The sequence below is a fragment of the Xenopus laevis genome, chromosome 4S (genome assembly GCF_017654675.1).
Source record: "Xenopus laevis strain J_2021 chromosome 4S, Xenopus_laevis_v10.1, whole genome shotgun sequence".
In the NCBI taxonomy this organism is placed as follows: Eukaryota; Metazoa; Chordata; class Amphibia; order Anura; family Pipidae; genus Xenopus; species Xenopus laevis.
Window position 1 is genome coordinate 42,384,471 of NC_054378.1, and position 144,179 is coordinate 42,528,649.

The 144,179-nt window shown below is 37.4% G+C and overlaps 1 long non-coding RNA gene across 1 annotated transcript; it reads right to left on the minus strand.

Moving 5' to 3' along the window:
- Positions 1-34,273: 34,273 nt before the first annotated feature.
- On the minus strand, positions 34,274-96,101 carry LOC121393244. Its single transcript, XR_005960892.1, has 5 exons — positions 95,818-96,101; positions 46,850-46,936; positions 44,156-44,321; positions 42,036-42,204; positions 34,274-34,513 (listed from the first exon to the last, which is right to left on the minus strand). It is a non-coding gene; the product is annotated as an uncharacterized LOC121393244 (long non-coding RNA).
- Between the last annotated feature and the right edge of the window lie 48,078 nt (positions 96,102-144,179).

A 144,179-nucleotide genomic window follows, 5' to 3' on the forward strand; every position in this document is an offset into this window, starting at 1 on the left:
ATTGCTACTGTAATAATAACTTGCAAAGGTATAATTTTTTTTTATTTTTGTTCACGCCACTGTAACAAAATTGTCTTTTTTAATTATTATAATTTTTATTTGTGTAGAGTAGTTGGAATTGTTTCTCTTACTACTTAAGAATGTGGAATGTGGAACTGAGTTTGGGGAGCTTTTTTACATAGACCCGGTACATAAGTGCAAGAGCCCTAAGAGGTATGAAAGAATTTGCTCATTTGAAAAAAATACTTCCATCCGGGGTCTGGCTGTACCGTGTACCTCATAGCAGATAAAAGATTTGTTGTGAGGTGCAAAGCTCAGCGACAGTAGGTGAAAGGAAGTGCTGTTCTTATCATTTGCCCGTAATGAAGTTAGGTGACAGGTAGCAGGAGGGTGAATGCTTGCCTCTCTCTGCCCACAGGGGGCAATGTATTTTTGTGGTTAAAGGAGAACTAAACCCCCCTTTAGGCAAAAGTCCCCACTGGCCCCCCTCCCTGCCATCCCCCTTCACAGTACTACAGCAGATTATGTGTCCCCTCTAGGAATTCTGACCCGCACCTGCAGAAGAGTGCAGCTGAGCTCACGGGTGCCATATTCGTCGGTATTCTTTGTGAAGTGAGCAGCGTATTGGCGCATGTACAGTTGGAGCAATCTTCTTGTGTGCATGCACCAAAAGAGACGGAAATTGCCGAAGGTAAGAGAGAAGACCTGACGATTACCGAAGCACCGGAAGATGAAGCCCATGAGCTCCGCTGCGCTCTTCTGCAAGTGCAAGTCAGTATTCCTAAAGGGGACACATAATCTGCTGTAGGAGGGGAGGCAGGGAGGGGGCCAGTGGGGACTTGCCTTAAGGAGGGTTTAGCTCTCCTTTAAAACGGGTTTACACAGGCTGCATGTTGCAAAAATATGCTGGCGTTCACCTGTTTTATAACAGTAAACAATAATGATGTGGCAGTCATACATTGTGACTTTGGAATACATTTTTTTATAAATATACCAGAGCAATTTTATAAGAACATATTTGCCTATAAGCATAGGGTAGGAGACAAGTGGAATCAAGGACACAACTTCCCTGACTATTAAGACAGTCCAGGGTACCTCCAATAATGTATATTTATTTATTTTAGCTACAGCCATCTCTTGTTGTATGGGTTTTGGTGGGTTGGTATCAGGCTGTAGGCAGATCTCTTTTGTGGAGATGGTTATACTAGGGTAGTAGGACAGATAAGTCTAATTATTACTAATTGTTAACATTAACACCTCGCCTGATTTTTCCTCCAGTTAGCTTTCTTTATAAGCAGCTGACTTCTTCTGCAATGGAAGCTCCTGTTATTCATATGTTATTCATATTCATGTTACCTCCATGACATTTCTATTTATTTACTGTGTGTAAGTTCTAGACTCTTGTTTCCTACATCAAGGATGTCTAACAGGAGGGTTGCACCTCAATGAGGCACTTAAAGAGATTTTTTATTGAACTCAGTCCCCTGGAAAAGTTTTGCCTTATAGAATGTGTGTTTAATTGTTGCACATAATACACAGGGAAACAGAGTGGCAATCAATGCCCCTGCTCAGCAAAGTAAGCTTTTCTTCTTTCTTTAACAGGACCCTCTGATGATATTTGTATTCTGTAATCCTTGTTTGTTAAACATAAATGTAACATGTTGTGTAACTTGTAACTAGGTGAAGACTAAAACTTATGTTATAGCATAATATCTTTTCCATTATTTCTGAAAATGAAAAGAAAACTACACATTTCTAATGAATATGCATATAGAATATGAATAGAAATATGAGTATGTGTAGTTTATGTTATTTGCATAATTATGCAGATATTTAATTATTTTTGCCAAAAATGTCCAACTTCATATTCTGTAGGTGAAAAAATATCAACAATTTCTCTGCAAACTTACATTTTTCCAGTGTAATTTGCTTTATCCCTCTCTGATTCTTATAGAATATATATATATATATAGAATATGAATAGAAATATGAGTATGTGTAGTTTATGTTATTTGCATTATTATGCAGATATATAATTGTTTTTGCCAAAAATGTCCAACTTCATATTCTGTAGGTGAAAAAATATCAACAATTTCTCTGCAAACTTAAATGTTTCCACTGTAATTCACTTTATCCCTCTCTGATTCTTTTAACAGTAAGACTTTTCATGGTTCATCTTAAGACACAAAAGAGCAGCCTATTTCTAGTTATTATATAATTTGAGAGGTGTGCATCATCTATATACTAGGCCACCAATTGCTTTTAATTAATAACATTAACGCTTAAATTTAAAAAGATTCCTTTGGTTTAAAAATTGGTTGATAAGTTGTTATATAGCTGTTATGTCTCCGAATACCATAAGACTTCTTGTTAAAATCTTTAGAAAATGTGTAAGATATTATCATCTAGTGCACTTGATGCAGTGTATTCATGCTCATTAGTGGTTACTGCCTATCAACTTATAACCCCTTCAGAGTTAGAAAATGGATAAATAAGACTTGTTCATTATGATTAATGATATCTTGGAAATAGACTATGCAAACCTTTCCTGACCTGGCACCTAGAAAGGACACATCGTGGTACTTTTGTGCATATGTGAATGTGTGTGTGTGCCTGCTGAAAAATAAAACAAAACGGGGGCCTTTTAATAGCGATCTGCCAAGAATGCTCTTGTTCAGCCTGGCAATGTTTTTTTTAAAAAAAGATGCAGCTTTTCCTTTCTTAGATTGCATGTAATATGTATAACAACAGATGCACATGCAATCAATTTAATGTATGAATAAAAGGTTTAGAATTGGACTCCCCATTTTATTTTAGACACAGATTTACACAGTCATTAAACAACAGAACAACTCTGGATGGAAGCAAAGTCATACATGCAACTGTGTAACCAGGATTGTTATGAAATGAACAAGAGAATCAAAAGTATAGGAAAATAGTGCACAATATCGTAGCTGTGAGCAAGTTCACCTTTAATTAACATTTAGGGGGGAATGTAATTAAATTCGCAAAGAGAAAAACAATTTGCACCAATAAGAATAAAAATACACATCTCGCAATGTAATATTGTTCCTTAAACTGGATTTGCATTGCAAATTTTAATTGTGCATTGCGAATTTTAATTGCGCACTCTTAAGAAGTCCTTGAAGGTGTAATCTTTTGGAGCAAACATAATGACTTTTTCAGTTAGAAGTTTTATTACATTTACTGCGCATTGGCGCAAACTATAAAATTCGCAAATGGACTTCCACTGTCGGAAGTGGTCACTAAACAGTTTCCGGGTTCGCAAAAGTCTTGGGAATTTTTTAAAAAAACAAAATGAATCAGTTAATAGTGCTACTCCAGCAGAATTCTGCACTGAAATCCATCAAAAGAGCAAACAGATTTTTTTATATTTAATTTTGAAATCTGACATGGGGCTAGACATATTGTCAATTTCCCAGCTGCCCCAAGTCATGTGACTTGTGCTCTGATAAACTTCAATCACTCTTTATTGCTGTACTGCAAGTTGGAGTGATATCACCCCCCTCCCTTTTCCTCCCCAGCAGCCAAACAAAAGAACAATGGGAAGGTAACCAGATAGCAGCTCCCTAAAACAAGATAACAGCTGCCTGGTAGATCTAAGAACAACACTCATTAGTAAAAACCCATGTCTCACTGAGACACATTCAGTTACATTGAGAAGGAAACACAGCAGCCTGCCAGAAAGCATTTCTCTCCTAAAGTGCAGGCACAAGTCCCATGACCAGGGGCAGCTGGGAAATTGACAAAATGTCTAGCCCCATGTCAGATTTCAAAATTGAATATAAAAAAAAATCTGTATGCTCTTTTGAGAAATGGATTTCATTGCAGAATTCTGCTGGAGTAGCACTATTAACTGGTGTTTTTTGAAAAAAACATGTTTTCCGATGACAGGATCCCTTTAAATTCGTGCAAAGCAAAATCTGTTCATGCAAAGGCATAACTTCTTATTACATTCCCCTATTAATGTGTAAAAGCTCAGCCTTTTTTTTTGCAACTTTTTAGTTGTTGCTCTTTTTTAATTTCTTGCTCTCATTTCCATGTAGAATTTCCCAATATAGCTATTCACAGCTGAAGTAGCAAGGGGAGAAATCCAAAAATGTACAATTGAAGACATGTACCACCAGGCCAACAGACAATAGTACCAGTTTAATATGAATTTTATTTGTACATAAAAGTTAAGCTTCCATGATGAGTTTTGTGTCACACACTTATTCATAAGCATTTAAAAAAAAATTAAAGTAAAATACAGGTATGGGATCTGTTATCTGGAAACTCATTACTCAGAAAGCTCCAGGTTACCGGATGTCCATTTTGATCAGATAATTACAATAATCAAAAATGTTTTCCTTTTCCTTTGTAATAGTTAAACAGTACCTTGTACTTCATCCTAACATATAATGAATCCTTTTTTGAGGCAAAACAATCCTAATGCTTAAATTTTTTTTAGTAGACTTATGGTATGGAGATACAAATTAAGTAAGGACCCCTTATCCAGAAAACCCCAGGTCCCCTGTACTACAGATGATAAAATGGAACAGAAAGTACTTGCACCCATCTCCAACCCAGGCTCACATGATCTGATCACTGTCCTCACTCTCACAATAACACATAGCACCATCCAATTATAGTTCATAAATGTACACAAAATCGATGCAATTTGAATGATTGTTTAAATAATTTCAAGTTTACTATTTTCATAAAATGGTTTGGAGATTCTGCCACAAGCTAAAAGCAACCATATCTAGAAGGGAATGTGACATCTAACAACTTCTATTTTAACTATACCACGGCTCTGTGGCAATTTACTGATATTTGGGAAAGAGCGTGGAGAGTTGTTCTGCCAGTCTTCAAGTCAGGCTTATTTAAAGTAACCCACAACTAATAGGAAGTATATAGGAAATATATCCTTTAAGACATGGGTGCCTGGACTTTAATGATGTCTACTTTGAGCAAAGGTAACACATCATGATCTATCAACTTAAGTCTTACTGACGTAAAAATGCAATACACAACATTACACTGAGACTGGGTTGTATTTAACACCAAATTCCTAAGTCATTGCTGTAAAAATCTGAAAGGGAAGGACAAAGAAGGGTTAAATCAGCTACATTAATGGACTGCTATCTTCGATCTTAAGATCGGCTGGTAGGTCGGATCTATCTTTTGGGCACCACTGGTCTAAGAGGCAGCAAACAGATGACCTACAGTTAGGACCAAACGGTAGACTAATGGCAAATGGAGCTGCTGATCCACTCTAATCCACTCCTTTCTATATCAGCACTAACAAGTGAGGAGCCAGCCTTTATGCAGCCATATGGGATAGATTTCGGTAATTCATACTTTTGCATTTTCGCACTGCAATCCATGTTGTCTTTGAGTTGGGAACTTGTTGATCTTGCAAAACGCTATTTGTAAATGAGCCCTAATCTGCCTTCAGTGAACAACCTGCCACAAATAGAAACTAAAGGAGTATTAGTTAATTAAAGAACAGGGAACATCTTATTATTTATAGGTTAGACATAATATTGTTGTTAGAAGTGTACAGTTGTGGCTTGTAACTGTAACAATATCACAACTTTATTACAGGTTTGGATAACTGTTAACATTACTTATGTATTGTATATACACATTATTTACACCAAGCCATTGTCATGTATTCTCTTTAGACAATTCGGGGACTTTCTAACATGACAATGCTGAACAGCGTTTACTATGAAAAGGTTAACCAGATCAGGGTTAATAATATCTTTTACCCAGTAGTTTGTGATTTAGCAGATTAATTTATTCTTCCTTTGGTGAATAGGAAAAAAAAAAGAGACAAAAGACTCCCATGTTTTTCTCTGGAATTTCTGGCCCTATTGCAACTGCATCGAAGAAGATAATTCAGAGAAACTGAATGTAGCTTCAGATTTTCTAAGCTATAATAAAGCATAATTTGTACTAAAGGCATGTTTAACCACCCAGTCTGAAGGAAAAGACAAAAGAATCACATAAAGCAGCAGAAGACAATATTAAAAAAGCATTTACTCGTGCTCTTTTCATATATATATATATATATATATATATATATATATATATATATATATATATATATATATATATATATATATATATATATATATATATATCTATATCTATATCATCCAAGGCCCTGTATTACATTTACAGCAATAATTAGGTATTACATATTCAGAAGTCTGTGACCTTCTCTGTTCTGTTCGGTCTAATCAGGAACACTGATCTTTGCCTTTCAGACTCAGGAAGTAGCACACACGTAGCTTATCCATAGCTTTCATTTTCAGCAAAATCCTTCACTTCACAAGCAAATTAAAAGAAAAAGCATGATTAATCCTTTTAGTTCTTCTAAACCAAACATTTGATCACATTTCGCTACCATCTCTTATATGGGGTGCTGTTTGTCCCAAATACATTCTGTATACAAAACTATACCTAATACACAGGATTATTGTCTCTCATGGTCTATATATTCTGTGTGCTAGGAATAATTTTGTATACAGAATGGATTTGGGACAAATGGCACCTAGAGTTGCCACCCGGCTGGTATTTTACCGGCCTAGCCAGTAAAACACGTGCCAGGGCCGGTATTACAAATTTACCGGCAATGTAGCTGCTGGTAAATTTGTAATACTCCTAACAAAAGACCTCGGCCGCCCCCAACCTGCTCAAAATTTACCTATTTTTGCTGTCTTCTGGCCAATCGCACATTTAGGCCCCGCCCTTTACATCACAACACGCCCCTTTTGCATCACGACCCACCCCCTTTTACGTTATGTCCGGCCCATTTGCGCCAGCCCCCACCACCAGCGCTATGCATTGTATTAAAAGGTGGCAACCCTAATGGCACCCCATACTCTTGACTGTTTGCATTGAAATGCACAGGAATGTAGCTTAATGGTATGTAATGAAGTAATAATGTAAAGATTTTTTTATCAGTCACCTATCTTAAGATGAGAACACATAAGTGAGTCAGTTTTTCCTTAGTGGCACAAGGGATTACTTAGCACACCATAAAGGTCCATTATAGCTTGTGTACATAAAAAAAATATATGGCTCAAGTATTTGAAGGGAACAGATTGAAGAATGTAATGATACCCCCGTGCTTGGACCAAATGCTTTGGAAAGGTCCCTACTGACTTTTTGGACTATATTTGAAATTTTGATGAAAGCAGGAAGGTACTGGTCTGACATATAGACCCATCTGACTTTACTGACCCATTCGCTAAATTAGTGGTGATCACTGGACTTGCTTGAACAAGGACCTATTTTGATTCTGTAAGACTTGTCTGTTAAATAATTGTAAGTCCCCTGTTTATAAAATATAAATGAATGTAAAGCACTGTGTAACTTGCTGGCACTAAATAAATATTTTATTAATTATATATTATATAAATGCATGTATTTAGTATTTAACTTATTCACATATTCAGGTTTGTTTTAATGATTTTTAAACTTATTTTTTACCCCATAACCACTATACTTGATCATGAAATGAATGACAGCAATGCTTGCTGCTAAGTATTTTGTATTTAGAGCCTACTGATTGGTGGAGTCCAGAAGGTCTTTAGACAAGAAGCAGCACAGGAGGTTTTAGAAATGTGTTAAGAATTATGTTTTTATCATTATATAACAAAGGCTTTTGCATATGACGGACATTAGGCAGAGACTATTTGAATATGTTGCTGAAACAAATTAGGCATTTGACACCTACAGCTACACCCTTTCTACTTTTGAAATTAATTATGGTCTGTCTATCTTTATGTAAGTGACTTTTATTTGCCATAAACTAATACATGGCCTGGACAGCCTTAAATTATACATTTTATAAACACGATGCTTATCTTTCATTTCTCTGTCTTCTGTAATGAAAACTCCTGGGAGCAGGATCATTTAATCTTTTTTGTGGGCATTGTTACATTTTTAGTCTGCAAATCATAACTTTATATTGGCATTTAATAATTATTATAATCCTTAGCTGTGCTACGATCATTCTCAGTATGTTCATAAGAATACTGACCATTATCATGAGGTCTAATTTTAAAAGGTAATGATCAGCCACTGCCTGTTTACACGCAACAAGCATGGATGTCTGCTTCCTAAACCCAAATGACATTCTGTAGACACGATGGCTAGAACAACAATTTGCATAGCATCTGATCCAAATGTTTGCATGTATTATATAATAATTGAAGGAATATCAGAAGAAGCCAGGGCAGCAGAACATCTCGTACTGTGTGAAGAGCTGCAGTAAGATTGGAAGGATTGGGATAAGTGAAAGTTAATTGCATTTCCAGATGACAAACCTCTCCCTTCTGAACTGAATGACTCTTTATAAAAGCTATCAGTGATAAACTGTAAATCTCACCAATGATTGCAAATAAAGGTCAAGTTTAGATTCTCTGTGCTTCAAGAATTTTGCTTTTAACATAGTCCGGCAACCTAATTCACAAGCTTCTACAAAAAAAACTAGTTTTAAACTCACACAACAACTCATTACTCACACAAAAGTAATGGAAATAAATATATGCTTAAGTAGCATTTTCACACAAAACATATTCACATTGTGACAGGGTGTTTTGCATTGAAAAGAGTGCATTTTAACTACATGATATGTGCTGCAGAGGGATACCAAGCACAGGTAGGGTTAATATTCCCTCTCAGCCAAGTAATTAGGTGGCAGCTGAGAGAGGAGCTACCTAAGAAAGGTAAAAGGGCTGCATTACCACAGCTTAGAGCTCTCTGGACACCTCCTACAGTGGAGGGAAGTGGGTGCTGCTGGGAGAGACTGTGCCTGGCAGAAGGAGTCTGCCAGCAAGAGTGTTGCAGAGGCTGGTGAGCCTGAATCCCTGGAGGGGAGAAGGGACTGGCAGAGGCTATGGAGCCTGAGCCCCAGGAGGGGAAGCCAGCAGGGCTGAGTGATGAGCCCAAATACTCTGAAGTTCCAGAGGGTGACAGTTTCCCTGAATGGTGAGAGCCCCAAGAGTCCCCTTGTCATTGCATATGTGTATAGCTTTAACAAGTGTTTCTGCTGAACTCACATGAAGATGTTGTTTTAAAATACTGTTAAAGTTGCAAAATCCGAACAAAATCCTATTATTTCACATAGGGTTTTAATGACAAAATGTTGATTTTTTTTTGATTTTTTTACCTTTTGCAAAAAATATGATTTTGTTTGAAGTCTGTACTGAGGAACAATTTTCATCAATATTTCTGCTGAAATTGACAAGTGTTTATGAATAAGGAAAAATGAGAAAAAAGGTATATATTGTTGAAAAGGATTTATAAATGGAAAAACAAACAGGTAAAATGGAAAGGTACTGGAGATAAAAAAATTCAAATGATAGGGCTCATACACAATGCTCCAACCAGTGTGCAAAATAAAGACATATTCAAGCTTTTTTGCACTTAGCCCACTGCTTGGGCTGCAAATATAGTCTCTGGCCGTTATGCTCCATTTTGAAGCTCTTTAAATTGAGTGCAGTCTGCATTACCACTGCATTGCCCCTCACTCAGGGCAAAGGGCAGAGGAGGGGAGACACATAGGCGTCCTCCCCTCCCTCCAACTACCCACCAAAAGCAGGTGGTAAGGACGAGGCTAGCTGCACGTTTTGACACTGGGCTCTTCATTGAGTGCCACATTTTTCACCCAGTGCTTAGTGCAGAGAACATTGTATATGTATTATCTAATAATTGAAGGGAGGGTACCAGTTCTCTGTAGATGAGCACTAAGGGGCTCTGATTCCTTGAATTGAAAATTATATAATTGAAGAAATTTGAGAATCTGACCAGATTTTACCAATTTTACAGTTTTGCAGTTCATATACAGCCTTTAATGTATGTCAAATATAAGAACTTCAAATAGCATATTAAGAGGAAAAAGTGCAAATATGGCACAATTACATCGTTTGAGTTTCGAATAAAGTTTGCAATGTTTAGTAAATTGTGCAAAATTGTGCCAGCATTAAAATACAGGTAGGCATATACCTTTACACACAATTGGCAGAAGGAGATCTGTACTTTACCTCTACTCGATTACAGAAATATAGCATAAAGTTCTTTGGGTCTCTGTGCATTGCGCGTAGTACTGGAAGTTGTTGATAAATTATGTGTATGGCATTTTTGTTCCTTGTGTTTTCACCTGCAAAAGTAAATCTTTCACAGAAAATACACCAGACATTGGGGCTTATTTACAAAAATAGTTTAAATTGTAAAATGCAGGCTCAAATCTGCATGTTGTTTGCTAAAAAAAAGTACCATTTTATTTCTTTTTATTAGGTGCAAGTGGTATCTCTTTCAACTTAAACATTGCATGTCATCTCTTTTAACTTGCATCAATCTCTCAACTTGTATTTTACCCTGCTTTTTCTATACTGACAATTTAGTCAATAACTTAATAAGTTAGTCAATACAAATAACACCAATCTTTAACAATTCCACAATCTATGTAGCAACCCACCGAGAACATAAACTGTTAATTCTTAATGAAGGTTTATTATGTTGTAAATCCAATGGATTTTTGAATTTTATGATTCAAATGATGGATTGATTGTCAGATTAGAAGGTCTCCTGGGATGACTTTATTGCATGGGTCTGCCACAATGCCCCTTGGGTCATCTGTAATAAATTATTATTATTTTAACATTTAAAAATGGAATCTTCCAGGTGATATTGATGACCTTGGTACTGTACATTCATAACATGATTTTGGTTTCATGGTTGTAAAAGTGCATACATTTTATTTCATAGACTTTATAAAAGAGAACCCAATCATTTTTTTACATTGTTATAGTAGAGTTATAGGGGAGTCATGTAATCAAGGACACAAAGTTTGCCCGGTAACCTATCAACCATTTAGCAGGTGTCATTCACTGGTCTCCTTTTTTAAAGTAAACATCTAACTGGTGTGTTGCAGCACCTGGGTAATTGAGTGCCTTTGATTACATATAAGGTATAGAATTATTAGAGTTATTATTATTAGAGTTTTAGTTTTGTTCACTTCCCATGAAAAGCAGCTCTTCTCGTTAAACTGCAGTTGTTTTAGAAATCCCAATTTTTTTCAGTCATGTTGACTTGGTAATATGGTGATAACCATTCTAAAACTCCTTGACTAAATAAAAAGACGGTTCGGTGTGTAGCCTAGGGTAGTACCGTTTGTGCAGAAAAATTAGTAGACAGAACTAAAAGCAGGCAGGTCAGGGGAGGGCAGGTGGTTAAGTATCTCTGGCAAGCAACACACCAGACTTCAAGGCAGAAAGAATATTTAATGCTAGAGGTCAGATTACAAGACTCAGCATTTCAGGAGAAGAAAAGGCCAGAGTTCAGAACAAATAAGCCTCCATCTTAGTTATTTAAGGGCAAATGTCAGACAGGGTGTGTCATTGTGTACTTGAAATAAGGTTCATATGATGGGCACCAAAAGCTCTTTACTCAATATATAAAAAAAAGATTTTGTTATGGCCAACTACCAAAACAAGTTGGCAATGAAAAGAGTCATGCAAGGAAAAATAATCCTATAAATCGGTCCTCTGCAGCATTGCCTTCCAAGCCTGATTCTTGTACCTGTAACTTGCTCCTTATCTCACACTTGGAATAAGATGGCTTAGTAAGAAGCATAGAATACACAAATTGAAAAATATTAGACTGGAGATCAAATACCTTATGAACCAAACGCCAGCACCTATGCCAGATATACTGCTGTTTAAACTCCCTGGTGCCCCTCTCTGCTCATCAGCTGTTTTAGCTGGTTCTTACTTTGTTTCCCAGTGTTGCTATAGACTACTTTCTCTTCCTCATATACTATCTCTGATACGTTGCTTCCTAATTATTTCTGCCCTATGATTCTTAAACCTGTAACATACACTTATTTTGCATTTATTTTCATTCTTTTTCTTACTTTTTCCAGACTGCCCTAAAAATGCTTCCTGGTTTTTAGGGCCACATTAAAAGTTAATTTTAAGGTGAATATGATAGATGTATGTTTGTATTATTATATTTTTTCTTTGCACCTAAGGGAGGGGAGATTTGGTGCTGCACATAGCACATTTTCAATATATTCATAGGTACACAGGGGGACTGAAGTGCACAGATTATAGATGGAGCCATTTTAATTGATACACACTGATTCCCATTCATTTAAAGGAGAACTAAATCCCCAACTAATGAACTCCTTCCCTCTATAGTGCCCCCTCCCTGTTCCCCCCACCCCGCACAGGTGTTAATACCTGTAAATGCCCCTTAGTCTTCGGGAATCTTTGGCAATTTCTGTGCTACCACAGCGCATGCCCCAATATGCCACTTGCTTACTGAAGATTCCCGAAAAGTGAAGATGGCCCCCGTGAGCTCCGCTGCGCTGACTATGCATCGAGGGGTAATTAAAGACTTAGAGGCTTTTACATGTATTAACACCTGTGTGTGGGGGGAACAGGGAGGGGGACTATGGAGGGTAGGGGTTTAGTTCTCTTTTAACTGGTAATGGGTTGTGTCTGTGTGTGCCAGATACTTTACTTGAGACTGCTCAATCTCTATCTAAATGGTTCACTCTCTAGGCATAATGCATCTTAGGAAAAGGCACATGTTTCTCTGAAGGCATCAAATAATTGAAGAAAATGCCACCATTTCTGACATTATTGATTATTTAACGTAAGATTGTACTATTTTCTGTAACTACGTTTTGTCTCCATATACACAAAAAACTTTCTGCAAAAGGAAAAAGAAACCCTACCTATATTTCTATACATGGCAAGTGGTAGTTATGTCATAGGCACAATGTTGCTACTTAACACGCATTTAGTTTGCAGAACACAGTGTAGTAGATGGCTTGTGAAATTACCTAATTGTTGTTCTGTTCAGCATGAAAGGGACAAAAAAAACCTTCTCTATAGTGATATAAAAAATTACTACAAGACTTTAAAACCATTAGAAAATATTGGATATATGCCAAATTTAGCTTCCTATCTGTATTTATTTTGTCAGAAAAAGGTACATAAAATGCAAAATCTATTTCATATGTTTGAGCATGACATCTATCTTTGTAAGAAAATGAAGGAAAAAGCCTAGGGCAAAATAAGCATTGCACTTTCTTATTTAAACTATATCCTAAAAGTAATGGCTTTACATCCTTCAAGTTAGTCATGATATAGAGAAAAAGAGAGGGGAAATGAAAAAGGAGATGATCAAATCTTTTACATATTCAGATACTAAAAGCAGACAAGAACCGGTTCTGGTGCAATTTAAGCAGACACAGATTGGACAACTAGCAACAAGCTTCCAAAAATGCAACAATTAAAACTAAAAATCAAGATAGATGTGCTCTTTTCCACTGAGCATCCATTTATCTTTATATGTAGAACCTAGTGACACCGCAAGATGGATTGGTATTTTAATTTATTACTCTTGAGACGAAGGAAGCAGGACTTAGGACATCGGCTATGCTAAACAGTAATGAAATTGACAAAATAGGTTGGGAGATAAAGGGAAAAAAAAAGAGAGAAAAGATATTTTTTAAAAATTATTCTTCAATTTGTAAAATTTTTACTGTTATTCTTTAAAATAATATTAACAAATTAATAATCTCTGGTGTTAATCACCAATAGCATATGAAGTTTATGTGACATTTTTGTGAAAAATATAAATAAATCCTCACTAATGCTAGCCTGAAGACACCTATACTATTAGATGTGTAGGGATTTAATCCTTCCTTCTTTCGTGGAGTTTTCTCCTATCTCCTCCCTAGTTAAATAGAAGGAGGATTTCCTCATCCTTGGGCATGATATGGTAGAGGCTGGGAGATAAACCAGGGGTGTCATTTGAGTTCCCTTGTCTATAAAGGGGAGACGATCCATAGTCTATATTTTCTACCTCCCAAACCTAAACCTACCTACCTGTTGGGTAGAGCTACCTCCTGTAAAAGCTCATGCTGGGAGTTTGTGATCGTATTAGAAGCCAGTACCCTAGGCATAACCCACTAGCATGATAGGCTCAGGTATGTCATCATGGGAATTAATTATGTTGATTTAGGTGAAAAATTAATTCCTCATCTTATCCTTTTATCTGAAAAAAAAAAACCTGCAATCTGGCTATAGCGTGGTTTCATAACCTTTCCCTCTCGGGACCCAAATTAAGTCTGAGTCAGTTTGTTGACCCAAGAATGGGTTTAGAATGAATAATTAATCTTGGTTTCCATTGTCTATTTTAGGATGACATTTCATATTTAAATAGCTTGGGTCCCATGTATGGCTACTGATTTATAGGTTAAGAATCCCTGGTTTATGGTGTTTTTTTTTTTTTTCTTGATCCTATCAAATTTTAGATTCGATGTTGGTTAGAAAGAGTAAAGAAGACTGCTAGCAGGCAATGAGTCACATTTCTTTGTGATAATGATTCCAGATTATTAATGTATCATCTATTGCTCATTCTGACGCAAAATGATAAGCCAATCTATCCGTTTTGCAGTAAAATGTGCAAAATAATAAAAATTTGCGAAACACATAAGTCTATGGGCAACATTTTTGTAGCAAAATACATTAGAGTCTATGGGCAACTTTTTTGTCTACTGCGATACATTTTTGTCACATGCAAAACTTACCGAGTGGCAAATTTTTGGTGCTGTGCCATAAAACTTTTCACCTGCATTGAAACTCAGAATTACCCTGCAAAACCATGTACAGTATGGGGAAAAGATTTGCTTATCACTACTGGCACATTCTGCGTGGCTGGCCTACGGCCATAAACTGGTCACTCTTTTTTTTTTTCCTTGTGCTCTGCAATTCTCTGGTTGCTGTCATAGAATTTTCTTTATACAATCATTGTGACCTTATGCATCATTTAAATATTATCAAAAAAGCCTCAGGAATTATTGCAAAAAACTAGACAAAAAGATTTGAATGTTTTAAAAATATTTTTTGCACAAATATTCAATGCACCTCATTTTTATATGCTAAAAATGTTTCATTGCTATTAATTAGCAACAGTTAGATATTAAATGATATCAAAGGAGTTTATTGTTGCTCTTTAGTAAAAAAAACAAAGGGTCGTATTCTGATAAAACAGACAGCTTTAAAAAATACGTATTTCTTCTTCTGGATTTACACAAGCATTTAATCTAACTGCTTCCAGATGTTTTACTATCTTATATAGCCAACAAGAGTGGTCGCATGTGAGATGTCTGTTTTTCAAATAATTATTGCTTGCTTAAATGTGCCTGTGAAATGTTGTTCTTAAATTTTCATAGAATAAAAGTGTACACATTGGGTTGGATAGCAGATCATATGGAAGCCTATCTATGCAGTCTTCCAGAATAGATGGGATAGCATTCTCTCTTAATTGCATCGGAGCATTTTCCCCCATTGGTCACTTTGGTTGGGAACTGTGGGTGCTGTAAAAATTCTCCAGAAGCACTTATTTCATCCAGAATTACACTAACAATTCTTGTTGTGCTGCTCCATTTAGTCACAATATATAATCATTTCACTCATGTACCCAAAGAAGAGCAGAAGGAATACAAAGGAAAGGTCTAAAAATGTAGGATTGGGGCAAAGTCAATATTATATTATATATTATCAAGACACATATACTGTATATACTAACAAAAAAGTTAACTGTCAGCCATTGTAAATGCTTCTTGCAGCATTCATCATATCCTTGCCTGAAATCTGCCTGCATGTCTTTTAAAATGATTGTGCTTGCTTTTCTAACAGATCTGCAGTTTTCTGATAGCATCCTGTTTTGCACCAATCCTATTTATTTCATTCAATACTTAAAAGGAAAAATTGCCTACTTCAAATACAGTGACAATAAAAAATCACTCCCTATTGGCTAGTGGTTGGATCCAGAATCAACCAAACAAAATTGAAACCAAATGAAGGGGACAGGGACCTTCATCCTCTTGTCTCCTTGACACTAAGGGCCAAGTTACTAAATACTAAAGTTTTCCTTTTCACAAATCGTATTTTTTCACAATTATTTTAAAATTTGTCGTTTTTTTTTTATTCCTCTAAAACGCAGAGATTTATTAAGTGTAAAAACCATGACAAATGAGTCCAAAAGTAGTTGAGGTCCTATAGAAGTCAATTGAAGCTGCGCTGATCCTATTTGACCTTTTTGTGAGTCCAAAAGTAGTTGAGGTCCTATAGAAGTCAATTGAAGCTGCGCTGATCCTATTTGACCTTTTTGTAACCATTAGAGGTTTTCATATTTTTTCAATTATTTGAAAAACATTTTAGAGGTATTCTTATTTTTTTGTTCAGAGTTTTTATCTGTTCAGAATTTTTGGAATCTGATCTTTTGATAACCTTCATGGCATTTGTGATTTTAGAGAAATAGTGTTTAATTGGGGTTTAAAAAAGCTCTAAAACCACTAAAATTCAACCTTTATAATAAATGGGCCTCCATGCTTACAATCTTTATTTTACTTTGTAGTTGTTTTTATAATTGTAATAAACCCTGTTGTCCTATTAAATTATCGTTCCGCTGTACAATGTGGCATGCTCAAGTATATAATAATATACATACAAACTATAATCTATATAGGTACCATTCATATATTTATCTGAAACCATTAGTCTTCTCTTGAAAATAAGATATGACCAAGGTCCATTTCCATTAAAAATAACTGAGCACACAAAATTACTAATGGTGAAGCCCCTCTTGCTTGCATTTCTTGCCCTCGGCTCATGGAAGACTGGCCCTACACATTTTTAACATAATTCTATTGAATCAATTAAATTAGATATATTTAAACTCTCCAGTGGGCTGCCAAGCCATCTTTGAAAGACCAATGAGTGGCACAAAGTATACTGTTTACACTCATATCAATATAAGATCCAAGACCAGAACGAACAGATCACTGGCTAGACTGGTTATACACCATGGTAACCAAACTTTGCAAAACTGTATCTGCCAAAATAATCTAACCCTGCTGGACATTCAATAGAGATTCAAACTATGTAATCCCACAACTTGCATTTGATTTGCAAAAATTGCACAAATCAGAAGGAAGCCACAATGATACTGGAAATGTAAAGTGTAATAATCGTATCAAATAAACAGCATGGCAATCACCCATAAAGTCCACTAAATCTTTGGACATTTTTAAAGAAATAAGAACTGCATCCACGTTCTTTTTGTATTTAAAATGTAGGCTCTATGTGGAGGCTGAAAACTGTAAAATGCCTCAAATTCTAGTACAGATCATTATCAGTAATGATGCAATGGTGGATTTGAAAAGCAGTGTGTAAAAAGTGAAAACAGGAAACTTTTGTTCTGAAGACCACAGCTCTCTGAAGTGGCTATTGGAGATAATAGAATCTGACACGAAGCTTGCCCCTTAACCACTCAGCCCAGTTACCCTGCGTACAAAGCCGAAACAGATGTTCTTACTTCCCTGTACTTTGCTGGTGATGACGGTAACATTGAACAGGTCAAAAAGCAGAGACTCAGGATGTAAGCTTTTCACTCTCTCTGCATTATCTAACAGGGATGTCTCCTAAAGACAAGCACTCTATTCAGGATTTTATCTGAGCATTTCCAGAGCCACATTTTTAATTTTAGTTTTCAATTAATAAGACATCGATTTTATTTTAATACTTGTATTTGCCCTTCTTACAACAATGCAGCGAAACATGTAAATACATGACGTTCGTTGTATTCCGTTTCACAATGCAAATGCTGATTTGTTTTGTTTAATTCGGGTTTCAAAAATAAACAGAAACAATATTAGGTATATTCTAAGGGGCACAACCAGGTTCTAAGGGGCACAAACCAGGTTTGCTGATGACAGATTTAGCCAATGTGTTTTTCTTCTATTAAGCCTCGCTAGTCCTTCAAAAAACATATATTATAAAGAAGAGCTCTGAAAATTGATAGCCAGTTTCGAATGTTATTTATCATTTGCAGAAGAGAAACTGGCATGCGCCTTTTGAAAGAGGATACGGCTTACTGTACCTTTAACCTTGACTCTGAACACATTCTTAATTTGGCATGCAAGCAGAGGTTAAAAAATGGATGACCTCTTGCTGAAGGTTGGGGGTGGGCTGTGACTGGATTTATTTATGAGGAGGCTGAGAAATTCTGACATAAAATGCTGGCCCCATTATTCATGTGCTACATGACAGAAGATTGGTCTTTGTAATGCATCAGCACACCAGACGCACATTTTTTTTTTTTAAATTGTACTGACATCTTTGTGGCCTTTGGGTCATCCTTTCTTTCCCCAAAAAAAGATGCCCACATAAATGATTTCAGTGTACATGATGATACATTATATTTAATTTTCATTTGCTAAGCATAAAACAGATACATATTAATATCTCTCTCTCTCTTACAATAAAGACTGCTGCCCAGTCAAATAATTTCATTTAAATGTTCAGTTGAAATCGGGACAAAATGAAAGGTCCGTTTTTTTATTTGTTTAAAAGCTCTGGCTTAATTTTATCCCAAGTGATGGTCTGTTTCCTCCAGACATAACTCTGGGTGGAATTGCAGTTGGTTACATTAACAGTAATGGTGTCACAGGACCAAGTGATTGCAAACCTCTTTGGTCCTTGAAATCAACATTTTTTAAAGGTTATGTATGTTTCATGCCACCATCAGCTAATTTTTGAATGGCTGTCACTGGTTTAACATGGTAAGCAGAGTTTAGACTAAATATTCATTTTTTTTGTGGCTTTTTACTAGAGGTAATGAGCTGTTCTTCTAGCCTTTTACAAATATATTTACCCTGCTCTTCTAACGGAAGCTTTGAGCTTCTACAACTAAGGTGCTTTGGGCATGAGGCACTTCACCAGGAACAGAAAAAAGTTGACCATGGTAAATGAAAGAGGGGAAACTGGATTTTTTTCACTAATGAATCCTCTAAGAGCAGATGGGAAAGTGCAGAATGAGTTACACTGCAGGGTGGCAAAAAGCCTACAAACATCCCAGATTGGAACTGCTCTAAACAAATATGATTTAGTTACTTTGTGGCCCATCTGTCTTGGATTTTGGAACAGGTATATATATATATAGATAGAGAGAGCAAGCAAAAGAGAGTGTAAGGAGGGTGCTAGCACAGTATAACTACATAGGAAGATTCATAAAATATATTTTCACTGGAAATACAGTTAGCATTAACATATGCATAGTGCATCCCCAATACCAGTGTACATAAACATACTGAAAAATATTTTCTACTTGGTTTAATGAAGGGAAAAAAAACATGTATCAAAATGGAGTCAGAGAATTGTCAGTATATTTCCACCTCATCTACCTGATATGTACCTGTTTTCTCATTAAAGTTTGCCAGCAAATATTTATTAGATTTATATTACTATTTATGCAAAGTTGGGGAATTCAGAAATGAATATGATTCCTTCTCTTGTTTGGACTTTTGAGTGATTCACTTTTGCTTCTGGCAGTGGGGTGTCCCATAATATAGTGGTTGCATTGTGGAGCACAAAACAAAGCTTTCTAAACATGCCTTAAGACACGGGCCGATAAAAGCTGCCAAGAGACTCAGTTGGCAGCTTATTGGGCCGCGTGTGGGGCCCTCTGACGGGCTTCCCAGATTGATATCTGGACGAAAGTCGGCCAGATGTCGATCGGGCAGGGTAAAAAATCCCGTTGGATCGTGGCCGCATCTGTTCGTTTATGCGATCCAACCTCCCATATACTCTCCATTCTGATCCGATCGTGAGCCCTAGGGCCCACGATCGTATCACCCCGATATCGCCCAACTCAATGTGGGCATATTGGGGAGAGATCCAGCCATTTGGCGACATCGCCAAATAAGTGGATCTCCCTGTGTATGGCCACCTTTATTTTCCTCAAAAAGATAAAATAATGGGTTGGGATAAATATTTTTTACTAAATATTGAGGGTCATTTTTCTATCAGCTCAACACTGAATGGCCCCTACGGAGTTTAAACACATTGCTGCGATTCATTAAAACAATTTCCATTTACTGATGTCAAGGAGCCTGGCAGTCATTATGACCAAATTAAATGTTTACATAAATGTACAAGAGTCTGATAGCATCTTATTTGAAATTGCTCATGGTAATATCTGGGCAACCGAGTCATTTTGAGCAAGTTGTGAGGTTTGCAAGCAACAATCTGCATGAAGATGAATAATTCCTTTTTCTTCAAGTTATCGCTTACAAACCTGCATTTGCAATTTGCTCTAAATTAGTAGATTGTGTGCGGCCAATTTAATTTGTTTAAAGGCTTGTAGATCCATAATCCACTCTTCGCGTAAAAGTCACTGTATGAGCTGAACATCACAGGTAATTTCAGCAAAGCCTCAAAAGACCCAATTAAAGTGCATATTGTTAACACCAGTGCTATTTTAGATTTTCTCTGTGGATGCAGATAAGGCAGGTGTGCTAGGAAAAAATAGTACAATGGAATCAACCAGAGCCTGTGCTACTTACGCAATGATAAAGATTTATTAACTGTTTAACAGCCTGGTAGCCACCTATGCATCGATCGGGAAGTTTAGATTTTAATTATTTTTATTTATAGTTTATCATTTTAAAATTACCTACATATTAAATTAGCTTCTACAAGATATGAGCCTGTAAATTAGGTGAGTAGGAGTCAGGACCGCAAAAATGACCTTTGCACACTGGACTTTTCAGGGCACGATCTTGTTTAGAAAAAGGTACCTTAGTGTTGTTGAAAATTACTTAAAAAAATCTTAGATTCTTCATATGCTTTTCTTAATTATTAACATATGGTATGGTGGTATGTGAGACACGAAGTTTTGGTAGATAGAAATCGCTCCAAATCAATATACATAATTACAGGTTAGACCAGATGAAGGTGGAATGTTCAGTATATATATATTTTGTTTTTCCATAATTAGAGATGAGCAAAACTGCTGGAAAATTGTGAAAATTCGTATGGTATGGGATCCATTATCTAGAAAGCTCAAATTTAGAGGATGGTCATCTCTTACACACTCCATTTTAATCAAGTAAAAAATCGTAAAACTTAAAATATATATTTTTCTAAATTCAATAATTTTTCCTTTTTCTTTGTTATAATAAAACAGAACCTTGTACTTGACCCCAACTATTATATAATTAATCCATATTATTGGAAAAACCATCCTATTGGGCTAATGTTTCATTGATTTTTAGTGGACTTAAGGTATGGAGATCCACATTATGGAAAAATCCCTTATCCAGAAAACCCCAAGTCCTAAACGTTCTGTATAATAGGTCCTATAACTGTATCTATATTGAATAACTACATGAGAATATTGGCAAGTCCCTGATGTTGCAAGGAATAATATCAAATACAATTGGGGCACATTTACTTAGCTCGAGTGAAGGAATAGAATAAAAAATACTTTGAATTTCAAAGTATTTTTTTGTCTACTTCAACCATCGAATTGGCTACTTCGACCTTCGACTACGACTTCGATAGTCGAAGTACTGTCTCTTTAAAAAAAACTTCGACCACCTACTTCGCCACCTAAAACCTACCGAGCATCAATGTTAGCCTATGGGGAAGGTCCACATAGGGTCCCCAAAATCATTCGATCGATGGATTAAAATCCTTTGAATCGTTCGATTCGAAGGATTTAATCGTTTGATCGAACGATTTTTCCTTCGATCGTACGACGAAGGAAATGCGGTAAATTAATTAACCCTCGATATTCGACCCTCAGTAAATGTGCCCCAATTGTGTTACTCTGTACAGGAACGGGACCTGGGGTTTTCCAGATAATGGGTTTTTCAGTAATTTGGATCTTCATACCTTAAGTCTTCTAGATAATCATTTAAACATTCAATAAACCCGATAGCCTGGTTTTGCTTCCAATAGGGATTAATTATATTTTAGTTGGGATCAAGTACAAGGTACTGTTTTATTATTACAGATAAAATGGAAATTATTTTAAAAAAAAATCGATTATTTGGCTCAAATGGAGTGAGGTTGCCTTCCCGTTATTCAGAGCTTTCTGCATAGAGTTTTCGTTTCCTACAATAATACAAAAATATGTAATCAAATCAATTATTACCAAGTGAAATGATAATTTTAGCTCTGCCTCTGTATAGATTATTTAGTATCTGATTCAGGTGCTCAAACACTGCAGCACATTTATTGTTTACTTGCACGTAGGCAGTAAATTATAACTTATCCGAAATCATGGCATAATTAGGACTAAGTGGGATGTTATAATGGCATATAAGAGATTAGAAGAGTTTGGATATGGTAAAATGGCTTAGATCATGTTCCTATTCACAGTCACAGTAGTCCTAACAAGGAACAAATATGCTTTGTATTTCCAGTCATTCAATAGTTTAAATAAACAATATGCCACTTAGAGGCTGTCATTAAAACTAAAATGCATCATAAATATTCAAAAACAGTTGAAGAAATGAGATACACGTGTCAAACAGATGAAAGGTATACGTTACATTATGCTGCCTAATGCATGCCAATAAAGTTCATCCGACACCCACAATTGGGAATTGCATTGTCAGGCAGGTATGGAAAAATAAGAATAAACATATAAAAATAGTGGAAGCGGTTTTACCTTTTTTGTGCTTGCTATTCTATGGTAGCAGGACACAGACAGCTTCTGAAATGATCCTCCTGTGTTTGAAATTACAGCTCTTGGACAGATATGCTTTCAAATATGAAGTGTTCCACCAAAGCCTTTTGAGAATTAAATATTTTTGCACAGGTATGGGACCTGTTATCCAGAATGCTCGGGACCTGGTGTTTTCTGGATGAGGGATCTTTCCATAATTTGGATTGCCATGCCATTGCCATTATTTAAACATAAATCAAACCCAATGGAATTGTTTTACCTCCCATAAGGATTACTTTTATCTTAGTTGGAATCAAGTACAACGTACTGTTTTATTATTACAGAGGAAAAAAATATTTTTAAAAAATCTGAATTATTTGATTAAAATGGAGTCTATGGGAGACGGCCTTTCCGTAATTTGGAGCTTTCTGGAGAACGGGTTTCCAGATAATGGATCCCATGCCTGTACTAACTAGTATGTTCTAATTTTTTTCTACATTTAAGAGCTTATTAGGAATCAGGAAACCACGATTCTCAACAATTATGATCAGGTTGCATCAAGCATGGAAAAGCCTTTGGGGTTTGAGTTGATCCTCCACATTTACATCACTAAAACATTTATTTTGGCATCAGTATATTTTTTATGTGTATGCTGTCGAAACAGCTGTTTTCCAGACCCAGAAGGTCTACTTCACTACTACTACTTGACATGATGTCATTTCCACTGTAGCCCCCTTTCGGCAACTTTTTCAAATATGGATTTCAGATTAGTGAAACTAAAAAGAAATAATATTTTTACCTTTAGTGTCTAGATTATCACAAATATAATGGACCAAATGCACCTAGAATTTACATTTTAATGCATAATTCGGCTGTCGATCATTACAAGGAAGAGATTAATTAAATAGGGTATTTGTTTTGTGATTAAAGTGAAATAATGAGGTTGAAGCTTTATCTATGAATGGAGTTTCTGAATTGTTGAACAATTATAAAATACACACTAATGGGGTTTTGCAATAAAATACACCGAGGGGCACATTTACTATGTGTCGAAGTAAAATCCTTCAACTTCGAATATCAAAGTTGAAGGATTTATAGCATTTCGTTCGATCGAACGTTCAAAGGAAAAATCGTTCAATCGAATGATTAAATCCTTCGATCGAATGATTCAAAAGATTTTAATCCATCGATCGAATGATTTTCCTTCGATCAGAAATTACAGCTAACATTGCTGCTCGGTAGGTTTTAGGTGGCAAAGTAGCTAGTCAAAGTTGTTGTTTTTTTAAAGAGACAGTACTTCGACTATCGAATGGTCGAATAGTTGAACGATTTTTAGTACGAATCGTCCAATTCGAAGGTCGAAGTAGCCAAATCGATGGTTGAATTCAAAGTATTTTTTATTCTAATCCTTCACTCGAGCTAAGTAAATGTGCCCCCAAATGTGTCATTAATTATGAGAGTTCTGTGTATATACTGTATAATAATGCAGTGGACCTCAAAACATACCAACATTCTCTTTTACATGAGTGATGCCAATAAGTCACTAAACAATGAGACATTAATGGTGGAATGCAATAAAAGTTGGTAACAGAAAAAAAAAAATATTCTCAATGTAAAAAGGTATGCCTTTTGAAGAATAAATTTTCCTTTGCACAAATTTAATATAGCTTTTGCGAACCTGGAAAATATTTAGCAAACTCTTCCGACAGTGGAAGAGTGTGTGTGAATTGTATAATTTGTGCCAGTCTGCAGAGAATGTAATAAAACTTCTTACTGAAAAAGTTATGTTTGCTCCAAAAGATTATGACACCTTCAAGCATTTCATAAAAGTGAGAAAAGTGCAATTAAAATTTGCAATGCAGTAACAGTTTATTAATTTGCTAGATTCTTATTTATACTTATTCTCATTAATTCGCTATTAATGTAATCAAGGGTCTTATGTTAGCTACTTGTCCAGTAACCCCATAGCAACCAGTCAGCAGGTAGCATTTATTGGTCAGCTGCTTAAATACAAAACATCTGGTTGGTTGCTATGGGTTACTAGATGAGGGCAAAATTAAGGGCCGAACTCAGTAGCGTCACTAGAGGGGGGCGGTCCCTGGTGCGTGACGCGCAGCCGGGCCCTGTCCCCCTCCATTCGGCCGCATTTGGCCGCATTTGACAGTGGCGGGTGAGCTGCCGGGGTCCCTGAGGGGGTGCGGGCCCTGGCCCGCTCGCACCCCCTGCTCCCCCGGTAGTTCCGCCACTGGCCGAACTCCACGGTGTGATCAGGACCAATTCATTACCAGGTGACGACATGCATGCGATATGTCGGAAGTGCAGAATATAAAGGGACGGATTGAGAAAGCGCAGGTACAAACTACTTGTATCTGACTGTTGGATGTGAACATCTTACACAGCATCTTCATCCGACCGTTTTGTACCTGCAGGTCTGTACCTGCGATTTTCGATCAGTTCCATTATATTCTGCACTTCGAAAGGTTGCATGCGTGTGATCGATTGGCGACGAATCGGTCCTGATTGCACCATGGAGTTCAGCCCTACAAATTTTTAGTACACTATCTCATAGCAACCAATCAGCAAGTAGCATTTACTGGTTACCTGTTTAGAGTCAAATATCGTATCTATTGCTATGGGTTACTGCACTTGGGCAAACTTAGAGGCCTGTTTACTAACATTCAATGTTCTATTATTTTCTCTACATTTTAGATTTTTTTTCAAGAAAATTTAATGATAAATGGGGGGGGGGATCTGTACAGATTTGGTTGGAATGGCTTTCCAAGAGATAAATTTGGATTTTTATATAAACCCCCTAAGTGTAAGAACCACAAAAAACTCTTAATACAAAACTGCACCAACTAAAAGCTGATCATATAGAATAAATTCTGGCTTTTAGAGACTTTCTGATTTTTTTTTCACTAGTAAATCTTGAAGCTTTAGAGGTATTCGTATATTTTTTTCACATCGTTTGGTGTTTTTTTTGATTCATGCTATTTAAATTTGGATTTTTTAATAAATACCATGGCATTTGTGGCTTAAAAGAAGTGGGGACCTATTAATCAACAGTCTCATTTTAGTGGTTTTAGAGCTTGTTGAAACCACAACTTAACTCTAAACTTTCTCTAAAATCAAGAATGCCATATAATTTATTAAAAGATCCGAATTTAAAAAGCATGAACGAAAAAAGTGCTGAACGATCCAAAAAAAACAGAACACCTCTAAAAAACTGAGATTTTCTGACAATTCCTAGTGGAAAAACATTAGAAAGTACCTAAAAATTGTCCAATAGGATCAGCAAAACTCCCTTCGCCTTCTATAGGACCTCAACAACTTTTACCAAGTGAATTTTTGTATTAGAGTTTTTTCGTGGGGTTTACACTCAATAAATGTTGAGTTTTTAAGAAATACAGGTATTGGATAGGTTATCTACAAACCAGATCTGCAGATTTTTCTGAATTACGGGAAGGTTGTCTCACATGGACTCCATTATAATGGATAATCCAAATTTTTAAAAACAGTTTTCTTTTGCTTTGTAATAATGAAACAGCACCTTGTACTGATCCAAGTCATCTTTATTGAAGGCAAAACCAGCCTATTTATAATTTATTTATTGTTTAAATGATTTTCTAATAGACTTAAGGTATGAAGATACAAATTCAGAAAAGGTCTGTTCTCTGGAAAACCAGAAAGGTCCAGAGCATTCTGAATAACAGGTCCTATACCTGTACAGGAAAACCACAAATTTTCAGAGATTCATGAAAAAAACAAAATTGAATGTCATTCAAAAGACCCCAATGTCTGTTGTATTAGGGTACAACTACACGGACAATTTCTCCACGATTGTGGCGGATCTGGCGCTCTGCGACAAAACGCAGGCATCAAGTTGGATGCGACCGAAAACAAGGTAAGAAATACAGACGTCGGATGGTGTCGCAGAGTTCATCCGACGCGACTGATGGAATACAGACGCAGCATACATTGTCTGCATCCTAAAGTCGTGTTGCGTCGGACGAATGCTGCGACACCATCCAACGTTGCTGTTGCTTACCTTGTTTTCCGTTGCATCTGACTTGATGCCTACATGTTGTCGCAGATCGTCGGATCCGGCACAATTGCGGATAAATCGTCCGTGTAGTTGTACCCTTACATATTGGGGCTGATGGTATTAATGCTCAAAAATCAAATAATGAATTGGAACGAACTGATATTTTTAAGGCACAAAAACCTCAGTTTATTCAGCTTTATCTGTTTATACATTTTGTAAAGACAATTGCAGCATGGATCGTTTATTTTCCTTGTTTTGCCATGAAATATGATCTTGTTAAAGACCCCCCCCCCATCCACATTCTATTCTGCAGGTGCCATATATTAATATGGGAAAAGTCGAAGGGAGCCCAGCTTAGCTAGTCAATTGTATTTTTGATTTACAGTACAAGACAATAACAATTTGTATATTAGAGGCACTGAAGTATAGTTAAACAGCAGCACCATTGCCAATTTTGCTCAGGTTGCCTGACTTTTATGTAATCCATATGAGATCCTCCTGGAAAACATTAGGCATTCCGTTGGAAGCCCAGTACCCAGCTGCTCATTAGACCTACATTAGCCCATACTTTCCAAAAGCAAAATGGCTAGTTCAGGTTGCGATTGTTTGATGTACTTGAAAGCTTAGTGAATTTATTGCAGGATAACGCAGAGTGCAGCTCTTTTTTACGAGTTGATCATTTGTCCCAAACCCCCTCAAAGGGTCTTAGGTTACACAGTGATCAAGCGTTCCCCTTTCGCCGTGGAGAGGGCAGCAATGCTGAGCATAAGAAAGTTGAAAGCATTAATGAAAGTATGACTTATAAATTACTTCATCTTAGTCACCTTTTTTTCTAAAAAGGGGTGAGAGAGGCCAGAGTAAATTTATTTTTTAAGTGGTTTCTGAGATTTGATAGGGTCAGGTTTGAAACATTGCACTCTATAAATCACTTGCCGTGCCCCTGATTGATGTTACTGCATTGTAACAGTAGCGCATTGTTTCTTTCGCAACTGTGTTTATTTGTTTGATTAAAAAAAAAAAAGTTTGCCATGTAAGCACCACAAACCTGTCCTTTGGTGCTTGGCTCAATAATTTATTATTATATAAAATAGCTTTCTACCCACCAATGTCTCTTAAAGCCAAAGTAACATAGCTATTGACTGATCTAAAACAATAGTGTTGATATTACACAACCTGTTGTAGGTAGGCGCAAGTAATCATAGCAAACTAACCCAAAGCAAACTATAATACAGGCATATATACGGAAATCCATTATCCATAAAGTTCCTAATTAAAGGCCATCCCCCATAGACCATTTAATCCCAATGATCCACATTTTTATAAACTCTTTCTCTCTGTAATAATAAAGCAGTATCTTGTACTTGATCCACACTAGGATATAATTAATCCTTATTGGAGGAAAATCAGCCTATTGGGTATAATTAATGTTAAGTTCTGGTAAACTTAAAGGGATACTGTCATCGGAAAACATGTTTTTTTCAAAACGCATCAGTTAATAGTGCTGCTCCAGCAGAATTCTGCACTGAAATCCATTTTTCAAAAGAGCAAACAGATTTTTTTATATTCAATTTTGAAATCTGACATGGGGCTAGACATATTGTCAATTTCCCAGCTGCCCCAAGTCATGTGACTTGTGCTCTGATAAACTTCAATCACTCTTTACTGCTGTACTGCAAGTTAGAGTGATATTACCCCCCTCCCTTTTTTCCCCCAGCAGCCAAAACAAAAGAACAATGGGAAGGTAACCAGATAGCAGCTCCCTAACACAAGATAACAGCTGCCTGGTAGATCTAAGAACAGCACTCAATAGTAAAAACCCATGTCCCACTGAGACACATTCAGTTACATTGAGTATTGAGGTATGACGTTCTAAATTACTAAAAGATAAGTTATCCGGAAAACCCCAGGTTCCAAGCATTCCAGATAACAGTTCCCATACTTGTATACAGTATGTAAAAAGCTTCAAAGTGAGTCAAAATTTATTTATTGAAAAGTATTATTAAAAAAAGTATTATAATTCATATAAAGCCTGCAGCTTCAGGGGCCCCCAAACACCTACTTTACTTTTCGGGAGCAAGAAAGAGACTTCAATGACCGTCAAGTGGCAGTAGATACAAGGTCTAGTACTAGAATCTAGACTAGAACCCTCAGATGCAGGGGGGCCCATGGGACAAGGGTTCAGAGACCGAGGGTTCTGCTGAAGTGTAATCCCCCTTGCACTGATAAAAAAATTGTCACCCACCGCAAGTAATGGTATTTTTATCAGAATCCAAAGATATCTCACTATTTTTGGAAAGCCACTCTGGACAGACTTTACCCCCTTATTTATCATTAAATTTTCCCAAAAAATTATTGTGTAGGAAAAGATTTGAACGTAAAAAAATCTGAATGCGTCTTTTTCGGATTTGATGCCTGAATACATCAACTTTTTTGGATTTGATGCCCAAATACGCGACTCTTTAGAAAATTCTGGATATTTTCGTGACATCTGTCATTGACTTCTACATGAGCTCGGTAGGTCTGATTCGGAATACTTTTTTATTCTGACTTTTAACACCATCTGGGTTTAATAAATGACAACAAATTTGAAAAAAGTATGAAAAACTTGTGGTTTTTCTTTTTAAAAGTCCAACCAGAAAAAAAAAAGACTTTGATAAATAACTCCCTAACTGCCTGTCTATATTTCACAGGTTAGAAGAGGCATCTCCAAATAAAACATTTAAAGGCAGAGAGAAGAGAGAGGGAATTCCAGAGAAGGAGTGCAACTCTAGCAATACCTTTGATGTGAATATGTGAATTAGTAAATTTGAGTGAGGTGCTAAGACTTAAATCAGTGTAGTGTAGCCATTTGGTGAGTGCCTGAAGATGTAGGGTCAAGCAGCATTGTGAATTGCTTTAAATGTCAGGGTCATTTTTTATGGACCAGAGAAGTCATATCAAATTTACCCCCAAACTTTGTGACTTGTTTAAAGGTACACAAAATAGAGATCTGTGAAATACTGTATTTGCAATAGGGTCAGGGAACCCCTAGATGATTCGTAATATATTTATAATATACAGAAGAGGCTTATCTCCTGTATAAGGCATCACTCATTCGAGACAAATACATCAGTTGCACTAATGGGAATTTGGTATTAAAGAGCAACATGGTAATAGTAAGTTGCAGTTGGGAAATAGCTGAGCAGCTTGAAGAAAATAACCAGACTGATACTGAAATAAACTACACAAATGCCAGTTTATTAAAACAAAGAATAAAAAGTTTAAAAAGTGTCAAACAAGGTAAAATCAAAAAAATCTAATGTGGATGCAGGGGTAAGGCACAATTATCATTAATGGCATGAAGAACCAAATAGAACCATAACTGCACTTTACATAGAAGGAGCACCTCCCTCGGTTTTCATATGCTCTTTACAGAGAAACAACATCAACTGATGCAATTACAAGGATTCCCCTGTACTTAGAGCTAATTATCACAAATATTAAGCAGGTCCTCCTTGTATCATATTATTCACTATTTAGAACAATGGATGGTTTTCATTTGATGTACTTGTACATAATAATAGTTGTTAGGGAAAATTGAAGATATAGTTGTCCAAACTGGTCCACCACATGGGTGGTCTCACTGGCTACAGAGCCTAAAAAAAGGATATTCAACTGTATAGCCAGCTTTAGTTTTCTTTAAGAACAAGATTATGTTGCAATAGTAGGAAGTAACAATACTCTCTAGTACTAGTACCCACTTTCCTAAGAAACTGGGTTTTTTGTTCAAATGCATTAAAGTCAATAGGCGTTTTTTCTTATTTCGACTTTTTTTGTCATAGCGAAAATTTTGTCTTGGCGACTTTTTTGTCTCTGCGACTTTTTTTGTTCAAATGCATTAAAGTCAATAGGCGTTTTATCTTTTGGTGATATTTTCCATGGCCAATTTTTCCCGCAGTTTCACGAAAACATTCGCAGGTGTCGAAGTGGGGAATTTTGCTGCGAATCCATGCCTGACGAATTTCACTCATCACTATGTATTAATCATATGGACTCTATAAAGTCATTATTTCAAACATAACTATCCAACCAAAATTCATCATTCTCCATACAGATTTCTCATTAGACATGGAGGTCCTGATATAGTCCAGGCAATCGGAAAAACCTTTCTGCTAAATACCATTTATCTCCCAGTATAAACCAAACATTAACACTGCAGATATTGCAGAACTGGAACTTCTGACATCTCATCCATTAAATAAACTGAAAGGCATTTTTCAGTCCACAACATTTGGAGTCAGGACATTTGGTTGCTTTTCCCTGGTGCTCTATATCTTGATATCAAGGTGTTTGTGATAAGATTTTAGTTATTTGATATCAGACATCTATGTCATTAAACACACATATGTAAAAAGACAAAACATTTTTTTTGAATGCATAAATTAACATGAATATATGAAATAGTTCAGAAGTATCATTCTTGTTACTGACAGAATTTAAATGGAACTGACAGAATTTAAATGTCACCTATTTTTATATGACTAAATTAACACAATTAACAAAATAGCCTTTCATGGGTAGAATGCTGAATGGCACAGTTCCAGAAAATATGGAGGGCCTCTATTTGTACATGCATACTCTTTGTTTAACACATTTATATTTTTTAAACTACAGTTCATTTTTACAGAATTATCCTTGTATTATATCCTAAATGCAGGAATGTAAATGCACAGGGTACTTTGCAACACTGGATAGAAAAAAAAAATCTCTCTTTTCTTAAACGGAAATAGCGTAAAAGACGTGGATTTGCAAGCGGCCGTAGGAAAATAGGCCCACTTGAGTCTTTAATTTTATCAATGTAAATTATGTAGAAGAAAATCATGTTTTATGTATGCCAAAGTGCCCCGATAACATATTATAAAGAAAAAGTATGCTGGGAAATTCAGAAAGGGAGTTCTACCAACAGATCGGCTTGTATTCCATGTTAATATTTTATTCAGACACATTTCCTAATGCCTTCCAAAGGGCTATTCCAAAAGATATGGCTTCACCCCACCTGATAAAAAATGCAACAGACAGTTTATAAATAAGATAGTTATCTCCGACTAAGCAGAAACGTTGACATAATAACAGAAGCAATTAAAATCTCCATTCACACAGGAAAGCTAAATTATTTAGAAATACCTCAAATTAGGAAAATATGACTGTGTATGTTGCGCATAATGGCAGGTGACTTTAAGCAAGTTCCAAAAAGTTGAACTATTGTGATGATGATGATGATGATGATGATGATGATGGGAACTGTAATTTAGCAGCCGATGGAGTGCTGGACATTGCCTCCTCCAGTGGGAAGTATATCTTCCAGCACCCAACACAACCTGTGTTTTTCCCCAAGCTGCAATGTTTACCTTTTAGTAATGATTTCTGTATCTTTTTATGTACTTCCTTTAGCAGGAGGGAGCTATTGTCATACATTTAACACTTTTTTGCAGTATGTATAAGATGCATATAGACTTGTCAGAGGTTGATACCAATCTTACGGTGCAGATAGTACAGTTATTTAATACAGTTTGCTAATTTTTCACACAGTTATAATGGTACATTGAAAAACAGATTCATTGTAATATATGCTATATAGGCTCAGATGTGCCCAAACACCTAAAATAAAATATTTTGGGTTGTGACAAGTGATAGGCCCGATCCCTTATGTTGGCAAGTTGCCCCTTCCTTGTCAGCCAAGGTTTCCACCTGTAGATGTTGGTATGGTTGTAGACACAGGGAAGAGCTACCTTACTTCTGATCTGCCTGTATGTATATCCCGAGCTACTACTTTATTCCATCCCTGCTTTACCTTTTTAGTCATTAACCATTTAGAATAAAAGGACTCCAGCTTTAGTACCCGCTTGTCATTTATGATTACAAATAGTTTTGGGTCTTAGGTGCTCTAAATCTGCTAAATCCTTTTCAGAATCCATTTCAAGCGAAGAGTATGTATGTTCCTTTCAATATATTTTATTGCTAAAGATATAATACAGTAAATATTATCTGCCATATAGTATTGCATTCTATATAACTTACTTTCTTCATTATATGATTAGGCACTTTCTATATATTTATATATGCTGTTCTAAGAGCCCTATTAAAGATTAGAAAAAAAATATTTAGTTACCCGATTAGACAAACCCCTCCCTGCAGCACAAAGAATTAACAATATACATCAAGGTAAAATTTAAGCTTTATCATTTAACCTCTATTTGAACTGGCATCACAAAGAAAATATTTGTGATCCCAGTGTAACCAAACGCCACTCTAAGGGGCATATTTATCAACGGTCGAAGTTTGAAGTTAAAAAAAAAAAACGTTGAATTCAAAAAGACCAACTGAATGGTGGTCAAAGTTATTTGGGGTCGAAGTAGCGCTACTTCGAATTGTACGATTCGAAGTAGCGCTACTTCAATCTACTTTGTTTCAAAGTTTTTTTTACTTCGACCTTCGATCTCTCAAACTCCCCCAGTTGCCTCCATACAGGTTCTAGGAGGTCCCCCATAGGCTAAAACAGCACTTCGGCAGCTTTTAGGTGGCGAATGGTCAAAGTCGAAGTTTTAAAGAGTCAGTACTTCAAAAAAATTCGACCTTCGAATTTCGCAGTTTTTTCAAATTCGAATCGAAGTTGGACTATTCCCTAGTCGAAGTACACAAAAATAGCTCAGATTCTTAAGTTTTTCAATTCAAAACCTCGACCTTTGAAATATCTGCCCCTAACTGTTCATATGTGAATATTATTTTATTGAACAGTAGTGGCATTAGAAGTCTATGTAATATTGGTCATACTTATTGTTTACTAAGCCAGATTACTTTTCGTTAGGAACAGTAATGACAGCTACTGCTTGTAAGAAAAAAGAATAATGAGCAGCAGAGATCTACTAATCATTTCCCTCTTAGTATCATGGAAAATTATTTAAAGAAATTAGTTAAACCCTCATTATTAATACATATATCACCTGTTTCTAATGTAAAATATGAACTGGGATTCCCTCCTCTATTTAGTAAATCTGTCCTTAAGTATAACAGTTGAATTTAAGTATCAGTTTTCATGGATACTGTTTACTTCATATCATATCAAGGATAGCAGTCTGAGTCAAGCTGTTGTTCTGCCAAAATCCAATCAGGGACTGCTCACCCACCCTTCCCAGTGCCTATCAACATCAGAATATATTAGCACAACATCTGGAAAGCATTTACAGTGTGGTGATATACACCAATCATTAAGGTTAAGGAGATACAAAATATCATGACAACATTGGTTTCATATGAATATGGATGCAAACTAGGGTCCCATTTAAAAGTATTCCTATACGTAATGTAAAAGAGATGGAACAAGCCATTTAATGGAACTCAATGTTTTTAATAGAAGGGGCCCCAAATCACTAACCTGCCTTGAGATACATTTGGTCTTACTCTTAATCTATCTCTGAAGGCTTAAGAGAATTAAATATGGAGTATGGAGGACCAAAACATGTTAATTAGAATGAGAAAAGAGAAAGGAAGCACACTTGGTGGTAGAACTACACCCCTCTAAAGTAGTAATGGCAGACATTAAATGATTTGAATCTAGCCCAGCTGATGGGATACAAATAAACAATATTTTTAAATACATAATTAAAATGGTAAATAAAGAGACGAGAGGCTCTATTCAGTAATAATCTTATTTAGTTATATCAATAAATGGTACCATAAAGATGTGCGATACAGAACACAGAGCTAATTTCAAGGAAAGAACAAAGGCCTATGTTGAGGAGAATGGATTAAATAATATTTTGTCAGGAGAAACATCTTCTGTTTTTCATAAATCAAGTTAGACTGATCTCCAGGAAAAGCTTTAGCCTTCAGTCAGGTGTTACTCCCTGGAACTGGTCACGTTCTCGGTGGCTCCTACATGGATATAAGATACAGTTAGCTAATGAAGAATGAAGAGGTCACAGAACAAAACAAATATATATTTTCTATATATATATATATATATATATATATATATATATATATATATATATATATATATATATATATATATATATATATATATATATATATATATATATATATATATATGTGTGTGTGTATATATATATATATATATATATATATATATATATATATATATATATATATATATATATATATATATAAAATCTACTTCTGTAGACTATCCGGACTATCAGAAAAGGATGGATGCTGTCATGTATGCTTAGCTAAGCAGGTGCAGGCCCCCTGGGGGTTTCACAATAGTGGATAAAGAGTCAAACCTGAAAATTTAATTTTGGATGCATGCTGTTCTTGACAGTGCGAAAACTATATTATGGCAACTATTGTTAAATTGTTAAATTTATCATAAACATCATGAGATAAGAGGTCCCTGGCCAAACAATGGATCACAAAGGCTGGACAGAACCCCAAAAGTCTAAATACAGTTTGTTCATAATAGATTCATGCAATGTTCTTTCCCTTTCTATTTATCTACCTTGGATGGTGCTTTATGGGATGCCAGTTCCTTGCATGGTAGCATTGGTCATATGGGCTGAAGCTTCACCATCTATGAATTTTTACATAGGAGAGCTACAGTACATATTTTTAGAGAATTACAAGACTTTCTTTTAAAGTGCAGTTCGGTGTACTATGACCCCATCAACTTTTACCTTTCCACCATTTAAATAATGTATTCCTTGCTGCTGTATAATAGTGAACAACCACAACTTTTAACAAATGATACATTTCTAAAGACTAAAGTTAAGCTTAGTACTCTACTGGTTCTAGAATTTGTTGATATATACATTAAATGCAAGAACTATTATAGCAATAATTTGAACATAGATATTTCATTGAGGATGGCTACACACAATATGTGGTTGATTTTAAATGGGATTAATTAGCCTAGCCACTAATAGGTAATGCTAAAGCTTCTATTTTGGATAATGCTTGCTAATTGTTACTCTGACTGTAAATATTCATAGTTTGTAGCCTGTAATGTAACCAAGGTCTGCACCACTACATATATATATATACATACATATATTGATGATGCGGACCCAAGGAAGTTCATGTCTTTAATTTATTCTGGACTTGCATTGCATTATTTCCTTGTCATTAAAGTAGAACCAAAACCCCTTAGGTACAAGAGCCCACCTTAACTACCCTCCTTCAGCCCCTTTCATCGCTCCCTCCCGCAAAGTCTATTATGTAAAGGTGTCCCGTTTGAAAACCTGAGCTAAAAATGCAGAGTTCCCAGACGCCATCTTCTATCGATTACAATACTCTCAGCGGGGTTATTTATCAAAATCCGAATAGTTTTCTGAAAACTACTCTGAGCAAATGAGCACGGATATTTCTCCCCTATCTATCAATACTTTTTCTGAAAAATTCTAATGCAGGATAAAACTTGATAGAAATGCGAAAACATCTAATAGTACACATTTTTTGGATTTGTCACCAAAAACTGCGACTTTTTTGGATTTCATGCCCAAAATCTCTGACTTTTTTGGATTTGACGCCCAAAAACCAGAAAATCTTCAGATTATTGAACGAAACCAGCGCAGATTAGGATATCAACTGGACATCTGCCATTGACTTCTACATGAACTCGGCAGGTCTGAGTTGGAGTACTTTTTCATTTGGACTTTTAATACCATCGGAGTTTATTAAATCTCAAAAAAGTCTAGTTTTTTTTCTACAAAAAACTTGTGTCTTTCCTTTCCTTTAAAAGTCTGACCAGAAAAAAAAAACAGACTTCAATAAATAACCCCTCAGTGTTTCAGTGCCGACATGCACCCTCCATGCACATGCGCAATTGGAAATAGTCAGTAATCCATTTCAACTGCAAATGCGACTGCAGGGTGAATGTCAAAGAAGAGACCCAAAGTGTATCCGCATTGACAGAAGATAGTGCCTCGGAACTCCACTGTGCTACTCTGTGTTTTTAGCTCAGGTTGTCAAAACAGGAGCATTTTTTACATAATAGACTGTGTGCAAAGGGAGAGATGAGGCGGCCGATGCAGGGAAGTGGAAGGGGCTTCTGTACCTAGGGGAGTTATTTTCTCCTTTAATAGGTGTCCTGTTAGTGATATTTTAATTATTAGTGGTGCTTGCGAAGCAAAGCATCACTACTGTTATCTTGCAAACTTATTAGTGGTGCTTGCGAAGCAAAGCATCACTACTGTTATCTTGCAAACTTATTTTTATTCTTCTTCCGTATGAAAGTTTGGCGCGTAACTAGTCCCGCACCGTTTGTCCTAGACCCATGAATGAGGTGTCAAATCGTGCGGCTTAATCGGGTGGTATGACTTTTCTAAGGGGTGGGTGGTTAATTGCCCCTTGCGGGGGCAATTAACCACCCCGAAAAGTCCCATAGATTAACATTGAGGCCAACTTTTGACGGATTCTAGCGCAGAGAGGGAATCTTGTAGAAACGTTAAATTTACCACATTTGAAGAGGTTTGCGACCTGTGTCAGATGATACCCCACACGAGGGTATAAGTTTTACCCCCGGTGCAGGAGAGGTCCCCAAATTTGCCCCATTGACTTATAATGGGGAATTTATCGAATAATTAGTTTGTCGCAGACCCATGAATGAGGTGTCAAACCGTTCAGCTTATTCGGGAATGGGGTGTTGTGACTTTTCTGTCCTATTTTGGGGACCCAAAAAAGTGAGCGGAGCCGCAAAGAACCAATCAGATTTTCCCTATTGACTTCAATGAGAAAATGTAAACAGCTGTAATTCTCACAGTAATAAAGCCAGAGCTCCCAAACTTGGCACCGTGGGTCACTGGGTGACTGCAGCCAAAATTTACCTAAAGTGGGCGGAGTCTACAACAGCCAATCAAATTTCAGCCATTCAATTAAATAGGAAAATTTTAAACTGCTGCCGCTCTTAGACGGTTAATGGCAGCCTCCTCAAAGTTGGCACAGTTGGTCACTGGGGGACTGGGATTAAAATTAAGAAAAGTGGGTGGAGCCAAAACCAACCAATCAGATTTCTTTGATTGGTTTTAATGGGAAAAATTAAGAAGGCTGCCATTCTCTCAGTATTGATGTCAGGGACCTTGAATATCACAAATGTGGTCGCTGGGGGTTTCCACTTCAAGTTTAGAAAAAGTGGGCGGAGCCACCAACAACCAATCAAATTTCATTCATTGATTTTCAATAGAAAAAAATAGAAATGCTGCCATTTTTACACATTAAATGACAGCATTCCCAAACTTTGGTATGTTAGTCACTGAGTGACTGTGGTTCACAATTAGGAAAAAAAGGGGCGGGGCAACAACAGCCAATCAGATTTCAGCCTTTGACCTTAATGAAAAATGATAAACTGCTGCTATTATCACGGTTTAAATGCTAGGTGTACCAAACTTGGCTCAATTACTCACTGGGTGACTGCGGTCAAAATTTAGGAAAAGTGGGTGGAGCCATAAACAGCCAATCCGTTTTCACCTATTGACTTCAATGTAAAATTTTTGATTACCGCCGTTCTCACAGTTTTAAAACCGGAGGCCCCAAACTTGGCACTGACCATGACTAGGTAACTGGGGTTAAAATTCAGAAAAATGGGCGGAGCTTAAGACAGCCAATCAAATTTTGCCTAACGCTATTCAATGGGAATATTTAAATTCCTGTCATTCTTACACTGTTAATGTAAGAGTGCTCAAACTTGGTCCATTTGGTGACTGGGTTGCAAATTTTTAAAAGTGGGCGGAGCCAAAAATAGCCAGTTTGTTTGGATTGATTTCAATGGTAAAATTTGGTTGGCTTTAAATTTCACCGGTTTAATCCGGATTCTACCGACTTTGTGTACTCTCTAGGCACCAGGGGCGACTGGGCAAGACACCCAACATATATGGGGGGCCTGAGTTTTGCCACGGCAAGCACCACTCACATTTTCTTCAGGAAATGTACCTCTCTAGTTTTTATTCTTCTTCCGTATGAAAGTTTGGCGCGTAACTAGTCCCGCACCGTTTGTCCTAGACCCATGAATGAGGTGTCAAATCGTGCGGCTTAATCGGGAATGGGGTGGTATGACTTTTCTAAGGGGTGGGTGGTTAATTGCCCCTTGCGGGGGCAATTAACCACCCCGAAAAGTCCCATAGATTAACATTGAGGCCAACTTTTGACGGATTCTAGCGCAGAGAGGGAATCTTGTAGAAACGTTAAATTTACCACATTTGAAGAGGTTTGCGACCTGTGTCAGATGATACCCCACACGAGGGTATAAGTTTTACCCCCGGGGCAGGAGAGGTCCCCAAATTTGCCCCATTGACTTATAATGGGGAATTTATCGAATAATTAGTTTGTCGCAGACCCATGAATGAGGTGTCAAACCGTTCAGCTTATTCGGGAATGGGGTGTTGTGACTTTTCTGTCCTATTTTGGGGACCCAAAAAAGTGAGCGGAGCCGCAAACAACCAATCAGATTTTCCCTATTGACTTCAATGAGAAAATGTAAACAGCTGTAATTCTCACAGTAATAAAGCCAGAGCTCCCAAACTTGGCACCGTGGGTCACTGGGTGACTGCGGCCAAAATTTACAAAAAGTGGGCGGAGTCTACAACAGCCAATCAAATTTCAGCCATTCAATTAAATAGGAAAATTTTAAACTGCTGCCGCTCTTAGACGGTTAATGGCAGCCTCCTCAAAGTTGGCACAGTTGGTCACTGGGGGACTGGGATTAAAATTAAGAAAAGTGGGTGGAGCCAAAACCAACCAATCAGATTTCTTTGATTGGTTTTAATGGGAAAAATTAAGAAGGCTGCCATTCTCTCAGTATTGATGTCAGGGACCTTGAATATCACAAATGTGGTCGCTGGGGGTTTCCACTTCAAGTTTAGAAAAAGTGGGCGGAGCCACCAACAACCAATCAAATTTCATTCATTGATTTTCAATAGAAAAAAATAGAAATGCTGCCATTTTTACACATTAAATGACAGCATTCCCAAACTTTGGTATGTTAGTCACTGAGTGACTGTGGTTCACAATTAGGAAAAAAGGGGCGGGGCAACAACATCCAATCAGATTTGGGCCTGAGTTTTGCCACGGCAAGCACCACTCACATTTTCTTCAGGAAATGTACCTCTCTAGTTACCCTTTATTATTACAAAACTAGCATGTTACACAGCACTTTACAAAGAATATTAATCATTAACATCATTTTCTAACCCCTATCAAATTCACACCACTTTTTGCTAGCTTATGGAACAGTTGTTTTAGGAGATACAGCAAAACAAGGAAATACCTGTCTGAATTGCCTCCTATCCTTTCTAGGCAAAACTGCTTTAGATTTCCAAAAAAAAGCATTATGGGTGTGTCAAACTAGAAGGTTTTTTTTATGTGTTTTGTACAACTTGTGGACAGTTTTGTTAACTCAGTAATTGGATGACAAATTTCAAAAAGTCTCCATGTGCCATTACTCTAAAACTGGAAGTCCATAAAAACAAGAAACAAGAAAGCATTTAGAAAAGACTGTCATGTATGTATCTGCTAAGCAGAAATGTAGCTACATGAAGGTTTTCAGGCTATTCTAGTTCTTTACCTGAGGTAGGCAAAATCAACATATGGCAGTAACTCAACAAATATAGGAAATATGTAAAATATTTCAGGAGAAATTCCACCTGATGAAGAATATTCAGTTCAGAGGCTGTGCAAGTAGGATTGCCACCTGGTCGGTATTTTACCGGCCTGGCCGGTAAAAATGATGGTTGATCCCAATGTTATTAATAGGGGAAAAAAGATAAATATATAGGAAGGCCGGTATTTTTTTCCAGAAAAGGTGGCAACCCTATGTGCAAGACAAAGGATTCATATTTAAAATTAGCAGACTCAGGCCTTATATATTGTTAATTGAAAGTAAGAAAGGTGTCCTGCCACATACTGACCAGAGATTGAAAGTTAATATGAAACATTGATGTGAACTAAATTGCCTTTCACGTGATCAGAACAAACATGCAAGGTAAAGTAATAATAATAGCAAGGTTGATTCAGCTCTAGTAATTCATAGCAACCAATCAGGTGTTTGATTTCAAATGTTATATATTGTAATATGAGTCAGTTCTCCACCAGGTTTTTAAATCAGCTAACTTGCAGCACTATTTCAGGAGTTAGGGGTGCAGAAAATGTAGGGGAGAAGGGGGATTATTTTGATATAGCGGACTTCTCCCATAGGAATCAAAGGGCTTTTTACAGCAAGCAAGGGAGCCATTATAGGCACACTAAGATGCCTGGAAGCCAGGTGATTATGTGACTTGTCCAAGGTCACAAGAAGTTGCCACAGGAAATCAAATCAGGGTTTCTAGCATAAAATCCCAAATCAAAGGCTGATCGCTTAACCTCTAGGCTAGCTCCTCCTTCTAGTAATTACATTTACACATAACTTACTTTGTTAAAGGACATGCAAAAATTTAATCGGTGAACAGCCTTTTTGAAATCTCTAAATAACTGCCACTCTGGTTGTTCAAAGGTCGACAGTAAGGCTGCAGCATCCCCTTAATCCGTTAGGATTCTTTCTCCTCCTGTAACCTACTCTGCCCCCTCCCTCAGGAATTTGCTTTGGCTGTTGGCTCATGAGCATGCTCAGTTCTTCTCAACTCAGATTAATAAAAACACCCTCCAGTCTAGCAGCCAATGAAGAGATGGCATTGCTGGTTCCCATAGAAACTCTACTCTAGCTGTCTGCTCCTATTTTTAAATCCCAACCCATCTCCTGAGCTCAGAGTAACCATTACAGTGCTCAATCCAAGCAGGACTTGTCATCATAGTAAAGTCTGCCTGTGTAAGCCTGCATTTTTCAATTGCATGAACTTTACATTGCATATGTGCTGTTTGCAGATATAAATGCACTGACGATTTGTCTGAAGGAAAATGGCCCCCGGGTGAAAGCTGCTATTTGTTTTAGGGAACTGTAATGACGATGGCAAATGGAGGGGGTATAAGCAGTACAAATAATGCCATTTGGGTGGGGGATATGTGCCCAAATTATATACATGGTAGGAAAATATAGGCTTTACTTGTCCTTTAATAACATTGGCTTCAATTACAGTTTCTACTAGCTGGACTAGTAAATGCACGGCCACTTGTTTACCCTGAATTTACTACAGAACTGGTTAGTTTTGGTACACCTCTGTGACCCAGTCTTAAAAAATTATACATCTTGAGTTTCACAAAACAATTTATTATGTGAGCTCTGCCATGCAAAGCTACTTTTAACCAACGCCACTATAAAAAAGTGCATTGGTTGGTGTAGTGTGCCAGACATCTTATAGATTAACAGAATATTGACAGGGTATTGCTTGGATGTTTCAAAGGAAACACCTTTTGCCCAACACTGTACCAATTAAGATGCAAGGATATGAGATGCTCTCAGTAGCATGAATATTTTTTATTCAAAATGTTCCCATATTATGTGTCAATAACTAACCTGCACAGTGGCAAAAAGACTCGAGTGGCTTCACAGAAAGCAGCAGAAAGTCAAATACCTCTTTAAGTATGAAGGTTTGTACTTGGAGTTTCCTCCATTGAATTTTTTATGCAAAGAAATCAAATATAGGCTGCACGGGTCTGGCCAAAATTAGCTTGACAAGGATAACCTAGGGGAAAAAACCAATACAGTGACCAGATAAGAGATCATGGTTTAATAACCTCTTCCAATAAACCGTACCTGCCAATTACAACCAATGTCTAATCAATGGAAACTTCAACCGAACCTTCAAGAAGCAATCTAAAGAAATACAGTATATTTCCCTATCAGTGTATTTCAGACAAACATTTACATAGCATGCCTCTATATATCTATCTATTTTTTATTTAAAAGGCTGTTATTATGAAAAGGCAAGGCCATGCTGCATTATTTATTTTGTATACAATGATTTCCATTACATGGAAGTTAATGCATAGAACTAGCTGAAATACTGTAGTTTCCATTAAAGATGTATATGAACAGCAAGTAGCAGTGGAAGGGTTCCAAACAAAGGGCAGGTTTTAAATAAAGGCAATAACCACAATGCTTCTTTGTTGCATTGGTGTAAAATTCATCTGCTGCTAGCCACAATGATGTATAGCATAATCAACCCACTGCACATTGAACAATCCAACATTCCAAATTTCCTTGCCCAGATATACAATGTAAAAAAGACCTTTTACAGATACTAGAGAATGCCCAGCATTATACATTTACTGCTTAAAAATTTCTGTAGGCCTCAATAAGAATACATTTTACTGTTCTTTTAAAATGTAAACCAATTTCAAAAAATTGGGCACTTGTGCCTACCCAAAGATGTGCAGCACAAGTTGCACATTACACCTTCCACTAGATGGAAAATAAAGAACAAGATACAGAATGAAGCTCTCGATAGCCCAAGAGAACCTTGTACTTAAAGGAAAACTATACCCCCAAAATGAACACTTAAGCAACAGATAGTTTACATCATATTAAGTGGCATATTAAAGAATCTTATCAAACTGGTTTATATATTTAAGTAAATATTGCCCTTTTACATCTCTTGCCTTAAGCCACCATTTTGTGATGGTCTCTGTGCTGCCTCAGAGATCACTTGACCAGAAATACTACAACTCTAAGGGGGTTATTTATCAAGGTCCGAACTTATCTCAATATTTTCTGCTACAAACTCCGATTTAAGCCGTTCGGGTTTTTGACCCTTATTTATCATTACATTTTCCCAAAAATTTGCTTTGCGGTAAAAACTCAGATTTTCCCAATTTTTTTCGAAGTTTTCACCCGAAACCTCAGATTTTTGCCTGAAAACTTCTGGGTTTGGCATGAGACCCAGCGCACATCAAAAAATCATTGGGACTTCTCCTAATGACTAATATGCAATCTCAACAGGTCTGATATGCCGGGTTTTCAGATTCTGAGTTTTCCAGCCTCTGGGTTTTAAAAGCCCGATTTTATTAAAAAAATCAAAAATTTTTGTGATTTTTGCATTCAGGGTTTAGTAAATAACCCCCTAACTGTATCAGGAAGAAGTGTGGAAGCACAGAACTCTGCCTGTTAATTGAATGATGTGACCTAACTAATATGGTTTGTTGGTATTTTGTATTTATGATTACCCAATGGCACATACTTCTAGAAAAGTATATTATTATGAAAATGGAGACCTACATTGTTTGGGGGTATAGTTTTCCTTTAATGCCTGCTAGAAGAATAAGTTAAATATAGAACTCAGTTGTGCTTTAAACTTGCCGGCTCTCTTACATTCATATCGGAATATTTATTGGCTGCCCACATGAGTATCTTATACATTGAAGATGCAAGTTGCCCCTGACAGCCTGCAATTCAGTGTCAGTCTCTATGGAGGGAGAGGTTTATAGGCTAAAAAAATGGCAATTTGTGTAGACTTTTGCATTCTGAATCCTAACCTTCCCTTTGTATTAAAAAAAGCCCATAATCAAATCCTGGCTGCCCTTAATCATAGCACCATGTTGCATCTTATCCATAGCCTATGTCCAAAACATGGCTCATTTAGTAGCTGCAAAAGTCAATGCAATTACAATGTGAGGTCACCTACTGTGGAGTCTCACCTGTATCTACTACTGTGAACACTGAGTGGCTTTTCTTCATTTTCTTTATGATGCTCCCATATTGGGCCTCATAGTAGAGTGCTTTTGTTGCTTCCCATTCGGTTTGTGCAATGGATCAAGTAGTTTTTCTTCCTGGATTCAAAGAGCTGCAAGTACTTTAGAATACCTGAGACCAGATAATCCCAGATAATTAAAAACTCAGGTCTGGAGCTTTTCATTCTCAAATCCTACTCCTGCACCAGGTAAGATACACATTAAAGGAGCCAAAGAATATAGACAAAGACCAATATCCTAAATACTTAATACAAAGCATCAAACTATAGATAGTTGTAGTCATTTCCTGGAACACCGAGCAGGTGTTTATTGCTAACACTGATTAATTATGAGTATTTCATACTCTTTATATCTGTTATGTGTGAAATATGAAATGTTTTCCCAAGCTATTGACATATGGGATAATGACTCCCAACTGTAAATGATAAGGATATTAGAAGTCATGTTCCATGAAAGTATAAAGACACAAAGCCGCAAGCCAAGTGCATATATTCTGGATGCAGAACTCCAAGGTCACTTCTTTATACAGTAATTTCATGTAGGAGTATATTATCTGTTATAATCCATGTGACAGTTCCGGACATAGGAAACACAAGCTTTATTTATTTGATGCTTGTGACAGGACTATAGCTTTGCCTTTACATTATAGTTCAATTGCATTATTGTATCCAATACAAGAGAGTTTTACCACCCAAAATTCCAAGATATATTTAAAGCCTTGCACCAGAAAAAATGAGTGCAATAGCTGTGTAACATATCCCATATTAATGAATGAGGTTAATGTTTTTGATGAAGCTGACCTATAACAGCTACAACAGATAAACTGCATTGATTCTCCAAAACTATGAAATAGTAACTGAGAAATGGCTACAATTTTGTGAATATCCACTGTAAAATAATTGTCTTGCTTAGATAAAAACCTCACAATGCCAACTCCATTTCTCCCAATTGCTCTTTAAAGTGTCTTTAGTTCAAGGTTCTTGAGACATTCTAATGTTTCTATTATTGCTCCTGTTGCTTATTTAGATCCAGCTACTGCATCTACAGTCAGCAAGTCACCTCCGGCTACTCCAAGTATAATTTATTATCAGAAGGTAAAATTTACTTATATCAGAGAGAAAAAATATAATCAGCTCAACATAGTGTGGACACATTAAAACCTCCACAGGGAAATAAAATGAAAACCATGCATAATGGCACATAATGTCTGTGGTATGGGCCATATCATTGTTCCAGAAGAAGATACTTTCTAAAGTTCAAATAAAAGAGACATAGAGAAATATCACATAACAGCAACAGTTTATTACAGAATGTTAAGAATAAAAGAACATTACAGAGTCACAGAAATACACATAAGCATTTATAGCTAAATCTCACAAAGGCAATGCTTCTACAGCAATTTATTTTTTACAGGACTAAGTAATCTTTTTACACAACTCTTCAATGCAGACCATTACATAGGAGCATTGCAACTTTAATTTAATGCCCAGAGCTCTTTTATACCCAAATATTAATATTACTGTGCAGGTATGGGACCTGTTATACAGAATGCTCGGGACCTGGGATTTTCCGAATAACAGGTCTTTCTGTAATATGGTTATTTATACCTTAAAGGGATACTGTCATGGGGAAAAATTTTTTTTCAAAATGAATCAGTTAATAGTGCTACTCCAGCAGAATTCTGCACTGAAATCCATTTCTTAAAAGAGCAAACTGATTTTTTATATTCAATTTTGAAATCTGACATGGGGCTAGACATATTGTCAATTTCCCAGCTGCCCCTGGTCATGTGACTTTTGCCTGCACTTTAGGAGAGAAATGCTTTCTGGCAGGCTGCTGTTTTTCCTTCTCAATGTAACTGAATGTGTCTCAGTGGGACATGGGTTTTTACTATTGAGTGTTGTTCTTAAATCCACCAGGCAGCTGTTATCTTATGTTAGGGAGCTGTTATCTGGTTACCTTCCCATTGTTCTTTTGTTCGGCTGCTGGGAGGGAAAAGGGAGGGGGTGATATCACTCCGACTTGCAGTACAGCAATAAAGAGTGATTGAAGTTTATCAGAGCACAAGTTACATGACTTGGGGCAGCTGGGAAATTGACAATATGTCTAGCCCCATGTCAGATTTCAAAATTGAATATAAAAAATCTTGTTTGCTCTTTTGAGAAATGGATCTCAGTGCAGAATTCTGCTGGAGCAGCACTATTAACTGATTCATTTTGAAAAAAATATTTTCCCATGACAGTATCCCTTTAAGTACTATTAGTAAATAATGTAAATATTAAATGGGAGATCGCCTTCCCATAACTTGGAGCTTTCTGAATAATGTATTACGGTGTCATCCTTAGAAAAGGAGAATCATTTACCTGGGTGTATTTTCTACAATTTACTAATTTTCGACCTTTTCACTGGATTTTGTGCAGGATTTTTTTTACATTTTTTGGAGTTCAATTTTGTAATTTTCAAGGCTCATTTATAATCTTGAGCTGTTAAGAAAGAATTGTAGGGTCACTAAAAAGAATGCATAATAATATATAATAATGTCAAGATGTGCTCAGTGGGGATCTCCTTTGACTATGATTTAAGCAGCATACAGAACCAAAGCACTCCAGTCAAAAATGAGAAAAAAGTTTGTGTACTTACCCCAGAAATCCTGTACTGCTAAGTACACCAGCAACTTTCCTTTCCTTTTTGGCAGCAGTGCCTTGGTTCTGTATACAGTACTGTGATCTACGGAAAAGCAGAAGGGGTGATAAGGTGCTCACTGTGGGGATCACCTTTAAATAGAGGCATACAGAACCAGGGTAGTCTTGTCAAAAGGGAAAACGTTTTTGTGTACTCACTGCTTGTTTCATTTACAGCTAAATATAAAACAATGTTCTTCTCCTTTGGCAGAAATGCTTTGTCTCTGTATAGTGAGATCTAGAGAAAGGCAGCAAAGACCACAAGGAATGGCAAATGGGCCAAACTGAGTATAAATACAAAATAAATGCCCTGTGCTAAAATACATTTGGCATATTAAATATTTAGCATCCTTCTTTTTGTCTAAGGCCTCGAAACCCTAGCAGAATGCCATATCTACCCTGCCCTAAGATCAATTTTGCTAATGACTGTTTGACGATAAAATGTACTTTCAGATGTTCCCTGGAAACTGTCATTTTCCCTTATTCAATTGAAATGATTTGAAAATATGTATTAGTTCTCTCGTATTAACTAAAGGAATTTATACTATTAGCATGCAGTTAGAATAATTTGTGCCAAACTCTTCACTTTACCACTTAAGGTAAATATCTGCAAATTGTTTGAGAGAAGCAAGTTCAGATCTGATTTCATTACATTTATTTTAAATTATAGCTATTCGGGTTTTTTTTTCTGCCAACATATTTTTTTTAACGGTTTAACTTTATCATGAACCCCTAGTTAAATGTAAAGTTTGTGAGTTTGTTTTAGAGAATAAAAAATGCTTGAAAGTAATTACATTTCTGTTTGCACATGGGAAAGTCAGCAGGAAGATGGAGCAGGTTTTGGAAGAAAATGTCACTAAGGTGGGGAGCATATTTAACATCAATCAGCTGGTTAAATACATTATAACCAGAGTACCTGAACGCAATATACATGCAGCATAAGGTGCTGTAGAGCCTGACAGTAGGGAAGTCAGGGCTGACAGTAGGGCAGTCCTGTCGTTAACGCCTACCATACAGCAGCTGCAGCCTGCTATGTACAGAACTCCATTACGGCCTGCTCCACTTGCACAGCTAAAAGGGGCAGAGTATACAAGCTTCCCCCACCCCTAATTAATAAAGCATTAAAAGAACTGCAGAACAATGTTCTGCTATGGAAATATGAGCAACCCTCGGGTAAGACAAGCAAGAAAGCATTTTTAAAAAGACAATGTTAAGTAGCAATGGTCTCAGTACTGCAGTGGTCACTCTAGACACGAATTCTAGGAATAATATCTTCTTTTTTTACCACTGCAACTCAAAGGACCCCAAAAGAACATGAAGAGAGCACCCATTTGTTTTTAATATTACCTATTTTAATGCCATGTGTGTCAAACCTTCTCTTCTTTTAAGAAGATGAAATGTCTTTTATTTGAATGTTTAAGCTTACAATAAAGTTGGTCAAAGGAAGGCATAAAATGGACAGGAAACAGAGAGAGTTAGACCTTAAACTGGAGAAGAGGGGGCTCAGCAAGAGGCAGCTAGAATATCCAGTACGTGTTCATTATCATTGAATAAAGGAGAAGTTTTGGTTTATAATCAAGTTTTGTCTTCCAAGTACCCCCATCAATTTTACATACTTTCTAAAATAAAACTACCGTATATACTCGCGTATAAGCCGAGTTTTTCAGCACCCAAAATGTGCTGAAAAACTCTACCTCGGCTTATACGCGGGTCAGCTAAAAAAGGTTGCCGCTTACTCACTGATTGAAGTCTGCAGTGACTCCTCCGTGCTGCCCATACTTCTCCCCGCTCGTGGCTTCCTTAGCACTCAGCCCCTCCCCTCTCAGCTCTCGTCACTCAGTACTCAGTATTGTGTGCGCATTACCGTATTGCGCGTAGGAGCGTAGGAGCGCACAAGAGTTTAGAAGAGGAGCGCTCGAGACGTGGATGAGGTGCGCGCTCACTCTGTGATACGAGCACGCACCTGTACAGGGAGCGGAGGCGCGCGTCTTCTCCCTTTGTGATGTGCCCTGGGACGCTGCAGCCTCGTTATAGGGGGAAAGGAGGCGGCAGTTTACTTCTCCGTGTAAGTTTGTGAGCTACCATTGTCATTTGAGAGGGAGGACTGATTGACAAGAGCTGAGAGGGGAGGGGCTGGAGCAGAATTATGTATACTTGTGTGTGCAGTAGAGCATGTGTGTTAGAAAAATAATGTGAATATATAACACTAGGTATAATTGAAAGGTTAACAGTTCCAGTAATGGCCTTATTGCATGACATGTCCACCTTTTTCACCTTGACAGCAGCATGGAGGAGTCAGTGCATGCTTCAGATCAGTGAGTAAGCAGCAACGTTAAAGCTTTAAATTGGCCATGTCTTAAAATAATTTCTCACCCCTAGGCTTATACACGAGTCAATAAATTTTTCCAGTTTTCTTAGGTAAATTAGGTACCTCGGCTTATACGCGGGTCGGCTTATACACGAGTATATACGGTAGGTGGTGGGACCAATTATAATATTAGTCACAGAAATTAAAAACTTTCTAAATATAACCAATTATAAATTCCATTTATAAAGTAATCATATCCTCCTTTTGGCAATCTCTCACTCTCCCGAGAGCCATTGCTGCTATGACTTCTTTTCATACTTATAAACTAAAGCCAATATTAAAATATATATATTTGATATAGCGCGCAAGTGAAAAGGACAAAATAAGAAAAATATAAGCAAAATCTGCCTTTTGATGACTCTTCAGAGGCATATATATTTTCTAAAGCAAACAATAGATTTGCAATGGCTGATTGGCAGTGCTATCTGAGCCGTATTCTTTTATAAATGTCCTTCTTGTGCATCTGGTACCTGCTCCATATGCAGCAATCAGATTCCATTATATCTTTTAATACATTGTTAAAAACATGGTAGAAAACATAATCTCTGTATCTTTTAATGCTATACACCTGCTCAGAGTACTAACTCAAAGTTGCAGTTATCACTTTAGCTGTCTCCCTATCTTAATTTGAATCCATTTTTACAGAGAGCGGAACATTTGTTTTTGAAAGTTTAAGGATAAAATCAATTTGTGTCTCTTTTGGATAACCACGTCGATTCTAGCCGAACATGCTGGATAAGCCTAATTTTTCCACTAGAAATAGTGTGTGTGATTGTTTTGAATAATAATTGTAATAATGAGGGCTTATATGTAGGTAGATTGCATTAGATAATAGATTTTATGCTACTTTTACTCTTCTATCAAGATGGGCATGAGAGTGTACTGTTTTGTGGAGTATTGTCAAACTTTGTCATAAAGCAGCAGTCACATCATGCTTTAAAGCCTTTGGTTTCTACTGTTTACACATACAGTATGTTGAATTGTTGAGAGATGTTGAGAGACCCTAACAGAACCATTTATGAAATGAAACTGGGACTCTTTTAATAATCTGTCCGTTCTAATAGCAGCATGGTCAACATTGCTACTTTCTGACTAGTGGCTTCATTAATAGTAGAGGTTGGTGTTTGCACTAAGGTTTGTGTGTGAGGTTGTCATGCCTAAATTGAAGAAATGTTTAAGACAGGGCTGTCCAACTGGTGGCCCACAGGCCGCATCTCACTGACAGTCCTGGAATTCTTGGCAGTACCTCCAGATGAAGCATATTGCCGCTTTCTTTAGATGTCTCTTAGCTAAACAGCTTATACTAAGGGTTCGATTTATCAAAAAGTTAAGTTAGAGATCTCCGCAGTCCGCAGAGTCAAATAACGCCTCTTTCCATTCATTTCTATGGGATTTTTTAAAGGCTTTTGATAAATACGCCTTTAAAAATCCCATAGAAATTAATGTAGGGAGGTGCAGGTAGCCGCACAGGGAACAAAAAAATAACTGGAGATTTAAACAGCTGTCAGATTGAACCAATCCTGTGTGTCTCCCTTGCTTTCCATAATGTAAAGCATGATGTCATAAGGCTAAAAACATTTAAACATTACCCTGAGTTTTTTTATTCATCAGTATAATATGAAAAATGCTTTCTGCACAGGTTACAAGTATATTGTTAAGGATGGGACAGCTATTTTGAGGGATAGGATTGCTAGAAAATTGGAGGAGAAATAGTATTGAGTATTGAGAAGTAGTCAGAATATCGTCCCATAATTAGGGAAAAGGGGAATGGAGAGGTGTGTGGGCATATCATATCATATATGGCAAGGAGAAAAAAAGTAAATGTCCAAAGTATAAAAACTGGTGCTGGTATTAAATATATGTTTAGTTGCTGAAAATGGAGAGCTGAAGTTAATGGCACTGAATGAGAGATGTCATGTCATTGCCATTGACTACTGTTAAAAATGAGGGACAGGTTCTTCTTTTAAGACATAAAAATACTACAAGCGTTATTAACAGCCATCAAAAAGGGAGAATAGTATCTCAGGAACTGACTGCTTCATGCAGAAAGTTTGTTCCCCAAAACATTTTTAAGTTTGTCAGCTTTAATAGAATTCATGTTAACACAGTCCACCATTAAAGGAGAAGGAAAGGTTAAAACTAAGTAAGCTTTATCAGAAAGGTCCATCTAAATATACCAGTAAACCCTCAAAGTAATGCTGCTCTGAGTCCCCTGTCAAAAGAAACACAGCATTTCTTTTCTTCTATTGTGTACTCATGGGCTTCTGTATCAGACTTCCTGCCTTCAGCTTAAACCTCATTGCCCTGGGCAAGAGCATGCTCAGTTTGCTCCTCTCCCCCACCCCTCCCTTCTCTACTGTAATCTGAGCCCAGAGCAGGGAGAGACTCAGGCAGGAAGTGATGTCACACCATGTTAATACTGCAGCTCCTATCCTAAACAAACAGAGAGTTTCTAGAGCTTTTTACTCAGGTATGGTAAAGCATTCTACAGAATAAATATAGTGTTATAGCTTGTACTATTGTGGCTAATCTATTGGCAATAAAATGCCTCCGTAGCTTTCCTTCTCCTTTAAGGGATGGACATTATTTTATTACAGTGGCTATGAAAAGCTAATCACCTTAAATCTAAGTTACAGGACACACCCTCGCATCAGCTCAAACCAGTTGTCAGTGGCTGACACAGCATATGGCACAAAAAATGTTAAATTTGATGTGAACAAGGGCCCAGGGCCTTATGGAAAACCCCTTGAGTACAACAGCAACTACAACATCTTAATTCAGATTAGCCAGGCCACTTATGATTTTTTCAAACTCCCTTTCATCTGCTATGATACCTATAGGGAAACCTCGTGTAATTTAAAAAGGGATTATGTTCTCATTGTGGCAATTATGAAGCCACCTGTGGTGGGTAAATTATTTGAAGGTTTGTTAAGGGATCATATTTAAGATAATGTTCTGGAGAATGTCATTCAGTAGTATTCAGCATTAATAGTAATCAGCATGGCTTTATTAGGGACAGACCATGTCAAACAAATGCAATTGCTTTTTCATGTTGAAGTAAGTAGGAAGCTGGACAGTGGGATGTTGGATTTGCCACTGCTTTTTATACAGTGTGGCATAAACCTTGTATTTCTAAACTAAGATCTGTTGGCCTTGGTAATGTTGTTTGTCCTCGCACAATGATTGTGTACTGAGGGGGTTGCTGTCTACTTTAAGGAGTTCACCTTTGAGTTAACTTTTAGTATGATGTAAAGAGTGATATTCTGAGACAATTTGCCATTGGTCCTCATGTTTTATTATTTGTGGTTTTTGAGTTATTTAGCTTTTTATTCAGCAGCTCTCCAGTTTGCAGTTCCAGCCATCTGGTTGCAATGGTCCAAATTATCCTAGAGACCATGCATTGATTTGAATAGGAGACTGGAATATAAATAGGAGAGGCCTGAATAGAAAGATGAGTAATAAAAAGTAACAATAACTATACATTTTTTTAGCTTTACAGGGCATTTGTTTGTAGAAGGGGTCAGTGACCCCAATTTGAGAGCTGGAAAGAGTCAGAAGAGAAAGGCAAATCATTAAAAAAAAACTATAAAAATGAATAATGAACAGTAATTGAAAAGTTGTTTAGAGTTGAACCACCCCTTTAAAGGGATACTGTCATGGGAAAACATGTTTTTTTTTCAAAATGCACCAGTTAATAGTGCTGCTCCAGCTGAATTCTGCACTGAAATCCATTTTTCAAAAGAACAAACAGGTTTTGTTATATTCAATTTTGAAATCTGACATGGGGCTAGACATATTGTCAATTTCCCAGCTGCCCCCAGTCATGTGACTTGTGCTCTGATAAACTTTAGTCACTCTTTACTGCTGTACTGCAAGTTGGAGTGATATCACCCCCACAGCAGCCTAACAACAGAACAATGGGAAGGTAACCAGATAGCAGCTCCCTAACACAAGATAACGGCTCCCTGGAAGATCTAAGAACAACACTCAATAGTAAAAGCCAAGTCCCACTGAGACACATTCAGTTACATTGAGTAGGAGAAATAACAGCCTGCCAGAAAGTAGTTCCATCCTAAAGTGCAGGCACAAGTCACATGACTGGGGCAGCTGGGAAACTGACAATATGTCTAGCCCCATGTCAGATTTCAAATTTGAATATAAAAAAAATCTGTTTGCTCTTTTGAGAAATGGATTTCAGTGCAGAATTCTGCTGGAGCAGCACTATTAACTGATGTGTTTTGAAAAAAACATGTTTTCCCATGACAGTATCCATTTAAGTAGGGGTTTCAGTGGTGTGCCACAGGTTTCTGTATGTGGGCCCACTTTTATTCAATTTGTTCAATAATGACTTGACGTGGGGCATTAAAAGTAGTGGTTATTTGTTTGCTGATGACACAAAACTATGAAGCCCAATTAATTCCATCCTGGATGTGTCTCCTTGCAAGGGGATCTGGACAGACTGACAATCTGGGCGACTAACTGGCAGGTTAAATTTGGTGTTAATAAATGTAAGATTATCTTTCCCTTTAGTCCTGAAAGGTTTTATGAATAATAATTATCCAGTTTTGTCTCCAGTGTTTAAAAAGGATATAAATTAAAGGTGTCAGTTATGAGGAAAGATTGACCAAGTTTGACATTTTTATGCTGGAAAAGAGACAATTAAGGGGAGATTTGATATATATGCATCAATATACAAGGGTACCATACAAAAAAAAAATCTCTGATGCTTTATTCAAGTCAATCCTTCCAGTGGACGCAAGGGCATTCATTGTGGTTAACGGAAAGTAGATTCCAGATGAAAAAAGGTTTTTTTTACATTGTTTTATTTTTTATCTAGTTGCAATTTTGGAAAAACTAAAAAAAAAATTAAAAGAAATGGAAAGCAATTGAAAAAAGTCTTTATTTCTGGTGATAGATCTAAAAACAACTAACCCGACTAAAGTGTTTGAAAAGTAAATCAAAGTCCATATATTTAAAGAGCATTTGAAGTTGTGTTGTATTTCCTTTTCTCTTTCTTTTCTAAACACTTGCTTTGTGCCCTACATTGCCTCCACATTCACCTCAATTCAGCAACCAATAAACCATTTGTTTTAATAGAAAGCCGTTTCATTAAAAAAATGCAATTTAAAATTTGCTCTCTATTAGTTTTTTCTTGTAAATTACTGATAAATCCAGTATTTCTTAGGGGCTATTCTTGATATTTAATTTTACATGAATAATTGCTTGCTGAAGAAAGGAAGCCGATTTAGTATAAGAAATTAAATAAATTTGTGTGTAGAGTTTTGGCATATATGAAACATAATTTTAATTCCTTTTGGGCTTTAAGAAACATCTTTACAGTGATAAAGTCTTTGCTTGATGGATTATTACTGAAACTAAACCTGTATGCTACAGTAATGTTTGTGACATATAAACCTCCCTTTGTCTTATAATCAAAATCATGAATTCTTATTATTCTTTATACAGTATATCAGTGGTAAATTTGGACTGACCATTATCATATATAGAAGATTGATTTAATATTAAAACCCCACATTTATTCTACTTACTATTCACTTGGAGGGATAATCGAAGAAGGATTCATTGAAGTGAAGCTCTTATTACTAAAACAATAAAGCAGTCCTTTTGTCACGATTCGAGCTAAGCGTAGACCACCACAGTTCATGGCTGTCTAGTCAATTTGTGGAAAAATGTGTGATTTCTTGGCCTTTTCAATTACAATTTCATCAAAAGCACTGCTCTTCCACCATTAGAAATAAACCTCGCCACAACATATGACGCAGGGAGTGTCATTATGCTCCTTTTGGAAAAAATGGCTAATCTCATGGGCGGTAAAGGGAAAAGTATTTCTCTAAAGTTCAAAACCCTTCTGATCAGCTTATTTAAACCATAGTTATGGTTGTGGAAGCTTCAGTTTTTTAACTTGCTGAAAATATTTATTGAAGCTCCGGTCACAACAAACTATTGCCCCACATTGGCATAATTTCACCCACCCCCTTCATAGCAAGTAACCACTGGTCTAGATCTGGGCAACTTGTAATTTAAGCCATCTACTCTTGAACACTATTTAAAGGAGAATTAAACCCTAAGGATGAATATGGTTAGAAAAGCTACATTTTATATACTGAGCTTACTGAACCAGCCTAAAGATGTTCAGCATCTTTACATTGGTAATAATCCAGAGCTTTAAAGTTTTAGAGTTTCTCTTTTTAAACTGTGTCTGTGACACGCACATGCTCAATGGACTCTGAGCAGCCGTTGAGAAGCTTAGTGGTTGTCCCAAATTTACAAGCAGGAAATGATCAGAATTTTTTACTAAACAGTTATATTGTGACATTTATATTCTCTAGGGGTTATTTACAAAAGCTCAATTTTTTATGGTCGATATTCAAAGAGGGAAAAAACTAAAATTTTTCACGCTTTATTATTAGGGATGGGAGATTTTTTTCGCCTTTTTTTGCCGCAAAAATGACGGCCATATACTTGCATGGCATTGTGCATCAAAAAAAAGACAGGCGTCAAAAAAATTTCACTGCGCGGCAAATTTTTTTTACTTTAATGGGCGTCGGCGCCATTTTTGCAAATTTGTGGCAAAACGAAATGAGTCAAATTCGCCCATCCCTATTTATTATACCCCAAAGTTGCTAACCATTAAATTTGAAAATACTGCTGAAACCAGTTAAAATCATGTAAAAATCAAAGGCAGATGATCCCTTTAACATGTTTTATGCCTTCATGGTTCTTGAAATTTTCAGGCTGTTTGCACTGGTTATAGTTCGATAATCCAAAGTATTCAATGTTTTCAGGCGACAACTTGAAAAAGTCATGTTTTCTTTTAAAATTCTTTTTGTTGAATTTTCAATAAAATACATTGACTTGACTATATGATAATCATGCAATGTTTCAATGAAAAAGAAAAATTCATATGAATAATGTTCAGAATTTTTTTTTCATGTGAACAATAAACATGACATATTAGAACAAATAGACCTGTTGTTACAAAATAAAGCATGGCAAACCAAGTATAAATAAATCCAATAGACTTTAAGTACAGTAGAACCTCAATTTTACATCCCCTGATTTTGTTTTCCCTCATTTTACGTTGTTGTTTTGTGGTCCTGCCTGTATATTATGCATAATACATATCCCTGATTTTACATTTTCCTGGATTTTACCCGATTTATTTCTGGTCCCCTGAAAAATGTAAAATGGGGGTTCTAATGTATATATATTAACAAAAAAAATTAACACTTGTTGGAATGACTTAGACTCTATGGGGTAAATTTATCAAAGAGTGAAGTTCCGCCACTAGATTGAAATTCCGCAGCTCTCAATTAATTTCTAAGGGATTTTGAAAGGCGTATTTATCAATGGGTGAAAGTGAAAGTTCACCCTTTGATAAATACGCCTATAAAAATCCCATAGAAATGAATGGAGAGTGGTGGAATTTCACTCTAGTGGCGGAACTTCACTATTAACTTCACTCTTTGATAAATATACCCCTATAAGAGGGTATGATTGCCTATTTGGTAGCCATATGTGGATTGGCAGCCTACACAAGGCTTTGTTTGGCCAAAAAACTGTTATTTTAAGCAACCAACACTTGTGTCCAAGCCAGCAATTCAAGAATAAGCACCTGCTTGGATGCCACTGAGAGCAATATCCAAGGGGTTGTGAGCAACATTTTGCTCACAATCCACTGAATAGGGACAACTGCATTAAAGGATAAGGAAACCCATAGTCAATGTTTATATGATAGGCACCCCCCCCCCTTTAAATTCAGATGCTAGGGGGCAAATTTATTAAAGGGCGAAGTGACTAACACGGGTGAAATTCTCCAACGTCACATCATTTCGGTACTTTTCCGATTTACTAACGGAAGATCGACTCTAGCGGTACTTCGCTCCCTAACGCCTGGCGAATTTGTGCTCTGGTGAATGGACGTAACTACGCAAATTCACTAAGATGCAGATTTTACTGAACGTTACCTCTTGCGCCAGACTTGCCTTCGCCACCTCAGACCAGGTGAAGTGTAACAGAGTAGATAGGAGTTCCTCAAAAAATAGTTGAAAAAAGTCCCAAAAAAATGCTAGCTGAGTGATAGGCTGAAAAAAAGCGTACATTTTTTTTTTTGGGGTAACCAGCTTCCCCCCTACTTTTCCTAACATATGGCACATAAACTATACACTGGGCTCATGTGTAGGGCAATATAGCAACTTTATTTTATTTTATTAAGGTTCCCTGAGCTTGTGTAATGTATTTGCTGTAACATTTACGTCCATTCAACTTTAACTTCCCGCCATGTGCTAATTAGCCAACGCTACCGCAAATTCGCTTCGCTTGGCACAGTGATGCTAGTGCAACTTCACCAGCGTTCGGCGCCCTGGACACAACTTCGGATTTAAGTGAATTAGCGTTGTCCTGACGAATGTATGCCTGGTGAAGTGTTGCGCTGTGAGCAAAGCCGTCGCTGGCAAATTTTCGGAGGTAAGTGAATTTCCCCCTAGGTCTGTTCCCCAGCTGGTGCTTCTTTTTGGAAAAACTTCACACTGGCCTGAAGAAGTTTCCTGCTTTATAGCATTCCACCACCTTGCCTTGCTATCCTACTCTGTTAGGCTTTTTGCTATTCATTTCTAATTACACAAGATATTGAAAAGCATACTGCAAATAAAAATGTGGCTATTTTTTGTATCTTCCCAACTTAAAGAGGCAATAGCCTTTTTATTTTTCATGTTGATGCCTTGGATGTCCAGTAGCTTTATAATTCACACAATATGGACTTCTGTATCCTTCAACTGCAAGACTATTTACCTATACATGTATCCAAGCATCTGACTCTAAAAAGTAGCTTCAAATATGAAATGCACTGAAAGAAGTCTCACAGATCTTTAATGGTTCCCTCCACCCTTCAAAAAAAACTAAAAATGTGAAATGTGAAAATGTAAAGATTCATGGGAACTCTTCATACCAAACCTGCCTCAGTATACCTGAATGGCAAAATTATGTCGTTTTTTTTAAAGTCACTCTTTAGTCTTAAGTTTCGAAAAAAAATTATTTATATCAAGGATTTTTAGGGACAATTTCAACATCAAACCTCTAACAGTATTATAAAAATTGCTCGTCCAACATTTTGCACAGGAGACATAAATGACTGTAAGTGACGGAATATTTACTTGTCATTATAAAAAGAGGTGCATCTCTTTGATTTACATATGCTGTTCCATATTGCATTGCGGCTGAAGCATTGTATAAGCCTTGTTTGTACACAAAATCTGACATTTATAGTTCAGTGTTTCCATTTACTCTAAAACTATCCCTTTAGTGCTCAGACTTGTTTGTTAAAATATTATGATATATAAGTAACCACATCATCTTGTGCCAATGAAGCACTGTAATGCCTTAAAAAGACATTTAAAAGATCACTATTGCCCCTTATATAATTATATATTGAGGAAGATACACCGAAATGCTCAGTTCGCTGCCAACAAGGTGAGCATCCAGTTCAAACATTCATTTTAGGAATACAGATGAAATAGATTTTATTAATACTTAGCATGTTTAAAAGGCATGTTTAAAAAAATGCCCCCTTTATGTTTGCACACTAAAGTCGTATGATTTTAAGGGTTCCAATTTATTTTTGCAAAACCCTAAGGATCTGGCTGAATACCGAAATTAGTACATTGTCTTAATATATATTGAATTGTTTTTCCCTCTGGGTTTCTAATATATTTCAAACTGAAAATCCTGACCTTCCACAGCCTGGTAGGTCAACCAATGCAGTGAAATTAAAAAAAAAATACACAAATAAACTGTGCTTATAACATCTTATGAATGTATCACTTGCATAAAATATAAGATGACTGCCCTATCTTTCCACAGTTTGATAATCATATTTTTTTCTTAGGAATGTCTTTGTTAGAAGATGTAATCATTAATGTGGACTAAACACTATCAGACCAACACTCAAACCTTACAAAAAGTTAGGGGACATGGCATGCTTCCAGCATGATACCTTCCTAACATAAAGGTAAAGGTGAAGACTTAAAACCTCAGCGTAGGTATTTGTAAGCTTCTTAATACTGCCTGTATTATGGGGTTTACCTATTACACAGTTGTACCCAATAGGTACAAGGGAAATGTTGATTCCTTGGCCAGACGCAGATCCAATGTCAAGTCTAAACTAGTTACTGTCTGTGGACCTTTCTTGATCAGGTAATTTATAGGAAGCATTGGCCCTGTTCAGTCTAGCCTTCTTCTACCATCTTTACTAAGGTGTCCAAATCAGATGCACCACCATTGTCACCATTTAATGCACATTGAAATGAATGTCATACAATGGAGGTAGCTGCAAATCACATAATTTACATTTGTACCCTCCTTACATACCACACAATTAAGTGCACACAGTGGCCAGGCCCATGGGACAGCATAGCAAGCTTTGGAGGATTAAACAACCAGGCACTGGAGCTTTACACCAGCTGCACCACCAGTAATTACTCTTTTAATAATGAATGATTATACTTTAGGTTGTATTAAGTCTGTATTTTGCAAGACTTGATAAGTAGAGAGAAAGCCATAATACAATTGTTGCCCAAGCTCTCACTAGAAAGCTTCCATTTCAGCACTGCTGGATGCTCAGCCTATTTTACTGTTGGATTCATTTAATCATGAATCTTTAAAAAAGTGGCAAATGATATTCAATTCTTTGCAGCCAAAGGTTCCTGCCTACTGTTGACTTTTGCTGATTTATTATTGAACATAAATGCATCTTTTCATAGCACTGTACCTGTGTGCACTAGAGAGTAAGTATACCCAGCACCTACCAACCACTACTAGCACTTGGAAAGATGGAAGAAAAAACTCCGCAGTGTGCAAAATCTTGCACTAAATGGGGCTTATTAGATTGTCTGATTTACCAACACCCATACACAGTCCAGTTAACAATGTAACTATATATGTTTCCTGTGATTGTCCCGGTATTATAAAATGCATTCAGTGGCAATTTTTTTCAACAAAAAACAAGCACATTTTCAAAGTCAAAGTTAAAAAAAATAATGCATCAATGATCTATTTGTTGCTATAAAGAACGGAAAAAACAACAAACAAACAAAACCAGGAATGAAAAAATGCTTAAAAAAACCTTCCAAATCAAAGATTCGATCAAGATTCATGAAATACCAAACTGCGGAGTCCAGAGTGATTTGCAACAGTTTGATATTTTCCCTATTTATTAACTGTCAAGAATAGGGATGTCGCGGACTGTTCGCCCGCGAACTAGTTCGCGCGAACATCGGGTGTTCGCGTCCGCCGAATGTTCGCGAACGTCACGCGACGTTCGCCAATTTGGGTTCGCCATAGCTGGCGCTTATTTTTGAACTCTCACCCCAGACCAGCAGATACATGGCAGCCAATCAGGAAGCTCTCCCTCCTGGACCACCCCCACACCCCCTGGACCACTCCCCTTCAATATATAAACTGAAGCCCTGCAGCGTTTTTTCATTCTGCCTGTGTGTGCTTGGAAGAGCTAGTGTAGGGAGAGAGCTGTTAGTGATTTGAGGGACAGTTGATAGTAACTTTGCTGGCTAGTAATCGACTTGATACTGCTCTGTATTGTAGGGACAGAACTCTGCAGGGATTTGAGGGACATTTTAGGTTAGGTAGCTTTGCTGGCTAGTAATCTACCTTCTACTGCAGTGCTCTGTGTGTAGCTGCTGTGGGCACTGCTGCTGATCTCTCATCTGCTGACTGCTGCCTGTAACCCAATAGTCCTTGTAAGGACTGCTTTTATTTTCTTTTTTGTTTTTTTACTTTGCTAGTTGCTACTATAAGAGCCCAGTGCTATTAGTCTAGCTGTGTTGGGGTGGGGAGTGGGACTGGTGTGCTGCTCCTAGTAGTTCAGCACCAACCAGAGTAATTTTTTTTTTTTAATACATATATATATATATATTTTTTTTATTTTACTTATCTCACTGTTCTTTAACGTGTCCAGTGCTGTTTGCTGTTCTTCATAGTAGTGCACCAATAGTAGTGCACTTGCAGGCATTATTTGCCCAGTGTGTTCTTCAAACAACGACCACCTAGCTGTGTGAGCTTGTTCACATTCTGTCTAAATATCAATAATAATACTGTCTCCAGAAACACCACCTGAGTGACGTTTTTCAAGCAGCAATAATATATTCCGTATCCCACTGCTGTAGTGTATACGTTGACCTTGCAGGCATTGTTTCAATTTGTTTGCCCAGTGTGTTCTTCATTTTCAAACAACGGCCACCTAGCTGTGTGAGCTTGTTCACATTCTGTCTAAATATCAATAATTAATACCGTCTCCAGAAACACCACCTGAGTGACGTTTTTCAAGCAGCAATAATATATTCCGTATCCACTGCTGTAGTGTATACGTTGACCTTGCAGGCATTGTTTCAATTTGTTTGCCCAGTGTGTTCTTCGTTTTCAAACAACGGCCACCTAGCTGTGTGAGCTTGTTCACATTCTGTCTAAATATCAATAATAATACCGTCTCCAGAAACACCACCTGAGTGACGTTTTTCAAGCAGCAATAATATATTCCGTATCCACTGCTGTAGTGTATACGTTGACCTTGCAGGCATTGTTTCAATTTGTTTGCCCAGTGTGTTCTTCATTTTCAAACAACGGCCACCTAGCTGTGTGAGCTTGTTCACATTCTGTCTAAATATCAATAATAATACCGTCTCCAGAAACACCACCTGAGTGACGTTTTTCAAGCAGCAATAATATATTCCGTATCCACTGCTGTAGTGTATACGTTGACCTTGCAGGCATTGTTTGCCCAGTGTGTTCTTCATTTTTCAAACAACGGCCACCTAGCTGTGTGAGCTTGTTCACATTCTGTCTTAATATCAATAATAATACCGTCTCCAGAAACACCACCTGAGTGACGTTTTTCAAGCAGCAATAATATATTCCGTATCCACTGCTGTAGTGTATACGTTGACCTTGCAGGCATTGTTTGCCCAGTGTGTTCTTCATTTTCAAACAACTGCCACCTAGCTGTGTGAGCTTGTTCACATTCTGTCTAAATATCAATAATAATACCGTCTCCAGAAACACCACCTGAGTTGTTGTTGTTGTTGTTTTAAAAAAAATGCCAGGCAAAGGCAGGCCGCCACGCAGAGGCACTAGGGGCCGTGCTGCTATGCTATCCTGTGGCCCTAGGAAATTGCCCAGTTTTACAAAGGCAATTACCCTGAACTCCCAAAATGCTGAAGAGGTAGTTGACTGGCTTACACAGCACACCCCATCCTCTACCGTTTCTAACTTTGCCACAACATCCTCATCCTCCTCTGCTATGGGCACCCCACGTAACACTTCCTCCACCACCGGCGCCCCTTCTTCACTGGAGTCAGAGGAGTTATTTACACATGAGTTTTTTGAACTGAGTGATGCGCAACCATTATTGGCAGAAGAAGATGAAGGAGATGAGGACGTTACACCAGATATAATTCTGGCAGACAACACAACAGAGATGGACATAATGAGTGATGAGGAGGTCCCCGCTGCTGCTTCCTTCTGTGAGCTGTTAGAAGAAATTGATGCATCTGAGGAGAATGATGATGAGGAGATTGATGTTTTGTGGGTGCCCAGTAGAAGAGAGCAAGAGGAGGATAGTTCAGATGGAGAGACGGAGAGTCAGAGAGGCAGGAGGAGAATAAGACTTAGAAGAAGCAGGGAGGACAGCTCGCAGGGAACAGTAGGGCAACAACATGTATCGCCACCTGTGGTCAGCCGGCCAACGCACCCGCCATTGCCGCCAACTTCTACTGTTACCGCCAGATTGCCAGCTTCAAATAGGTCAGCAGTGTGGGATTTTTTTAATGTGTGTGCCTCTGACAAAAGCGTTGTAATTTGCAATGAGTGCAGTCAGAAACTGAGTCTTGGGAAGCCCAACACCCACATAGGTACAACTTCTATGCGAAGGCACATGAACGGCAAGCACAAAGCACTATGGGAGCAACACCTCAAAGGCAGCAGACAAACTAAAAGCCACCCTCCTTCTGGTCCAGCATCTTACTGCTCTACCTCTGCTGTCCTTGACCCGTCTGAACCACCCTCCACTCCGCCTTCCACCTTGACCACCAGTTTCCAGTCATCTGCCCCCAGCCAAGTTTCTGTGAGGGCCATGTTTGAGCGTAAGAAGCTAATGTCTGCGAGTCACCCCCTTGCCCGGCGTCTGACAGCTGGCTTGTCTGCACTCTTAGCCCGCCAGCTTTTACCATACCAGCTGGTGGACTCTGAGGCCTTCAGCAAATTTGTAGCAATTGGGACACCGCAGTGGAAGGTACCCAGCCGCAATTTTTTCTCCAAGAAGGGAATACCACACCTGTACCACCATGTGCAGAGCCAAGTCACCGCATCTCTGTCACTTAGTGTTGGGGCAAAGGTCTATATGACTACTGACGCATGGTCCTCCAAGCATGGTCAGGGCAGGTATGTCACCTACACTGCCCACTGGGTGAACTTGCTTATGGCTGGGAAGCAGGGAATGCGTGGCTCAACAACAACAGTGGAGTTGGTGTCACCACCACGGATTGCACGCGGTTCTGCCACCACCTCTACTCCTCCTTCGCTCTCTACCTCGTCTTCTTCCTCTGCTTCCTCCTCCTCTGCTGCTGGGTCCTCCTCCTCCACACCTGTGCACCCCCAGCTCCCCCTAGGCTATTCGACGTGCCAGGTACGCCGTTGTCATGCTGTCTTGGGGATGACGTGCCTGGAAAGCGAAACCATACCGGATCTGTACTCCTGTCATCTCTGCAGTCACAGGCCGATCGGTGGCTGACCCCACACCAACTGAAGATCGGAAAAGTGGTGTGTGACAACGGAAGCAATCTGTTGGCAGCACTGAGACTGGGCAATTTAACACATGTGCCCTGCATGGCACATGTTCTGAATTTAATAGTCCAACGTTTTATCTCGAAGTACCCAGGATTCCAGGACATTCTCAGGCAGTCCAGGAAGGTGTCGGCCCATTTCAGACGTTCCTACACAGCCATGGCACGCCTTGCTGACATTCAGCAGCGGTACAACATGCCAGTCAGGCGTTTAATTTGCGACAGCCAGACTCGCTGGAATTCAACGCTCCTCATGTTTGAACGTCTGCTGCAACAACAAAGAGCCGTCAATGAATACCTGTTTGAACTGGGTGGTAGGACTGGATCTGCAGAGCTGGGGATTTTTTCCCCCGTTACTGGGTGCTTATGCGCGATGCCTGCAGGCTCATGCGCCCTTTTGAAGAGGTTACAAACATGGTCAGTCGCACCGAAGGCACTATCAGCGACCTAATACCCTTTGCTTTCTTCCTGGAGCGTGCCGTGCGACGAGTGACAGATGAGGCTGTAGACCAGCGTGACGAGGAGCAGGAAGCGCACGATTTCTGGTCGGAATCACCAGAACGAGCCCAGGCACCTGCTGCAACGCAGGGAGAGGTGTCAGAAGTGGAGTCAGAGGAGGAAGGTGGCTTTGTGGAGGAGGAGGACCAACAGGAGCAGGCTTCCCAGGGGCTTGTGGTGACCGTTTGGGGACCCCTGGTCTTGTACGTGGCTGGGGGGAGGAGACCGTGGATGATGTAGTCCTTGATAACGAGGAAACGGAGATGGATACCTCTGCATCCAACCTTGTGAGAATGGGGTCTTTCATGCTGTCATGCCTGTTGAAGGACCCCCGTATCAAGAGGCTTAAGGAGAAGGACCTGTACTGGGTCGCAACGCTACTAGACCCTCGGTACAAGCATAAAGTGGCAGAAATGTTACCAACGTACCACAAGTCCGAAAGGATGCTGCATTTACAAACCAGCCTGCAAAACATGTTGTACAATGCTTTTAAGGGTGATGTCACTTCAGGAACTCATCAACATTCTAGGGGCAGAGGTGCCAGTAATCCTGCCACGAGCGCACCTGCAAGGACAATGCGCTTTGGCCACTCTGTAACGACAGAGATGCAAATGTTTTTCAGTCCAAGGCAGCGCCAGAACCCTTCGGGATCCACCCTCAAAGAACGCCTCGACCGGCAGGTAGCGGACTACCTGGCATTAACTGCAGATATCGACACTCTGAGGAGCGATGAACCCCTGGACTACTGGGTGCGCAGGCTTGATCTGTGGCCAGAGCTGTCACAATTTGCCATGAACCTCTTGTCTTGCCCCGCCTCAAGTGTCCTCTCAGAAAGGACCTTCAGTGCAGCAGGAGGGATTGTAACTGACAAGAGAACTCGCCTAGGTCACAATAGTGTGGATTACCTGACCTTTATTAAAATGAACGAGGCATGGATCTCGGAGGGTTACTGCACGCCGGAAGACTTGTTCTGACTCCCCATGCAGCTGTCCTTCTCTGCACGCCGCATGACTCCACACACAGCTGTCCTTTAGCGTCCTCCTCCCTCCGCCACCGTTACAAACTAGGGTGCAAACCCTACTGGTTTGGTTTCATTTGAATCAAAACTTTTTGGACAGGTAAATCCTGAGTTTTTCTGGCCTCTGTGCTTCAGTGGCTGCGACAAAAAAAATGACTATTTTCAGCATTTATATGGCATATTTTTTCTGGCCTCTGTGCTTCAGTGGCTGCGACAAAAAAAATGACTATTTTTAGCATTTATATGGCATATTTTTTCTGGCCTCTGTGCTTCAGTGGCTGCGACAAAAAAAATTCATATTTTCAGCATTTATATGGCATTTTTTCTGGCCTCTGTGCTTCAGTGGCTGCGACAAAAAAAATGACTATTTTCAGCATTTATATGGCATATTTTTTCTGGCCTCTGTGCTTCAGTGGCTGCGACAAAAAAAATGACTATTTTTAGCATTTATATGGTATATTTTTTCTGGCCTCTGTGCTTCAGTGGCTGCGACCAAAAAAAAATCATATTTTCAGCATTTATATGGCATATTTTTTCTGGCCTCTGTGCTTCAGTGGCTGCGACAAAAAAAATGACTATTTTCAGCATTTATATGGCATATTTTTTCTGGCCTCTGTGCTTCAGTGGCTGCGACAAAAAGAATGACTATTTTTAGCATTTATATGGCATATTTTTTCTGGCCTCTGTGCTTCAGTGGCTGCGACCAAAAAAATGACTATTTTCAGCATTCATATGGCATATTTTTTCTGGCCTCTGTGCTTCAGTGGCTGCGACAAAAAAAAATTATATTTTTAGCATTCATATGGCATATTTTTTCTGGCCTCTGTGCTTCAGTGGCTGCGACAAAAAAAACATAATTTTTCAGAAAAGTACACATGCCTAATTTTTCAGGGTTCTGCAACAGTGGCAAAATCGCATCTTTTATGGTCACCGCAGGTGATCAATAAAGTAGACCAAAACTGGGCCCACACTGCAGAATCAGTGTTTTTTGGTTCACTTCACTGTACATTGAATTACCTCTGCCTGACCGTGCACGTGCGCACAAGCACGGTGACTGCTAAACACACCACTACAGAAATATTGCCACCAACAGGACGAACATCCTGGAGGTGACAAGCAACTAGTAATTAAAAACTATTATTTGCTCACTTGACGGTATCATTCATGAAAGCTCTTTGCGTTTTTTTGCGTTGCAGTAAGCGCCGCGTTTTGTCTTTGCGTGTGAACAGGCTGTAACCTTTACACGACTTGATTGGCATGTAGACGCCGGACGTTTTAAAGCAGTTTATTACACAAGTTTAGAAATGTAGTGTGATTTCTGCCCTTTACAGCACAAAACGCAGCGCTGTGTCAACAATGTATTTTTTAGATACATTTTTGCCCTTGATCCCCCTCTGGCATGCCACTGTCCAGGTCGTTGCACCCTTTAAACAACTTTAAAATCATTTTTCTGGCCAGAAATGTCTTTTCTAGCTTTTAAAATTCGCCTTCCCATTGAAGTCGCGAACCGTTCGCATTTTTGACGCAAGTTCGCGAATATGTTCGCGAACATTTTTTCCGACGTTCGCTACATCCCTAGTCAAGAAAACACTCCTGTCAGTTAGTAAAGTGTTCTAATGAACTGACACATTTATCATACAGATACATGTGTCAGATCAGCAGAATTTATATGACCACCTTGAATGGGGATTAAGGATTCAGACAATTTTTTTACTCACTTATTTTTTTCAGCCTGAAAAATGAATGAATAGATTTTTTTGATTTTTTTTGGTAAAAATACTGAACATTTATAAATTGCCAATTATAAAAAAGCAAGTTGCTGTGAACCTAGGCAGGTTTTGAAAATTTTCTAAATGATGCTCAGACTTCTATGGTATACCACCTTTTGATGGGTGGGATTTTATGCTATTTACCCATTTAAGAAACCAGTATGCTCAGATATTTGCAAATGTGAAGAGGTTATGTTGAAGGTTTAATCACAACAGCAACCAATCAGTAGGTAACATTTACTGGTCACCTGCTTAAATTCAAACATCTTTATTGGCTACCACAGACACATGTTGTGTCTATTATTGAAGCTGGGATAACCGGAATCAGATAGAATAAAGACAGATCAAATCAAAATAATAACAGACGCTTTGGGGGTTATTTATTAAAGTCTGAATGCTAAAAACTCAAAAAAAGGTTTTATTGTATTATAAAATTTGAACTTTTAGTGATAAAAAACCTAAAATTTTTCAAGATTTCTTATACCCCGAGGAAGTCAGAATCCAAATATCGGGCATATCAGACCTACCAAGGTTGTATATAAGTCAATGGGAGAGGTTCCTGTCCTATTTGGAAGTCTGTGTGGTCTATGCTATAATTAACCCAAAAATCTGACTATTTCCTGCCTTTGGGACACAAATGCTAATAATTCTGACTTTTCGGGGAAAAAAATCAGATAAAAACGTAAGATTCGGATTTTCACTAAATTTTTTTCGTCTTTGTCAGACTTTTTTCCATTAAAATAGTCATATAAATTCGGATTTTGATAAATAAGACCCATAGTGTTGTAGGAGATTCCAGAAATATTAGAGTTAAATGCCATTGTTGCTGTTTACTGTAAACAATAGGTGAACATTTTAAAATCTTGGGGGAAAAAATGTGAGTAAAGGTTTTTTTATTATGTTATTAATTCTCTATAGGTTATCTTTAGTTAGAAATTAAAGGCTAATATATTTGTATCCTGCATGCTTTTAAAAGATGAAAATACTGCAGAAAATAGCATATCTATCATACATCAGAAGAATATATATTCCCATATTATCTGTCAACACTAGAAACGTGCTATGGAGGGTAAGGCTCAAATAATTCGTGCTGAACAGTGACAGGTATTTTACACAAGTATGGCACTTCCTGATATCATGTTTTAGCCATCATGTCACTGTCTAACTCAACTATAAAAATAAAAGTCTGCAAATTTCTAGCTCAGAAATGAACAGCCTATTAAGAACTGAAAAGCTGTCATTCCTAATGAAAAATCTTGCGTCAACCTTTGAGCGTATATTTTAAATGCTCTGTCCACAAGAAAACTTTAATAATGCGGCTTCACTCTAATGTCTTGTAAAAGGAGAGGCAATTTTACTTCTTCTATTAACCCAACATGATTACAATGGCTTATTTAATGGAAAATGGCATTGAAATTCTACTCCCTGGGAGGAGGATAAAGGGAAAAAAATGCCTTTACCAAAATGGCCATAAGGATCACAAGTCCTTGCTGCTTGCAATGCAGTCAGAAGTAATCAACCTTAATTTGTTTATTCTTGTTATGTACATTAATTGAGTTCAAACCTATGAAGTGGGGGAAAAACATTTATAGGCCTTATAACGGTTTCTCCTGATGTGATGGTGATTATTTCTGAAATAACAAGAAAGAATGCCTGGAAGATTTAAATAGCCATTTTAAATGAAAGTGAGTTTTAAAATCTCCCATACAGACTATACTTAAGGCAAGGGCGGAATATTCTATGCATGGACAATAGCTGGGACGGTTATTTTAAACAGTGAACCATTACTTAAAACAATCTTCAGTATGTAAGGGAACACTTCCTTTGAACCTAAATTTCATAGGATGATAACAATAACAATAGATAATCTAGCTTCTGATATAAACACCACTTACAGAATAGAAAGAGTCAAAAGTGTATATATATATATATATATATATAACAATATATATAACAAACAAGGGAAAGTTGTGCTCACCACTATTTTTTAAAACCATTAGGTGGGGGTGCAATGAGGCTGTGACCACAAAATACATATAGACAAATACAAGAGTCCTCTGCACTCAACCCATTATCAATATATTTAAGACAGAGACATTTTGTGCATACTACTACTGAAAAATGCCTTACCCTTTAAACAACACAGGGATTGTTTGTCCATATATTGCAATATATTTAAGCTGGCTAACTACGTCAAAGTCATCCCATATCTGGCCAGTCCTATGCTCAAGCCCAAACTTGGCTGCCCTTTTATTAGACACCAGTGGGATCACCTGACTATAGCTGGGAAGGGTGGGAGCTACAACATGGAGCTATAGTCACTGTTTTACTCCTGACGAAGGTCCCTGTGAGGGACTGAAACACTGAGCAAAATAAACCTTTGTAAGATTGCTTCAGCAAGTCCTGTGAGTGCCACTCTTCTGCATAACTGCTCGAGCACCAAGGTAAAATGCCTGTCTATGGTGTGCACCATATATCTCCTTTCTTTCTTTCTTTCTTTCTTTCTTTCTTTCTTTCTTTCTTTCTTTCTTTCTTTCTTTCTTTCTTTCTTTCTTTCTTTCTTTCTTTCTTTCTCTCTCTCTCTCTCTCTCTCTTTCTTTCTTTCTTTCTTTCTTTCTTTCTTTCTTTCCTATATATCCTATACATATTCAATTCTTTGCCTTGGAGCTTATTATAAGAGTTAGTTGAATGTATAGAAACATACACACCAAACACCCAAATGCAGAGGTAGATTTTATTGAAGGCTTGGGGAGGCTAAGCCTTCCCAAACCTAATTCCTCTGTAAATTTAATTTAGCATGCAGCATTATACTACACAGGTGTATAACTCATAAACATGAGGGAGGCAACAGGTTAAAAACATACACCGGCATTGGACTGTCAGCATCTATGGGGAAGGGATGCAAGTGGAAGACCATAATAATTGAGTCACAGTGTTCTCCAACTTGCTGGTAAAGGAGAATCTTCTAGGGTTCAGACTTTGCTGCTCTTGCCTGTCTTCCTTCCCAGTGTAGGTTTAGAACCAGTTTTTAAAACTCAAATTCAATTCGATTTGAGTTTTCGGGTCGATTCCATTCCTCCGAGTTTAAAATGTATTTATTTTTTTTAATAAATTTCGATCAGTCGAATTTCGAATTTTTGGGAGTTTAGGGGAGTTTTTAAAAACTCACATAAATTTGCAATTCGACCTTTGATAAATGTGCCTCCCCCTGTGCACCAGCATCAACTCTCCTTCTTTGAATAACAAAATAGATTTTCATTATATACTGAGAAATCAGACGTGTGTTATTAAACAATATGAACAATAATAATATTAAACAATATTAACAATAACAATATTAAACAATAACAGACATACTATTAAAAATTTGCGATGGCGCTATAAGTAAGATGCAAAATAACAGGCCAAATACTATATGTATGTATATATATATATATATATATATATATATATATAATATATATATATATATATATATATATATATATATATATATATATATATTCATTTTGAACTTGAGAGAGAGAATCTATACACACACACACACACACACTAGAATAGAATCTTAAAGGTCTTTCTGCTCTTGGAGTGTAAGTTCAAGGTCGTTGGCTTTACACAGTGACATATATGTCATTTTTGACAAATGTACACATGCTAAAGTTAATAGCCAAAGAAAATGAAGTAATGAGGTATCTTATATATACATATATATTGGCTAAAAGGTCGACATTACTTTTTATAAACATTAGCATTATAAAATTACAGTAAAAACGAAATAGAAAAAAATAGAAAAGCCAAATTGCTTTGCGTTTGTAAACAACACACCTTATTGCATAGGCTCCTAAACTAGGAGGCTGATCTGCTATGGGAGCTTGAAGTATTGTCTGTGGAAGTGCAGTCTGAATGGCTAGATAAGGTCAGCTCTGGAGCAATGACTCCATTGTGCTGTTATAGATGCCTGTGTGCACAAACTGCAAAATGCTGGAGTACAGTATGTGGTGATTTGAAAACAACTGCCCCACTCTATTACTTTTCTCATTAAATGTACATGCCTACCCATGGTGTATTAATAACAAACTATAAAAACGATTTGCAGTATAAGTGCTGGATGTCCAAGTAGCAACTGGCTATAAAAGAGTGAAGTATATAAATCTTTAAATATTATCTTTGTCATTTGTGGCATTAGATATACATGTTATATTAGGCTTTATTACATTTATCAGGTGATAGCTAGGCCCTTGGAGTAATTGTTACTAAAAAGCTAAATGAAACTCTTTAATATTGAGCTGGACATTGTTTATACCATGCAACAGAGCTCAAGAAAGTGATGGTAGTTAAAATTCAGAATGTGATTTCAGGCCAGATTCAAACTCCAGACATGTAATATCTCCCTCTTTATTTCCAACACTATTAGATACTGCACAGACCAAAGGCGTTTTTTTTTCTCAAAGCTCACACGTGACAGAGCAGTATATCCTCCTAAATAAAATATTATCTTCTTTATTATGTGTCTCTAATGTGAAATTGAAATGTTTGACGTTATATAGTCCATAAAGGTCCGATACTCATTAAAGAGGTTTCTTCTTATATGTTCAACCAATAAATATTGTATATTATATGCTTCTTCTTTTTTTTTTTTTGGTCCTGCTTAGGGTGATGATAGTTAAAGAAAATCTTTAAAAAAAAAAGACCATATTATAATGCAGAGTGGTTAGTGTTCTGGGGAGCCCTCTGGAGCAAACTCAAACTGAGTCTGAAAGCTTTGTAGTGGTGTCTGCCCTGCACTCTTTAAATGACCCCCAGGAGTCTAATGTTTTATTGATCAGTGGTTACCAAGAGTCATGAATATAATATTAAAGTTTTAATCGGTTCATGGAACATGTAATGGAAACTGCGCTTACCTCATAGCCTTAGTTGGAGAATAGGTACTAGCAGAAGACGTTCAAGCACAGATAAAGGCCTGCATTTGTGCCTTTGCCTGCATGCATTCCTATTAAACAAATAGCTGTGTTGTTTTAACAAATGAAATGGAACAGTTAAACAATTTATCACAAGTATTATTTAAATTCAGATAACCATGCACATACATGTTAAACATATACGTGAAGCCGTGCCTTTGTTACACATGAACGTGCATCACAAAAAACCATTAGAAAAGGGAAGAGGGAACAAAAGACTGATCATGCCCCAGTGTCCTTATTTTAAACAACTTATTAGGCCCCTGCTGCATAGTGATCTGATAAAAACAGAGGGAGGACAATGGGCAGCAAATCTCTGCCTTGCATTTAAGTGTGCGTGCCCAACATATGCACGCCAAAGATGTTACACACAAGATGAAAATAAGACATGCATGCAAGAACACATGTAAATAATACAATCATATTCCGTGAAATTAAAAAATATATATGGAATGAAAATCATAGCAGTCAAATCTTAGCTTGGCAAAAGAATTCTTTGATGTCTGGATTCCAATTTACCCACCAACTGAGTTCTAAGAATGGAATGAATAAGGTCTATCTTATAGCCTAGATATGCCTGTCATCACCAGGCATCAATTTTTATTTTATTCTTCAGAGTGATATGCATACAGCTAACCCATTCCTGAAATTCCTATCATATATGTAACAGCATTGCAAGAAGAATATATATACGTATATGTGCATTTATTTTTCACGCAAATGCAATAAATAGCTACAATTAACCATTACTAATCCTTATAAAAGGAGGCCATAGATAAAAGACCTTTAGTCAGTCGGTTATGGCGACAAAAATATACTTCAGTAAATAATATTTGAAGATCAATTCTATAATAGAATTATTTTCTAATGTAATAACATATATAAAAAAAATCATTTTTCTCTTGATGTAATTTGAGTTGCACAGTTAAGTGAGTAAGCTCAGCTCAGAAGTATATTGGTATTGTTCTCCCCATACTCCCTTTTTTCAATATTAATGTCCCAGCTATAGCTGAATATAAATGATGTATCATAATTTTCCATATTGCGGAACAGTTATACAATATAGTGCATGACTTAGGGGCATAGGGTAAGCAGTTAGAGGAACAAGGTTCTGACGATTAGGGAAATAAATCTTCTGTTCACCATGATATTAATGTTTATGCTATTTAATGCAGCCCATTTACTGAATGCTACCAATGTAAGCACTGATTTTCAAACAGTACTTTATTTCTTTTCTTATATTGCAAGCACATAAGTTTCACTGGGGAAAATATATGTATATAAAGGGTAATCCACTGGCGCCTCTCTAACCTGCCACATATGACTTAAACAATAACCCGTCCTGATAATGCTCATAGGTATTCATTTCAGAATTATATAGACAATATCGCAAGTGCATACCAAAATAACCTTAAATATATAAATCAGTAAACATGCACAGTGTTATCAAATGCACAGTAAAAAAAAAATCATGCAGGAAATGGTCCCAGCATTTCCATTTTCATCCTTTATATTATGCTGTAAACATCACGGCTATGGACATTTATATAGTAGAAGTGCAGAGAAAAGGTGACCTGAAAACACAGCATTTGACTTCAAATAAAATGAAGGAGAAAATAAAAACAGTCATTGCTTCTATCGACTTGCCATTACCATAGAGTAGGTGTACAGTTTATGTTCAACACATACTCATAGAAGGATGGGCGACTGACTGCTTTAAGAAACGTTATTTGTTTTGTTTTTTTTCTTTCCTTTTTTTTTTTTTTAAAGGGATGAAGTCACATCATCTGAAATGTAAAAGAGGCAGAGAACTGAGCTCTGCAGGGGATTGAGTCTGCCACCCATTATTAAAAAAGAGCTGTAGGCTGCAGCTGCTTATCAAATCATTTTCTGTTTGTGATATAAGACTCTGCCAGTGTTGAGCCTCAATCTCTAAAGACAATATGTAGTAGAGAGAAAAAATAAATAAATTGCTCTGCTAGCCAGACCCAACACAAAATGCAGTAAATCACTGTTATCTATGAAATATTTTGCATTATAGGGTTTTCAGGGAAAGTGCAATGTTTCATCGAAAATGCATTGCTAAATTGCTTAAATACGGCTCCTTGATTTTTGAGCTATGAAAATGCTTTTTAGAACAGATTGTAAATCAACGCGCTCAAGAAACAATATTATGTTGTATTTTTGAGGCACCAATCAATTCACACATTTTATAATTTTTCTGCAGCATTTACAAAGTTCTTGATCGCATGTATTACCTCGGAGATACGATTCCTTGCTTTAATAAGGCTGAATCTGATTTTTTTTCTTATATCTTTTTGTGATTTTTATCTCTATAATAAGCAAAACTCAAATTGTTGTATATTTTTTTTAAGCACTCTATCGTTTCCTATATTAGGGCATTTTTTTAACTAAAAATGTAGGTTTTATATTAACCGAAAAGTAAGTAGGGTTTTAGAGACCCATAGAGATACAGATATAGTGTCTGTGTGAAAGTGGGATTATTGGTGAATATATATAAGAGCAGTGGACCCTGGTACAGAGCTGAGAGGTTACTCTTCATATGTGTAAACATGCCATATAAGACTGAGCAGAGAGAAATCTAAGATGTGAAATACAGAGGGTTTGGGTTCATTGTAAAACTGTTAATCTTAAATTTCCACAAAGCCCAAGTGTCATAGCAAGCGCGTTTGGTGCACCAAGCAGAAAAAGATGAGAACGAGGAGGTGTTTGTGAGGACGGAGGGGGTCCCAGTCACTTGCTTTTCTTGAGTCCTTCTGAATATATTTCACAATTCATCAGTTTTGTCTTTCCTGCCACGAGTGAGGACAATCAGACCAGACACCCATTAGATTTCTCATGCAGGTTTTCTTTTTTTTTTTGTTCATGACATGTTGGCAGGGAGGATGGCAATTCTGAAATCTTACCAAATGAGAAAAATGTCAAAAACTGAACTGACAGCTCGCGGTTGCTATGGAGATTGGTGATATTGAGAAAAATAAAATATGATTCGGTTAATTCAAAAGGAATCGGGCTGGGTATTTCAATGCTAAGTAATACAGATGAAAAATGAATTTTGCTATCCAGATTTTTATTTCCCCGAGTTCACAGGCACGTCTGTCTCACAAGCAATAATGAGAATGGCCACTAATAAAATAACATGGATAGTAAAAGAGAAACATATAGCAAAAAGAAGACAGATAATAAATAATCATCAGAAATACATTACTTTTAACTCTTTGCTGCCGCCGGCCTGCATATCCCTTCAGGGCACTGGGTTGTGTGTCCCTCTGGCAGTTAATGGATTAATGCATACATCAGATGCAGAGTTAAATTATGGCACTAGAGAGGTCAGACCATAATAACCTTGCCCTCTTGATTTTTAAATTACATTTGACTCGTGCTTATTCTTTGTGACTGAATGGCAGTCACCCAAAATATACAATATTCAGCTCACTACAAAAATAAAGGAAACAGAAACGCAACGGGTCTAAATGCACTAAAACCTTCCCTGCCAATGCTGCTCTCAGTGGGTTCTATCTGATGAAACGGCCTGTTTACACCCTGCAAAAGCTTTATATGTACAGTCAACTGATTCAGTGTTGCTGATCTTTTTCCTTTTCATATCAGCACTGTTAGAAAGTATACACTTTGCACCTAACTAAAGGTACCACTCCACTAAATCTCTACGCCAACATCATAACGCCAGCAGTATATTTTTCTTTTATAGTAGCTCCTGCGAAAAAATGGCTGATATTCAATCTCCAACCAAGCTATATGCTGAACCATTTCCACCAGTACATTAGAAACAGGCTACAGACCATTCTCTAGATAAACATTTTAGCAAATGTTAATCACAACCCCAAATGGAGTTTAAAAAAAAAGTAGCAGTTATTTTGACATATTTGGTATGATGTTTTCTGGCTTTTTAGTAGGGCTCCTGAAGGGTTAAATACGGAAGGGAATGTGCAGTTCTTTTTTTGTAATCCTATTGGATGCTTTTTAATTTGATGTATTGTGTATGCCATTTAGGGTTGTTTTATGGCTTAAGATCAGATTGGTCCAAAACGCATCAGGAGTTATTTTGCCTTAAGTCTGTACCTATATACTGTATGTTTATATGTATATGAATATAGGCTTCACTTTATTCAGCTACAATCAAAGGTGCGACTGCCATTTACAGATATCAGAATAAGCTATGCCACTCACTCGAGGGAACCAGAATTCTGAGCATTTGGGCCTGACCAGCATTTTTTACCCGCCAAGCAAGATGCTATGTTTGTTGATAGAATTACTCAGGAATTGTACAAGGGTTTATGTACCTGTCTGGTGCTTTGTATCCATTAAGTATACGGTTTATGGACATGTTTGCATACAGTTATATGTACTGTGCTTCATTTATTTAGTAGCTTATACAATTAGCCAGTAATATTTAGTTAATAATAAGGTTAAATTATAATGGTACACTGGTGTAGTTTTCTAAGCCAAAATATTTGAGACAAGAATTCATATTAATATATTAAAAAAAAATGTTAACATCTTTTTTTCTATAATTAGATTACAGAAAACACATTCTCTATAAGAATGTGTGGGGCATGTGCAAAAAAAGACAAGCCACCATATGTACCTTGCTGATGAGGGATTATTGGCATCAGTTAGTTTTGAGATTTTTATTATTACACAATACATTATACAGAATTATATGAACAGTACAAAGTTTAAAAAGACTTACATCAATGTTAATCATTCTAATATCAGAATAACTAATACATTTAAGACTAAAATAGCCATGGTTTTTAGGTGGTCACAAAGAACAAATTAGAGGAAGTCTTTGGATAGTAATGGGTAGTTAAGGAACATTGCAAGATTCATATTTAATACCCCAAGACAGTAGTTAATGTAGTACAGAGCAAATTATCAAGGGAAAGAATCTTTAAGGCAAAATTAGTGTAAAAATGATATAGGTTCTTCCAGTCAGTACCAGGATAGACTACAATGCCACCTACTGGGAACCATGTGTTAGTGACTAGACTAGATAAAGGCAATCTTATTTCCCCAACTATTTAAAGAGACAATACATTTCTTAATAAAATGTGCGTTCATTTTAGAGAAATTTTTCATTTGCCATATTAATTCTTAATATAATTAAGTTGATGGGATTTGGTGCTATCTTTCACTGGACCAACTAGTACTTCATATTAGATACTATTTTGTGTTGATCTTTACTCCCATAATCCCTTCAATAAATCCCCAGTTTAGGGGGTGTATGACCAAAAGTCTGTAATGTCAGGGGAATGTTATTCAATTACCAAATTGCCTAGACCTTATGCCATGTTGTAAAAATGAACAATATGCAAGTATGCAGTATGCATTAGGGACTTAAATGCACAAATCATGTTATGTAAATAATAGAACTGGGCGATGTTTAGTATATCAGTTATAATTTGAAAAAAACACATGATTAGAAGCAATGGAATTCTACCTGATATATGTTATTAGTTAGGCTAACTATATCTATTCACAGAATAAATGCTTTCAAAATATTCGGTGCAAATAGATACTTTTAACATATAATATCAACATTCGGAAAAAATGTATTTACCGTATTTCGTGTGACACTTTTAACATATAATATTAACATTCGGAAAAAATGTATTTACCGTATTTCGTGTGACACTTTTAACATATAATATTAACATTCGGAAAAAATGTATTTACCGTATTTCGTGTGACACAATCATTCATTTACTATGGGGTTTTTTTTTTGAAGTCGCACAAGACCCTTTTATGAAAATATAAAATGTTAAGCAGGAGTTGCCATTTAGAAACAGTCCAACAGATAAGTCCACTGCTCAGTAAAAGCAGATTGGAAATCTGTGTTACTTAGAAATAATTAGTTATAAATAAGCTATTATTTAACAGCCCAAATGCAAATCTTTATTGGAGCAAAACAATGTGTGCATGGTTTTGGTTGCGATTCAGCTAAAGTGTGTTGAGATATTTCTACTTATCTGAAGAATTAAACTGTATGTGGATGTTTGCAAAATAAGCGAATAGGAATAGCATAGCCTCTACTGCTCAATTTATATAGGCCTTATGCTTTCATATCGCCCCTTTGAACAGATACAGACCTTGTCTAATAAACAAATTTACTGCTACTGTATGTAGCTATGAAGGCATTTTCAAACTTTTAAGGGTCGCCATTTTTTTAACCATTCACAGCAACAAATTCATAAAAACAATATTCTATAAAAACACCAGCATTTTCACTTATTGTGTAATAAATAATATATAAATACATATATTTGCATATTTACGTAAATTTCCTACTTCGGTCAACTAAATGTCGCTGAGAAATATAAATCTACTTTCCACGCAGCAAACCACCACAAAAGGTACAGAAACAGTTAAAAACTACAACTCCCAGAATCCATAAACTACAAGCCTTACATCACTATAAATATTTGACCTTGTGTTATGTCCAAAGCACATTGTGACCAGTGACCTTGCTGAGTAACGTATGGTTTTTTAGACTGTAGACAAAGTGAAAATTCAATATATGTCTAATACAGCTCTAGTTTGTTCATTGCAATATGATTTAAAAAGCAACAAAAATCTTAAATCCCACAATAGCTCTTTCTATGATGTTGTGCTATGTAGATAACAGATGTGAGGATAATATTCTGGAATATTCAAAATTGTAATCTATATCTTGTGCCCAGCGCAATATATAGGTTACTCTTTTGTGCTACAGCAGAACCAGAACAATTAAAATTGTACCTAAAAAGAGATTAAAAATGGTTGCATATTCAACCTGCAGTAACTGCACTGAAGGCAAGCAGCTTTTGTGTGCCTTTCTTTAAAGATAGGAGATAGAAGCTGGACCACACATGCTTGCTCATTCAAAGGCCTCTGCACACGCGTTTCTCTATATTGTCGGCATGGCCGGCTTGGGTGGTCTGCTGATACTTTAGAGAAAACGGGTAATATTTCTTCCACTCGTTCATGCAACCAATACAAAATAGACTCACTCGATATAGTAAAACAAACCACTGAGAACACGGGGGTTTCAATATTTTTTAAAAAGGATTTCAGATTTCCAGAAGATTGGTACAGTTCATGTGTTGATAGCTACAAATAATTTAAAATATTCAATATTAAAGGGGACAAGCAGAGTTTTGCTGGTCAGCCAATCAGCCATACTCATTTAGATGACCATTATCACCATTTCATTATTAGAGGGCTAAAGCAAAAATGTAACTAATTCTAATGTACTCATTCAATAAATTCTTGTTTTTTAAATAAATAAAAATTGAGTAAATATCTAAAACATTTTAATAAATCTAATTCAGTGGAATGACAGAATATTTCTCACTCCAACCCCTCAAAATAAGCACACTACTGATTACATATTAAAATACAATAGAGCACAGAGGTCAAAACTATCTATACCTGCATATAAACAGGTAATGTGTAATAGAGAGGCTACTTCAACTTTTTTCAACAGAGCAAATAGAATGTTTGTTGCATTTCTGACTCAGGAGTGCATGGCACGTTTAATAGAGAAAGAAGGGTACGCGTTGTATGCAAAATACACTACCTCACTACCTTTCCGTTTTATTCATCTTCGCACAATGATAAAGAGTAAAGAGGATGCAATGACAGGTTTAATGGATGGATCCATAGAGATTTATAATGTAATCAAATGTTGTTTCCTTAAAAAAATCAAACACTGGACATGAATCGGAACCTTGTAGCAGGCAGAAATCCAGAAGGTAAGGATCATCCATAAAAACGTTCGATAGTGACCAGTGGAATCATTGACTGAACATCATGCATTGTCAATAGCCTGGCTTCACAACATGAGTGAGAGCACAAGCAGCAAAGCACAGATGTTGGCCTGCAGTCCTGAACGGGATCATAGATGCAGGCAGGGGGCGGACTACATTGTGAAACAAGAACAACTAGGAAGAAGATGTTCTGCAAACACATGTGCATCCTTGGCAAGGATATTTATATCATGCTATGCATGGAGGAAAGCTATCAAATAGCCCCATTTATTCACAGTCTGTATATACAAAGCATGTAAAACAGACAAAACTCTGATTTATTTGAAAGTCTCCCAGGAATTCAGTAGCTCTAACACAGAGAGCTCAAGGCACAGACAGATTTAGCACAGTAGGAATAAGAAACCATCAGGCGCTGCACATATCAGCCTAATCTAAAGACATCTGAAAAGCTGGTACAGTAAATGTTGCAATCATTAGTGCTAATATTCCAACATGGCACACCCGTAAAAGTGAAATGCAGCATATGGTCCAGGATATTTATATTTTTTTGGAGGGAGACTGCTATATGCTTAAAGTCAATATATGTAACTATACAATTTAATGAATATATACTTGTGATAAAATGTTTGCTTTGATCTCAATACTGGTGGTTTGGGGTGCAGCACACTGGAAATGGCTCCCAGCATCCATGGTGCCCCTTGCAGGTGGGGGGTAAGGTAGATAAAAGTATAAAAGACATTTTAATGATGAATATTTTTTAGATATTTAGATAATCCACTCTCAGCTTGGTAGTCAGCCTTCCTGCATTGCCATGGCCCCTCACTGTTCTTACATACACATGTTTTCCGTAAATGTTTGCAGACATCACTGAAAATCCATAGCTCACAACCAATTCCTAAAAACTTAGAATGAATACCCCCTTCCCAGAAAACTCTGTTTTCTTTTTGTCTGATTTATTTTCTCTTACAAAATAATTACGTCAGAATTGCTCTGTATGAAAGATGTGTGGTTAAAGGAGAACAAAAAATGTATTCTCTTTGGTACATATCTCATACTTTTTTTTTCTTACATTTTTTCTGCACTAAAACGATATATGTAATGGTGGTATCTGTGTGGGCAAGATATAAATACTTGATGGTAAAAATTTAGAACCATTCAATTGTAAAATGATTTTTAAAATGAAAAGAAAAGTAGATTCTGAGGTCAGTAGACACAAACAACAAAGTCAGATCTGTTTCCCTAACACAAAAGCCAGACTGCTGCTGCTTCACTCACACTCTAAGTTGAAAAACATTTGACAGCTTTTTCTAATCACCCAGACTTTGTCGAATTAAAGATTGCATTGTAGCTTTTTGTTTTAATGTGTTTCATTCTAATTGAACAAGTGTTAAACTGGATTAAGCTATTCCAGCTGTTCCCATATTCGCAGTAACAGCTTTCGTTCCACATTTTTGTGGAGCAGTTTCCATAGCGCTTATGATCAGCGTTTGCATATTTTTATGACACGTACATATTGAGGATAAACGATGTCATTTAGATTTCCTCTTTTAAACATACATCTGGTACAGCCAGCTTTAACAGAGATCAGCATAGAAGGAGCCACTGTTCAGAGCAGAAGCCCTTATTGTAATTCTGAATCTTGATTTCCCTTTATACAAACCGAATAAAACGACACCTTTGTTACTGTCATCTTTACTTTTTAAAGTGTCAGTTTGTTCCATGGTAAAGTACTGAATAATACAAAAAAATCATTATTTATGTAAGGATATTAGAAATGATCTAGGTGTTTCATGTCCCTATTATAACACAAGACCACAGGTAATATATACAGTAATATCCCTATATAGTAAACATTGCACCATTATTTCTTATAATACACAAGTGTCGGTAATTTATGAGGCCTTATAATGTTCATTAAGAAATGTTTTTAACAATTTCTTAATGGCTGTTTTATATTATATAGATAATTAAGATAATGTCAGTGCAAGTTTTAGGGTACGGCCAAAAGAGTATTTACCCTGGGCTCCCAAAATCATACAGAACCCTTAGGGTTAAAAAAACAGGCAAAACAATCTCTAGGTATTTTCAGTATATTCATTGGGTATGGGTCAACCTGTAGCTGCAATACAAGCCTCGGGATTCCAGTAACAGCCAAATGTTGAGAGTTGTAGTTCAGCCCCAACTGTAGGGCTGCAAATTATACATCTAAGGTTTATATAATCTCCCCAACCCCAGATAGGGCTCCAGCCTTCCTGCATTACCCCCTGTTCACTAACTCCAACCCTGTGACCATCAGTGTGACAGCTTGTGATCTAACAATATTTAATGAGTCTCTGTTCATTCTCCAAGCTTTTCCCCAAAGATTATGCTGATTTTTTTAGACCATAGAGGTCACTTCTTGACTATTATTATTAGAATGGCTTGGCATAGATTCTGTAATTATATTATCAGGAACCGCATTACTATATATATATATATATATGAGTATGAGTATATAAATATGATGCCATTTTTTTTTTTGCTCAATAAAATCAAATTTAGCTCTGTGTCATTGTATTAATTATAAAAAACCAATAAGCTATATGTAATGTTTAATAAATATAACTGTAATTGCATGCAACTGGGCATTGTAATAGGTGTAGTATATTTTGTTTTTTTTAAGGGAATAAAAATTCCCCTTAAGAAAGGTTTCTCCTTGTAATGCATTTTTTTTTAAACTGTACAAGAGTCTTTGGAGGAAGCTTTTTTTCTTTAACCGGAAGTAATGGATTTTCCAGCAAGACATTTTATTACATACTGTACACTGCGCATTGGCACAAACTTAAAATATTAGTGGGGGTTTTTCAACAGCTAATATACAAAAAATGTTTAGTTGTTTCCATTAGTGATTTTTTTAATTCCCCCAATGAATTTTTCATCAACCAGAGGGATATTGACTTCAGGTAAAATAGTTATGGAGCAGCAAGTGCAACAACAAGGAAGGCCTCATATCCTTTTATAAAAAGCTATTTAGCAGCATGGGATATAACAGAGGAAATAGCCATATTAGCATGCCTGTAGAGAAAATAAAATCTAGTCGCACAGAATGCAATGTACAGATTGGAGCGCTTAAAAGTATTAAAAAGTAAAAATGTAAAGAGAAGCTTGTTTTTGACTACAATACTTTGAACTAAGGCAAGGTTATAGAAGTTTTACTAATGCAAATAGCAATATATTTCTCTTAAATGTAGCTTTTCCCTGTTCTTTCATTGCAGCGTAATTCCAAACTGCTGACTAGGAAGGCTTTGGATTCATTATTCTTCCTTATATATCTATAGCACATTGTATCCCCTATGAATTTCTACTAGGGCACTGTCATTTAAATAAAAAAAAATATAATATATATATATATATATATATATATATATATATATATATATATATATATATATATATATAGAGGGAGAATCACAAACCTAGAGCTTAATTAGCATTTCATGGTCAAATACATCAATGGCTGTTAACACTGATTAACTGTTATCATAGTTTTGTAAATTTCCCATGAGAATAGAGAATATTAATTAAGTACTTGGCATCAATGAAGAACATATACTCGGAGGCCAGAAATAATTGCAACAAGCTTCACAATGTTGAGTTAAATAAATAATGTATATGAGGAAAGGGTCAAGTGAGACAATGCAACATATCAGTGCTGTAATCTATATCACAGCCGTAATGTGTTATTTAATATTTAAGTGACACCAAAAATATCTACTTGACAAACATGGCCAAAGCTTCCCCATTAATAGAGAATTAAAATATAACTGTATGCTACCACTCATACTATCACTTCATTCAAGAAGGTAGTTATGGATAACCTGTATCTAATCAGAAGGTCGTTAATGACACCTAGGTCTTAAGAGTTTCAGCACACGCCTTCCTAATAAAACTGATAAGGCTGGTTTTATACAGGTAGCACCCACTGTAAATACAAATACATCAACGTCTGTTAACACTGATTAACTCTGATAGCTCTGCAAATTTCCCATGAGAGGAGAGAATATTAATCAAGTATTAATTAAGGCTAGTATCATAGCGACTCCAAATATGATTTAGAAAGAGAGTCAAATGGGCAGTTTGACTACCAAGGGAGTTATTGATGATGCCCAGAAGAAGCCTGCAAGATATCTCTGGAGGCTTCTCTTTGTAGATCATGCAGCAATTTCCATGATTATGGTATCATTTAGGAGGTGGCTCTAGTTCTCTGTGTTTGCATGTTTCATACATTGTAATTACATGGTAATTGTGTTGTTCCAACAGCAGCACAACTAGATGTCATCAAAAAATAAGACACTAAGTAAAACACCTGGGTAATGATAAACACACATCAAGGAAAAGAGCTGCAGCTTCAGGGTGCTTTGTTAAAATAGTCCCCTTGCTATCCACATATGTCTAAATTAAGAATTGGTACATGGAAAGCAGCAGTTGGCTCCAGACTATCATTATTAGTTTGGATTGGGCTCGTTATAATTAGCAGCTCCAGATCCTTAGAGGAGAAGTAATACCCTTATTAAAAAAACCCTACCCCCCTACCCTACATAGACTCCCCTCCCTCCTCCCCCCCGCGTAGCTGCTACCCTGGGCAAATGCCCCTAACTTTTTATTTACCCCTTGGTGCAGATTCACGGCATCGGTGTTCACGGCAGCCATCTTCTTCTCTTCGGTCTTCAACGGGAAGTAAGTTCCTTAACGGCGCATGCGCAGTTGGAGCAGTGTATAGGTTTTTGTCAACTGCACATGCGCCGAAAGTCACGAAAAGCGAAGTGCCAGAAGAAGACCCGATGAAGACCAAAGTAGAAGAAGAAGATGGCACCCATGAACTCCGATGCCGTGAATCTGCACCAAGGGGTAAGTAAAAAGTAAAAAAGGGGTAGCAGCTAGGCTAGGGGGGAGGAGGGAGGTCTATGTAGGGTAGGGGGTAGTGTTTTTTTTAATAAGGGGTTTACTTCTCCTTTAATCCAGCTATGAACATTATCAGCTCACCTGTGCACACACATATTGGAAAGGTATAATTTACAGTAGCTATGGATCTACTTAGAATGCTGATGTGGCAGATTAAGGATATTTAAACAATATAATGCAGAGTAAAAATGCCAAAAAAAATTAATGTCTTATGGAAAGGCACCTGGATAACACCTGAAATTGGAACTAGCACTTATATAACAGTGTAACAAACTGTAACCTACAGCACCTTAATACCCCTCCGAATTGTGTCTGTATGTTGCCCTCCCATTTAGACTGTAAGCCCTACGGGGCAGGGTCCTCTAGCCTTTTGTTTCCTTGATACTGAGCACTTATTGTATTGTAATTATATTTTATATTCATGTGAATTGTATTTCTAATAATGCACCTATTGTAACTTTTTACTTCAATGACCCCTTGTCCCTACTAATTTATTGTTGTGCTGTACAGTAGGGATGTCGCGGACTGTTCGCCCGCGAACTAATTCGTGCGAACATCGACCGTTCGCGTCCGCCGAATGTTCGCGAACGTCGCGCGACGCTCGCCAATTTGGGTTCGCCTTAGCTGGCGCTTATTTTTGCCCTCTCACCCCAGAGCAGCAGATACATGGCAGCCAATCAGGAAGCTCTCCCTCCTGGACCACCCCCACACCCCCTGGACCACTCCCCTTCCATATATAAACTGAAGCCCTGCAGCGTTTTTTCATTCTGCCTGTGTGTGCTTGGAAGAGCTAGTGTAGGGAGAGAGCTGTTAGTGATTTGAGGGACAGTTGATAGTAACTTTGCTGGCTAGTAATCTACTTGATACTGCTCTGTATTGTAGGGACAGAACTCTGCAGGGATTTGAGGGACAGTGAGTTTAGGTTAGGTAGCTTTGCTGACTAGTAATCTACCTTCTACTGCAGTGCTCTGTATGTAGCTGCTGTGGGCACTGCTTCTGATCTCATCTGCTGACTGCTGTAATAACCCAATAGTCCTTGTTAGGACTGCTTTTATTTTCTTTTTTGTTTTTTTTACTTTGCTACTGTAAGAGCCCAGTGCTATTAGTCTAGCTGTGTTGGGGAGTGGGACTGGTGTGCTGCTCCTCCTAGTAGTTCACCACTACCAGCACCAACTAGAGTCAAAATTGTTACAAAGTATCTTATTTGCACCTGTTAGCTGTTCTGAGCTCTCTGCCAAAAGCTAATTAAGTTAGAAACTGTTTTTTTTCTGGCTGTTCAGTTCAGAGAAAAGAGGGACTTTCCAGTACAAAAGAGGGACAGGGGGTTGAGTGGTCAAAAGAGGGACAGTTGGGAGGTATGCAAGTGCCACCTAGCTGTGTGAGCTTTTTCACATTCTGTCTAAATAACAATAATAATTCCGTGTCCGTAAACATCACCTGAGTGATGTTTTTACAGCAGCAATAATATATTCCGTACCCACTACTGTATACGTTGCCCTTGCAGGCATTGTTTGCCCAGTCTTTAACCAAGTGCCACCTAGCTGTGTGAGCTTTTTCACATTCCGTGTCCAGAAACATCACCTGAGTGACGTAGTGTGATTTCTGCCCTTTACAGCACAAAACGCAGCGCTGTGTCAACAATGTATTTTTCAGATACATTTTTGCCCTTGATCCCCCTCTGGCATGCCACTGTCCAGGTCGTTGCACCCTTTAAACAACTTTAAAATCATTTTTCTGGCCAGAAATGTCTTTTCTAGCTTTTAAAATTCGCCTTCCCATTGAAGTCTATGGGGTTCGCGACGTTCGCGAACCGTTCGCATTTTTGAAGCAAGTTCGCGAATATGTTCGCGACCATTTTTTCCGCCGTTCGCTACATCCCTACTGTACAGTGGTTTGCCCTCAAGGAGCGCCATACAAATAAGAATATACATACATACATACAAACGCACAACAAATATTTTGCTGCTTAGATATGATAGAAATCATCTGTAAATTAACTTAGCAAATGTAGTTTGCAGCCCAATAAATCATAGGAACCAATCAGCTGGTAGAATTTGCTGGTTACCTGTTTAAAAGTAATACCTCATTGGTTGCAAGACCTGGTGCAAATGTCAAACCTTTTATTACATTGCCACAATAAAATCACAAGTTCTGGTAGCTGACACAGCTGAAACAGTGGGAATGAAAATATTTTTAAACACCCCCAACGTTCAGAAAAAAAAAATCTTCTTATGAGATGCTACTGAGATGAGAAATATTAAAAAAAAACATTGTTTCTTTAAGTTGAGGCTTGTAAATGTTTGGATTTGTTTACTAAAATGAAAAATAGAATTCTCACAAAATAAGGGAATTTAAATGGCTTACAAAAAAAAGCAATTCTTTTGATTTTCCTTTGTGAGCTTGCATTTCATTTACAAGACATCACAGCAAAGGGATACTGGCACCCTTGGAGAAAAATAAAGTTTGTGCAAATCAGAGATAGCATTTTGCATGGTATTGCTTCTTGGTGATAATATTAGGGACTAACAGGCTGCTCTGCAGCTGCAAAGTGTCTGTCACGGCAACTGAAAGATTTACAGTTTAGCACATCAGTCTCACTCACTACCTCACTGCGTCCATATACTTTGTGGTTTTTGCCTCTCTCATTGAATGCATAGGATGTGCAATAAGTCAGGTGTCTATAGGGGATTTCATATCAGCTCAAGTGACACACTTAAAAATACCAAAAGGCTTTGATAAATGTACCAATTTGTTAAAACACTTCCCTGACTGTCAGGAACATTTTTCTGACAGTCAGGAAAGTGTTAAGAATTGTGATAAAATGGTACCTGCTAGGAATCCATCAATTTGAAATTGAATACATCTGCCCCATAGTTTTTAATCTCTATCTCCATAAAGAGTTTATTTACTTATTTATCTTGCTTACAGGCTCTGCATGTTATGGCTGTAGCAATCCGTAGCAAGGCACGCAAAACTATAAGAAAAAGTACGAATTTCCTTTTTCCTAATCCTCTGCAGTTCTGTATTTATGTTCAGCCATGTAAATAAAGGACTGCCTTGCCAAGGAATGTGAACATATTTTGATGTTAAGTAAGCATTACATTTTTACATCTGCCTTCCGTTTAAAATGGGCAGAAAGCTTGCATTTTGTTGAATTCGTAATCATTTACAACAACCTTATATTTCCATCAGATAACAGAAATGGGTTGATGGGTTATTTTCATTACCTCAAGTTACTGAAATCAGCATATGTTTAAAAAAACATTAAAGTGTATTCAACATAAAAATGTGCATCACTATCAAACACTAAAGGCCACTGGCTTGTCCCTGGTTCTCCAACATTAGACCTGAATACATGACATTTATTTTATAATATATATATTAAAGATAGAGGTAACCTGGGTAATCCTTTTTAGATTGTAAGCTCTTATGAGCTGGTCCCTCTCTAACTCCTGTGTTGGTATTTTCCATTCTACTGTACAGCATATGTAGGTGCCTTATATAGGTATGGGACCTGTTATCCAGAATGCTTGGGACCTGAGGTGTTCTGGATAATAGATCTTTTTCCGTACTTTGGATCTTCATACATTAAGGGGCAGATTTATTAAAGGAATAGTTCAGTGTGAAAATAAAAACTGGGTAAATAGATAGGCTGGGCAAAATAAAAAATGTTTCTAATATAGTTAGTTAAGCCAAAAATGTAATGTAGAAAGGCTGGAGTGAACAGATGTCTAATAAAAAAGCCAGAATTCAACTTCCTGCTTTTCAGCTCTATAACTCTGAGTTAGTCAGCGACTTGAAGGGGGGGGGGCCACATGGGACATTTCTGTTCAGTGAGTTTGTAATTGACCCTCAGCATTCAGCTCAGATTCAAAAGCAACAGATATGACCCATGTGGCCCCCCCTCAAGTCTCTGATTGGATACTGCCTGGTAACCAGGGCAACCAGTCAGTGTTAACCAAGAGAGCTGAAAAGTAGTGTTCAGACTGATATGTTATACATCAAATCACTCCAGCCTTTATACATTTAATTTTTGGCTAACTAACTATATTAGAAACATTTTTTATTTTGCCCAGCCTATCTATTTACCCAGTTTTTATTTTTACACTGAACAATTCCTTTAAGGGTCGAAGTGAATTTGAGGGAATTTTCGAAGTAAAAAAATTCAAAGTGATTTTTTGGATACTTCAACCATCGAATAGGATACTACGACTTTGAATTTACTTCGAATTCGATTCGAAGTAAAAATAGGATTTAATCGTCCGATCGAACGATTTTACTTCGACCGCAGAATGCCCAAATTCGATGAAAAAAGTTTGAATTCGATATTCGAATGCGAAGTATTTTAATTCGATGGTTGAATTTCGAAGTATTTTTTACATCGAAATTCGACCATAAGTATTACTGGAAAATCATGTAAACATGAAATAAACCCAGTAAGCTGCTTTAGCTTCCAATGATTATTGATGATTATTAATTATATCGTAGTTTGGATCAAGAACATGGTATTGTTTAATTATTATGGAGAAAAAGGAAAACATTTTTAAAAAATTGGATTATTTCATTATAATGGAGTCGATGGAAGACAGCCTTTCTGTAATTCAGAGCTTTCTGGTTAATGGGTATCTTGATAATGGATCCCAAACATGTAAAAATGTAATGATGATAACAATAATAATAATATTCTAATAATAATCTTTTAGAGATCCGGTATTGGGTAGGTATTGAAAAATTCACTCCTACTCTTATGCACCATTTGCCCTTACATCTATGGGGCCAATTCATTAACTTCGAGTGAAGGATTCGAAGTAAAAAAACTTCGAATTTCGAAGTGTTTTTTTGGGCTACTTCGACTATCGAATGAGCTACTTCGACCTTCGACTACGACTTTGACTTCGAATCGAATGATTTGAATTAAAAATCGTTTGACTATTCGACCATTCGATAGTCGAAGTACTGTCTCTTTAAGAAAAAACTTCGACCCCCCTAGTTCGCCACCGAAAAGCTACCGAACCCAATGTTAGCCTATGGGGAAGGTCCCCCATAGGCTTGGCTACGTTTGGGTTCGGTAGCTTTAATTAACCCTCGATATTCGACCCTTGATGCATCTGCCCCTTAGTGTGTGTGGCAGGGAAGGGTGCTGCCTGCTTGGAAATGGTTTATTGGAAAGAGATGAAACACAGTGTAAAAATAAGGGTGGGAACAAGGGACAGAAGAAAGGGGCAGGGTGACACTGTGTAATCTATTTTTACTTCATCCTCAAAATCAGTAAATGGCATCATTTCCAATTGCCTAATATAAGTTGTAAAAAAAAAAAAACATTTTCCATTCCAGCGTGTTTTGATGGACATCTTCAGGTTCATATAACGCAGGGACATCTTTTATGGTGCTCATCAAAACATGTAGGTCTATTGAGTCTAACAAGAATTTCAAAGCCCTGTCCCTGTCATTTTTAAAGGTTTTAATCAACATTAAAATAAACATTTTAATATGATAAATCGGGAGATGTTTTACCATCAAATTTCTTTCAATGTTGAACTGGATGTTTCTGTGAAATATGCTGCAAGTGGTCCCTTGATCATAACTACCTACAGTGTGTCTAGCCTACCCCTCTGGTTTCCATACCTTGGATTTTGCCACATTATAGTGATGTGCGAATTTGGGGCGTTTCGCTTCGCTGTAAAATTCGCGAATATCCCACGAAATTCCCAAAACGGCGAAAAATTCACAAAACGTCGCCGGCATCTCGTTTTTGATGCTGGTGTCCTTTTTTTCCAAAAAAACGGATGCCGGCGTCCATTTTTTTTTACTCCAGTGAATTTTCACAGTGGTTTTGCAAATTTATTCACCGGCTGCGAATTCGCAGCGAGTTATCACCTGGCGAATAAATTTGCCCATCACTATCAGGCAGCCTGCTACTGCCCCTGAAATCATCTGACTGTGTCATGCCAATTTTGAAGTCTTTGCAATGTTCCCTATAGAAAAGCCACCAAGCTTTATGTGCTTTAAATGCCCTTTGTAAGGATGGTAATATCTGTGGTAATCAAAATATACAAAAACATATTACTATATATTATAAATATATATTTTTAATCTAAAATTCAACACAAGCAATACAAAGTGGCTGTACTGTCAGTGTATCTTAGCAAATTCTCTCTAAGGGCTCTTACTGACGAGCGTTTTTCTGCGTTCAGCCGCATGGGAGCGCAGGAATAGACGCATTACATTTTTTCCAATGGGGCTGTACTCACACAGGCGCGTGTAGGCGCCGAATGCAGGTTGAGACGCAACATGCTGCATTTTTCCAGCGTTTGGCGCCTACAAGCACCTGTGTGAGTGCAGCCCCATTGGAAAAAATGTAATGCTATTCCTGCGCTCCCCTGCGGCTGAACGCAGAAAAACGGAACGCAGGGGAGCACAGGTAAAAACGCTAGTCAGTAAGAGCCCTTAATGACCTTTTCAAGGGGATCCAAACAGTATACATTGTATAATTAACTATGAATGGGCCTTCCTCTTGTTTGCTATTTTTGTGTGCCTTTTTGATCAAATTTAAAAAAAAAAAAGCATAATCTGCAGCAGTTCAAAAGGGGGTTGCATGATCTAATATAAGCATATACATATATTTATCAAACCTATATTTGTTCAGACACTCAGTGAGCACCCATTGTCTGGTAGCCATCTGTTATATACAGACAGATTGCATAGAAGAGTACTTATGTCACTTATATGCATACTTATTGTCCTGTGTCCAACAAAAAGCATGAGGGAGCTGGACAACAGGAGTGGGCATAGAATATTATAACATTTGACAACTCTGCCCTTGCCATGACACAAATATCTACTACTCTTGAGGAAAGGGTTTTTATCACCAACCGTTCAACAAACCAGTTTAAAATCAACCTTAATTTAAACAATTATCCTTTACTGACAACAGCAGAATAAACTCCCTAGGAATAAACAGACAGTGTTTTAAAACTGCCCTTCATTATATAAAACCCTCTTAAACCTAAACCAGACAAAAACCAGCAAAACTAGTTTTGGCATTGACAGAAATTGCATATAGGGCAAATCAATGGAAAATAATAATAAAGTTGCTCATAATTCTGCCAGTGCATTTAATATTAGAAGTATAAATAACAGAACCTTTGGCAGTCATTGCTTATCTCTCATCTATAATTTACATAGAAGAAAGCTTCAGGGGAAAAAAAAAAAATTTGCCAGGTATTCAGAACTGCCCCGAAGGATATTAGCAATGGTATTATTACTAATTATTATGTATTTATTTCTATAAGGAATTATTCTAGAACTTAATATGCTGCGCATATAAAAATGTATAGAATTAAAATACATTAAATTATAGATGTGCCTTTAATAGATAATTTAACTGATCGAGGATCAAGAATGCAACAGTTATATATATATATATATATATATATATATATATATATATATATATATATAAACTATATATATATAGGTGTGTATATATGATTCATTATGTACATGAATATTTTTATATATAGTTTAGCTTACCAATACCTTTAAAAACATTTAAAACGCAATAGATTTAGACACATAAAAATATATGGCTTGTAACATTTGCATTTAAGCAGAGTGCTCTTAAATAACATGTTTGCCCTACGAATATTCACAGTGATTTATGTTTTTTTTTTCATGTTAGCCTTTGCATGCAGTCAGAGTAAAGGGAGCAGTCCTCCCTGCCTTAGCAATTAGAATTGTGTGAAGCACCAGTTCTCAATAAAAAAGCCAGAAGAATAAAAGTTGCTTAAGTTTCAAACCACAAGGTGCCCCATTCAGGTTTCTCGTTACAAAGTGAAAAAACACGAAGGAGGGCCCCGATTGTGCTCTAACAATGCACATGCTCTAATAATGAGAGCAAGCAGACATTTTTTTCCTCTTTTTGAACCAAGTGTTTCATACATTGGAATCACTAAAAAGCACAGCTTCTTTCCAGCAGTATCTGATAAGCAGAGCTTCCACAATTTGTTTCATCAATGCTTTTGTGAACAAGAAAAATAACAGGTTTAAAAGCTCTAACAACACTTTATTCAGAATTGAAGCTGGATGGGTGGGGGGGGGAGACAATGGTTCTGCTTTGATAACAATTTACAGCTGTTTGTAGATACATTTATGAATAGAATTAATCTTTTTTAAATATGTTTATAGAAGACGTAGGCTTTCTTCAATGATTTAAGTCATGACATACAAACAAATAAAGTTTATGAATATACTGGAAAACGTAGGGCTTCTTGGTGGTGTGATGCAGGTTACATGTGAAAACATAAACAGATCTTCAGATTGTAAGCACTTCAGCCAAGGCTTTTTATCTATTGTTGTCACTTTGACTCACAGCAGCTATGTGTGATTGTATCAGAAACAGAATGCTTTTATTTTTTGCAATAAAGAGGATACATATGGCCGTACACGTGCTCTTTGTATTCATTCAAAAAGAACCGAGCATTTTGACATTCAGATCTCTATATGAACTGAATGTCTGCAACCCAGAGCTGCCTGCATTGTATAAAAGGCAAAGCTCACATTTTTATTTGCCCTGTAACATTGGACTAATATTTTAGAAACCGCTGAGGCATCAGAAAATGAATTTTATTTTTAGTAGAATAAAACAAACTACAGTACAGGTATTTGGATTTTTTTTCTGAATGTATATGTGCTGTGAATAGAAACCAAAATGTGGTGTGTGTGTTTGTTGAATATAACAAAGGATGGAATTCTTTCAGGAAGTGACATTTTCAAGGCTCCTTTTTTTTTTGTTAAGGAAAACAGGGGACAACTGCACCTTGGGAAATTGGGTGTGCTTTCACATAAGCCTGACTTATTTTTTTTGTATGATGTGTCTTTTTTTAATACAAAAGCTTTTAATAAAAGATCTTTGTGATCACACATACAAACAAACACACACACATGGGAAAACTGCCTTAAACATTTTAGCAATATAGCTTGGATTCTCAGTTTTGCTGAGCTTAAGACCAGATCTGCTCATCAAACACCTCCGGGCTCAGCTATGTAATAGGAACAAATTGGCAATGACTGCCCAAGCAAGTAACACAGGCCTACTGATTTGTAGATTGATAGTGATGCCTAATGATTCCCTTGGGCAGATCAATAGCACCAATCCTCATTGCTGCCTTTCTTCTTTATTGGCACAGTACTTTGCAAAGAGAACTGTATAACATCCCTTCAGGTAACTGAAGCAAAAATCAGGTGAAGGCTTCTGAGAATCAAGGCCGACACTTTTATTTCCAACCTTTGGCCTGTCAGATGTACAACCGAGAGTCAATTAAGCAAAGCAGTTACACATCAAAAGTCCAAATGCTTTCAGATATATCCTTGATTCTTGAATTCTATCTAACAATAACTGGTCATATAAAGCTTAATTTGCTTTGTCTCAAATACGTTTTTCCAAACGGGAGTATGTTAAATAAATCTAATTCTGATGTGGCAAAAGAGAAATTCAAAGAAAGTATTTGGCCAACAGCATGGCTAGATTGACTTACTAAAATATATAAACAGGCTCATTACAGGATCATCTATCCTATAATAAAATTACCCACAGTGTCCATAATAAACTTCTATGCTGGGATTCTGATACTATGAAACCTCTATAATAATTCCTGATATTGTTATATTGAGGATATCCTGTTTTTCACAGAATTCAGTGCAGTCGCTAATAGTAAACCAACACCTTCCACAGATTCATATAAGAACACATAATGTAGATCAGTGGAGTATAATTTATATGGACGTAAATACCAGAGTGTTAAATGTGCTTAAAGCAAAAACCAGTGTAATGAGCATAAATATATTCCAGGATCTATTATAATATTAAATAACTGACAGACCACAGACTGAGTACCTGGTCAAGCTTTTTTTAAATTTTATTTTAGACTTATAATATAGCAAAAGCAGCTCCTATATCACATAATGGAGGGCAAAGTAAATTAAAATAGTCAACAGATTTTGTTGTAGGTCAATAACTGGTCATATAGCATTTTTTATAAGTATTTTCAGTGTCCATATAAAGATCACAATGAAGGTAGGGCGCAATTCTCTCAGTCACTGAAATATAAATACGGAAATGCATTGTGATGTTTCTGACATCAATCAAAGAAAGCCCCCTGCTCCTCTCCTCTCTTTCTCTCCCTCCCTCCCCATCCACACCAGCATCTCAGCTTGCTCACATAAGTCATCACATTTTAATCATTACATCATTATGTCATTTCAATACTAATCTCTGGTCTCACACCTTCACTACTTTGACATGCAAATGAGCTAGAAAAAAGACGCACATTTATATTAGAAAGTCACAGCAATCATGTCAAGAAACTATGCCCTGCAGTCCCATAATATTCCCTTACCCCCCCCCCCCCCGCTCCACATTTTGCTTTTCAGCACGAAGTGCTGGTTATCACAAGAAACAACAGCAATCTGTTGAAGATCAGACACTAAGACAGGGAGGAGGGGAGAGGCATACAACACATACACGTGTCAACAACACAACCCAGCCGCCCCTATTTGCATATTTACATGAGTACCACCCTCGTATGACTTAAGCACGGAAGAAGTTAGGTGCTTTCCCCACCCATCAATCTTTGGTCCTCTGAGGGAGCCACAATTAGACAACAAAGTAGGTGGAAGAAATAAAATGCAATGAAGATTGAAGCCAAGAACAACCTTACCGCAGATGCCTTGCTTTCTGCTGATCTTAAAAGGAATTCCCTGTGGTTTCTTTAGATATTTAGAGACCCGTCCTTCAGGGTTTTTAGTTTTCGTCTCTCTTTCTCTTTCTCCTCCTCCTCCTCTTCTTTCTCTGTTGTGACTGGGTTTATAAAAAAAATAAAAATAAAAGACAACTCCATGTTAAGCGAGCAGTCAAGGCATCATGAAGTCTAGAGCTCCAGGGGGAGGAAAGGAGGTGGGGTGGGTCACAGCTTAATGCTCTACAAATAATGGCTGAAATATTGTTGGAAGAATTTCACTAACAATTTTTTTTTTTTTTTTAAATCGCAAATAGAAACAAAATGGAACATGTGTGGAAGTTGCACATTGGTGGTATCAGTTGCAAATGCTACCTCTATGAGTTGATTAATGAACGTGTGCGTTGGTATTGTTCTAGAACACGCTCATCATTCAAGATTTCATAGAAGAATAGAAATTGCAGAAAAGTGAATGCATCAGAAAAGGCATGACATGAGTTAAACAGATGCTGAGTTTCATGCTAATGAAAGAGAGAGGAGGGGCACATAGGGGGTAGATGTTAACCAAGGGTTACACAAATGCCAAAATAAAAATTCTTTCTTTTATTTGAAACAGAACTCTTGGCTCACATCTTTGGATACATTATTTTCTCTCTCTTTCCTTCCTTCCCTCTCTCTCTCTTTCTGCTGTGTTAGGTAGAACGTGGAAAGAAATATTTTGTATTCATCTCTTGTCTCTTTGGAAAAACAGGTGATCTGACCACAGGAAAGAGAGGGGGCTGCATTTTAGCCAAACCAACAGAAAAATGAAATCCTCATTTTTTTTTTTATTCATGCTGAATACTTCCCCAGACGTTGCATATATATATAAAAATGAAAAGAATGAAAGTGAATATGCTCAACAATAAAAGTTAGGACCATCTCCTTTAATGCACATGACAATATAAAATATGATCTTTTAAGAAAAAAGGTCTGGAAGGCCGCAGGAAAGGTTGTTTGCTCCCTTTTTATTTAATAGAGGTCATCCACACTGGAAAGCATAACTTAAATGAAAAGCTTCTTCAGCATGGTTCTTACATGAGCTGTGCAGGGTCAGCCAGTGTCTTGTATGGGCTCATCAAAAATACATAACCAGACAGCCTAATAGTATTTCGCTGCATTCATTTTTGGACAGGAACATGGGGGAGGGAGAGCAGAGACAGAGAAGCAATGAATTATATGCATTTCAATAAAATCAGGATTTTGCTCGTTTATGCCTTCCCGCTGCTGAAGAAGACCACGGAATTTTATTACTAGGACAATCCACTGTTAGCTGGCCTGCTGTCTCACTGGTTCTTTCGTTAGAACTAATGAGCTATAGAAATGTAGACCATGGTAGTCGTCCTAGTCATTTGAAAAACTGTAAAATAAATGATGGTGCTCTGGCTAAAAGACAAGCATAATATGCACCAAATTACACACTGCAGTCTCTATATGAAGAATTATTTCAGATATAGATTTTATAAAATATACCAATGCTTCAAGCAGAGCAGCAATACCTTGATCCAGCTAAGAACCCCTACATAGAGTCTTATATTTTTATAACAATTCTAGCATTTTCTTGATTTATTATTTGCTTTACATATAGTAGGTGCTAATTGAGGTTGTTGCACTCTGAAATGAGGTATGCACACATGCATATATCTCTGGATATGTGTAGTTTGTGAATGGTATATGTGTTTGTGTTTCTGTGTGTGGGTATATGTGTATATTTGAATATGTATATATGTCTCTTACACACAGAAGTTCTATAGATTGGGAATATAGCCATCTTTATTTTTTTAATATTTGCAAGCATTTAGAAGGGGGGAGCCTGAATTAGCATCTATTTATATAGCCGGGTTCAGGTTTATGACTAGACCATTGAATTTTAATGTGTAATGAAAAAATCTATAGAGCGGCATATGATCAGTTAAGTCTGGGATTGCAGAACACTTACTATAGTACTTACTATAAGTAAATATATATCTATCTATAATCTATCATATATACATCTATTTATCGATCATATTTAGGGTTCCCACCTGGCAGGTATTTTACCAGCCTGGCCGGTAAAAATGATGGCTGATCCCAATGTTATTAATAGGGAAAAAAAATATATATATAGGAAGGCTGGTATTTTTTTCTAGAAAAACTGGTAACCATAATCATATTTCTATCTGTTATCTATCTATCTATAATCCACCTATCCTATATCTATCTATCGATCATACTGTATATCTATTATCTGTCTCATTAGCTTTATATTGCCATATTGGAAGGCCGGCGTTGTACTGAATATAATCATTTGCCCAAGTGAAGAAATAAGGTGGGGGTATATTACACACAGCAGTGAAACTGCCGAGTGGGATCGTTTTTTGCTGATGAATATAAAGCACACCAAGATAATAAATGAAGCAACTGATAGAAGCACAAGTGCAAAACACTGTTAGGCAACAAAGAGAATAAATGGGTATGCCAGGAGAGCTAGCTGTAGCATTAGAGTATAATACAGGCAAATACTGGGAGCTAGAGGGTTAATGTTTCAATCTTGTGTCAGGCACGCACAGGAATATATGAGAGGGGACAAACAAAATAATAAGCGCAAGAGAAGCAAATGAGATGAGAGACTGTGCAAGCCCTCCTCCTAAATGTAGCCTGGAGATGAGTGACCCTGCTGAGGGAAGACAGAGGTGCAGAGGGGACCCAGTGCTAACCAGCGTGTTAGAACTAATAAGGTGAGCACACAGGCAACTGTCACAAGCAGCATGGGGACATCTTCCTCTCCTTGTTTAAATTGTCTCATTGTTCAAAGAAATAAAAATTACCATCAGTAAGAGGTTATTATTGGAGGGGAAATTGTGAAATTAGAAGTGAAATTAATTGTCACTTCAGTAACAGGGAGACACATTGAATCTGGTTCCGGATTCCACAGACCCAGCACCTTTTAGCAAGGTTTGAATCTGGCAACATTTGTACAGCCCAAGTGTAAATCCTTAACGCCACGTCACTTCAAAGCAATAAATACATTAGGATGGTAACCATTTCAACAACAGTTTTGTTTCTTTAGTTCATATTTTAAAATTCCAGTTATGGATTCAGTATTCTGAAAAAGTCATTTTGATTAGGAATTGGCATTTAAATGATCCTTATCTTATATATTTGGTGCATCCCTAATATTTTCCAAATTTTCCAATTTCCAAATAATGGGTCTTTCCGTGCTTTGGAGCTTATCTACAATAGGCCATTTAAACAATACACTGTAACCAGACAGAAATGAAGAACTGCTGGGTTTCAGAGCTTTCTGGATAACAGATTTTTGGAAAACAGATCCCGTATAATCAGTTATTTGTCTTTGCTCTTTAGCTTATATTGCATATGTAGTATGCCAGCAGGTCTCACACTTTAATAGTATGATTTTTAAAGTATTAAGACAGATAATAGTACTCGTTGTCATTGTTTGATAAGCTGTTTAGCACAGTATTATATAGTGGCTTACATCTCTTCATGTGATCAGTGTTCTAACCAATTGAAGAAGAAATATTAGGTCACAGGCTTCATGAAAAAAGCACAACATATTTAAATCCTATGCAAATAAAGATGCCAGTGAATGATATTGGTGGAAAAGCATTGCCCTCTAAGGGTCTGACAGAGAGTTGTTTTACTGCTCAGTGCATTCCCTGTGCATTACATTAAGGGACTCCCTGGCCCATAGAAACTGGGAGAATTTTTGCAGTAACATGAATCATACAGAAGCCCTCTCTTTCATATCAAGTGGTACATTTTAATTCCTGTTCCCCACTGAAATCATGTATTTCTGTTAATGTGTGCGCTTTAACATTTAAATATAATGGAAGTGACCTGTAGTTCCACTAATACAAATGATACGTCAAGTAAAAAAAAACAAGCCCAGCAGCTGCTTCATTTCCCTTCCTGCAGTTTTAAGCTATTAAAAAAGAAGCCCAAAAGTGTAGTTTGGGGACACGTAAAAATCAAATGACGCTTTTTCAGAATTCCGAAGATTGTGGTAATTTCAGTAAACAGTTTGCTAGTAATTACCTCTCGTGTCTTCTCACATCTAATCAAGAATTTCGTATAAATACAGCAGATTTTGCTATACGTAAAGCGATATTTTCTCATGCGCAGCCTGTATAAACAGGAGCTGTACCGTATATCCTATTATAGAGTTAATATAGAAAATATGATATATATATATTTAATGTGTCTGTTTTGGGAGTATGTATTTAGGGGCATATTTAATACTAAAACATTACTATTTTAACAGGCTCACTAAACAATGTTCTGTGACTTTTGTATGTTTAACATTACATGATTAGTGACTACTGGCAGTTGTAGTGAAATAGATACTGCAGGGTTGCAGGTTAACCAAAATTAAAAAAAACAAAAAAAACAATATCAAACCATATCCTATCCCAAATTGTAGCAAAACTGAATTTGTAATTTTAACAAGGCTATTATCTTGTCAGGGGCAGGCTCTGAGGATAGGCGCCCCAGGCAAATGCTCTCTCTAGCCTAAAATGACTCTGTGCTCATATTCTTCCCTTTGTGATGGTTATGCATTAGAATTGGAATATTCTGTATGGGGGTTGTTGTGTTGCACATGCACACAATGTAACAGTCAATATATAAATATATATATAGATATTCAGTCCACCATTTTTGAGATACATGTTTTTAAACATCAAAGCTAAAAAAAATCCTCCAAATTTAAGGTTCCAGAGAATGCTACTTCAACCCATTGCCTACTGGGGGGAAATTCATATTGTGTTGTCAACACGCCGCTGGGCATAGATCAAATAGTTCTCATTATTAGTACAGAGTTGACTGCATTAGTCATACTGTATTAGTGAGTGGTATAAGGGGGCATATAGGCTCTAGCTTGTGTATCATTCAGAGGCAAAATTTAGGGAGCAACGGGAAGTGAAGCCCTCATTGGGGCCCTATCATTACCACCTGTCCAAAAGACAGGACTGAGCTGCACCTCCTGATGCTTCTCTCTGCACTGAGAACTGGATTTTTCATCTGGTGTTAAGTGAAGAGACTGATTGATTTTTGAGGCTGAAAGTAGGTAGCACTGTGGCTCTATGTGGGTGTGGGTAATACTCTTGTTGCATTGGCATCCCAAGTTTTCAGCAAGGGCACTATCTGCAAACGAGTTTCTATGTAGGCAAGTTAATTGGCTCCTGATTTTGACCCTAATATGCAAAGATCCGATCGTTTAAATCCTCGAACGATCGGACTTCCCCATCTCCCGACCTGCCACTAACTATTCAGATCAAATAAAGTAGAAAAGAACAGATGAGCCGATGTTCTGCCCCTGACAGCAATCACACGAAAGTTATGTCCGACAAAAGCTAGTGACAGTCTCCCACTGAAAATTGTCCAATCGGCAATACATGCAGAGATATTATCGGCAGCCAACAGAAATCTTTTAACCTGGCCGATCGACTGAACGACCGATCTCCGTGGGATTAAAAATGGCGGGACTCTTCACACACAATCCGAAAATTGTACAAATCCTCGATTCGTACGATCGGATCTTTGCGTCTATGGTTAGCTTAAAGGTCCCCATAGACACAAAGATTTCTCTTGCCGAACGACCGATTTTAGTCCGACCAATCCTTTGAAATTATCGTGTGGTTAGTGGGATTCGAACGATCGAACATCTTACGATTTTTCGGCCGACATCTGTCAGGAAATTCATCGGCCAGGTTAAAAAATCTTTGTCGGTCCCAGTGCAATCTATCTATGTTTGCAGGGCCAAGCAGGCAGCTCCCCTTTGTTTTCCTGGCAAATTGGTCTTTTTAGTTGATGGACAATTCGTACGATCGTATGATCGTTCTGAGATAATTGTGGTGTCACGATGACGATCGGATTTTTTTAAAAATCTTAACATCTATGGCCAGTTTAACACAGTAGCATAACTAATCTAGCAATCTAGCAGCCCCCCCCCCCCATCAGACTCATGTTAAGCACCTTTCCCTTATCTGGGAAACCCGCAATTCAGAAAGCGCCGAATTACTGGAGGACTATCTCCATTGGACTTCATCTTAATCAAATAATACATATTTTTTTTTAAATTATTTTATTTTCCCCTGTAACAATAAAACAGTGTGTACTTGATCCTACCTGAGCTGCATGAGCCTGTATTGGTGGCAAAACAATCCTATTGAGTTTTATTTTATGTTTAAATCATTTTTAAGGTATGGTGATCAAATTTACAGTACATAAAAAAATCCCTTACCTGGAAAACCCCAGGACCCAAGCATCCAGGATAATAGATCCTATAGTTGTAGTATCTTAAAACCATATTGTCAAATATCTGCCGCATCAGTTTAGAAGTCAGAAATAATGTTTGCCATGTGCACACATTTAATTTTTAATGTATACCCTTCAATGATAGAGTAAACCCTTTAATGGCCACAGCGCAAGACAATGGTATGGACCTTTCCTAATCAGTCCTGAAAAAAAATCTCCAGAACTCTGGGCCCCAGGGCCATTGTACTGCTCCACCATAGATAGTTCAACCCAGAAGTGACATTTCTTCCTGTTTTCATAACTAGCGCAGCACAGATATTACTGTGATAAAAATTTAGATCCTGAATGAGTTTCTCTTGGCAGAATTGCCTGTGTGGGTCCCCCATTAGCACCGCCAACCTAATGGCCTGCACTAACCCACAGCAGAGAAGAGATGCATCTGTGGGGAGTAATAGCACTTGTTAAATTTCTCTCTGAAGCTGTTCCAGGTCCCCTAAAAGACTGGGGCCAAACCAGTTACTACTGCTCACACCTGCCTGCCTTGCTCTTTGATCTGGAATGACAACTATTTGCTCCAAGCATCTTATGGATTAATATCAATAAAATGCCACATAAAGCCACATGTTTCTTTATACCCTGGCAAAATTCTAGTGATATAAAAAAAAAATTAAAAATACTTCTTTCAGACACAATGCCATGGTTCTACACGTTTCCTTGAGAAGGCAAATCTCAAAGATGAGACACTGATAAATTGTAATCCAGAAGGCTGCATGTGCTGTTCATTTCTTGGCTGCTTATTGAGTGAGTCCCAGAGGATTTGCAGGTGTCTCAGAGAGCCTGTGTATGTGGTTTTAATATACTGAAATTGTAACCTTCTGTCAAAGCCGAGGAGCCAAGCGACTTTTCTGCAGATTTTTTTTTTTTAGGGGTTGGGGGTGGAGGAGAGATTGTCTGGGAAGTGACTTTTCTTTTGAGATTAGGGGCAGATTTCCCAGCAGCAACCCCTGTTACTATCAACAAGAAATAAATAACCGTTTCGTAGAAATTACTGAAAGACAATTCACAAATTTGTGTTAGGAACGACCTTAGCTATAAAACACATATGCAGGTATATTGCATATCATATTTAGTTTCCTAACTTTCGTTTGGTGGTTGTTTAGGAACATTTTTGTGCAACAGGCATGTCAAAACATTAAATATGTGTGGGTAAATTCACAAAAGTTATCAGAAAATACAAAATTGGCAAATAAGTTATGTATTTTGAGAAATGTGTGGCACGCTGTTTCATTGCACTTGCTGCTAATGGCACAATTGTATTCCTTAGGAACCATGCTATATGCACTCCATTATCAATATATTTAGAACATTGAGACATTTTCTGCCTTAAGATACCAAAAAATGCCTTACCCTTTAAACAAAATAGGGATTGTTTGTCCATACAGTATATTGCAATATATTTAAGATGGCCAACTACGTCAAAGTCAACCCTTCCTGATATGACCAGTCCTACACTCAACTGCTTCAATATACATTTTACATAGGGACTAAGTTTTACCTGCAACTTAGTTAGCCATAGACAAACAGATCCCAGAAACCTATTTTCGGATCGTGTGTGGAGAGTGCCGACATCTTTCGTCCGGCGAACCCATTGCACATCGTAATCGGATCATTCAGCCATACGGCCGAACATTCAGATTACCCCCGATATAGCCATGCTCGTTAATGGCATATCGGTGAAAGATCCGCTCCGACCGATCCCGCCGGACCCATTGCGCATCGTAATCGGATCGGTCAGCCATACGGCCGAATGTTCAGATTACCCCTGATATAGCTATGCTTGATAATTATATATGAAGGAAAGATCCGCTCGTTTGGCGATGTCGGATGTTTGCGTCTATGGCCACCTTAACTTGCTGGTTTCAAGGTTAAAACTCCCAAATATGGTTACCCTTTTATTGGCCACCATTGGGATTACCGGATTATAGCTGGAAAGGGTGGGAGCTACAACATGGAGCTGGCCACTGCTCCTGCACAAACTATGATGTACCATTAATATATGTACCAATAAATAAAATATAGCCTGCATCCCTGGATGTTAAATGAAGAGTCTCCATGTAGAGAGTTAAAGAACACGCGCTGATTCTACCTAAAATTACCATTCCAGGCATTTTAGTTTGTTTAAATTGGCACATCCCAGAAATAATTATATATTATATGCATGGATCAATTTGAAACAATGCAGGTTAATTACTGCATGTATACCTTCAAGAATGCAAACCTACAATTACTGCCAATTAGAACAGAGATAAACACACTTGTTAGGATAATTACCATAGTGCTGTAGCAAGGGTCTCTCACAGCTGATCTTAAGCTCATATCTAGTCTAGGGATCCAACAGCAGTCTCTCTGCTGATACAGGGAAATCAAATACAAAGAGCAAAAAAATCCAAATAAGTTTTTCTTAATTAACTTCAGAAATGTCTGTCTTTTTCTGGCACTGATCATTTTGATGTCGGCTGCTGAATGTGTCTATGGCTGTCTTCAGTTAATTGCACTTGCACAAGAGTAGTTTCTTCAGTTCAATTAGAAAGCAAAGCATTTTATGAGCAACAATTTCTTAAGAAACAAAATTTCTTATTGAGTTGAATGGGAAACATGGGGCATATACAGTAGGACAGGTGTCATTTGGAACTTGAAAATCTTTAAAGAGAGATTCTAGTAATCAAAGATCCCATGTTCCCGCATCCTAAAAGGCACAGAAATAGCAACAGTTACCATACTTTCAATCTGCTTACATCAATTGTTTATCCTAACATTTCGGTTATCACAAGAGTAACATCTCAAAAATAATATTGAACATCAGAATTTCACACATGGTTTTTGACATGACGCCATCAGTTTGCTTCCCAACTAAACATTCCATCAATTGTTTAGGAACCTAATTTCTTTAACTGATGTTTGGTTGCATGACGGGCTACAGAACTCTTCTTTGTTAACCACCTATGGATTCTGATATCGATGGCAATTCAAGATCATGCCATCATGATGGCAGGATGCTACATTGGCCCAGTACACATAGAGATATAGGCCCTCTGACCTGTGGAACACTAGTAACACTAGTATATAATAAATTGCCATATCCCACTCACTGCTATTTTTATGATACTTTTATGGGTGCTGCCAGGCTACTCCACCTGGAGTAATCAAGGATGTTTCCCCAATACATATTCTACTACTAGATTTCCATTATATTTTTTGAGGGTTGTAAAGTATTGAATTAAAATGGACTTGACCAACTGTGTTGATACAGTAATTAAGATACTCGTCTGATTGTTGGTATCCTCTATAGCAGTGATCCCAAACAAGTGGCTCATGAGCAACATGTTGCTCACCAACCCCTTTGATGTTGCTCCCAGTGGCCTCAAAGAAGGTGCTTATTTTTTTATTCATGGCTTGGAGGCAAGTTTAAGTTGCATAAAAAACAGGTATACTGCCAAACAGAGCCTTCTGTAGCCTGCCAGTCCACATAGAGGCCACCAAATAACCAATATCTCCAGGGACTTTTTTCATGCTTAAGTTGCTCCCTGACTCATTTTCATCATTTATTTATATATTGCTGTCAAGATACGCATTCAATTGGAATGTGGTTCATGGGTAAAAAAGGTTGGAGACACCCCCCCCCTTGTTCAGTGTCCCTCTATTCTTGTAAGAGATAGATAGATGATAGATAGATAGATAGATAGATATATTACATGTCTATTTACCTTACAGTGTTAGTGTAGTATTAATAGACTTCATTAAAAAGGAATACAAAATGTTTGAAGCAAACATAGTACTTTTCGAATATGAAACTTTACTAGTTTTTTCCAAATACGAGTAGATAGTTCAAAAAGAATGGCTGAGTGGTTGCTATTGGCATGTGTGATTTTTCAATTTAACACCTATTCTTATTTTAAGGTATTTTTAAAAAAACTGTAATTCTGTCATATAAATAAATGCCTAATACCAATGCACGGTACAATTGTAAATCATCCTTGAGGTTGGTAAGTCCATTATTCACATACAATACTCAGGAATATTGGCATTTATCTCTGTACAAGTCACATGATAAAACTGCCTAACTCTCTCTAAACGACCACACACATACAATGATGTCATACCTGTCATGTCATACATGGGTGAATATATAGTGAATAAAGTACCCCCTTTTGTAAAATATAAGGATATTATAAGTTACCGAGGAGTTTCATGACCATATAAAAACACGAGGCCGAAGGCCGAGTGTTTTTATACAGGTCAGGAAACTCCGAGGTTACCTCTAATATCCTCATATTTTACAACTGGGGGTACTTTATTTATTATAATACACAAGTTTCGGTGAGTCATGTGACAGAAATGACATCAGAACTCACCGTTTATAACTGATGACATCAGAACTCACCGTTTATAAGGATATAATTTACAGGATATTCATGGCTTTTGTGTATTATAATGCAATAATGTAGCTTTAGGGCTAGGGAATATGCATTGATCAATCCATTTTTTATGTGGTTGTAATAATTTGGTTATATTGTATTATGACCCCAAAACCCATGCCTTTAATAGTGGCGCTATGCCTTTCAAAATAGATCTTGAAGATCTCTGCCCTATCAATAGTTTTAATGAAGGTGGATCAGCCTATAGGGTCAATGCTTTGGTAATAAAACACTTTTCACAAGAAAATGTACCAGTCAATGCAATTAAATATTGTGTGCAATACACATGTTGGACTTTTTGTGTGTGTGTATATATATATATATATATATATATATATATATATATATATATATATATATAAGCCTATATATATATAAGCCTCCAGACGATCGATAAATGTCGGGTGCTGTGCTGTAGTTGAACAATGTGCAGGAACAGAGATTTGCACGCACACTGAATCCTCTTTTCTGCAAACGATTTATTAGGATACAAAAGCGTTACATCGTATTTACATCGACGTTTCGGTTGTGCTCTACAACCTTTATCAAGATGTGTTATTGATTAAGTAACACATCTTGATAAAGGTTGTAGAGCACAACCGAAACGTCAATGTAAATACGATGTAACGCTTTTGTATCCTAATAAATCGTTTGGAGAAAAGAGGATTCGGTGTGCATGCAAATCTCTGTATATATATATATATATATATATATATATATATATATATATATATATATATATATATAACTTTTGTTATAAACTTGTGTTTATAAATGGAAAGCCTATGGTCTTAAAAGTCACTGACATTCTGATTCTTGCCACACAGCTGTTTCCCTTGTTCTATATACATATTATATCTTATATACTGAATTCTGTAATTGGAATGAATTACTGCTACTAAACAGAGGCATGCTTAAAACTGCCTATATGGATGTTTTCACAACCTGAAATTATTTCAGTTTGCTCTATTCATTTACTAAGTTCAAACAGTACAATATTACTCAAAGGATAAGACATTTACCATATTTATTCTAGTGGAATGGAAAAAGTTATCAGTTTCCCCCACAGGGATCTTCGTCAGGAGCAAAAACAAACAAAAACCTTTGTTTGTTTTTGCTCCTGACGAAGATCCCTGTGGGGGATCGAAACATTGAGGCTTAATAATAAAACATTTTTTGTTTTTTCACTAAAACCCTGTGAGTGCCGCAATCCTTTTCACTTATATATATATATTTATCTGGCCTATCCTATCACTTCTTGTTCATATCATTTACAGTTTCAAGGCATAGAGTAAATCTCTTGAGGGGAATACAGCTAGGATCACTATATAAGGCAGCACAGCCCTTACCAACTGCCATAAGTAAGGATAGGATTCCTTTGCCCCCTGCACTTGCCAGTGTAGTGTATCTGAATGACATGCAAGTTAGGAAGTGGGTAGGGCCTGGGATAAAGGAGGACAAAGTTCCTTTACTTGCCTGCACATCATCAATACAGTAGTGTTGAACTATATTAATTTGGAAATTGAAGTTCCATCCTGGAGTACAAGTATCTGCATCCACAGGCGCTGACAGCAGGCCGAGGAGCAAAGAACAGAAAACCTAGTGGCTTCTGTTAATGCACTTTGTACCCTGCCCTGTGGGACATAAACAAGCCCCTATGACTTTGCAAGACTGATCGTAGCTCCCTATACAAAACAGGTGCACTAAAGCAGAACTGAAGTTACACTAACCCCATGTTCCAAAGTCCATTCTGCAGAGCAACGTGATTGTTTGTCTTGAAAATTACTGTTCCAATTGCAAATTAAATGGTTCTTAAATGATGCTAAATGGCTAAAGGTTTTTTTTAGATAAAACAGACATGTTTTTCCTGACCAATGTCGGGCGAAAAATCGTTAGATGCAAGATCATTCAGTATAAAATCTTAACGTCTATGTTGAGCTTAAGGCCATCATTAGGCAGACAAACCCTGAATTAAAGAAACACTTTGGGAAATAGTGATCCTAGCTGTATTCCCCTCAAGAGATTTACTCTATGCCTTGAAACTGTAAATGATATGAACAAGAAGTGATAGGATAGGCCAGATAAATATATATATATAAGTGAAAAGGATTGCGGCACTCACAGGGTTTTAGTGAAAAAACAAAAAATGTTTTATTATTAAGCCTCAATGTTTCGATCCCCCACAGGGATCTTCGTCAGGAGCAAAAACAAACAAAGGTTTTTGTTTGTTTTTGCTCCTGACGAAGATCCCTGTGGGGGAAACTGATAACTTTTTCCATTCCACTAGAATAAATATGGTAAATGTCTTATCCTTTGAGTAATATTGTACTGTTTGAACTTAGTAAATGAATAGAGCAAACTGAAATAATTTCAGGTTGTGAAAACATCCATATAGGCAGTTTTAAGCATGCCTCTGTTTAGTAGCAGTAATTCATTCCAATTACAGAATTCAGTATATAAGATATAATATGTATATAGAACAAGGGAAACAGCTGTGTGGCAAGAATCAGAATGTCAGTGACTTTTAAGACCATAGGCTTTCCATTTATAAACACAAGTTTATAACAAAAGTTATACAAAACCATGCCCTGTATTGTTCATTTTAGAAGCATCTTTGCTTTACTCTGCACCTAGTGGTCGATTTAAATCCAGCATTGGCAGCAGCAAGGCAGCACAGCCCTTACCAACTGCCATAAGTAAGGATAGGATTCCTTTGCCCCCTGCACTTGCCAGTGTAGTGTATCTGAATGACATGCAAGTTAGGAAGTGGGTAGGGCCTGGGATAAAGGAGGACAAAGTTCCTTTACTTGCCTGCACATCATCAATACAGTAGTGTTGAACTATATTAATTTGGAAATTGAAGTTCCATCCTGGAGTACAAGTATCTGCATCCACAGGCGCTGACAGCAGGCCGAGGAGCAAAGAACAGAAAACCTAGTGGCTTCTGTTAATGCACTTTGTACCCTGCCCTGTGGGACATAAACAAGCCCCTATGACTTTGCAAGACTGATCGTAGCTCCCTATACAAAACAGGTGCACTAAAGCAGAACTGAAGTTACACTAACCCCATGTTCCAAAGTCCATTCTGCAGAGCAACGTGATTGTTTGTCTTGAAAATTACTGTTCCAATTGCAAATTAAATGGTTCTTAAATGATGCTAAATGGCTAAAGGTTTTTTTTAGATAAAACAGACATGTTTTTCTAGTTAAAACAAGGATTATTGCAAATTTGAAAACTGCCTGTTGAATGTTGAATTCAGAGTAGGCTGAACTCAAAATTCTTACCTTATTTCCCACAGGAAGCATGCATTCATGCATGAGGGGATGCTGGTGCCCCCACCTTCCACAATGTTTTGCAGCTCACCTGAAGCAATAAAGATGTACTGTAGATGCTGAACTGAATGCATAGAGCCTTCCCAAAAGCATGTGAAAGCATTTAGCTTCAAATGGAAAAGGATCTGTAGGATGCCCTAACAACATGAACATAGATGCATTGCCTATTCAATCATGTAACTTACTGTAGCTGAATATTACAAGCATTTGTTTGTTTTTCTGTGGAAACGTTTCTCTGGGAATTACAGGATGAAATGATTCTACTAATCATAGTAACTACTAACTAACATTACACTGTGCTGTTTGGAGATGCTGAATATAATGCTAACACCTACTTTTGAAAGAAACACTCATAATAAAGAATAAGAAACCATTAGACCTATTTTGAAGAATGTAAACCTGCAATAATATTGCTTTAAAGCTTTTTATATTCTAATGGTACATTGTTACTAAAGAAATAGATAAAAGTTTCTTAAAACCTAAATACATGCAGTAGGATTTTAAAGGTCAGCTCGCCTTCTACAAAGCTTTACAATAGTTTTAAGATCAGCTGCATTCATCTCTCAAAAACTTCCTTTTCAACGCAGAATTAAAATTTGTAACCCACTGATAAATAATGTAATATCCCCTGTAAAGTCATGACACAGAGCAGTTTCGATGAATAGGCACTGGAATGGGGAAAAACCACATGCTTTATCATCAGTTTGATACACCTATTTTACAGGAACACTTTCATTTAAAAAAAAGTGCATAATAATGCCTGCAAGCAATGTGTAACATTAAGTAGAACAGTACTAATAAAATTTGATTCCCTTCTCTTAAGCTTTTTGGCTAACATTCTAGCTATCTACTATAACAGTGGTCAGAGACCTTATCTTGAAATCTACCGTTTAAAGCAAGGCAGGAGTCCTGAACAAGACTAATAAACAAACTTGAATATATACAGCTATACGGCAGTTTTATTATATGTAATTTAATGAAGATGCATCATTTGCCCTTGCCTTAAGCCACAAAAAATCTATTTAACTCTCTCCCATATTCCCATGTATGTGCTCTTAAAACAAAAAGATATGTAAGATATCAGTTTTTTTAATTTACCTTCATCAGTAGTTTGTAGATCAAATTCTACCCAGAAGAAAGATTGTGTGGTTTTACATGTACTGTACCTTTAAAATGACTTTGTACAATTTGTGTTAAGCTGGCCATAGACGTACAGATTTCGCCCTTTTATCAGACGAATGATCGGATGTCCCATTCTTCCAACCTGCCACTAACCATTTATATTAAATAAAGTAGTAAAAGAACAATTCATTAACGTAATAAACGAATAACGCATAATGTATGTTATTTGAGGGGTCTGGTATGTTCCACCTATCAACCTACTTAATAGTTTTTCCTCATCTCTTGCTTAAGGCTCAGGACTTATGTAACTGGGCCTTCCACTAACTTGGCAAGTTCCACCCAGTTTTATACTGGAACATTTATTTAGGGACATTTTAGCAGCTCCTGTATAAATACACTCAGTACCATGTCATCCACTCCATCCATTTCAATAAACCTAAAAAAACATTGACATGAGTCAGTATCGTAACTAGTAGAGCAAAGACAAGTACATGTTTAAAGTAAAAATATTTTATTAAAATGTAGTTTGTTTCTGTTCATCTACACCCACAAATAAACTATTTAATGGCAACAAAATCTCTAATCCTGTAGAGAGCCATGAATGGCATTTTACCCCATCTGTCTTCTTGTGAAAGAACAAAACCCATTATATTCTACAGAGATTAAGAAGAAAAAAAACTTTGAATTTCGAATGGTTTTTTTGGCTACTTCGACTACGACTTCGACTTCGAATCAAACTAAAAATCGTTCGAATATTCGACCATTCGATAGTCGAATTACTGTCTCTTTAAAAAAAACTTTGACCCCCTAGTTCGCCACCTAAAACCTACCGAAGTCAATGCTAGCCTATGGGGAAGGTCCCCATAGGCTTTGAAAAATCGTTCGAATTGCGGCAAATCCTTCGACTTCGATATTCGAAATCGAAGGATTTAAATTCGGCAGTCGAATATCGAGGGTTAATTAACCCTCGATATTCGACCATAAGTAACCATAAGTAAATTTGCCCCTAACTGTTGTGTAAACCTGTGCCTTTTGTGCTCTATGCAACTTGAAAGGCTACACCCATGGATAAACAGCATCATATTTATGTAAACTATAGTAGTGTTTCTCAAGCAAAAACACACAGCTTTAGGGAAATAATAGCACGTTATATTTAAATGTATATACAATTTTAAAATTTATTTTGTATTAGTGTTCCTTTTAAGGGCATCTGATCTCTGTATTTTCATATTTGTTTATAGATTGCATAAACATCATTGCTTTGTGGTTTTCGTCTATGGTTACTCTATTGTTGTTGGTATCCATATAGAAAATGTGCCAGTGACACTCGGCGTACCTCTGTGATCTTCTAAGAGTGTGAGATATTGATCAGGTGTTCATAAAGTTGATGACTTCTGACCCTAACCCCCACCAAGCCACCTTTGTTGCCACGCCTGTTCTCAATGAATAAGTGTTACGCTCCAAAAGATTTAGGCAAGTTATCTTTAACCCTTTTTAACAACTGGAAATGGAAATGAGTCCCTGGAAGGCAACAGAAAAAAACATGGCATTTAATTAATCTTTTAACAATATAGGTCAATTAACTTTTAGTATGATGCAGGCAGTGAAAGCTTGTAACTTCTTCATTTTTTTATTACTGGCTAATTATTTAGATTTTGTTCATCAACTCTCCAGTTCGAAGTTGGAATGGGACCCTAGTCACCAGGCAGTGGTTTGAATGAGACACTGGAAGAGGAATAGGAGAAGGCCCAAATATAAATGTAATAATAACGATAGAACTGTAGCTTCACAGAGCTACAGTTTTGACTGGTGGCATCGACCCATAACAACCTGATAGCATTTTAAATTACAAGCTGTAAAGAGGAAAATATAAACATAGAAATGAAGACCAGCTGAAATGTTATTAAGAACAGGACATTATACAACTTATTATTTTCAATACTCACACAGTCGCTCGTAAGCGCTGAACGCAGGTGGAACGCAACATGTTGCATTTACCATACCATGGGAACCCACCTAAAACTGTTGCCCTAGGCTCAAGCCTTTTGTGAGGGGGAAACATGGTAGATATGGCTCTGCCAGAGGAAAACTTTTACAGGCCCCCGAAAGACTGTGTACAGGTATAACTTCCCTCTGGCAAACTGCAAAGAACTTTATTTTCACTCTTTGAATAATATATCCCCATATATAACATGCAAAGCCATATAGGAGCAGTTTTTCCTCTAATGGGGCATCTCCTAGTCATAACAACCTGCAGTGGCGTAACTACAGGAACTTCTACCCTGCCAACCACCTTCCACACCTGTGGCCTGGGCGTGGCCTGGGCCCCCGTGTGGCGTCTGCTTACTCTATAATTTTGCCAGTGGCAACTTGCCTTCCATAGAAGTACTGAACACTTTGTTTAGCTATAAAATAATCCAATTCTGTCTTTCAACAATGAACTGTATCTTCTAACATGTCTTTGTCCGACAGAGCCTTGCACTCTTGTAGAGAATCCTTTTTAAAAGTTGAAGATGAGCCTTCTTTCTTCCAGTTGAACAGAATATACCCATGTTCTCTGTAAGCTCTTACTAGCAAGCAGATTTCTTTTCTTTTTCATTAACCATTTCCAGGATGTTAAACTATTCTTAGATGTATCCAGCCCTCCTTGTAGAGTCACTCGTGATAAGTCTTTTTCTTTCAGTTTGTTAATCTTCTCCCCTGTCTCTTTGGTTCCATAATGTCTTCTTTGTAAATTATATAGCATTCTTATGCCTTTCATAAAGAGGCAGAAATATAATTTCCTCCTTTGAGTCTATTCAGGGAAATATCTCGCTGGCTTAAGTGGCACAGACTGACACACTATAGATTGCTGTAGTTATACTGTATCTGTTATTAACAAGAGCACCTTCATCCACCTCCACCAGAAATTCATTTAACTTAATCCCCTAGTTTCTAAATATGTAAATCTCAACTATGTATGCTTATATTTTTTCTGCACTGAATCTTATCTGCCCAAACACATATAATCTGTCCCATATACACTTAACGGTCATGCTTCTTGCATGGACTCCATTGTTCTTCACAGTTTGCCTACTATACATGAGAAGCTGTATGCTGCAGGCTCTTTTCTGTCCCTACTCACTGTGAATGAGAGAGATAGAGAATACAGATTTTTCCTGCAAATGGCACATGTTAAAGCAGGGTTTTTAAAATTCAGGACTGATAGGGTTTGCAATGACGTGAGTTCTAGATATCTGGAAACTATTTTTATTAACAGATTGAATACAAAGGCAAAACATGTTTTAAAAAAGTACAAAGTAAAATACTAAAATACTTAAAATACTAAAATTGCAAAGATTCCCAGTTTAGCCTCTGTGTGTAAAGTGTTTTCTTTTTTTAATGTCTACCTTAAATTGTCTTCTTGAAGTAGACCTTTCACGTTTGCCAATGTCAGAACAGATTTTCATGCCATGTGAAAATCTCTGGAAGTGACCTGCAGTATTTACACCTGGGGAAATGGCTAGCTGCCATAATAAAATTGGAATTGGCTGGCTTTAAGCATGGACAACACTGGTATTTTTCTTGCCAGTCTCCAGTGCCAAAAGCCAGTAAATATATAGCTAGGTTACAACCTTTATCAAGTAGAACCATGCTAGGATACCTTAAACAAAGTATGTTTTTAAAAAAAAAGTATTTCTATATTTCATCTGCCAGTGGGCTGTAGTTTTAGCCAATGCAAAAGCATTTTTCAATACACGTTTTCGCAGATAGGCACAAGTGCTGGGGAGGTTTTTACTATGCACCTTCCAGCAGTTTAGTATCTTTATTATTTATTAATGCAGGTGGTCCAAAACACGGTGCATTGTGGTAATAAAGTATTGCACTTTGCACCTGTTTTGCAGATTACTCCTAACTCTTTAAGTATCGTGGCTTTGTGTTGTCCTCTACTGCTCTAATTTTTTAGATCTAACTATTCTCAAGACCCTTCTCAATTCATTTCTGAGAACACTTCTTGACCAGGCTATACTAACGTATAATGGAGACTGCAGTGGAAATAACATCGATATAAAGAATAATATAAAGAATAATGATATTTACTTGGATTGCAATTTGTTTCCGCCATTGGCAGATGTGATTTCGTTTTTATAGTGATTTCTAATAAATAAAAGCGAAAATACAAAAACAAAAATGATATGAAGTTGCACATTTGTAAAATATTTTATTATTGGTTACTCTGTTTCTTAATTCTATGGGTTCCTGCTTTTGTCCTTCACTTAAAGACTCCCGGTTGCCCAGTTACTGAATTTTTTTAATGCTTGGTGTGTTGAATATAGAAATGGTGCTGTGTGGAGGGGTAAAAGATAATAAAAGCCATTCTGATTAGCATGGTAGAAAAGAAAGAGAAAGATAGGCAAAGGCAGAAAGAATGTCAAAGCTCAAGTCTGGCATTTGCTCATTTAAATTCAATCATGCAGCCCCAGCCAAGCCGAGAAATAGATGGCATGCATTATGATTTTCTGATCAGACGACTGATAGGTTAAAAGAGGGGACGTAATCACATAGAGAAAGTCTTTTTCCAAGCAAGGGCAAGTGATAGCTGCCCTTCACACATGGCTTTTTCCTTGCCCTATCTTTAATTCATTCCCTGTCTTTATAAAAGGGGCAGACAAATCAGAATAAGCATTTCCATGATGATAAATGCACAATAATGATTCCACCTCTGAAATGCGGACGAGCCCTGTACAACCCAGACATTGCTCTCTTAAACCATACACCCTGTCTTTTAAATCTAATTATATTTTCATTCCAAGCTTCTTTACAACAATCATAAAAATTAGGAAAATTAAAGCATATATAGCCTTTACTTTCTCCACATATCTGTCTTTCTGTTGTATCCTGATTGCAATGCAGCAATATAAAATGGATGGTAATGTCTTAATCTGCCTGTGTTCTGCTCATATGTCCAAACTAATTACTTAATGGGTGTAATTAATTCATTTTGGAAAACATAAGAAACTGTTGGCTTTTAATAACATGTTATTAGAGCTTTATTAAATGTTTTTAAGGCTAAAGGGAAATGAAATTTAGAAAAGTTGCATTACTTAATAAAACACTACAGTGAAATAGAAATTTCTTCAAGGTTTATAGGCTAGTTGTTATTAACATTGCCCAGGCAGATTCTCATAAAGCCGTTCGGATATATTATATGTGGAATGCATATGTTAGAACATATGTTTTTGTGTACGAGGGCTAACGCCTTTAAAGTGAGCTGATGTACAGTTACCCTCCCAACCTAATTCTTTTTTGTTCCAGAAGAAAAAAATAAGCAGTGTTATCCAGTGTTGTGCACAGCACTGACCGACTCCAGGGCTCATTAACGAGCACAGTGTAATATGCAAAGTACAATTTTGGATGCAAATTTCCATAATTCTATCCACAATGGACCATTTTATTCCCTGGACTGGCACCTACTAAAGATGCAAATTAGTATGAGTTTTGAAAAACCATGTGCAAATGTTCCACACTTCCACTACTTCCAGGGTTCCCTTCCACCTATGCATCTATTTTATTGGCTGGTGCATTAGCACAAATACGAATATATGGATGCAATCACCTTTGTGTATATTGTCAATGTGTCCTTACTTTTGCATATATTTTATTGGTTTGCAGTTTTAAATGAGCCCTTTCCAGTGTCGGACTGGGCCGGGGGGGAGAAAACCTGGCAGGGCCAGGCCATCATGGGCCCTACCTCCCCAGATCTGTTGCTTGGTCTGCTAGGAGATCTGGCAGGGGCAAGAGAGTAAGTAGTACAACTCACAGGTAGGTGTTGGGGGGAAGAGTGGTGCCGCTAGGAGGAGAGTGTTGTGGGAGATTCACTTTCGTGTAGGGGGACTCCTTGGTTAGGATGGAGGGCCCTTAAAGTGGCTGCCCCAATGGGCCCTGGACACACCAGTCCAATACTGGCCCTTCCAACTTTTTTTCAGTTTTCTTAAAAGAGAAGTAAAGCTATCAATGCAGTTTATTGCCAATAGATCAGCCACACTAGTGCAAGCTAGAACACCATTTGTATTCTTTAGAATTATTTTCCATACTTGAGTAAACAGCTCTAGACACTGTCTCTGCTTGTTTGGGATACAGCTGCCATATTAGCTTGGTGTGACATTACTTCCTGCCTGAGTCTCTCCCTGCTCACTCATAGTTCTGGGCTCAGATTACAGCAGGTAGGGGAGAGGAGCAAACTGAGCATGCTCAAGCCCAAACCCTTAAGGTTTAAGCTGAAAATAGGAAGTATGATACAGAAGCCCATGTATACACAATAGAAGAAAAGAAATGCAGTGGGTTTTTTGACAGAGGACTCTGCGCAGCATTACTTTGAGGGTTTACTAGTGTATTCATAAAGACCTTTCTGATAAAGCTTACTTAGTTTTAACCTTTCCTTTCCTTTGAGGTGACATTTGATAGCAGTGTTGCTCAACCGGCACTCTCCAACATATTATCAATGTTTAAATAATCATGGGAATTGTAATAACCACAAAGAAGGATTCTTAAAGGCAATGGAGATTTTTTTTCACCTGCTGGAAATCTGTGCTAACGCAGGCAACACATCTCCCAAAAATGCCTTTGCCTTTACTTACATTCGAATGCCTTCTTCAGCATTTTCCAGCTGTAAAGCTGGATCATTTCATGTAAAGTGTTTTGAATGAGGCTGTTCAAATGTAAAGGAAAAGGCATTTTTGGGAGATTTGTTCCCCAGTAGTGCAAATTTCCCACAGGTGGCAAAACTCCCCATATGCCATTGCCTTAAACCAATGCTACACAATAAAATAAATTTCAAGTCCTCCAGCAGAACAATTAATGCAGAATAGTCCTCATATAAAATTGCTGCCTTCTCTATTTACAAACATCTGATGTAGAGCTAGCAGAGATGTGTCTCATTTGAGATTTCTCCTGCAACTAAGGGGCACATTTACATTTTACACATTAATATTCGACCATCGAAGTAAAATCCTTCGACTTCGAATATCGAAGTCGAAGGATTTACCGCAAATAAACGATCGAACGATTAAATCCTTCAAATCGAAGGATTTTAATCCATCGATCAAGGATTTTCCTTTGTTCAAAAAAGCATAGAAAGCTTATGGGGAAGGTCCCCATAGGCTAACATTGATGCTCGGTAGGTTTAAAGTGCCGAAGTAGGTAGACAAAGTTTTTTTTAAAGAGACAGTACTTCGACTATCGAATGGTTGAATAGTCGAACGATTTTTAGTTCGAAACTTTCGATTAGAAGTCGTAGTCGAAGGTCGAAGTAGCCCATTCGAAGGTTGAAGTAGCCAAAAAAAACATTCGAAATTCGAAGTTTTTTTTCTTCTATTCCTTCACTCGAAATTCGAAGTATTAAGTAAATGGGCCCCTTAATCTCTGTAGAATGTAATGGGTTTTGTTCTTTCACAAGAAGACAGATGGGGTAAAATGCTATTCATGGCTCTCTACAGGATGAGAGATTTTGTTGCCATTAAATAGTTTATTTGTGGGTGTAGATGAACAGAAACAAACTTTACGTTTTAATAAAATATTTTTACTTTAAACATGTACTTGTCTTTGCTCTACTAATTACGATACTGACTCATGTCAATGTTTTTTTAGGAGCTGCTAAAATGTCCCTAAATAAATACCGTAAATACTTCGATCCATCGATCAAGGATTTTCCTTTGATCACAAAAAGCATAAAAAGCTTATGGGGAAGGTCCCCATAGGCTAACATTGATGCTCGGTAGGTTTAAAGTGCCGAAGTAGGTAGTCGAAGTTTTTTTTTTTTTAAAAAAAGTTTTTTTACTTCGAATCCTTCACTCAAGCTTAGTAAATGTGCCCCTAAGTGTTGGCTTCCTACTTCGGAGAGCATGGGGGTGCAAAAGAGTTATTTTAGGGAATGTTTACTGCTCTATAGCTGTCTGTCTGAAAACTATTATACTACTCTGGGATTTGCAGAGCAGCATAAGCTTGAGACCAACACTACAGGAATAACACTAAACTCATACCATTCAAAAGATATGCAGATATGGTATATTAAAAATAGACCGACAGCTCATTTACATTGAAGCCATTAACTGCACTGTACCAAAGAAGTGATTAAATCTCTGGCATAATAGGGTTGAACTGACAAAATGACTTCATTTCACATCAGACCACAATTACATCCTCCACAGAAAACATTTTTGTCATGATTAAACTGAACAAGCATAAAACCTCATCTGCACTACTAAACTGACAAACAATGTTGCTCAGCCTATACTGTGCATTTATTCATTTAGTCATAATAAATTAGTTCATATATTTCATTTCTTCTGATGTACATTAATACAGGTTTAGTGTATATATATCTATATATCTACCACGTCCAAAGGTGCACACCGTTAACTTCGTGACAACCTGGGTGCCAGCCAACAAAATAGGATATTCGCAAGAAAGGCGACACTCACAGGGTTTTCTTTGAAGTTGAAAATATAGGTTTATTCCACTCGTGGAATAAACCTATATTTTCAACTTCAAAGAAAACCCTGTGAGTGTCGCCTTTCTTGCGAATATCTATATATCTATATATATATATATAGATAGATAGATAGATAGATAGATAGATAGATAGATAGAGATATATATATATATATATATATATATATATATATACCGTATATACTCGCGTATAAGCCGAGTTTTTCAGCACCCAAAATGTGCTGAAAAACTCAAACTCGGCTTATACGCGGGTCATACCTCTGCTCTTCCCTCTGTCCTTCCCTCTGTCACCTCTGCCCCAGCCGGACTGCCTGTGACTGCCTGTGTCGCCGCCCGGAGCAGGTCCAGGAGCTCCGGGCGGCGCGTCCTTCCCTGCCGGCGTTCGCTTTCAAAATGGCGGCGCCCATGGCCGCCACGTGGGTAGCGGCGCCGGCCGCTACCCACGTGGCGGCCATGGGCGCCGCCATTTTGAAAGCGAACGCCGGCAGGGAAGGACGCGCCGCCCGGAGCTCCTGGACCTGCTCCGGGCGGCGACACAGGCAGTCCGGCTGGGGCAGAGGTGACAGAGGGAAGGACAGAGGGAAGAGCAGAGGTGACAGAGGGAAGGACAGAGGGAAGAGCAGAGGTGACAGAGGGAAGGACAGAGGGAAGAGCAGCCAGGGTGGGGAGAGCGACAGATGGGGGGGGAAGTGGCAGAGGGAAGCAAACATGAAATAGGGGTGGCAGAGGGAAGCAAACATGAAATCCGGTCGGCGACACAGTCAGTCACAGACAGTAACAGGTACCTGCCCAGTGTCCCCCAATTGTTGCGGCTGGGTCACATTCACATTTTGAAATCTGACATGGGGCCCCTAGGCTTATACACGAGTCAATACATTTTTCCAGTTTTCTTAGGTAAATTAGGTACCTCGGCTTATACACGGGTCGGCTTATACACGAGTATATACGGTATATATATATATATATAACACAGAGATGCTCTGTTATTTTTTAACTAAAACCCTCATCATCCTCTGACATCTATAAGTTGTAAATATAGGACTGCAATTAAATATGTAAGCTTCAAGTACAGACATCCAATAAATTAGTATATTCTGTTTACTTTGTCTAAAACTGCTGTTCTTATAGTAAAAAAGATAATGTACCTCCTACTGAAAATTCTAATGCTAGTGTCACACAGGAAGATTTGTCGCCCACTATTTTTTTGACAAGGCTGCGGGCGTCAACTCTCCTGAAAATGCCTCTCCATTGCCAGTAATTGAAATCACTGCCAGTGTGTCCAACATATCGCAAAATCACCCAAAGTTTCGTCCGGAGGCAACTTCTGGAGATTTATCGATACGTTGGTCACGCATTTGTCGCCCGCAGCCGTGTCAAAAAAATTGTGGGCTACAAATATTCCTGTGTGTCATTACCCTAATAATTCTAAAGGAAGTTGAAAATCTGCTCAGAGTTCCCATGACCCATAGCCATGCACTTGACCTTCTGCCTCCTGTCTATATGTGATAATGGAGCTCCCAAACACTTATTATCTAATGTATTGGCTCCCAAGGCTGGGGGGAAGGTCAGTTACAATAACATTTGAGGAAATACTTTTTTGCTCTCCAAGATACTTCTGCTTCCCAATTTTCTAGGTTATTTAAGGTGACATTTAGTCTAATGCCACAGAGCAGCTCTTGGCACAGAAAAGCTAAATTGTGCATTTTTGCACTGAAATCTGCTTTGTGTGTTCACTGATTGGCTGATTCCAAACAATAGCAAGAAAATGGGGGGAGAAATTACAGTCTGAATACTTATGCGAAACACAATTTTTACTTTGAGATAGCAGACTACAAAATTTTAAGGCCAAATAAAGTCATTGTGAGCTGCAATATCCAACTAATAATGCTTGAGGAAGGTAGTAGTGAATCTCCAAGTAACTCTCTTGCAGACAGATTCTGGGGCCACCTGTGCCACTGCCGCCTATTATTATTATTATTAACATGTATTTATATAGCGTCAACATATTGCGTAGCACTGTAAAGTAAATGTGATTATACAACTACATCACATGAATTACATATATAGAATATATGGAGTAACAAACATCACAATCAATACAGGTACAAAGAGGTGAGGAAGGCCCTATGCATAGGCATACAGTCTAAAGGGAAGGGAGTAATACACAAGGTGTGGGAGTGGGCAAAATCGAAGTAAGTGGGTGAGAAATGTGGTACTGTATGTGGTGTTGCGTTTGGTAGTTAAGCAGAGTGAGGGTAGGCTTCTCGAAAGAAGTGCGTTTTCAGAGATTTTTTGAAAGCAGAAAGGTTGGGAGAAAGTCGGACAGACCGTGGAAGAGCGTTCCAGAGGAGGGGTGCAGCCCTTCCAAAGTCTTGAATGCGAGCATGTGAGGAGGTAATGAGAGAAGAGTTGAGTAGCAGGTCAGTAGAGGAGCGTAGTAAGCGAGTGGGTGAGTATATAGAGATGAGTTCAGAGATGTAGGGTGGAGCAGAGTTGTGAAGTGCTTTGAAAGTCAGTGTCATTAATTTGAATTTGATTCTGAAAGGTAACGGAAGCCAGTGCAGGGATTGACAGAATGGTGAGGCAGAGGAGGAGCGGTTGCTGAGGTGTATGAGCCTCGCAGCAGTGTTCATTATGGACTGGAGAGGGGAGGCCAATTAAAAGAGAGTTGCAGTAGTCTAGACGCGATATGATGAGAGAGTGAATAAGAATTTTGGCAGCGTCTTGGGTGATAAATGATCTTATTTTGGATATGTTCCTTAGGTGGAAGTGACATGATTTAATAAGTGACTGGATATGAGGAGTGAATGACAGGGCAGAATCTAGGATAACCCCAAGGCACCGGGCCTGGGGAGAGGGGGTGATAGTGGAATTGTTAACTATGATGGATACTTCGGGGATGCTACTGGTGTTAGTTGGAGGAAAGAGAACCATTTCAGTTTTAGAGAGGTTTAATTTAAGGTAGCGTTACGACATCCAGGTAGAGATAGCGGACAGGCAGGAGGAGACGCGAGTTAGGAGTTCTGGGTTGAGATCAGAAGATGAGAGATAGATCTGAGTATCGTCAGCATAGAGGTGGTAGTGGAAACCATACGAATTTATTAATTTGCCAAGGGAGGAAGTATAGAGGGAGAATAGTAATGGTCCCAGGACAGAGCCTTGAGGAACTCCAACAGAAAGAGGTAGGGGAGAAGATGATACTCCATTGTAGGAGACACTGAAGGAACGATTGGTGATGTAAGAAGAGAACCAGGACAGGGCTGTGTCACGAAGGCCAAGCGACTGGAGGGACTGGTGGAGGAGAGGGTGATCTACAGTGTCAAATGCGGCTGAGAGGTCTAGCAGTATTAGTAGTGAGAAATGATTGTTGGCTTTAGCGGTTAAAAGGTCATTAGTTAGTCGAGTCAGGGCAGTTTCCGTGGAGTGTTGTGGCTTAAAACCAGATTGTAGGGGGTCCAGCAGGTTATTGTTAGAGAGGAATGAGGTAAGTCAGTTGTAGACTAGGCGCTCAAGTAGTTTAGAGATGAAAGGTAGCAGAGAGATAGGTCGGAGGTTGTCAAGATTGGAGGGATCAAGAGAGGGTTTTTTTCAGAATGGGGGTGACAAGAGCATGTTTTAGTTGAGAAGGAAACAGTCCAGTTGAGAGCGAAAGATTAAATAGGTGAGTTAAGGCTTTGATTAGACAAGGATTGGTATTGCGGAGAAGTTTTGAGGGAATTGGATCAAGCGGGCAGGCGGTAAGGTGAGAAGAGGCCAGAAGCTTTGAGACTTCCTCATCAGTGACAGGGGTGAAGGAGCACAGGAGAGACTGGGCAGTGTGGAGGGAGGGTGGTGGAAGTCTAGGGGGGTTGAGTAGTGTAATGTCCCTTCTGATAGTGTCAATTTTGTTTTTGAAGTGCTCAGCAATATCTTGAGCAGAGACAGATGTGCATGGAGGGGGTGGAGAAGGGGAAAGGAGAGTGTTAAAGGTGGAGAAAAGTTGTGCTGGTTTTTTAGAAAGGGAGTTAATGAGTGAAGTAAAGTATGTTTGTTTGGCTTGGAAGAGGCTGGTGTTAAAGGAGCGCAGGGCAGATTTGTAGCTCCAAAAGTCTGATTCTGAACGGGATTTGCGCCAGCGACGCTCAAGTGCACGTGAGTGTCTTTGGAGCGCTTTTGTATGAGCAGTATGCCAAGGTTGAAGTGGTTTGGGTCGAGAACGTTTAGTTTTTATAGGAGCAAGCTCCTTTAGGGCAGTGGTGAGAGTACTATAGTAGACAGAGGTAGCCACATTAGGACATGAGATGGCTGAGATATTAGAGTGAAGAGAGTCAAAGGAAGAAGAGAGATGTGACACGTCTACAGCTTGCAAGTCACGGTAAGTACGTGTTTGGGGAATAGCAGGGGGTGAGGAGGGAGTTAGTGAGAGTTGAAATGTGAGCATATTGTGATCAGAGAGGGGAAATGGGGAGTTAGTAAAATTGGAGGTTGAACAGAGTCTGGTAAATATGAGATCCAGAGCATTACCATTGGAGTGAGAGGGGGAGTCTGAGCACAAAGATAAGCCTAGGGAGGAGGTTAGTGAAAGAAGTTTAGAGACAGAAGAGTTGTTGATGTTGTTAACGGGTATATTAAAGTCACCTAATATGATGGATGGGATGTTAGATGAAAGAAAGTAAGGAAGCCAAGCAGCAAAGTTGTCCAGAAATTGTGCAGTTGATCCTGGTGGTCGATATATAACAGCAATGCAGAGTGAAACAGGAGAAAAGAGCCTAATGCAGTGAGCCTCAAATGAGGAGAATGATAAAGAGGGAACAGGTGGAAGAACTTTAAAAGTACAGCGGGGAGAGAGAAGCAAACCCACCCCACCTCCAGGTCTGTTACCAGGTCTGGGAGTATGAAAAGGTGTAGGCCCCCATAGGACAGGGCAGCAGGTGAAGCAGTGTCAGTAGGAGAGAGCCAGGTTTCAGTAAGCGCAAGTAGGTTAAAGGAATTTGCAATGAAATGGTCGTGTATAGCGGTGAGTTTGTTGCAAACAGATCTGGCATTCCAGAGAGCACATGAAAGATTAACTGGGTTTTTGGGTATAGGAGTAAGTGTTCTGTACTGTTTGAAATTTGCTCCGGAGAGAAGGAGCTCGTGGCCGTGATATAACTGGGATGGGGTAAGGGCCAGGGTTTGGGGAAATGTCCCCAGCTGCCAGCAGTAGAAAGGAAAGATAGACTAAGTGAGAGTGGGATTTATGAGTCCTTGGTTTGTATGAAAAGGAGGAGTTTTGTGGAATAGTTTAGGATGCAACCATGCCTATAGTTCAGTTCTTCCATCTCTATTAGCAACAGTTGTCCTTCTTCTCTTTAGTCTGTACTTATTGCTGTCCCAATACATGTCCAATTCTTTTGGAAGAGGCTCGTTGGCCTTTTTCTTTGTTCCTAACTGGTCCTGGAATGATAAAGATACCTTTTGTTTTCCTAATGGTTTTAGTTTTAGGAATATAATTTTAAAGACAGTTTTCAGATTATTGCAAAGAGTTTCTTCACTTGACGGAGGCTCAGGATGAAACAATGGGAGAACTATAGGTTAATTCAACTGGTAGGTCGACCTTAGGTGAGACTGAGGAGGTTCCGATGATAACACTCTTAATTCAACAATTCTTCTAACTGAATAACAGCCACTAACAAAACTGTTTTTAATGCAAGATGCCATAAGGATATATTTTCTACTAGTTAAATGGGTTTTAGAGATTATACCTTCAGGACTAGAGGAAGGTCCCATGATGGATAATGAGACTTAATAGAAGGATGGATTCTCTTGGCTGCCATAAGATTATCTGTATTAATTTGTCCAATCCCTACTCGTTTCCTATGCACCAAGGGCATGTCCATACAAAAGTTGTAGAAAGAAAAAAATATTCTGATCAACTTTCCAATACACATTCACTTTTTTTAGTTTTAAAGTTAGTTGTAAATACAATTGCTATTGAGAGCAGTATTTGTTTACCCCACTTTATTCTCTTATTCTAATTGTTGAAACATTTCCAAAGTCAGTTCACTTGCAGGTAGCTGGCTGCTGCTACAATAGTCAGCTGCAAGAAACTCAGAGAGAGAGCAGAGGATATAAGACAGAAATATTGCTTTCAAGGATATTACATTTCCATATAACTTGAAAAAAAATTTATTTTCTTAGATTAATGTACAGAATATTGGAAAATTGCTTTCCAATATACTGCTAAATTGTAGTAAAATGACTGACCAACAATTCTATTGAGTGAGTCATCGTGTTTATGTTAAACAAATACTGTATGTTCAATCAGTATGATTAGAGGGTCATTAGAATGAAGTAGAGATATTCTAAAACAATTTGCAATTGGTCTCTCTGCATTTACCAGCAAGAGATCACAACTCATGAAAGGGCAACACAACTATTAATAATGAGTAACTAAATTATACTGTTTTTGGAGTTTCAGAAGCTATCATGTTACTAGGGTCTGAATTTCCATAGCAACTGAACAGTGGTGTAAATGAGAAACTGCAACATGAACAGTAGGGACAGAACAGAAAGATAAGCAATTCAATGCAACAACAGTAACAATAAAATTACAACCTCACAGAGCAATCATTTGTTTGGCTTCCGGGGTCAGTGACCCCCATTTGAAAGCTGGAAAGAGTCAGAAGAAAAAGGCAAATAATTAAAAAAAATATAAAATGAAGACTAATTGGTGATGATAAGAATTTCACATGCTAAAACATACTCAAAGTTATCTTAAAGGTGAACAAGTCATTTTAAACAAACCCTGTCCCTACGGTTCTAGGTAACATTGGAATTGTTTATGCATAAAAAACAGGTAAATGAGCAATTGCCCTGTCAATTGGGAATCTGTGGTAGTATTTGAATACTGAGGTGCACAAGCATTGTCTGATTAAGCTAAATCATATGGAGAAAATCTGCCAGGGGCAAAATCAATATATGTAATTTCCTCAAAAGACTTGCAGCTGTAATTGCAACTAGAGGTGGTTCTACCAAGTACTGACTCAATGTTACTACATTATATCAAAATATATGCAAACAAGCTAGCAGACAGTGGCTTCTTATTGCCCCAAATAGAACTACAATGTGCTGATGACAGAGGGGTCATTCAGGTACAGAGCATTATGTATCCTGCCTAAGGGATGTAAGTATGTTAGCATATTAATTGCTCAGTATATAAATGTATTACTTCTGGAAATTTACTATTAGAGGGTGCAAAGCATAGGTTGTTTCAAAAATACATATGCTAAATGTCATGTAAGTTAATTAGGAAAGCCTTGCAGCTGCTAATTGCCTACAACCTTAATAAGTGAATCTTTAATACAGGGCAAATAGACGAGACCTCATTAACAAATGTGCTGCAGCATTAGAACTATATCAGCAATTTTGGATTGAGAATTAGATAAAAATGAGAAAAAAACATAGTAGCATAAAAGAAAAAAATAAAAGATTATTACATAGTACCACACTTATATTTGTCTTAGCAAAGACACTGCTATTAGAAGAATTGAAACATATTTACTTTGCTTTTGCAATACAAGTATAGTTTTTAGCAAAGGGGAGTCATTAGCCAGTCATTTTATGGTTTTGAACAAGCCACAGAAGGAGGTGACTGGAGGTGACTGGAGGTGACTAAAGTTACAAATAAAAAGGCAGAATCTGTGGGTGAGGCATTTTCTTTGCAAAGATCCCTATAGGCAATGTAATGGATTGCCAGAGGCACAATGGCCACTGTGTGCTAGATTTGAATGTTTAAGAACATTATAGAGCTACTTGTATCCAAACATCCTCCTAAAAGCTGGCCATGGACGCAAAGATCCGATATTTGGACCGTGTGGAGAGTCCCAACATTTTTCATTCGGCGGAGATCAGTCGTTTGGTCGATCGGACAGGTTAGAAAATTTCTGTTGGCTGCGGGTAATATCTCTGCGTGTATTGCCGATCGTACGATTTTCAGTGAGAGACTATCACTAGCTTTGTCGGACATAACTATCATACGATTGCTGTCAGGGGCAGAACATCGGCTGATCTGTTCTTACTACTTCTGAATGGTAAGACTTTGATCTTTATGGTTAGTGGCAGGTCGGGAGATGGGAAAGTCCGATCGTGCGTTGATTCGTAAGATCGGATCTTTGCGTCTGTGGCCAGCTTTACAGTTCTTAATTTTTGCTTTATTTGCAAGTGAGCCTATTAATGCAACGGAAACCTCAAGCTACCACTACCTTAAATGTGGTTGTCATTCTGGGATTTCCTTAATATATGCAATATGACTATGAAGATTTTCATTCAACAACTTGCTCCCAAAGGATAGCCACCACATGTAGAATAATATATCCCCCCAGTGCTGTCGAGTGCTCATCAGTTTGCCAGAAAAACCCCAACATATTGCTATGTGATTAAAAGTACCTGTTTTATGTCTGCACCACTTCCTTTTCTTGTGTATTGAAGATGGCCCAGAGCCATTTCATGCATACCATGTACCTAGCAGCTTTGTTTTTTTAATTTGCAAAATAATTTGTGATATGTTGGTCATGTCCTTACATCTCGCACAGCCCCACTCTGTATAGATACTGAGCTTGTGGTCAGGATTGTTTTTAAAAAGTTAGAGGTTCAGATTGCATAAACAATACTAACAAATTGATGCCTATTTATATAGCCTTTCTATCACATTATAAACTCCATGTTCTTGGGATTCTAGATAACAGGTCTGCTACTTCTTGTGAAGAGGAATCCATTGAGTGGAGATTTCAGCCATTTTGAACTTTTATGATATACAGTAGTTTGTATTTAAGAATACTGATGGGTTCTATAAAACTCTTAGTTGTGGCTAAGCAAACAGTAATCTCATGTTGCAATGTTGGAACATATAAGAAATAAATAAGAAAAATAGTTTGTTTCCAATACAAGCCGAGGCAAAGGAAATATTCCTTTCTCTCCCAGTCATAAATAGAGGCATAACCATTGGGTGGCCATATACAATACTGATATGGGAATATAACAATAACACAGAACCGTGCATAAAACTTATTTGTAGTAGCAGTATTTTTATTCACCTACTTTCATTACATAAAATAGCAATATATTGATCCTTCAAGACAGATTAGAACACAGTGATGCCTAATTTACAGAGAAATTTCAAAAAAGGGAAGAATCAAACAAGACAGGACACATTAGCGCATCTCTATATCTATACAACATATGACATGATCCACAGTTAGATTAATTGCTTTAAGTGAACACGGTATAATTTAGTTACTCATTATTGATAGTTGTGTTGCCCTTTCATGAGTTGTGATCTCTTGCCGGTAAATGCAGAGAGCTTGTAAGAGAACACAATTATACAGAAACTTATTCCAAGAAACAATGCGTCACCAAGAGAACACAAGAACTGTTGGAAGGGAAGTGAAAATGAAATAATTGGTTTAAAGGAGAAGGAAAGGTTAAAACTAGTAAGCCTTATTAGAAAGGTCCACCTAAATATGCCAGTAAACCCTCAAAGTAGTGCTCCTCTGAGTCCCCTGTCAAAATAAACACTGCATTTCTTTCCTTCTATTGTGTACACATGGGCTTCTGTATCAGACTTCCTGTTTTCAGCTTAAACCTCCAGGGCTAGGGCTTGAGCATGCTCAGTTTGCTCCTCCTCCTCCCCCCTCCCTTCTCTGCTGTAATCTGAGCCCAGAGCTATAAATTAGCAGGGAGAGACTCAGGCAGGAAGTGATGTCACACCAAGCTAATACTGCAGCTGCTATCCAAAATAAACAGAGAGCTTCTAGAGCTTTTTTACTAAGGTTTGGTAAAACATTCTACAGAATAAATATAGCATTCTATCTTGCACTATTACAGCTAATCTATTGCCAATAAAATGCCTTCTCCTTTAAGACAAAAAGTTTTTAAAAGTTCTGTAAACGAGCATAATATGCAAAGAATGAAAATAATCGAAGACTCACACAATGTCATTCATCTTATAGAATCCATGGGCTGCAATTTTTCCTAGCTTTTAGAATGGAAAACATTAATGGTATCAATTGTAATACCGCATAATGGCTTTTAAGAAAAATGGTTTTTGATAAAAAGGGTATTTTTTTCTCTGGAATAATTGGTCAGGGATTTCTCTTTACAAGTCTGGGGTTTAATTTTTCATATATTCACTATTGCTTCCGGGACTATATTTTTATTGTTATGACAATGTCCAAATGCAAAGTAACATATAATAGGTCAGTTAACTATTATTGAACAATGCACTTGATTTACTGAGTGACTAAAGAACTGATCCAGGCCAATGATTTCCTTCCATTTCCTTGTATTTGCAAATAGCAGAACACAGAATGAATGCCTGATGTAAAATGGCAGCACCCAAATTTGGAAGCTCATTAAATAGTAGCAATCAAGGAAAGTCACGTGTAAAAATGTGATGTCCTTGAAACTTCCCCTTCTTTGTTAATCGTACACTATAATAAATGTTTTGTTGGCATCCCAAGCTATTCAATCAGGCCAATGTCATGTACCAAAATTGCTTCAACTGGGGTTCAAAAATTGTATGCCATTTAGGGACCCCTAAGGGTGAAGGGTATTCCTAAGCTCTGATTATTTGGTATAAAGAATAATGTAGTACATGGAGTGTGGCCAAAGAAGACTCATGTGGCAATTCCAGACCCTGTCCTGAAGAAATGGTGCATTAGCCAGCTTGCATTGGTTAGGGCAGAGATAGTCATGCACCAATTAAATGGTTTTTCCATCTCCATCAATCTGTCAGGCCTATAGTGAAGGCCCAGTTAGCAAGGGCAGAAGAGTGATTCTATTAGAGAGTTGCTTCTAGTTGATGCACTCCCACTTTTGCCCAGAGAAATTCCATACAGTCTATAGTGCAGCTACTCTGGGGCTGCATCAGGATTTTAAACAGGTGCACTTGAATATGCAGTTTAGAAGGGAACAGCATACTATAGTCAATGTCATTCTATCTAAGCTGTCTCTTTACCCCAGCAAACTACACACAAAAATCTGGTTATAAAGACATTCTTTCTGCTTAAAAGTCTTATTTTTATTTTTTGCAAAGTTGTTTCTCTTTCCCTATATTTTTATTGAAGCAAATATTGAGTTGGAAACTTTTAGATGGCTAATTTGAATATCTTTTATATTTGCATTACATAGCTCTATTTTCAATCCATCCATACTCATTTTCTTAATATAGGTATGGGGCCTGTTATCTAGAATGCTTGGGACCTGGGTTTTTTTCCAGATAGAGGGGCTTTCCATAATTTGGAACTCCACATCTAAAGTCTACTTAAATTTAAAATTAGACCCAATTTATTGCCTCCAATAAAGATCTCATTTAGGATTAAGTACTAGGTACTGTTTTGTTATTACAGAGAAAAAGGAAATTTGTTTCAAAATGTTTATTTAAAATTGATAAAAATAGGGGATGACCTTCCCATAATTTAGAGCTTTCTGTATAATGGGTTTCTAGATAATGAATACCATACTGTGAATTTGAATTTCATTAATCAAGTATATGTTGTGTTGATTTGTATTTATGGCTGGGCCATTTATTGACCTGAAGTTGTCACTATTAATGCTAATTTCTATCTGATATTTACAGTTTACAGTATTTGTATTTTTGATAATGCACAGCTTATCAGTGAAGTATGATAATGGCTTGGAGTTTGAATAGTTCAATAGGGTTAAATAAATTAGTTTGGCATTGACTATAATTTCTATGGAAGTCAAAGAATGGCCGGCAGAATGCGGCAGGCGTGAACCACATACAATGCAGCCTGTGGTTGCTATTCTCTTCCTTTACCGTTAACCCAAAAATGGCTCATTTTGCCACACCTTACAATTGGAAATGCTAAGAACACTGAACTTAAAGCAATAAAACTGAAAACAGCTGCAGAAATATTTGGAAAGCATGTTAATGTTTCAATGCCTTTAAAAAAGTTTTCTTATTTCTTACAATGTAAGCCTTTTCCCTGGTGCTAATTTGTTATTCCATTAAATGCAGATGGTAATCAGTTACATAGGCTAAGCTCTACTATACTCTTTACTATAGCTACTACAACGAGGTTTCTCAGAAATACCGGTGGTCAGATTCTGCCCTTTTTTACAGGCCAATGGGGAGCGTATTTAGGGGCAAATTTATTATGTGGTGTAAAAAACGACAGAATAATTTGCCACACGTCACTAAGCATCACCATGTTAAAAAATGGCATAATATTTTTACTCACTTTTTCATTGAGCAACTTCTGCTGGAACATACTTACCTAGGTCTGAAGCAGTGTAAAATAAGGGCAGAAAATCTGGCGTCCGCATGGCTTATAATAAAATACACTTTGATAAATTCGCCATTTATTTTACACAGCTTATCACACAGTTTTTTCGGCAAATATTGTTTTACACAGCATAATAACTAGGCCCCTTAATGTGCACACTAACAACATGCACAGCATTTTTGGCTAGACAGCTGCTGTTTATCACAGACCATATTACACATTACTTCAGACTGTTATAGTTCTCAGTATCTTAAATCATAGACCATCAGACAGCTCACCCCCACCCCCCCCCCCAACACCAGAACACTTTGGGGCTCATTTATAAACTTTGTGCAGGGCAAATTGGTTCATACTGTGAATATATTTGCCTTGCACATGATTACATTTGTAAAGCTGCATAAGATTGTGCAAACGCAATTGCAAATTTCTTTTCATGCAGCTTTTTAAATATAGCAAAAATTGCAAATTGTGAATATCTAGGTGCACACTCTGCATTTGAATTACGCCACCACTTTGGTGGGGGAGAAAATATTCAAACAGTTTCACAAATTGCGAATTTAAGTTACTGTCAACACTATTTTCATGCACAACAACCTCACACAGTGGCTGCAAACACCCGTCTCATTTGCGAAAACTTGTGCGCAATGCGAATCTGCAAAAACCGTAAAGACGGGCACAGCAGTGCAATATTTAAGCATTCAGAAAAAAACATGGGCAATGCAACCATTTGCGAAAAATATGTGCTGCGCACACTTTATAAGTGACCCCCTTATGTTTTAGCAGAGGTTGTGATATTATAGTGGATGGTGTGTCATTCTATTAAAATATGTTTGAAATCTAAATAAGGCATTTACTGTAAATTTTTCATACATTAGTTTTAGTCTGCCAGGATAAATGACAACAGGAATTAGACAGAGCACTCATAATAGATATGGTAGTTTTTAGGTGGAACCAAAACTTGATACAGTCACTGAAGTCTCCCCCATAAATGAATTAGTGGAGCTTTCTGGTCGAATAAGTAAAGACAGCTGGAAACATGTCCTTTCTGTGCTGCATGCAAATGAATTATTCAGGTATAGGTGTTGGAACACAATCAAACCAATACCTTCCCTTTGCCATTCTCAGCACATTTGAACACTTGCTCAGTCTGTTAATAATATTAATATATACATTTAAGCAATATGTTCCTTGGGTCATCTTATCTATATTGTCTCTCTTCTCTGTGTTCTTGTTTTGCGAGTTTTACACGTGAGTACAAAAACACTGAGAGGAAGGGGAAAACCAGAATACACAAATACAGTATTTAAATAGCAAAGGTATCCTCCATCTTCCAGGTACAACACAGCCAGCAAGACAAGATGATTTTAGCAGAAAATGTATTATCCTGGGATTCGTTACAAAATACCATACAACATCATGTAAATGCAGTTGAAACTTGTCGTTTTCCTTTGTTCTTTTACATATAATAAAGCTTATTTTTTTCTATATTGCTCCCAAAATATTTTTATCTGGAGTTGCAGCAGTGCATTAGCTTTCATCTCAACAGAAGATTATCATTTTCTCCCACTGGATGCTATATTGTTTATTATCCCTGCTCTTTTACCATTTTATTCATTTTAATCTCCAAGAATTGGATTGCAAAACCCCCAGCATGCACAGCATTCTTTTTTTCTATTTTTTTACGTCCACTGCTCTTACTCATGGCTTGATGTGGTGTGTTCAGGTTTCCAGCGCCTTTATTTAATAATTATTATTATAAATGTGGTGGGGGGGGTTCTTGCTTTGTTTTGGATTGAAAGATGCTTTAATGGGAAGATACTGCCCTCTAAAGGCAAAAATTAAAACACCCAAACAAAGAGCCAAACCTTTAATTCACAAACAAAACAGATTTCTATTCTTTATGTGGGCACCTAAAAATATCAGCGAATACATAAGACTACATTTACAAATGCATGGAAATGTCACATACACATTTTTGTCCTATGTGAGGGGTAAAGCATCCCCATTTTTTCTTGAAAATCAAATAATTCTCCCAGGTCATGTTACTTCTAAGGGGAAATTAACACCCACTGGAGACCTCCAGACCTTACACACTAAAGCAAGAGAAGAGTGTGCACTTGGTTCCTTTTATGGTATATCTACCTTTTCCAGCAGACCAAAGGGATGTCGGATGATAGAGCAAAAGGAAAATGTCTGTGGGATCTGTTCATAGCCTTTAGTAACCTTGTGTTAGTCATTTTGTTTGATTTATTCCTTACAAACAATAAGGGGCCAACTCGAGTCTAATTTTTGCCATGGAAACTGTGTATTTGTCTGTTAAGCTGTATCCTGTTTTCTTATAATATTCTTTGCAAATAATTGCTGTCTAAAGAAGATATGTAATAAATTCTTAGGAAATGTAGGATGACTTTGTTTGTTTGCTGCTTTCTTATTCACAGTTTAAATATGTTTTTACTTTAAACAGTACTCATAACAGTAATAATAGGATATCTAGTAATTCATTAACAACAGGGTCATTAATGTTGATAGATAATTGCATTGTTAAGTGGCATCACCCCCGAAACTAGAGAAGAAAATGCCCACTAGTCATTTCTAAGACAAGAGCTGCATAGCAATAGACTCGCAAACATACAATTATCTGAATGTGTAAGATATTAAAGGGGTCCAGTCATCCTAACAAATAATTATTAATCCTTTTTATCATGTTAATTGAGCAAAATAAACTTTACTTTCACTATTTAAATTATTTAAATCATGTTTCATTTAGCCTGGGAACTCGCAATTACAGCAAGTATACAGGCACCATTTTGTGGACACTGATATTAAAACAAGTTTGTATAGGGTTGCCATCTGTCTTGTTTTCACCCGGACAGCCAGGTTTTGAGAAGGGCTGTCTGGGTGAAAAATTCCTGTCCAGATTTCCAGATTAGGATAGGATACTGAAGTTAATGACGTGATGATCAGCAATTGGCCGCCCCTGATGTCACCAGCCCCTCCCCACTTAAAAAAGTCCCTAACGGTTTCTTTAATATAGGAAACTCATGCTTGAATGGCACTTTTCAGTCACCTAAAAATCACCCCTTATTGAAATCTGTAGAACAGGAAATGCCTCACATAGTTATATAGTTACATAGTTACATAGTTAAATTGAGTTGAAAAAAGACAAAGTTCAACCCCTCCAAATGAAAACCCAGCATCCATACACACACCCCTCCCTACTTTCACATAAATTCTATATACCCATACCTATACTAACTATAGAGCTTAGTATCACAATAGCTTTTGATATTATGTCTGTCCAAAAAATCATCCAAGTCATTCTTAAAGGCATTAACTAAATCAGTCATCACAACATCACCCGGCAGTGCATTCCACAACCTCACTGTCCTGACTGTGAAGAACCCCCTACGTTGCTTCAAATGAAAGTTCTTTTCTTCTAGTCTAAAGGGGTGGCCTCTGGTACGGTGATCCACTTTATGGGTAAAAAGGTCCCCTGCTATTTGTCTATAATGTCCTCTAATGTACTTGTAAAGTGTAATCATGTCCCCTCACAAGTGCCTTTTTCCAGAGAAAACAACCCCAACCTTGACAGTCTACCCTCATAATTTAAGTCTTCAGTCCCTCTAACCAATTTAGTTGCACGTCTCTGCACTCTCTCCAGCTCATTTATATCCCTCTTAAGGACTGGAGTCCAAAACTGCACTGCATACTCCAGATGAGGCCTCACCAGGGACCTTTAAAGAGGCATAATTATGTTTTCATCCTTTGAGTTAATGCCCATTTTTATGCAAGACAGAAGTTTATTTGCTTTAGTGGCCACAGAATGAGACTGCCCAGAATTAGACAACTTGTTATCTATTTTTAGAATTGTTTGCGCACTTGCATAAATCTGGTGTGCGCACGTCAACATTTTTCACACAAAATCTCAGAATTATGGGATGGCCATCTGCCATAGAGTCCATTTTAATCAAATAATTAAAAATGTTAAACATGATTTCCTTTTTCTCTGTAATAATAAAACAATACCTTGTACTTCGTCCAAATTAAGATATAGTTAACACATGAAAAACAAAACACCCCTATCTGTTTTTTTATTAAGAACAGTGAGTGAGTATGTTTGCTAATTACATTTTGTGTGTATATGATGTATAAAGTTTTGAATATCTACGAAAACTTTTTTTGTCCAGCACTTTGTTTGGTATAATACAATTGGATGTTGCCAAACTCTTTGTGATTGCCATTGGTTTCTTAAATAGTGTGGTTATGGATTGTTTTACTAGACTATGATTAAGTGCCCAGATGGGGCATGAAACTTATCAGGCTTTTTGTAACACAATAAGATGTCATTTTTTGCAAATTTATTTTTTGCTAATAAAACTTTTTAAGAGGCATTTCTGACTGAGGTCTGGTTTGTGCCAGAATTTGTTCTGCATGGTTATAAGATATAATTAATCCTTACTTGAGGCAAAACCAGCCTATAGGGTTTTTTTTAACGTTTACATGATTTTCTAGTAGACTTAAGGTATAAAGATCCTCTGTCAGGAATATTCCATTCAAGTTAATGGAAGGTGGCAGGCAGGGCCGGATTTACTTAGTGGGTGCCCCTAGGCCCGATGTTGTTCATCGTCCCTGTCCCCTCCCTTTTATTCGCTCAAATTTTCATTGGGACCAGAGCAATGGAGATTGGTGGATGGGAAATTTAAAAAAACGATTTTATCTCTTGTGCATCCCTTGTGTTTCTAAACCAATGTGAGTGTGGTTGGGCAGCATGCCGCCCCCTAGAATCCTGCCGCCCTAGGCCCGGGCCTTGGTGGCCTCTCCACAAATCCAGGCCTGGTGGCAGGGGACAGTTCTTGGAGCCTATTACCCAGTGCTTGCACCTTCAGCTTGTCATACATAAATAAGTATGTATATATATTTTTTTAACCTACTTTCCAAATCCAAACAGGCAGCAGGAAGACACTGCTAGTAGTAGCTGCCCCTTCTGGTGTAGCAACAGGTGGGTTCTATGTTCAGAGGATGTCATTGTAGCCATGCTGCCTACAGAATCTCTCAGTGTCAATGAGGCAGATTTACTAAAGGGCGAAGTGGCTAACGCTAGAGACTTTTCGCCTAAGATCACATCTGCAGGGACATCGCCAATTCACTAATAGAGGCTTTCTTCGCACTCTAACGCCAGGCAACAAATTCACTTAAATGTGGATTTTACTGAACGTTACCTCTTTCGCCAGAGTTGACTTTGCCACCTCAGACCAGGCGAACTGCTAAAATGAACATTCATTTTACAGTGGGCTCATGTCTAGGGCATTATATGTCTTTATTAAGGTTCCTTGGACATTTATAATAAAAAGTGGCCACTTCAAGCATTTGCACCAACATCTCTGCCTAAAGACGTCCATACAACTTTAATGTACCTGCTCTATTCAAATCGACTTAAACGTAAGATCACTAGACTTTTCGCTAGGCATAAATGAACGCTAGCGAATCTTTGCTATGGAATGCTCGCACTGAAGAAGTATCGCTAGCAAATGTCGCCAGCATTCGGCACCCAGGACGCAACTTCACATTATAGTGAGTCACTGGCGACAATTCGCCCTTTAGTAAATCTGACCCAATGTCTTTACAAAAGCAGCCCACTGCCATGTCTACAGACAGTAGAGGGAGCTTCTCTCTGTACACTGTGGACTGTAAATGATTTTTTCTAAAACCAAATTAAAATAGAAATAAATAAATATTATATCCACATAAGGTATGCATGTAAGGTTCCTTAAATTGAATGACCCATAAAAGAATTAGCTACCCAATGTTATCAGTGGCTTATTAGGCAGTTAAATTGAAGACAGAGCACTGCACAACAGCAGAAAAACGGCACCTTTAATTACCCAGTATGTAGAGTTTTTCAGGAGAAGTCCAGAGCTATTGTACACAATGCAATTGCCTGCTGCTAGGTATTCTCAAATGGGGTGATTTATCAGGGTTGGAATTTAAGTCGAATTTTAGGTCAAAACTTTCTTGAGCTAAGTAAAACAAATTCATATTATTGTTTTCAAAAATTTGAATGTTTGGTATTCATTAAGCACAACAAAACTTGAATGTAAAACTTTGGCATCTGAAAGCTTGTTAGTTCATGTGGAGGTCAATGGCAGTTTCCAATTCAAGTTTTTTCAATTTTTTTTTGAGAGTTTGTAAACCCGTTAAAAAATGATGAGTAGAATATGAATTTGATGCATTCAAATTCACATTTTGTTTTATTTTTTTATCAAATTTCGATCAAAAAAATAAAATATTTCACAAATTGAAAAGGCCTTCCCACATCAATAGTTCACATTCTTTTGTAAAATGCGTGTGTTTCAATGATGAAATCAGGTGGCTACAGCAAGGGCATTCTGATACATGCTTCACATTAACACTACTCAGCTAGTACAAAGGAGCAGAGCACAAAGGGAACCCTGGACTTACAGTAGGTATGTAAAAGCAGGCTTTACTGGTAGCACTACGATTTGTGGCGTGCATCTGAACCAAAGTAGCTGCTCTGGTTAGGCATAGCACTGCAACATAAATACTAGAGTAGCACAGCAGAAATACTTTCTATATGCTATTATTACAGATCTAAACTCGATTCAATTTATTTTATTTCACTACTTGGTCAAAAATGTGCAATACTTTACTGTATGGGAGTATTATCCTAGCTCAGTGGTCAGCAACCTTTACCATCAAAAGAGCCATTTTGCCCCCTCTTCCACTAAAGTATAATAGTCTGGAGCCGCAAAACATAACACAGCTTATAAACTTTTAAACGTTTAAACCTTTTTTAATTTTAACTGTTACAACAACAGAATACAACAAACAAAAGTGCAGTGTGCGTGTGTAGGCCTACTTTGAAATAAATTAAACACTGAGTAGCCCTATTAAATGCTAGTGTTCTCATCTGTTTAAAGGCGAGGGCTAAAGACGTCATTAAAATATGCGTCACATCCACATCTATAGCCCTCGCACCTGCTGCAGCTGGACTCTGAAGGCTTCTCTCTTGTCTTGAGTGTGCGACCGCGGTAAGGACAATGATGAATCATCTTGCTGTGGCTCGGTCTTGCCTGTCACTCCTGGGATATCTATACAGCCCTCGCACCTGCTGGCAGCTTCCTAAGTGTGCGACCGTGGTAAGCTAACCGTTGGCTTACTGCGGTCGCACACTCAATGCGCCACCAGCAGGTGCAAGGGCTGTATAGACGAGCAAGCCGGATGAAGAGCCGCATGTGGCTCTGGAGCCGCGGGTTGCCTACCCCTGTCCTAGCTCCTTTGTACACCAATCAAGACAATGGTAGGCACAGGCCAATGATCCTGTAGGTGAGCCCCATCATTTATAATGCCATATGTTACTTAATACACATAACACTATCGCTTATTCTGGGGGGATTTCTATATGCTAGGCCTAAAAATGCCAGATGTGTTAAAATGGTTACATATCTCCCAATTTTTAAAAAGAGAGACAAAAAGATCTGACACATTTATCTCAAGGAAATTTGTTTAACCATTCTCTTTTTGTGGCTACGCCCCTAAGTAGCATGTCTATTTTACAAAATGTGGCAGGTTATGGATAGTTTGAACACTTTTGTGGGGTCATCAGGGTCATGTTTTGTGTGTTATTAGTTTTGCTAATAAAGGTACAATTGACATTTAAGCTGTGAGCCTCAGTTCTCCCAAGAGACCTACTTATCTCATTTAGTTACAATCAAAATGAGGCGCTGAGTATTCTGGGCTCTCTGCCAAAAACCTCATTTTCTAATTAAATTTCAAAAACTTTGTATCTTTTTCTGGCATCATTGCAGGAGATCAAAGAGAAATGCGGGACATTTGAATAAGAATCGGGATGCGGGCTGAGCTGTCAAAATCAGGACTGGCTTGCGAAAAATGGTAGGAAAGTATGTGGTTAGCATTGTGGATGGCATTGATGGATTCAGTCAAGTCCAAGGCACTTTCCTTGATTTCTGCTGGGTAGTTTTCTTCCTGTAGTACCACAAGTTACTGATAGGTTAATTGGGAATTGCTCCTAGAGTGTGGGATGCTGATAGAGATTTTAGTTATAAATTACACAGAGATTAACATGTGACTCATTGGAAGGTTCTAGTATGTGCTGGCACTGTGAGAAATGCTAATACGGGTATGGGATCCCTTAACCCTTAATCCAAAAAGTTCCAGATTACATAGGGTTGCCACCTGTCTGGTTTTGACCTGCACAGCATTTTTAATGATTGAATGATTTTTTTTCTCTTTAATAATAAAACAGTACCATGTATTGGATGGTAACTAAGCTGCATGAATCCATATTGGTTGAAAAAAACAACAATTCTATTGGGTTTATTTAATATGTAATTGATTTTTAAGCAGACTGAAGGTATGAAGATCTAAATTAGGGAAAGATCTCCTATCTAGAAAACCACAGGTACCAAGTATTCTGGATAACACATCCCACACCTGTTATAGGACTAGCAATGCATTAACTATTAATTAACTCTATCTGGTCTACCACTGTATATACACAATGGGAAAACAAAGTGAACAAGGCAAGGGTCTTGCATTTAATCAAACATGACTGTAACCCTGTAGTTATATAAAGCCACAACTGCATACAGAAATACTAACTAACCTCATCCTTCTCTAACCTTACTTGAAAACATTACATTTTATTAACAGTATTTATGTTTATTGGGGGTGACATTACGCTACTCTACAGAAATTGGGTGTTTTCTGTAACTTGGAGGAGCCCAGGATCAAATTTTGTATATAGACATATTCTGAGCCTAATTCTATTTGCATCATCATAGTTTTTCTGGGTCCATCAGCCCAAGGTGCTAATATCTTTGACATAAATATTTAGAAAATTTGCCTTTGCAACACACATTAAAAGTTAAATACCATGAATTTGGGTTTGTTTCCTGCTCTGGCATTACAATTTGCCATTAAACATCACAAATGCCAACTGTGACTGGCTGAATATTGGAATGAGGACAAGGTTATAAAATGAAAAACTTTTTTAGTCTTGAAATCTTATATTCACAAAAGTTTTGAATAAGAATGAAAAAATTACACCCTTCAAAAAATGCTATCAATTTATATGTCATTTCAATTTGACAATAAAATCGGATTAAGTGGGTAGATATATTTAATCCTTGAAGGTCAGTGCTGTATTATAAAAGTGACTTGCTATACCATACAAAGTAGTAATTATTTCATTAACCATGTTCAATAATTTATGTATTTGACTTGAAATGACCATATTATTTGGCTTCAAGCTGCTGAACATATATTTTGCCCCTGACAAATGCAATTTTATATAAATGTACAATTCTCTAAAATAAAACTTGCTAAACATCTGGAGTGCAATATGCTAAAGATGGAACTTGACTCTTACCTTTAATTTGAAATTAATAATTGATTTGTAAATCCTAGGCATGTAATGGATTACTATCAATATTTTAATACTTTTCCTGCTAATTTCATTTCTATTTCATATTTTGTTTTTGAGAGAGAAAAAAAAAGCTTGCTGAAAGGATCCATGCATTTTAAATAAAGTAACCTGTCTAAGTAAATCCAATGTGTATTTTCTGAATACTATATAAAGCACCTGTCTTTTTACAAAATGGAGGAGTCAATCGACTGACCACATTCTTTAATGACAAAGAGGGGATTTTTATTAAAGAAATACTAAAAGTAAATATATAGATGTATAGATAGTCTGACCATTATTTGGGTTTCAGTGCTGTACTACTAAATATAATATATAAAAATATAAAAATAATATAAAATTAATATAAACATGGGCAGAAAATCCTTGAATTTCAAAATGAAGCTTTGGGGCAGCTACTTCCCCCATGAATACAGCTCTGGCTGACTTTAGCAGTGCTGTGTTTATGTGTTTATAAGAGCACAGCAAAACACAGGAATAAAAAAATGGCAACTCTAAAAAAGGAAAGTGTTTGCTGTGTAGCAGAGGAGGCAATAGAAGTAGGGTAAATGGCACAGGTTAAATAGTGGATAACAGATAACACCATTATGTTCTACAGAACTTATCTGCTTCCAGCTATGCTACAACAAAACCCTTTCATTTTGGGTAAGTGTGTGTAAGATGCCATGAAGGAACTGGTGTGACATCTGTTTCATAGGTTTACTATATTCATTCTAAACTGAATGCCCCTACTCCTATACCACCTTAGATGGTGGTTATGCAAGAAGTTTTGAAAAACCTGAAGCATGAAGAACTACTGAACCGAATGAACAATCAGTTGTCAAGTCTGAGAATAAAAACATTAAACTATATTATGTATTCTTTCACTTAAATAATGTACAACACCAGTGTGAACTGGGCGGTGTAATATATAATATATAATAGATGGTACAATGTCTTGTTTTATTATAAAATAAATACAAATATATTTTAACGAGTATTTTAACAGGCAGTTTAACTCCAGCCTAACTTTCATAATTTTCTGTGGTCTAATAAGGCAAGGTTTACAAGCTCTTGCATTAATATAAACGAGGACCACTTGGCCTCTGTTAAACTTTAAGAGGTTACCTTGACACACATTCTGAACATTTGGGAGCAAAATAATATTCTAATTGAAAATTTGGCACCGTTAAATATACAAAGGAAACAGGTCCATGAGCAGAGTTTTGTTTTTAAACAACCATGGTGTTTCAGAATGTAAAATAAACAATAAGTGGGTTTACTCGTTCTTGTATTATTTAACTATAAAGGTGAAATCAATGCATGTTCCTTCTATCGTTCAGTCTTGCCCTGTTAGAACCACTTATAAGATGATGTTGCCACAACATATAATTTAACATATTAAGATGATATGACAGTTGCTTTGCCGTTACAATGAAGGCAGCTATGCATAATAGGCAGTTTAGTTATTGTTCAAACAAGGATAATAATGGAAACAGAGGAGTCTGCTGATTTCCTTTGTGAGATCTATCAACCTAGGCAGTATGGTCACAAGTTATTGCGAAAACTAAAAATGAAAAAGCTGGGCAAAGCTAAATCAATTAACTTGTTTTACAGACTTGAAACTTAGAGATTGCCATCAGCAAGTGAATTAGATTTCCATTTTGCAAAATACTGTATACACAGGTACTGTAACCCATATTGGGGTTTCTTAAATCAAAGTAAAATAAGTCTCAAGGAAATAAAAAACATTCTAAATATTATCAAATAAAAATGTTGTAGTGTTTCGGAAATAATCAAATTGATCTTCACTGTCCCTCTCTATGCAGTCTGTCTCTCTACATGCAGCTTTGTGTCAAACGCAATAGTTTTGAAGACAGTTCTCTCTAATATATCATATAGGCAAATGGAATGCATGCCAATGATGTATTAGGGTTAACTGTTAGTGATGGACGAATTTATTTGCCAGGCACAAATTTGCGGCGAATTCCCGCGATTCACCGCCGGCGAATAAATTGGCAAAACTGCTGCTAAAATTCACCAGCGTCAAAAAAACATTTTTTTGGACGCCGGAGCAATTTCACCAAAAACGCAGTTTCCCGAATTTCGCTGGAAATTTTTCAGCAAAGCAAAAGGTCCCAAATTCGCCCATCACTATGAAATGTCCATTAAAAATGTCTATATCTCCTGCATGTAGAGAGTGAGATTGCTAAGAGGTGGATAATAAAGGGTGACATGATTATTTCAAAAATAACATAAAAAACAAACAAAAAAAGCAGTTGTAGAAGTGATACCTATATTGGCTAACAATAAATATACTGTACATTGCAAGCTTTCAGAGCACCAAGGCCCCTTCGTCAGGCGAAATATAAACGATCATTTGTATTTTGCCTGACGAAGGGGCCTTCTGAAAGCTTGCAATGTATATTTATTGTTAGCCAATATAGGTATCACTTCTACAATACTTTTTGTATTCGTTTGTTTTTTTATGTGTTATTCTTGCTACTGGCTAACACGGTACCACCGTTTTTGTTTGGTGCTTATGATTATTTCAGAAAAAACATGGAATTTTTAATTGCTAGTATTTCCCCTTTAACCTTTTTCTCAGGGGGCCCAAACAAATTCATGGAATCAGTTTAGGTAAAACCAGATATTTATTATGTCTTTGTACTTACTATTTACTTGTATAGGATAAAAATGTATTCACTTCAGTAAGATTTTAGTAATCCACCCTATATAGGACAGGCACCCATTTTTGGGTCTTGCGGTTAAGATGTTCATTCTAATATCTTTGTATGGGTTACATTTTCCACTTATTATAAGTGTAAGTTTGCGTCAGCTTTTGTTCAGGTTTCTGGCAATTATGTCTATGGTTTTGCTATAGCAGCTGTCTTGCAGCCTTTTAGTATTAGATATGTAT